The sequence below is a fragment of the Centroberyx affinis genome, unplaced genomic scaffold (assembly GCF_046629955.1).
Source record: "Centroberyx affinis isolate AG114_WGS23_722 - 3 ecotype Tasmania unplaced genomic scaffold, CSIRO-AGI_Caff_v1 ptg000557l_1, whole genome shotgun sequence".
Classification (NCBI taxonomy): Eukaryota; Metazoa; Chordata; class Actinopteri; order Beryciformes; family Berycidae; genus Centroberyx; species Centroberyx affinis.
Genome location: NW_027279200.1, coordinates 300,327 through 444,505, shown reverse-complemented (window position 1 = coordinate 444,505; position 144,179 = coordinate 300,327). Strand labels below are relative to the sequence as shown.

The 144,179-nt window shown below is 42.5% G+C and overlaps 1 protein-coding gene across 3 annotated transcripts; it reads left to right on the top strand.

Annotated features, from left to right (window-relative positions):
* The first annotated feature begins 31,994 nt into the window (after positions 1 to 31,994).
* On the top strand, positions 31,995 to 85,969 carry fgf13a (fibroblast growth factor 13a). Of its 3 annotated transcripts, none has more exons than XM_071518190.1 (5): positions 31,995 to 32,157; positions 60,049 to 60,159; positions 67,198 to 67,301; positions 80,543 to 80,741; positions 83,983 to 85,969. In XM_071518190.1, exons 1-5 carry the CDS (start codon positions 32,028 to 32,030, stop codon positions 84,117 to 84,119), a joined length of 681 nt encoding a protein of 226 aa, XP_071374291.1. In that variant the 5' UTR covers positions 31,995 to 32,027; the 3' UTR covers positions 84,120 to 85,969. The 3 variants fall into 3 exon arrangements, with proteins under 3 accessions (XP_071374291.1, XP_071374290.1, XP_071374289.1); XM_071518189.1 differs by lacking the exon at positions 31,995 to 32,157 and adding an exon at positions 54,170 to 54,200; XM_071518188.1 differs by lacking the exon at positions 31,995 to 32,157 and adding an exon at positions 56,819 to 57,131.
* Positions 85,970 to 144,179: the final 58,210 nt, after the last annotated feature.

Here is a 144,179-nt window from a genome sequence, read left to right as displayed (position 1 = left end):
ACCAACACTTTAAATGTGAAATCCAAATCTATCCCAGGCCTAATTACAGGGTTGGTGATGTTATGTTTCCCACTCGCTTTTTCCAAACTATTTTGAGCTGAACTTATTAAAGCTGTGCCGCCACTAATTAAGTTGTTTGTCTTTGCAAAGCGATCTCCGCCTGCCGCTGCTGCTTGCTAATGAGTCGTTGTGTCATGGCACCCTGCCTGCTGATTGAAAAGGAGATGAAAGCAAGAAAAATGGAATAAAAATGACCCAATGGTGGCAGCTTTTCTAACAGGCAGTGTTGCGGCCACCCTACAGATCGTTGAAGTGCACCCATATGGGCTTGTTAACAGGCAGATGTGTGAGCGCACTGAAGACTCCTGTGGAGGTTCTTTACATCACAGGTTTTCTTTCTATTGAGAAACACTGAAAAAGTTTAAGGAAAAATTGTGCTATGCTGTTGCACAATGGAGTCTTGTACCAGCGTTGCATTAGAGTTAGTAGTATTATTGCAGCACTGGAAAGTGAATTCCCAGCTTTTATTTTAAAGGATCAGAGTTTGAGCCCTTACTGTTAAAAAGCACACTCTCTCAGAAGCGAGGGTGAGCTAGTACAGATCTAATGACTTTCCCATCTGCTGTGTCTGGGTCCCATGGTCAGTGTGGGGCTGTGGAGCGGCCCAGTGCTCCTGCCTGTTATCTAATACACACCATGTGGGGGACAGGGAGACCAGTCAGGTATTTTTAGCTTGCTTCTTTAGACATTACTGGTGTAACAAAGTGTGTGACTGCTTGAGTCCACGATCATATGCGGAAACTGTATGTGTGTCTGTGAATATGTACATGTACATTTGCATGCGCCTGCACGTGTGTGTTGTAGCGTGCATGAAGTCACAGCGTGTGGAATCACGCAGAGTAAACTCTAGACACGCTCATTGCCCTTTCCTTTCTTCCCCTTTCCCCTTTCTGGAGGCACAGTATTCATGTGAGATGAGCCTCTCACATTACTACAAATGAGTGATGCTCTCATCAACACAGGACAGATATACTGGAGTCAATGTGCTTTCAAAAGATTCAATTAAAAATGTAAGAATTTAATTGATTGGATATTTAAGCATTTTAGAGCGCAAAGATTTCCTGCCTTTGGATTTTGAAGAAACTCAACTTCATGCAGTTTAAAGTGAATTGACATCAACCCTGCTGAGAAGAAGGTGACCTGCTCTGTGAATACATATCATGCATCACGGAGAAGGGACTGTGAAAGAGCACAACAGAAAGAAAATAATTAAAGGCAGATCGTTATAGCGTTTTTTTCCCCACTCGATTCAATCTACATTTTCACCCAGTCACTGTACACTACTGTATGATTAGCCTACTTGGTGTGAATCCCTGTGTGGCTGATAAAGTATGCTTGTGTGTGTGTGTGTGTGTGTGTGTGTGTGTGTGTGTGTGTGTGTGTATGTGGTTTGCATGGCCCATGCGTACGGTCTGGCAAGGTTACTTCATGTGACTCTTCTGGCTGGAGGGTCTCTCTCTTTCCTCTCTCTTTCCTCTCTCTCTCCCCTCTCTCTTCTCTCCGTCTCTCCCACTTTGAAGCGTGCTGTGCTGTACGATGCTGTCTGAGCCAGCAGCGGTCTGGATGCTGATGAATGTCTGCACAGATAACCTGCGACTGGTCTCACTGTCTGTCTCCCCTCAAACTTAACCCTTATTTAACCAGGCAAGTTGAAAAAAGAATACATGCTTATTGACAGCAGCTGCAGGGTGATTGAGCGTTACACACATTCACACACTTAAAGTGATGTCGAACTTTGGTAGTACCTTGGGTTGTGTAGCTTCCTGGCCATGATATAACCCTAAAATCGGCAATTCTCTGTTATCTGTTGCTCCTCTGGGGCTCCAGTAGGGGCGATTGGAGAATTGTGTTTTTTCTCTCTCACTCACTTCACCAGGTCTGAAAATCACACTTCTAGCACATAAACGAACATGAACAAAGCAGATTCTGACAATATATTAAAAAAAAAACTAGTCCTGTCACTGAATTGTCACTGAATCGCTTTCTTTATGTTTAATGTTTATGTTATGTTTAAACCTTTCAGTTTGAACAAGTGTAACACCAAAATCCGGTTGGAGGAAACTTTGGCCACTGAAATGCTCCACTGGCATTTCAGTGGTAGCTGATTGTTGGAGAAAGGAGTGTCACTCATTCACTTTCCCCATCTAGATTTTTTCATCAGAGTTCCAGTAACAAGCCCACTTCTCTAACCTTCAAGTAACCGCTGCAAACTTTCTCTCCTCACCTTTATTTCCTCTCTCCTCACCACCACACTATTTTTTCCACAGTCCAACCTCCCACACCGGCTCTCCTGTTTTAGAATGGGTTTAAATGTTTCTGCCCTCCCTCCTCGCTCTGTCTACTTCCCCTTCTATTACCTCCACTCTAACTTACTCTCTTAGCTTTGGATCCAAAATAACACGCAACTCAACGCCTTCCTCGGTGACACTTGCATTTCATGTTGTCAAATTTTATGGGGCTCCTCTAGCCAACGAGCTTGTAATATCCTGGGCCAGAAGTTTTACAGGGGCCTGTCTGTGCGCAGGGGCTGCTCGGGTGAGCCGTAATAACCGGAGAAGTCTGCGCCTGGCGTGGAGGCATTACGGCTGCTGTTAAAATATCAGCTCGCATAATGAAGCAGGACTGTGCTGACAGTTCACGCCATGAACCCTGTTAACCCTTAACTCCAGTCTGCTTAGCATATCACATATAGTGGAAACTGTGGAAGCACTCCCCTATTATGCATCTATCTTCCATTAGTGCTGCGGTGGCTGCAGCCTATTCTAATTCTCAAATGTCATAAAGTAGTTCTGGTGTGCCAATCCAGTATTGTGTAACTGTCTTATAATATGTCAGCACATCAAATTTCTTCTGTATTCATTGTGTTTGGTGAATTACTCTGATTCTGATTCTGAGGTAGATCTAAAAAGGCACGACAGCACAGAGCTAATGCCTTTCAGTTAACTGGTTGCCAGATCATTCCATGCACCTAAATGACCCTTAAATTCCTAAGTGGTGGTGCACTACCGCAGCTGCACATAAAAGTAATAATCCTGGACATTTTCATATAAATACATTTCCATTTAGCTGCTCTCTATAGCCGATTAATATGTCAAAATTGTGACCCACCTATACCCAGTTCATGAAAGCTTTCACATTTGCTGTTCTACACACACGTTGTCGGGTAACTCTTTCCCCGGTGTTGTGTCAAAATGTGTTTTCCCTTGGCGGTGTGTCTTCGCCTCGATTTCACGCCAGGGAAGAAAATAACATAATTTCATTTTTTATGGATTGCTTTCCTATTGCTTGCTTTTCAAATGGTAAAATGTTTTTAACCCTAACCGTAGCCCGAACTCACAGGATTAAAAAGCATGAAAGTAGCCTAACGAAAGTAACCTGCCCACTTGCCTCCTAAAGAATGGAGATCACGCTTGTTTGTGAACTTATTATCTCAAACCATATGCGTGCATCGATTTCACAAAGAAGTTGCCAGGCTATGCATTAGTCTACTATTTATGTATCAAGGGAATTTCCCCCACGATCACTTCTTTAGGAGAAACATATTTTGGCACAACACTAGGAAAAACTCCAACTCAAACTTCATCAACAGAAAGTCCAAGGTGCAGTGCAGTATAGAAATGATCTCTTATCACCAAAGATGTTGCCAAAATAATAATAATACAAAATATCTATCTATATATCTATCTATCTATATATCTATATCTGAACTATGTTTTTCTATTTGTTTCTCTTTAATATTGTGACAATGAAAGGGATGGGGAGAAAAATATAAACCACATAGAGTAGACACAACAACAAAGATGCAAATAATTGCAACAACAAACTTATGCAAATACTACTGAAGACAAAGGCAGCAAATTATGGAAAAAGGAAAAGATTAGATAGCTCTTCTCCCATAATTTCCAAAAAAGCCTCTCGCTTTGTATTCACACACTGTCTGCTCCCTTAAGTGCCTATGTGCTTGCAGAGCTTCCAGAGCGCAGATAAAGTGGGCTCTCATTCATCTGAGACCTGAGTGTCTATTACCTGTCATCTTCCACCCTCCATCCCTCTAGCACCCACACACACACACACACACACACACTCCCCCTCTCTCTACTTGTCCTCTGGGGTGCTCTCATCTTCAAGCCTCACTGACTTGTCCTCCTGCTTCGCACTCCGCTTGACCCCCACACATTCACCAGGTGGTCACATGGTCCACAGTGACATCACGCCATGTGACTGTAGCCCAAACAGGAAGTGCGTTTGTACGTGTGTGTGCATGCGTGTGTATGCGTACTGTATATACATTTGAATATTTGCGTGTTGCATATGTGGAGCAACGGCGACGGTAGAAATGCAAGGGCGGAGATCCCAGGGTGCACTGGGAGTGCTTGAGGAAATGTAAGCAGCTTAAGCAGTCCGTGATGTTGTCATCTCTTCTCAGCTGAGCTCCCAAAATAACAAGCCCTCTGGGTACAGACTGGCAGAGCTGAGCAGGGGACAGTCAACAGACAGGCCCAGAACAACCCGGCCCAGATTAGACCAGATCAGTCTAGCCCAGTTACTCAGCCCACTTAAGCTCAACCCAGCCCATCATAACCTTGCAAAGCAGAATTTATTCCAGAGGGCTGTATCTCCTCATCCTCTCCAGCACAATTCACTCCAGTTTAACTTGCCACAAACCTGCGTGACCCCGGCCCAATCTATAAAGACCTGACTGCAGCAGGCGATCACCCATTAAGTCCTGCAATTTGCCAAATCACTGGCTCTCATGTTGGGCAAATGACCTTAATGAGCATGCTCTTTGCCTGAGCCCAGTGTGGCTGGTGAGGTGGTTGTGGAGCGGGTGGCAGGGGAGGTAGGATTAACACTGTTCTCCCTCACACACACACACACACACACCGAATAGGCCCCATTAAGTGGCTAAGTGTGTCGGAGAAGGAGGGCCTTACACTTCCACTGAGACAGCAGACAGAGAAAAGTGTTTAAGTCTCCTCGCTGCCCCCCTTTCTCCCATCTAGGTCATAATGTAGGCTAGTATAGGCTAGTCTATGTATATTCTAAGTATGTGTGTGTGTACGAAGGGGGATGGGCGTGGAACGGCCTACTCTGTGTCGTTGGCATATGTGATGTGGCGTATGCACAGTGCGTGTGCTTGTGTTGGATGTGACGTGTGCCTGTGGATGCATATGACTGAGCATGCTGTGTTACTTAGCAGCTCTGTCGCCCCTGCAGCAGCTCGGGATGTGGATGAGCTCATTCTCACCTGTAAATTTTCCACTGAATTATTCATGAGATCTAAACTGGATGGAGCTGACAAAAAGTTATTTCTGGAAAGTCTCATTAGAATATAAAAAAAACAAAACACTCTCAAATATGTTGCCAACATCAAAGCTAAGAAACTCAAGGATCTGTGATGTCATTCTCCAGATTTGAGAAGACTGTGCTGCCGCTTTGGGAATGTTTAGACACTTATACCACTATTTAGGAGTTAAGCTTAAGTTTAGAGTTGAGACACTGATTGATAATGAGCTTTGTTTTAAAAAAAAAAAGTCTCTTTTGCTCTTTCTTTATTTGACAAAACATATAGCATATATGCCTGTGAACAAAAATTGTCAAGGATACCATGACATCGTGGCCTGTATTAGTGAAGCGGAGCGGAGTGAAGTCGGCTGTATTTGTGAATAGAAACCCTGCCGTTCAGCCCTGTAACCTGCGCACATTTTTCTCAGCCCTGCAACAGACAGTGAAAAATATGTATTGCATGTGTGATCACTGATGCACATGAGGATTGGAAGCCTGAACCTATCCATCTTCTCTCTCTCTCTCTCTCTCTCTCTCTCTCTCTCTCACGGGGAATGGCATACAGCGGAGGAGGAAGATGAGACAAGGCAATTCATGCAAAATTCCTGCTGTGTATAAACCCAGGGTGGCTGTCATGGCAGGGAGTCATCGGCTGTGATTGCTGTCTTACTCACAGTCCCAATCTACATTGCTTCTCCTTGTATTTTTTTTTACCTACCTGTCAACCACTAGTATCGCATATGCCATTTCTTTTCTTCCCTTTATACACCTTCCCTCTATATATATTTATTAGCACTCTCTCAAGGTCAGGAGCCTGATTGGAAGTATCTCATCAGCTCACATGCCCCCACTGGCTTGTTGTAAAACTCAGCTGGCCTTGGGGCTTTGGGCTTTACATCCCCCGCCACCCACCTCTGGCTACCAGTAGTCAAAGTGTACCATCCGTTTTAGTTGTCAAACCCAAGGTTGTGGTCAGTTGTTGGGTTGGAGAACATGTTTTATTTAAGGCATTGATTGCTCGCTAAGCTGTCATCATGCTCTCAGCCTTGGAGTGCCATGTTCACAGTTTTACTCATAGCGAGTGTCATTACACCTGTTTATGGTACAGGTCAGGGGGGCAAGGCACCCAGTAGGGTGGAAGGTATGTGGAGGATCGGGGGAGTGATGGATGGAGTGATGGGGTGCTGATTGCTCCTGCGGGTATTTTGCCTCGTTTATTGGTTGAAGTGTTTTTTTTCAGGGTGACCCCTGAGGTGCTGGGGTGTGACAGGTGGGTGTGACAGGAGGGGTGAAGAATAAGTTTTGGTGGGTTCCATGGCCTGGCAGAAAAGGAATTAGGTCATTGGGGTGACACAGTCTCACTGTGTTATATTTAGTCCTCTTTCATTGCAGGAGGTCTTTGTTTTGTAACAAACATGACCTTTTAGATCTTGATAAATAAATTGATAGACTGATGTTTATTGAGGGTAAATAGGGTAAATCTATTTGGGATGGTGTTGCTCTATGACACGACATAACATATCAGTTATATGTTTACATAGATTGAGAGACTTTCCAGAAAGGATTAACTAAAGCTAAAGTTATTCCCATTAGACTGCAAACTCTGTCTGTGTCTATTTGTCTTTTTCTGTCTCTGTCTTCTTCTTTCTCTTTCTCTGTGTCTGTGGTTCTATTTCTATATGTCTCTCTGTCTTTGTCTCTCTGTGTCTCTCTCTCTTTCCTGAAAATGAGGGCGCTACCCTGAATGACAACTCCCATCATCTCTTGCTGGTTTACCCACAATCCCCTGTGGATAGTGACACTGCAAGCAGGCAACAGCAGCAAAGGTCATGGAAAACCACCGCTGCTCACTTTGTTGGTTTGTTTTCCTAACCTGTACATTTTCTGTCCTTGCCTCTAATGTCTACCCTACTATGTGGTACACTTGTATGTAATAATATTCCTTTATACCTTTATTCACTTTCAGGCTTTTGGTTTTTGTGAAAGCCTGGTGATTGACATTGTAAACTAGACAGATAGCAAAGTAAACAAAAAAGCTCACTGAGTAGCATGTCTACTTGACCCTAATGGCTTTTTGACGTATGCTGGTAATCAGAAAAGTTAAGTTCAGGGAATTGCAGTGGACCAGAGGTGCTTTATGTTCTGAAATACTGTCTCTTGGGGTTTTATGGCCTGAGGCCATAATGGACTGTTTGTGGTTAGGTCATATGAAGGACAAAGACTGATGCAGTGCACATTAGATTTAAACCTGACAAACTATATTGAAGGCACCAGTTCTACGTCTGTCAACATGATGTGTAAAACTGTAATTGCTAATCCATACTGTAGCGAGTCATGTTTATGAGTCCTCTTGCAATGCTGGCTCAGGTTTACTGCTTTGACATTAATAAGGGTCATGATCTAAAGCCTCCACATACATCTGTAGGGAACAGCAGAAAAACAACAACCTCTACCCAAAACAATTTAATGGATCCATGCCCCCAGATTGCCGGCAGGCACCTGTGAAATGAAAGTGGGACACTTGTGCTTTTCCTCTCACTTTTTTTACTCTATCCTTGAGTTGCTTGAGTACTAGACTGGCAAAACTACTGAAATATATTTTAGTACGCTTTAGAACTGATGGGCTGTGACCAAAAAGTGGGTTGTAGAAACATTCTGATAGGGTTATGGATATAAAAATTAGTAAGCAGGGACGCCAAAATCAACTCTACTGGTGAATTCAGGATCCTTCAAACTATTCAGGTGTTTTACATTGCTGGGAAAGTAAACTGGCATTTCAGTAAGACAAACACAGAGTTCACCAGAGCTTTTGAAATGGATCCTGGCTTTCTCTGGTCTGTTTTGATTAATTTTGCTTCACCAATATGTTCTTTCCGGGCTCAAGGACTTATAGACTTTAAACGACAAGGCTCTATTTTATTTTACAATGGAACCATTCAAGTTGTTCTTGAAACATTCAGAAAAATATTTGCATTGTAGCTGAGAATGGGAGTCTTTGAGAATTCTAAGCTGCTGAATATGATGTTGACTTTCACTTCTTGGACAATGTTCATGTTATCATGGACAAGGTCAGATTTATTAGGTTGTGATTCAAAACAAGTTAAGAACTACACATGTAACTGTTGGGTTAGTGAGTCCCACTACACAACTCCACATCCTCCAGTCCAGTGTCTATCAGCTTGAGACCAATAACCAAGTAATTAACTAGGAGCCATCAAAACCCTTTGGTTATAAGAGATATGCACTGAGTGTCAGGATGTATTTGTGTGCTGTTTTGTCATGAATCACTGAGGATATTGGGTTTATTCTTAGTATCTCTTCATCTCAGTTGAATGGGACATCTGGTCCTGTAGCACTGCAAACATAATAACATGAGGGAATGGATGCTGTATCAAGAAACTGTATCTCTCTCCCAGTGCCATTTGCATCAGTGTAGCACAGCAGTGTGGCATCCGTGTCCAGTGCGCTCCCTGGTTTTGTGTTAAAACAAATGGGCAACACACTTATTACAAAGTGACCTATGAAACTGACTAGCAAGCTCATTATCTCCACAAAATGGCTCCCTGGATATATAATGTCAATGCCGTCAGGTCAGTGCTTTGCTTCTCAGCTGGGCTATAAGTGTCACTATATAAAAAGCAAGGGTGCTGAAGCGTTTTTTCAATATTTCAGTGTTAGCATTGGTATGCATGTTAGTCAACATTTTTAAGAACAGCATTAACAAAACTTTTGTTGTCATTGCTTTAAATCATTACAACATAATATACAAATGCACTTTGCAATGATTGAATCAAAGCTAGCCTTTCTTGCTGCATATTTATGGCCATCAAATATTTAACATAACATACCATAGTGTAGTTGGTGGATTTCTACTGCAGAAGAATATTAGACAAGCGTTTTTGTTTTTTTGTTTTTTTCTGTAAAGTCTTTGCTGAAGGGGTGCCTAAGATTCTTTTGCTCAGACCTGAACAATACAAAATCAAGGCTGCAGTATAGACCAGACCATTGCAGCTGGCTCATGTAGACAACACATGAATCCTGGCAGGTTGTAATTCACTATTGCTTGTTTTGAATGATGAGCCCTCCCGGTCTCCTGGGCAACCAGCGTTTTGAAGGGAACCAACCCTGAATTAACTATCAGCCTCACACTAATCTGTAGGCCAGGCCCACTCACTACCTAATCAACAAATAGACACTGGGGCAGATAATTATGATGTAGCAATTAATGCTTAACCGTTACAATTGTTCCCCATTAAATAGGTATCGACCGGCCCTGATAGCCCGTACCCCGTGGGAGAAGCTGGCTCATTTGATAGATTTCTGTAACATCGCAGTGTTTCCACTCCAGCCGTTCCATCCCCTTTCTCCCTTCAACCCATAGCTATTGTCATGGTAATTATCTGTAACATTGTGAGACAGTTTAGCATTTTGTGGCTTTGGCTCCTGCTCCTCCATGTGTCCTGTTTAAATGCACACACACACAGACACAGACACAGACACACACACACACACACACACACACAGCTGTGGGACCATTAACAAAGAAAGAACACACTGTAATCTCTCTGTGCAGGTGGAAGAGTATGTGAGCACTGGCCATATGTTTGCTGATGGATGAACCAATAGCTGATAAATCAATGATTGAATGATGGTATCAATCAATCAATCAATCAATTAAATAATCAATCAATGAATCACTCAATCAATCCAAATACAAAAACTGAAACTTGAGCTAAACCCCAGACAAGGAGCATCTTCTCCTGCCTCCTACCCAACCCCACCCTCAGTCCTAAGTCTGGACTGTTCTAGAGCGCTGCTAGAAGACGGCAGGGTAACAAGTGGTTTTCAGTTACAACCCCACTTTCACACGGGGATCGTCAACAACTGGACCTTTCCTTCGCCAGCGCTGTTTGCTGCGGCTAAAATCTCCCTCACACGCTTTCCCACCCTGTGACTCTCTCTTTTGGCAGCTCTTGTCTCATTCCAGGTGTAAGGCAATAGGTTTGTGTTGGGGTAAACAGAGTGACTGTGACAACCCCAAACCCCGGTAATGTAGCTGCCGTCTGCTCTGCCTGATTACATCACCAGCTCTTCTCAGGCAGGAGCAGCTGTAGTGTTTCAGGAATAGGGCTTAAACAAAAGCTCCTCATCAGATCAAAGTGGTAAGCTATTGACTTGATAGTTGTGGAATCGACCTGAGTCATAGAGCAATTGCAAATCCTTTTCATGGTTTACATAGATAAATGCTCGAGGAGCGCTTCTCCGGGTGTTGCGCTGAATCGGTGCTCTTTGGCAAGAACTGAATTTCAAAGGAATGATACTCAGGCACTTAGACGTGCAGAAAAAAAGACATGTATGTATGTTTCACAGTTTTTTTGTAGCCTACTTAGGTGCCAGCTTGGTGGGATTTGTGTATAGAATGCTACAAGTGCCAGAAAGTTTAGACAATTACAGGAATGCATTTGGAAACGAACTTTGTATACTTCTTTGTCAAGTGACAATTGCATGGCACTATTTCAATTGTTCTGATGTAAGCCCCACCTGTCTGGTACTCCATGCAGATAATAAAAAACGTGTAGCTATTTGTAGACAGACAGATAGTCACCTGTTGCTTGTACAAGTGCTCATATATGCCAGGAAGGGTGTAGATTTCCATTTGCCACTTGTTGTGTGTGTTGCGGGGTGTCGGTGTATGTTGAGTGTGGGTGGTTTGATAATGTTGAGTAAAGCAGCTGTCTTAAGCAGTTCCTGTGTAATTGTAATCCCTCTGATCAGGCTCTCTGTAAACACCAGATAGTAAACCTAGCCTGGAGCCTGGCTCAGCGTTGGACACACACATGCACAGCATCTCTCTCTCTCTCTTTCTCTCTCTCACACACACTTGCTTGCATGCCAGTATAAAGACACACACACACACACACACACACACACACACACCACAGAAGCCTCCTGGTGTTCTGTGGTGCTCTCATATGTGAGTTGTCCTGAGAATCAGTGGTTCTCAACCTGGGGGACAGGTCACCCCAGGGAGTCTCAAGATAACTTCAGAGTATCGCAGGATGATTTATGGGGTAGGGGAAAAAAAGATTTCTACTATACAAATTTATTATCATGTCTATTTTGTCCAGATTATTCTCAAATTTTTGCCTTTTTCTTGTGGAATCCTGAATATTTTCCAGCCTCTAGGCCTCCTGCTTCATTTTAAAGGGTCACAGCCCAAAAAAGGTTGAGAACCACTGCCTTAAATCACATGGTACCATGCTTGGAGAAATGAGTGGCTGCTGGTGGTTTTGATCAGTCATCATCTGCAGGTCTTAACATGATGACCCCTCATCCACCACCCAAATTCAAACAGATGGTGCCCCTTGCCCTATTTATACCTATGATCAAGTGCAATTCTTGTAAAACCCTCACTCAGGATAAAAGGGGGAGAGAGGAAGAACTCTAGTCCATGTATCATTTTTAAATCCATAAAGTACAATGCCTGCGTAAGAAGGATGGAGCAAACTCTCTCTCCTGCACTGCCCTCAGATGTCAGTTTTTATCACGGGTGGTCTTGGAAGCCTCTGTTGACATAACCCCCCCCCCCCCCCCATCTCTCTCTCTCTCTCCATCTACAGCACTGAGTGGCGAGAGGTAGCGTTAGCTCAACTTGCTTCGCTTCTGTAAAGCATTCATAAAAGATACACAGCTACACGTCTGGATGGCCCGACTGCATAATTCATACCTTGGAGTAGAACTAAATCCTTCTCTCTCTCTCTTTCTCTCTCTTTCTCTCTCTTTCTCTCTCTCTCTCTCTCTCTCACTTCCTTGCTCTACACTTAAACTCTGTAATGGGCTCTGTGTAGTCATGAAAGCTAAGCATTCCACAGTAGCAACAACTAATGCCCACCACACCCCCACCACACACACACACACACACGCACACACACACACACACACACACACACACACACACATACACAACCTACGAATAGGGTCAGAACCAGAATCGCACTTAACTCAAAATTGCAGCTTTTTGTAATCATACTTTATTCATCAAACTGTCTTCCAGACCAGCCCAAACATTTGGCTGCTTTGTGTCTCCAATAACAGATTTTAAGTTAAACACACTGCTTGGAACACACTGTGGGCTAATTGATAACTTACAGGAACATGTGATTTCATACTTTTGGGCATGCTAGTATTCCATTCAGGTTTATTTATGTATTTATTTTTTTTTATTTCAGTTTAGTTTCTCTTAGATTGCACTTGCTAATTTTCTTTTTTTTTTCTTTTTGCATACTGCATACTTCCTCCATGAACACACTCTACTGGACGGCTAACCGAACTGCCGTCCTCCTATTACACACAGTCCTTTTCTGACAGAATGGGGTTGTTCTGAAGAATAGAAGAAGTAGTAGGTAAATTATTTTGAAAGGCTTTTTGTCTCCCTCCCAATTTACTGACAAATGGCAGTAATCAACCCTTGTCAGCGCATTATGGATAACTCTTGCCCTTTTTGGACCTTGGCTAGTTTACTTCCCCGTGTATGAGCAATATGTTTTGGTCTCTTACTGACCCCGATGTCATAACTTTGCTATGAAAGTATGTATAGCAACTTTAGTTTAATAAAATGACAGGCAATGTAATAACTTCAAAATGTAATAAAATCTTTCTCTAAATGAGTCAAAATGTAATAAAATCTTTCTCTAAATGAGTCAAAATGTAATAAAACCTTTCAGTGTAATTAATTGCCAGATAATGTAATAAAATCTTCAAACTGATACTGTAACAATTAAAAAAAAAATACAATATCAGGTTTTATTGGATTTGACAAGGTGATTTTATTTATAATTTTGTTTTACACTATCTGGCATTACATTGTCATTTGCCACAATATTATTTCATGAATTTAAATAATGAATAAGACTGAAGGAATTAAAGTGACTTTCCTTTTTTGCTTTCAAAATGGTGCCCAGCTGAATAGGTGTAACCTTGTCCAGTCACATTATCAAGTACAGTCACCCATGCAGGACAATGTAAAGAATTTGACTATAATAGTGATTAAAGTTGTAGCCCCATGTTCCATTATGTGGCTCTCCCCAAAGCCTAATGTTTCATTTATTTGCCTGTTTGCCTGATTAATTGTAGGAGGACAAGTAATCAATTCACGTCTGCTCTATTGGGCGAACACAAGAAAGAGGAAAGAAGTGAAAAGAAGTGAGATTTGTGCCTTGAAGTTGGTGTGCAGGCTTGTGTCCCGCTGTATTTGGACAGGGTTTGCTGTAGCGCATCAGTGTTGGGCTGGGGCGGGTGCCACTTTGGATAACGTCAGTGCAGTTTTAGCTACATGTCTCACTGGCGCTCAGGGGAGGAAGGTGGCTGAAACCGTTCTCACATTCACATGCTTTACCCAGACAAATAGATACACACAAACCATACACAGACAGACAAAAATGGAAGTATACGCTCACACACCCACACACACACACACACACACACACACACACACAGACACACACACAAAAACAACCGTCGTCTCTCGGCAGGTCTTTTCTCCCAATGCTTTTACACAAAGGAGACATTAGAGGTCTCTTGAGCACAACCATGGAGAGTAAAGCAGGCAGGAAGGATTTTGTTTTTAACACAAACATACACACTAAAAGAGCCACTTGTGCAGAACATGACCCAAAAGTAACTCAGTATGTCCTTTGACATCTGAGTGCTTAACTTAATGATTTAGTTTGAAACCACATACGGTGACCCGGTGGTTTGAAAGACTAGCCTGTAACCGGAAGGTCACAGGTTCAATCCCCGCAAAGCCAGAGTGCCCATCCCTGCTGAAGAGCAAAACACACACTTATCAGAAAACAAAAAAACAAGAACAACAACATAATACAGAGAACACTGCCCGCTACTGTGTATTTTCCAGTCCAATTGAAATCTCAAAAACATTTTCCCATGGTGCTGTTGCCATGTTGCTGTGGGCATTAAGAGGTTAATTCAAGTCAGTCAGTCAGGACAAAGATCTGTATTTTTTTCAATTTGATATCACACTCACATCACACTGGCTGCACTGACAGTATTGGCGTACAGTCCATTTGGTTAACAATGCTCTGAATATTGACTGACTCCGCTGTGAGAGTGCCAACATTAGCTAGTAGCATCACTAACAGGACTGCTACCCAAAACTGTGAAATGAAGTATTTCACTGACAGCAGATTTAACAGTCTGGTATGGTAATTCAGCTAATAGCGTTAAATGGAGATTCAGTCCTGTAGGAGTAAATGTGTAGGTAGGAAATCGCTGCCAGGCCGTTGAGTAAGGTCGTTGCACCAGCTCTCTGCCAGGAGACTGAACTCATGCTTAAAGATATAAAGTGAAGTAACATAAGCGTAAAGTAGCCATATGTGCTGATGTGGTCTAGACTGCACAGAATCTTAACGTTTCCACTGCAGTACAAAATCCACACTTTTTTACAAGCTTGACCTGATCAAATTATATTGTTTAAGTTAGGGTTCTCAGCTTATTGAGACTACATTTTAACATCAAATTAAAGTTAAAGTCCAATTCAAATGCAGTGTCAAAATGTTCAAGATTTAAATATTCAGTTAATAGTTGTGATGCACACACACAAAAACAGAATGAGACTCTTTTTTTCCAGAAAGGTTTCAGCTTGGATTTGTTGACGCTGTGTGCATTTTGCACCATCAAGCGTCCTTGATCCTAATGGAAATGTCAAAATTAAAATCTATTGCAGCCATCTATCATTATGTAATGGAAATGTCCTCAAATCGTTGTGCTGTGTCTGTACAGCAACATTTCTGTTGGCGTACTATGATATAGAGAGGGTGCCGCTGGGTGTTGATTATTCCCAAAAACACAAATTTGTAGACAATATCATTAATGCTGAGATGCTTGATCTAAAACAGAATTAATTAATTAATTAATTAATGACATAAGTTCCTGTAACCAGTAACCTATGGAAATGACATGGTTCATCGTTTAATTGAGAGGATTTCAAGCTACACGTCATGACATTTGGACTGTGGTTTTGGACTCATGTATACACACACACACACACACACACACACACACACACACACACACTCACACACAGTCTCCAGATGCCCTGAGGCCTCTTGGGCAGATGGACTCCCCAGACAAGCCCGCCTACACACATTGCAGTATGCGTTGTTTTATTTGTTATGTAAGCATGTTAAACACACAGCACGCGCACACGTGCGTTTGTGTGAGTCTGTCCTGAAACACAGACATGACAAGCAAGACAAACAGAGACCATGACATCACCATAAATGGCTGGGTTGATATTCCAGTCATTGTCTTGATGTTACATGCTACATTTCTTTGGTACAGGAATGAGAAACGAGTGACAGTCACCTCTATGGGTACTAAAAGACTCAAATTCCCAGAATCCTATAGGCATGTAAAAGTGACGAGACTTGGATCGAAACCACTGACAAGTTACTGAACCTAAAGTCTAGGCCAAACATCAGAGAGGTTGCAGGTTCTCTTCTCACACATGACTGTGTTGCCTGACTGTTCTTCAAAGCATGGTGGAATGCTAGCGCTAATGGACCTGGCTCTGTGTTTAGCTCTAAAGGCGTATTATAGAGAGCCAAAACCACACACACACACACACACACACACACACACACACACACACATAAAAGAGGCCTCTGAAGTGATGCAATCCTGCCACAATATTACATAGAAAACTAACAGAAATGAGTGAGATGTTTCTGTGAAGCCGAGCAGCGCCATGGTGGCCGGTGTGCCATGCATTCAGTATCTCTGTCTCTCTTGATGCACTCCCACTTCGGGTGGGGCTGAGTACTAAATCTCCCATGGGGCCACTGTATAATCATAGGACAACTACTGGCATTATTATCATTAATGACTGCCACTGGCAACACCCTTCATTGTTCCTGTGCACCCTCTTCCTCCTAATTTTCCATTTGAGAAAGAGTGTGTGTGTGTGTGTGTGCACGTGTGTGTGTGTGTGTGTGTGCCTGTGTGTGTGAAGCACATGATAGGTTAACAGCTGAGGTTGGCTGATGGAGTCGGAACTGTTAAGACTGGGGAACAGCTGCCTTGGAGACTACTGTCTGAGCGAGCAGGATCCATTGTGTCAGACCAGTCTACTTTCAAAATGTTTTTCAGTTAATATTCTAAATAGTGGGGTGGAATGGCACTGGTGCATTTTGTATAGTGCACCAGGCTGTGTAGTATGAGACAGACAGTGAATTCCACAATGCATTGAACCTCAGTTGACTTTACTTGGCAACTGCTGAAGAAGGGACTATTCTATAAAATTGTAAAAGAAAGATTACTACATACACTCTAGATCCCCTGCATACTGTAGTTTTAGCCAAAGTTTCCAAAGAACATCATGAAACTATTCACACAGCTTTCTGGGTCAGATTAACTGCATTTTTGAGCTGTTTTCAAGTCCTTGCTTGAAAGCAACCAGATTTCTGTGTTATTTTTATACAATGTATTAAAGTGGAGGGTCCTCGTGTACAAAATAGTTTGTAGATCACAGTTAGTAGGAGTGATTGCATGGAGTTGTTGCTCATCAAATCAAAAAAAGCTAGGAACACACATTGTAGATGTTTAGCAGAGTGGAGAGTTCCCCTGTCACTTAAACTCAGAAGGACGGCAGCCTCCACCAATGACTATTGTTGTGGAATAACCTTATTTGTTCCAGTTCAGCTCGTCTGAGAGCCAAGAAGGAAAGGCAGAACTTGTTCTTCCCCGTGTTTCTCTCTCGCTGTGCTTCACATCAGAAAGTCTAACAAAAAGCTAGATGTTTTCCCAACTTGACACAAACAAAACAACAACTAAGGGACGTGTGTATGTGGATTTTGTCCCACCTCAAATGCATCATCAGGAAACTGAGCCATCAAACGCTAATCCTATATACTTGATGATTCAGATAGCGTTGGCGTTAGCTGTTCCTAAATCTCCTCTCTCTGAATGCCTTTATGTAATCCTGCATCAAGGCCAAGCTAGTTGGGACTCTTAGGTCAATTGGAATTGACAGTGTGTTCATCACTCGTTTATATAGCAGAGGGGTTAGCCATAAAACCAGCTTAATACCTTTCTCTGATACTGTTTTTTTTTAATTATTTTTGGGCCATTCCACTTTGTTCCCCTCTTCCCATCGAATAATTTTCATCTGATGTCATTTAACCTTTACTTAATACTCATGAAATACATTGAAGGACAGGGGCCCTATTCTTCAAGAGTACATACATAGACACAAAAAAGAGCAAGACACAATCAAAACGTTCACCAAGCATAATTTAAAACATAAGTAATCAGGTTCTTTATCATATACCCAAATTGTCCCATCGAAACCTAAGCACCAATTTTTATGGTATGATCCAATTCATTCCAGGTTTATGGAGTCCAAAATCTAAAAGCAGTTTTTCCCAGTTTTTGAGTAACCTGGAGCATCAGCCAGCACTGAAGGTTGGGCAAATAAATTCCAATAAACCATAAGATATGATAGTAATTTTTAAATAAATTAATTTATAAATAAACAAAAAACAATGGTGGTATCTTCTCACTTCAAGAGAGGGCCTGCTTACTTTTTGCTAAAAATAAATAGTGGTGAGTACCAGACATCTCTGGTTATAAATAAAAACAGCAAGTTAAGAGTAGAGACTACAGCATATCTATAAATTACATCCCCATAATCTAAAACAGAGAGAAACAAAGTTTCCACATTGTTCTGTCTATAGAGAATGGGGAAATTAGCCTTTTTTATATGAAAAGAGTTAAGCTTTACTCTCAGTTTTTTAATCCATATACCTCAATGTTTATATTGTAAGACTCTCAATATGAGCATCATTAAAAATACTGATCCGTAAGTCACTGTAATATGTCTGGCTTTGGAGAACAATTTAGTTTTATAAGTCCTAAGCTAAAGTTTGAGACTGACAAGAGCCTTTTGTAGGGCATTGAAGGCAAGCCTGCAGGTTTTTGATCGCCAGTTGTATCAAATCAGCATAACAGTAGATAACTGTGTCATCAACATAGAAATGTATACTATTTATGAACTACACATTGAGGCATATTGTGTATGATAGGTAGTTTCGAAACCAACCTCAGGTTTTAGGATTTGGGCCAATTAATGAAGCCTATAATAGTAGGGAACAATGAACGGTATTAAAGGCTTTAGAAAGGTCTATAAAAAGCGCAACACAATGTGGATCACTATCCAAAGCAGTCACAACATCAACCAGTGAAGTGGCACTATGTTCAGCACTAAATCCAGGTTGGGAAATAATTATTAAGACCACTCAAATCTAATCCTTTATGCAATGGGAGTGCATGAGCAGCTTTCCCCACTTTACTTCTTAAGTAACATTTAGATTGGATATATGTGCTATGTGCTGCCTGATCAAAGAGGCAGCAAGTTTATGAAAAATTGACTTAAGCTATTCTCCTGATTGGAATCAGTAGCAAATGTAATGTAAAAGAGAGATGATGTAAAACAACAAAGGGTAAAGTTGATGTAAAATCATTTAAAAGAGAAGGCCATTGTTTGTCACATGTGATCCTTACATTCCTTATCAAAGAGATGGCTGGCAACAATAAAATGTCTATTAAAGGTGGAACGTCTCCTTTGTTGCCCAATTATGAAACAATCACAAGAGTTTACATGAGCAGGAAGAGAGGTAATGCTTTTATATTTAGCAGAATTGACTGTCTTCCAAAACTTTGTTGGGCTGACACAAGAATTAGCAGCTGAGTTAATGTAATATCCTGATTTAGCTTTCCTCACAGAGGAGGTACATTTGTCTCTGAGTTGCCTGCAGGCAAGCCAATCAGAGGGGTTCCCTGATTGGCTAGCCAGCACCCAATTATTACTTCTTTATTGTAACAATATTAATAGTTTGTAAGACAACCAAGGATTAAATCTGCCTTTTATTCTAAACTATTTGAATGGAGCATGTTTATCACCCAAAGAGTGAAAAGTACTTACAAAGAAGCTTAGTGCCAATTCAGCTGCAGGGATTTGTAGAGTGTGAGATAGCTCATCATGGTAGAGATCATGCATAAAGGCTCTTTAAAACTCCTGAGGTTTCATTAAATGACAAAATGGGGTTGAGTTCTCTTCATTCTCATATCTCTAATGCATGCAATAGGGCAGTGATCACCAGGATCAAAACCATCACTTACAATATATTTTCTGACCTATTGGATAAGATTAAATTAATAACGATTGTTGGGTTTAAAGTATGGTCAGGTTGGCTCTGCAATGGCTTGTGTTAAATTAAGATTACCAGATCTCAGAAACATCAGTTAACCGATCTAGACTAAAGTGTCCCATGATTACCATTTCTGAGTCTTCATAAGAAGAGAGCAGATCTGACATTTATCAAGGGAGCATGGTTACATGCTTGGTCACATTTCACATTACATATGTATATGTTTTACATCCAGTATATATAATATGTAATATACTATAGATAAGGTGATGGTAATGTATTGTATATTATAACATTAGCACTCATAACACTTGAATAATACATGAATATTTATACAGTATTTCATGTAGATATAAAATGTAATATCAGTGGTTTATGTAGATACTGTCACCATGTATTGGTTATATGTCCCTTTTCAAATCTGCTTACATCTTAATTAAGTTGCTCGCCACACCATTCGTGTCTTCTATCCTGTCATTGTCTAGGCTACATCTATTCATATTTTCCTCCTGTAACCTGTGCTATGATTCCTCTGTACTGTTGCAAGTGTATTATTATTGTAAGCACACACAATAAAAAAAATGATGCCAAAAAATAAAACAATGCACCTTAATCTCATTGAAAACTTAAAAAATTGAATTAAAGTAAACAAAAAACCCAACTTCAGATCCAACTGGGATAACAATCTTTTGCGGAGCTCAGTGGATGTGATGTAGGCAGCGGTATGGCTGCGTTCATTGTCCATTTCAACCTCTCACTCTCCATTTTAACCTTCCTCTATGTTCCTCCACTTCCCACTTCCCTGCTTTGTTTCTCTGTGAAATATCCATCTGGCAGATTTTAAGACTGAGCTGTGCTTGAGATAGCTGCAATCTTATTAAACATCCACTGAAACCTCTGAGGTGGACACATGCTGATGGAGTTTTATGGTCATCCTCCTTTTCTCTGCTCCACCTCTTACTCCCGTTCTGCGAAATTGTACCCATTGCCTTCACTTTTCCTCTTTCTTTCTCCACCCCCTCTCCATCCCCTGACTTTCTGCCCCTAATGAACGGGCCGGGCTGTGAATGTGCATTAATAAAAAAGCCAGAGTGTGTGGCTTTGATGCCCATCTGGGATCTGAACTGGTTGGCACAGGGCAGAGGAAGAAACTGCCCTCCATATCTGCTCTGCCAAGAAGACAGTTTTCTTGGCACAGAGGCTCGGATCAAGAAGGAGGTGTTTTTTTGTAAATTAATTAAAAAGAGGCTTGTCAAATCATGACCTGTGCTGGCTTAGTGTTGGTCAAATGGCACACTCAACAGATTGCATATGATTTGCATTAATATATTTCTGTCAGTGAGTTGGCTGTGTTCTTTCACATCTCCATTGTTCTTCAGCTTTATTAACTAGATGGAAGCCATATTGACGTGACCCGTCAGTGCCATGTCAAATCAGGTTGAGATCTGGAGGAGGCCAGGAGAGGCAGCTGAAATTTATGAGAAGTGGGAGGGGAGCCACAAGCACAGAGCCAGCAGGACTTGATAACTCCACATAAACTTATAGCGATGGATGGGTTTGGAATGGGCCTGTGCACTTAGCCATCCATCCGTTTAGAGATCAGATAGTGCACTGAGGTTGGTGACAGAACAGAAGGGGACAAGGACAGGCACTGCTGCTAAACAGCCAGCCTAATCAAATAATTGATTTGACAGTATTTAAAGTCAAATATTATGCTTGTCATAGGCTATTTGATGCTAGTCTACAGATTGTAAATTCTAGACAGACTATGTTTTATTGTTGTGAATTTGGAACAATCTGTTCTCTGTGTTGATTGCATTCCATAGCTGTTTTATAGCTGTTAGGTTAGAGACTGTTAGTTACACGGCTCTCACTCCCTTTCTCTCTCTCTTTTTATCTGAGACACAGGTCCCACGCTGAGATTGCTTAACATTATGTAACTTGCTAGACTACTGCTTTGTGTTGGCAGAGTGCGGTGGGTGTGTATGGCCACTGCTCTCACTGGGCCAGTGAAGGACATGTCAGTGAATTTTCCAAACTTCAAATTGATTTGTATGTGTTTGCGAGGCAGAACACTCTGCAGTTTTTTTTGTTTTGTTTTGGCAAGTGTAAGGGTGCATTGTTTTGCTCTGAGCTGTGCCGCCTTTGTTGACTAGGGCCTTGTGCTGTGAGCTTATTCATTTGGCTCCCAACTGCGCTTTTATAGAAGCAGGAACCTGTTTGGCTCAATAAATTTAGAAGCAGAATTAGCTCAGCTACAGCAACAGTCTGTTTAGCCTAATAACCCAAAAGCGAGTGACTGATTTTTATTCATCCCTTAGCTGGCTTGACAAATTAACGATAGCCTATATAATTATGGCGATTGTTGTAGCTATAAGTATGTAAGATTTTTTCAGTCTGCAGCAATTAACATGCTACTTGGGGCCAAGTACACACAGCTGCTACCTAAACTCACCTTCAACAAAATACAGAACATCATCAGAAAGCAAACATTTTAAGCCTTGTTAGTGGTTTGACCTCCTTTCTTGTAGGCTTGTGATAACTGGCTCATTAGCCATAAGTAAGCCAAAGGCAGTATCATATCAAATGACCGGAAAAATGGCAAATAGTTGTAGGCAATGACTGAGTTATTCAGAATTTAATATTTTTAGACCAAATACTTTGAGGCTCAGATTTTTGTTTGTTCTTATGACAGTTGTCAATGGAACAAGTGGATTTCAGATGCTCAGTTGATATTATATTTTTTAGTTGATTTGGCCAAATGATGGTCGAAGGTTGCCCCCCATGAATGAGGTTGCCTTACATTATTAATGGCTTTTTCCATACTGAACTCATCATTTCAGATTCACTTGTTCTATAGGCTGCTCATGACAAAATGTTTGGAGCAATTGCTTTTTTAAAAAGGCTTTAGTATGAACAAAAAAACAACAAAAAAAACAAGCTCATATGTAATTTTCCAAATTACCACAAACTGATTTTTACAGACTATTGTGAAGGGGAAACATTTACCCTGCATTTAGATTTCTAATATACGAGACTATAATGATTTATTCATCCCCTGTCATATTTCAGGGTTTTGGTAAGGCTTTGGAAACTTTTTATTTTTCCATAATAATTAATATTCTTTGGAATATTAAAGCAACACACTTTGTGTCTTTAGTTGACACAGTAGTTGAAAATCATTGCTATACACCATGTGTACATTTTTGCATGTGTATGCACGTGGGTGGGTCATGGTACCTACTATGCATGTTCACTGATTCGTGAACATGCATAGTAGTTTGTGGTGGAGGTAGCACTGTGCTGACTGTCTTATGCATAAAGGAAGACAGATGTCTCCTATTTAAAACCTTGATTAAAGATGAGCTGCAGTTAATAAAGCACTTTCTCCCTCCAGCAACCCTTAGCGAGATAGGCAGGCAAGCCGTATAGTCTATAAGATTCACTAGATCTTTCAAATGCAACATACTTGAATCGCATGTGACTTTCATGGGGATTTGACATATGATATATCATAAGCTACTCTGTGTCACTCACTGCGCAGCCTTGTGTTGATCCTATTACATTTGAACCTCCTCCCACAATGTTTCAGCCAGTCTCCCCAGTCTCAAAGGCCTAATGATCGGTTAAGCAGGCAGTAGTATATGCTTTAAAATCCTATTTGCTCCTGTCAGCTGTTAATTGCGGTGAATGTGATCCTTAGCATTAATCCGCCTTAGCGCTGGTGTGGGTTTGATCCCTGTGTTGACTAGCCTGCTATCCATGAAACCTTTGAATTTATGCTAGGGTTTGAGGTTGTGTGCAAGCTGATGCTTATATGCAACATGCAAATTATCTTATTGTGTATTTTGTGTGTGTGTGTTGGTGCTCACAGGCATGTTTTGTGGTATTTTGTAAACGTATACTAGGACATACAGTATACAACATGTTGTCTTCATATAATGTCTATATGTATTGCAACTGCACTTAGCTTTTCAATTTTCACCCATTATCACCTGAGATAACTACTTGGAATTTGTCTTTTGAACAATATAGCTGCTCATATGTGAATGCTTTGACACTTTCTCAGTAGTTGATGTTATACATTGACTATTTGTGCCCATAGTAAACCAAATGAGTGCACATGATGATACTGTTCAGCAAAGTCAGACAGAAAGAAATGAGGTAACACACCATACCCTAAACCACTTGCTCACACCTCACTGAACTCTGTGATCATTCTTTTTCATAAGCTGGTACGCTGGCCAATAGAAGCTTTATTGAGCAAATACAAGTATGTACTGTAACATGTGACAGGATGTAGATTTAGTCAGGAAATGCTCATGTCATTTTTTAATCATGAAATGTACCAGCACCGGGCAGCAGCAGCGGCAGCAGCTAGAATGCTCAGCGTGAATGAGTTTAGAAGTAGGTCAGCTTAAATGGACCACCGTGTCCGTGGGTTGCATTGCGATCAGTGTGATCATCAACGGTCAGCTGGTATCAGCTACCTGGATCATGCCACTGTAAAGTCTTTCATGTCCCACCAGAAGTTGCGGACTGTTCTGTTTACTGTACTTTGTATACTGAAGGGTGGTCAGCTTCCAATGATGTGTACAATAAGATGTCTTCATTTCCACCTTATCATTATTACATTGAACAATATTGACAGTTGTTTCCTCTACTTTATTGTGTTGCCTTTTTGTAATATCTAGGCAGGGTCTCTGACATTCCATTAGGGGAGCTTTTTTAAAATTTGAGAGAGAAGACAACAGCCTTTTGTTATTTGTTGTTGATGCTCATCTCCTCCCACTCCAACCTGCAGAGTTTTTGGAGTTGTTTAATTGCTGTAGCACTTTGGGTTAATTCACTCCTCTTTTGTTTCCTGCTGTGAAGGTGTTTAGGATTTTATTTGCTGCAGTGTGACAGGAGTGGGCTTATTGTTTTAATTTGTTAGAAAGTATTACACAGTATGAGCAAAGGTACAGTGTGTGTGTCTGTGTGTGTGTGTGTAAGAGACAGAGAGAGACAGAGGAGAGAGAGACAGAGAGAGAGAGAGAGAGACAGACAGACAGACAGACAGACAGACAGACAGACAGACAGGGAAAGAGAGGGACAGAGAGAGAGAGAGAGAGGCAGACAGAGAGATAGATAGAGATAGAGAGAGAGAGAGAGAGAGAGAGAGAGAGAGAGAGAGAGATTTGTTTGGACCCAAATGGAGTCCCTCCACATTGATTTTCCTCTACCCTGGCATATATTCAAGCCGACTGCTGCATTACAAGGATTTAGACCTCCATTAGAAAACTATTGGAGGCAAAACATAGTTTTAGGGTGAAAAGGTGAAACAAGGACAAAATTTGTATTCAGGAGCGAGGCTCATCAGATTCAAATGAAACAGGACTTGAGGAGCAAGGGAGGATTAATTGCTAAAGTAATTGCCTGATTTTTTTTTCACTGCAAGCAGGAGAACATTGTATTTCCAGTGATTACAACAAAATAATAATGATCTCAATATAGAGTTTACAAAATGTTAGGGCCACCCGCTTTTTCCATGAAATAGGCCTAGATAACTAGATCAGTGATGTCATGAAGTTGAAATGTAGAAGATTTCTTTTCTTTTTTTGTTTTAATAATGAAAGAGACTTGGGTTGTTCAAAAGTGGGTGCATCTCAATATCAGGAGGGTAGCCCTAATATTCTTTGTATTCAGTCTACTGTAGAAAGTTATTTGCACCGTCAAATTCCACTGTTGGTGCTACAATGACTGTTAAGTGTCGGGAGAGAAGGTCCCATGGCAGATTTTGAAATGGTCCTTCATATCACACCACTTTCTTCAGTTCTTGTCAGAGGACCTAGCCTCTTAAACATGTTAAATGAGTATTGTTTGTACATTGTAACACCATTTTGAGTGTGTTTTTTTTTTCACTCCCAGGACAGTGTAAGTCTGGCCCTCTAGCCTTGCTTCCTGGAAACTGAGATTAAACTGGAATCCAATTCAATCCGTTTCAATTATCCTGTCAGGATTTCACTGTAAGGCCAGTGGCATGCTTTGGGACCCACACTGCTATTTTTTTTTGGCTGAAAAAAAATGTTCAATTGTGCAAGTGGAAATTTTATGTAACTAAGTAAGAGATGTTTGCCTTTGGTCTTCAAGAGCCAATCACAGCGACCCTTTTGTGAATCAGTTTTACACATTCCTGTTCTCCTGGTGTAACACATCACACTGACACCCCCCCCCCCACATACACACACACACACACACACACACTCTCATACACAGATGGCATACGACATACATCTCTGACTCATCAAGTGGGACTGGTGTAGTGTGTGCGTGGACTACTAACCCCGAGGCTAAGGAAGCTGTCAGAATGAAGCAAAATGGTTCCCTCTGCAAGGTCACTCTTTGATGTTGGATCAATACTTTTTCATATGAGCGCTGTATGTGTATATCATCAACAGTTTCATCATTCATCTCTCCAGACAAGCCGTATTGGCAGCCAGTAGTATTACTCTGGTCCTCCACCACCTGCTCTCTCCCCTCTCCCGCAAGCACACATACATGCATACACACACACACACACACACACACACACCTGAAATCCACCCAAATCCCCCTCAAACTGTCTAATACACAGAGTAATGATGGGGCTCGTATGTATGACAATCTGTCAGAGTAGAAGTGACTCTACTCAATCTGGCCCTCTTCTCCATCCTCGCCGTTTCCCCCTCACCATTCATCATCCAGCCTGCTATTACCTCAAATCTCAGCTTCATATACCTGATTGAATCCCTGTTTTTTTTTAAAGAAAACACTTAAATCAGGCTATAGCCTTATTTAATTATAGCCCGTCTTTCTCCATGTGTGTGTTTGTGTGCAAGATGGTTTTTACTTGCCATTTGCCCTAAGAGGAGCAGTCATAAATGAGGGACTCTGGCAATGAAATCAGAGGTGCGTGTGTGTGTGTGTGTGTATATTTGTGTGTGTGTTTATAGTTTACAGGGTCATGGAGAGCATCAGGTGGGGGAAGGGATCATATGGCAAAAGCGGATGAGGCCACTTCACTCCACACAGCCTTACCCTTGATGAATAAATATAAGATGGCCGCCTTCCGAGGCAGATTCATAGCCTCTTTACATAGATTGGCTTAAATGAATTGCTTTCTTGCAGAGAGGCATGACTATATTGTGTGGCATTTGAGTAATCGCCAGCATTAGTGGAAATTGTTTCCCTCTGTTCTTATATGCATCACACCTACTCTATACTAATGGAATGAGACTCTGACAGAAGTTTTAATACAGAATGTAAGCCACAGAATGGAGCAATGGTAATGCACACATATCTCTGAAAATATGCAGTATATTTGACATTTTACTATGCTTATATGGTGTACTGTGTTATATGTCAGTAGTTATGAAAAATTGCTAAATAACTATTACCTTCGACATAGACATAGACGTATAATAAAGATGAATGAATGACACTTGGAGGAAATGGAGGAACATGATTTCTCCTTTGCAGTGTTGTGTTTATTTTAATTGTCGTCTCTACATTTATCTGACGATGAATCTGCTGATTAGAATTGGCCGAGAGATTTGTCCCAAGCTATCATGTCACTTTAGACAGCTTCTGTTTATAGCAAAATGGGGAAGGGACAGAGATAGAAGAGAAGAGAGAGCGAGAGAATAAGCGAGAGCGAGTCAAAGAAAGACAGAGAGAGAGTGACAGAGAGCTGAGAGGGATGAAAGAACCTGAATAAAATCTGCAAGCTCATTCTGTGCTTCAAAGAAAAACCTCAAGTTCATCTCTGCTCACTTCCGCCGGTGCCTACAAGGTGACTTACAACCAAAATAAAACTATTCTTTCTTGAGATGGAGCCAGACTGAACCAATGGCATCCCAGAAGACAATGTGCTAGATTCCGCTCCTTGTAAAACCACATTGAGGGCAGGCTATTTTAGAAACACATACCTCAGGCTACAGACCTGTTTCTGTGCTTAATTCTGATTTAGTGAGTACGCTTTTCGCCAAGTCATGATGAATGTGTTCCACCTTCTTGATGGATATGAATCCTGACTTGAGTAAATTGCGCAGATTGTAGCCCACCTCTTGTAAATCCTTGTTGTCACTTAATCCCTGTGACCCCAATCTGCTGTTATTGCTTGTTGTAGGTATACTGTATATGAAAGTGTAGCTCGTTACTCTGGGGCTGACACCGCCTCGGTTGATGAGCTAACATACATGTCCTTGAACCGCTGTCCAATCTGTTCGACACGACATGACAGGTGGCATTTGTGCGCGTGGACGTCACTGATGGTGTCTTGTCAGATAAAGCCTGTCTTTCTCCTATAGACACGTCAACACTTGAAAGTATTAGTAGTGTCATTGCATGGTGCCTACCTTACACTCCATGCTGTAAACACTGTCTGTACAGTACCACTGCCATATTACTGCCTCAGAACCTGAACATGCCCTGTCATTTTTTCGGGGTCTTGAAAAGATGAGCGACTGACACAAGCAAGATACGTCTCATCATCACCCTCCCACCCCCCCACTCCGTTTTTGTACCCCGTCTCTCCTTAGCATGTGATTTGTTCTCGCCAGAGGGGCAAGGACATCTTTCGCAGTGTGGTGAAGCTCCGGTGTGGCAACAGTGGCGCCTGTAGATCACGGACCATGATGCAGCCGGGTGACAGCTCACTCTGAGTGGCCGGCCTGATAGGGAGGACTGTCCCGGGCCGAGCTGTGTCATCCATCACGCTTCCTTCAATCCCAATGTACGCTCTTCATCATGGCTGGAGCAGGGAGCAAGGAGACAGGCAATAAAAGATGGCTCCCACCCTTTCCCCCGGTCGTCCTCTCAGCCCCCACCGTCACTCATCTTTATTACCTCTGATGAGCCGGCAGTTAGCAGGCTCATTAATAACCGCAGGCTGGAATTAGACGTTTGTTGAAGTTCTCCAGAGTCTGTTCCCTCTCTCTCTCTCTTTCTCTCTCACTCACACACACACACGCACACACACTCTCTCTACCTCAGCTATCAGCTCAGTCAGGAATAATCAAATGTGGGCAGACAGACAGGATGCTGAGAATGACAGAGAGGCAAATGGAAAAAGCAAATGGAGTGCAGTATGTTAGCCCATGTGCCAGTGAGCAGTTTGAAGTTTGGCCTTCTGCTAGCTAACTTATGGGTATAGTGTCCCAGGGCACCTTCACACCTGTCTTGCTGGGGCAGTTGAAACAAACCCTGGACTGTTTACCTTCTTCCTTCAGTTCGTTTTGGGAGGATGCAACTGAGCCGACAGCAGGAGAATAGCCAGGATGTCACAGGTTTAATGACTGATCTGTTTGTGTAGACAGGCTTCTGCACTTGTCTGAATGTCCAAATATTATGTGCATCGAGATTGTCATGTATTGCCTTGGAAATAGCTAAACACCATTATACTAACCACATTGCATACCAAATTGCATGCAACATCAATTTTGTAACCTTTTTTCAAGTCCTAATAGCGAACATGGAAATGCTAAGATTCCATTTACTCAAATAACTGCTTGGTTCAGTGAGTTAAGCTAACCTACACAACCACGTGACTTTGCTTATAATTGGTTCCTTTGACAACCAGTGATGGGGAGCATCACCAAACCAATGAAAAACTGCAACAGAGAAGCAATTTCACTTCTGATTTGACTAGTATTTCATAAGCAGCCAGCCGCAGTAGGAAACTGTGCCGCTACACAGCTCTGGAGAATAGGTAAGACTAGGCGGTTTAAAGGGCCTCAAAACCAATGCAGATCCTCAAGACAAAAGTAGACTAGAACACCTTGGGGGATAAGAATTGTTGTCTGATAATGGCATACTGTAGTGTACAACTACACTACTACACTACACTAATTGCACAATCAACATGAGGGTTTGAAGACTGTAATCAGTTCTCACGTGTTGAAGAAATATCTTACTCCCATCACTTTACATACAGCAAGACCGAAATATTTCTTGGGCATCTCAAAATGGTTTGAACTAAAACGGAAGTCTTTTTCCTCAATACTTCCACTCAGTTTTCCTCTGCTCCTCAGGAGCACAGAATGGGGTCAGATTCCTGGAAGGAAGCTCCAGACTTCCTCTCTGTCAACCCAGAACACCATTAAAGTTTCATTAGTGCAGTGGTTTCCTTGGCTAGGGATTGTGATGAGTAATAATTGTGGGGTCTTCGGGGCTGAGGTGCTGCTGGGGTGGAGGTGTTAGTGTAGTAGGTTAGTCAGGATCCTGAAGGAGACACAGAGATACTGATAAGTCCTGCAGGAGAAGAGGCATGTGGCGATGAATCGCCCTGGGTATGGAACCCAGAGTCTCTGCCTATTACTGTGATTGTGTGTTTGTGTGTGTGTGTGTGTGTGTGTGTGTGTGTGTGTGTCTGCGTGTGCCTGCGTGTGCCTGTGTGTGTAAGTGCACCGAGGCTACACTGTTGAGTCAGCTAGTCTGCCTACTTATTCCAGTGCTCCGTCTCTCCTCCTTGCTAATTGTAAATCAGTCTGCATTAATTGTGCCAGTGATCTAGATATACTGTAAACAAGGACAGTTTTAGATTCTCATTAGGCGTTGCCATTGACTAAAGTCATGTTTAATGTTGTTTTCAATCAGCCTGTCCTTGTTCAGAGTCAAGGTAAAAGCACAAGTTAATTCTAATTATTACTCTCATTTGAAATGCACTTTTCACCCCCATTGCTATTTCTGTACAGCAGAGTTCGCTTTTAGTGTGCACACAGCGTACAATAGCTTCTAATTTTGTCTCTCTGTTCTTTTTAAAGACTGCTATTCGAAACCAATAATTGGACCCATGGGCCTCAGATTATTTACGTGTTATATATCTATGTATATGTATACTTGCGCACTTGGGTTTATGTTTATCTGTGTGTATGTGTTCTTGTGTGAGAGAGAGAAAGTGCATATGTGTGTGTGTGTGCTTCTTGATCTTGTTTGTATGCGTGTGTGTAGAAATGTGTACTCTTTGTGAATATGCATGGCAGTCTGTGTGGGAGAGTGTCTATATAACGTCTTTAGTTTATATTTAGTAGTTTATATTCCGTGTGTGCTCAGTGGAAGCAGAAACTGAGCCAGCTCTGTACTCCATTCATGTTTTAGCATTCAGAACAAAGCTGGCAGAGGGTTACATGCAGTACAAGACGATCATATTCTCACAGCATCAGATGTCAGGTCAAAGAATTCATCAAGGATAACTCCGTGTCAGGGAAAGTAGGTCATGAGTTGAATGTGTAAATTTTTAAAGCGATTTGATGGCTCTTTTCTTGTGAATTTAGTTAGACCCAAAATTGAAAATGATAACGTTGGTCCCAAGTGTCATAATTGGATGGGGAATTAATCATTATGGTGGGTCGATGGTGGGCAATGGCTAATTTGAGTTTGTCTACTATTGAAGTCTTCTCTATAGTCATTTTCATCAAGTACTAAATGTGTCAGAGAGAGGCATGGCACTCAAATCCATTAGGAGAAGAAGATACCATTTAGTTGGACTGATTCCCTTGTAGCTAATCCATCAACACAGAGAAAATAGGTCAATGATCGAAGCCAAGCAGGAACTGTGCCCAGAAGAGGGCAGATGCGATAGGTCCAGTGCATACTAGCAGAAACACAGGACTTTTCACATGATCCCAACTCAGAATTCCTATAGAGACATGGACTGATGTTATAGAATCTCTCCTAAACATCATTTAAGCATGTTGCCATGAAAGCAAATCAGACCATTGTCTACTGCAACATATGCAGTGTGGTCTGGGAGCCTGTGCATGCCTTTGCATCTGCTTGCCTGCTCATAAAGGGGGCAATGTGTGGTCAGGAGTGGGGGCCATAATCACCGACCATCTGATCCCAGCTCCACTGATGCTGACTGACCTGGCATAGAGCAGACTGCACGCTTGCCTTGCAACCCCACAACCTCTTTACTCCTCTACCAGCCCAACAATCACCTCATCCAAATGGAGCAGCTCCTGGTACAGTGCCTGCTAAAGCCTGCCACAGCTCTAATTGTGAACATCAAGCCGTTCCTATTTCCCCTTACCTTTAGTTTGTGTTATTTTCTCACTTTTCCTTTTCAGCAACCAAGGAAATTTAAGTTGAATTAAATTTAAAGAAGCTCCCACTGTTGTTCATTTAGTTGTCTTTAATTTTAGTTGTTTAGTGAACTTGGTGTTTTTGCTCTATCTCTTTGTATCTCTGTATTTCTCTCTCTTCTGTCCCTCACCTCTCTCTCTCTCTCTTTCTGTCCCTACAGTACTGTGTTATTTTAAAGCTATTGTTGTTGCTAATGTTTGATGTCTTTTTATTTGCCTGTGTTTCTGCCCTGTGTTCTTGCTGTTGTTGTTGTTTTTTTCTGTGTGTGGTGAGCTTTCTAACCCCAGTTCATTCTGTTATGGCACCACCGCAGTCCAGGATGACGCTGCCCCAGGTACCCAGGAGTACATTATGTTACGGCAGGACTCCATCCACTCTGCGGATATAAGGAGTAAAGGGTCCCCCTTTCGTGCTAAGTGTCACGAAATCTTCTGCTGCCCACTGAAGCAAGCCGTCCACAAAGAGAGCGCAGAGCCCGAAGGTTTGTTCGCACCCCCTCCTTGTTTTGATTTGCTGATGCTCCCCTTCTCCCTCGCCCACTCCCGTCTTGTCCTCCCTTCTCTCTCATATTCTGTGTGAACTGATAGTTCTCCGCCCCTCCAAACTAAGTTCTCTTTCATTCCTGTCCCATTTTTAGAGAGCATCTGGTGTGCTTCTGCCCCCTTCTAGCATGTGTGTGTTTGTGCACGTGCGCATTTGTGTATGTGTGTGTGTGTGTGTGTGTGTGTGTGTGTGTGTGTGTGTGTGTGTATGTTTGTGTGTCTGTGAGAGAGAGAGTGTGTGTGTTTGTGCACAGTATGAGACTGTCTGAACCTGTCTGAATGCTTAGAGCATGTTTGCTTGCAGAGTTCCTGTAGGACAGCTCTCCCTGGGTCCCTGTGCTCCTGTCCAGCATGGTGTGTGTGTGTGTGTGTGTGCGTGTGTGTATGTGTGTCTGTGTTTGCTTGCGCACCCCTTATGTTTGACTGTGGAGCATAGCATCTGTAGCCCCTGCCCACCCCTCCCTCCCCCAAACCATTAACTCGGTCGTTGCCACCCTGAGGCACATGCACCAACCAAAACAAAGTGCAAAAAGGAAGGGGTTATAGATGGAGGCAACTGCTGCCTAATGAGTTCAATGACTGGGCAACTTCAGTATGCGCTTTCACTTCACTACCTTTGGCCGCTTGGCCTCACAGAATGAGACGGGTGAAACTCATACACCCCAAACTCTCCTCTGCCTGTCCTGAAGACATTATGTGATAACAATGACAAAGTAGTCAACTAATCAACTACACACTGCTCTTCAGCTTCGCTCTTCGTCTTCACTCCCCTTGTTCCCCTTGCTTCCCATGCTTCTGCCTGTGGCACTGTGGTCTTGCTGGCTGCAGCCTACCCCCTTCCTTCCTTCCTTCCTTCCTTCCCTCCCTCCTTCCTTCCTTCCTTCCTTCCTTCCTTCTGCCTACCTTCTTTCCTTTCCTTCTTGCTTTCCTCTCACCACCCCCCTTTCATTACTCTCTTCCTTCCCCAACCTTGTTAACCTTTTCCTCTACCTCTACCTCTGCCTCCTTTCCTCTCCCTAGTGCTTGCAGCAGCATGAGGATATGCCTGTGCAAAAGCCATCAGTCTTTGTAGAGTTAGGACATGCAGTACAGTGCAGTAAAATCCCTTTGTGCTCCAAGCATGCTGCCATACTGTCTCCTACACTGTCTGGCACTCAGGCTCTATGATTGCCTCATTTATCATCTATCTCTCAGTAGAGTGCTAAGATTGCAGGAATTGCTTTCCTTTTCAGACCTCAAGATGGGTAAGATACATATTATATCACTACTGATACTTTTTCTGCAATGTGTTTCTCTGTTTTCTTTCTGTTGGTATTTCTGTCAGTTTACATGCAACAGCTGATATCAGTTAACCTGTTGATGGCTGTTTGTGTAGCTGTTGAAGGACACAAGCACAGACCTTGGGTTTTGGTTGGACAGAAAGATACGAAAGATAGATATAAGAGGGAAAGAGTGTGTGTGTGTATGTGTGTGTGTGTGAGAGAGAGAGATAGAGATAAAAAAAAGAGCAGGCTGTATAGTAGTGGAGGTCTGGCTAGAGAAGCACAGATGTATTATTCAGTTTGGCTGCAGCTCCAGTTGGACGTGACTGAATTTACAAAGGAAGGAGGGAGACTACAGCTCTTACGTAAGCTGTTGATGGGGACGTCATTAACATTGATGCATGATATGGATAGAGAGTGTATGAAACCGTGTGGAGAAGGCTATACACACACACACACACACACACACACACTTGTAGAACCTAACAGAGCTGTGTGCCTGTATTCTTGTCAAAATGGATAAATAACACATAAAACACCCAAAATACTCGGCTAGCTAGATGTGGCTGCATTTTGACATACTTTCTTGTCATTGTCATTTGAGCACTGGTTTGAAAAAAAAAGTGTATTTGTCTGAGAGATTTGTGCAGGAAAATCAACCTTGTCGCATTGCAACCATGGTAACATCATTCCTACTGATTTAACCCTCACTGATTTCCACGGATGTTAGATTTTATTGACACCTCGCTGCATGTGAACAGAGTTTGTAAGTCACAGTGGATTGCAGCACATATAGTCAGGCACCCTGGCTTGTCTTTATTTTACTGACACCATAGGATTATGGAATGGCATTGTTAATGAGGCCTATGTAGAAAAAGCATAGCTGAAAGACTACGTTTCTGAGATTTGATTGACGTTCATTCAATAGAGGATGCTGGAGTGTGTCTATACTGTAGATGAGTTACAGTGATGCTGACAATCTCTCTGAAGGGTGAAAAAAGTCTGAACTAAATCTGCAATCTATCTTTTCCGGGGTACCTGATCCTCCTGATGCACATCTCACCACTACACGGTATAGGTAGCTGATAGAGATAGTGAGATATCTGTTTCACATGTTGCTAGAGACATGCTCGACAGAACAACACATCAGCAGCCCAAGGACTAGGACTGTAACATCCCCAGGGGGTGAGTTCAAATCTGATCATTTCATCTCAGTAGAGCTGCAGGCATAAGAGCATAGACAGCCAGAGAGAGGGGTGGACTCTCTCTCTTCCTCTGCCCTCAGGCCAGTGTGTGCTGTCTGCTGTCTGTCTGTCAGTCAGTTTGTTTTCCCTCTTACTCTCTTTGGCTCAGTCTCTGTCACTGCCTCTCAACCTTTTCTTCATTCTCAAATCTCTCTCTCCTTCTTGCTCTGCCTTTGTCTCGCTCCTTGGCTCTGTTCTGTTTCTTCACAGTAGAAACAAAAGCTGGTGATCTGTGTACATGTTCCATCCATAATTCAGCCGGGTGTGAGGCTTTGTGTTTATAGTCCGAGTCCATGCAGTATATACACAGACAGACAGATGGACAGGCATACAGACAGGCGTCTCACACACAAGCACACACACACGCACACGCACACACACACACACACACACACACACCTGCTCTGTGTAACTGAGGTAACTGTTTGAATTTTGAAGACAGCAATACCCAGAAGTCATGTAATGTAATGTCAGTAAACTGAGCTCTGACGTAAATTTCTTCTTCTTAGTGCCTGGTAGGGGTGAAAGTGGTGAAGAGGTTCAGCCATCATTGGTGTCTCCAGTTTTCTCTTAAGTGTTTCAATTTGTCACATATCCACCAAGAAAGTTTCCTGCCAGTGACCATACCTGACACAAAAATCTACGGCTTATCAATTATTCATGATAGGACATTCTTCTCTATTGCAGCCTCACTTAGTCATTTAGGCGATAAGACAGGTGTATTCTTGCCTAGTGCAGCTTTAAAAACGATGATCCGTATTAGGTGGTCTTGTGTTTTTCTAGTTAGCCTAAGCCTCCTCCAGTGTGCCTAATTGTATGCTGCTGTTGCACTCAGTTCCCCTCGTCCACTCGTCAGAGCTTGGCGGAGTGGTGCGGCAAGTCTCTCAGAGACGGAACGAGGTACAGCGCCTGTAAAAGCTGAGCATTCAGGCCACTATTCAGTCCCTTTCAGTGACACCGACTGTCTTATTGACAAACTAACTCATCTGCTGCCCACCCAGCCGTGGAGAGGGAAACATGAGCGCGAGAAGAGTGAGCAGGCCCATCCATTTCCCACTCCCAATGTAAAATCCATGGCTGTGATTCACCACACGGACGACACGGCGTGATTACATTTCAGGAGGAGCTGCGCCGCTCCTTATAACAGAGTGTCCCCACACTGCCTCTCACTGAGCCCGCTCACTGCTGCAGTGTTGACAAGAGACAAACACACAGCCTCGGGACGCACTTATGCTCCAATAGCAGCCTGTTTAATTGTCTTTCTTTCTTTCTTTCTTTCTTTCTTTCTTTCTTTCTTTTTTCTTTCTTTCTTTCTTTCTTTCTTTCTTTCCTTTCTGTCTCAGTCTGTCTTTTTCCATGAAAGCAACAGCTCTAGCTATTTGTGTACGTCGATACATAAATAGACAATGCATGAATAAATAATGTGCATGATAATGTGGTTTGGTGCCTGGAGAGGGTGGGCTGGCTGTGCAGGAGAGTGTTAACATTGTGTCAATGTCACAGCAGCGCTGCCTTAATAACAAGTTGACTGCCGTTCTGCTTGGCTTACCTGACCTCTCTAGTACCCTGGGACACCATTAGGATGCATTTTACATCATATTACATTTTCGGCATGCAGCTTACACTCTTATCCAGATGGACTTTCAGTGAGCCCATCTGAAGAATGAGCTTAAATTCTCATTGGCAACTGATAGTAAGGAGTGCAAGGGTCAAAGCCGCAGTGACCAGATAATATATGTATCAAATTATCCTGTGTCCCTGGAATATCTATGTATCAAGGAGAAGTGCTAGGTATTTTTTTAGTGTGGGGGTCAAGGCAAATCACATTGATGCTTCTTCTCATTCTAGTACAGTCTGCTACTCCAGACTGAAACAGAAGGAACGGCAGCAAGAGAGTGAGAGGGAGAGAAAGAGAGAGCGTGTGTGTGTGCATTAGTGTGATGTAATCACCACCCTCACATGTATTTTCAGTGCTATCAGCCATTAGTGCAGAATAGTTTGCATGGTTGGTTATGAGCTACCTGCCCTCAATGATGCATGCTCATTCTCAGGCAACACACTCAGACACACGCACACGCACGCCAGCACACATTTTCACATGTTTACTCACATTTAGGCCGAAATGCGGATAGAGTATTAATTTCTGGCTCCTTTGGGGCTTGGTCTCAAGGGATAAACAAATAGCAGGAGTGGGTGTGTGTGTGTGTGACAGCATTAACAAGGAACTACTCCGGGGCCCATGGGGGAAGTGAAGCAGAGTCAAGTTGCCAGGCTCATTACATTCCATCATGGTCTATTTAATTAGCACTTTACTCCTATTTGCCTCCTCATCCCAGGTCCTTTCCTCATGGCAGACTTTACAACAGCCACACAGACGGGAGTGAAGGAGAAAATGACTGAGACATGGAATCTGTGAGAAACTGAGGGAGAGAGTGAGAGAGAGAGAGTGTGTGTACGAGACAGACAGAGACAGAGAAAACAGACAGAGAGCAGGGAGGTAATTGATATCTAAAGTGAGGTTTTACAGACAGGGTTTTTTTCAGAAGACAGCAGATTTTTTTTTTCATCCTCCTCCAATATGCCACAGCAGGGGCCTACTTCACTCAGCCTTATGGAACGCTCCACTTTGCTCTAGGCATGAGCAAACAGATCATCGGTCCCAAATTTACAGGCTTCATGCTTTTAAGCGCAATACTGTAATGATCGATATTGTTTCTTTTTGTACAGTATCTGAGCTCTCAGTACAGATACATGCACACATTCAGAGACAGGGCTGAGCAAGAAAACACACTAGTGGGTTACACACACACATACACACACACACACACACACTTGTCTCCTTCTCACACAGTAGATTTCATTCCAAACCATCTAATATTTATCACCGGAGAGCCCAAATCTCAACATCTGCTCTGTATGTTTGTTAGCCTGTTATGATGTTAGCAATGCCACCTTTCACAAATTCCACTGTTTTTATGGCAACAGACTGCAAGAAGTAAGAATTAATAATTATAACAGGGAATAAAGAGACTGGTAGCAATACCAGGCAGTTTGCTGTAGCTTGCATGTAACCGGAAGGGGCATGTGCATCCTCTGGGTTCATATTAGCGGCTTTACTCTGGATGCAGAGCCAGTCCCCATCGCCTCCGCTGCCTGACTCAGATACAGCACATCTTAACCCAGCCTGAAACTAAAGCCCCCAGCTTATGTCACTAACGGACTTGCTCTGTTATTTTTTATTTTTATTAAGTTCCTGTTGAATTTTGGACTTGGACCACATTCCAGGTCTATAGGTTAAACAGGAACAATCAGTAGTGAAGTCAGGAGTGGGTGGTGGTGACAAAAGAGGAGAGCGTAGGTTTTCCCTAGTGTAAACAAGCGCTAAGCTATTTAAGCGGCGCGGTGAGGCAAACTGCTGACTCAGCGCCATGTTAAAGGGGGCTAGCAGAGTGGCTGCTGACAGATGCCGAGATAGAGACCACACATACACACATACACACACACACACACAAACACACAGAGGAGTTTATGTCCCTCATGGGTGAGAAGTAGTGGTTTAATGAGGTAAAATCTGCATATGTCGTTTCTCAGTTGGCTATGCATGGCATCAAGTCAACAAATGCTCTATGATATCCTCCTTTTACATAAAGTGATATATCATATGTCTTTGCTTGGCATACTGTATATCATGAGCGTGAACACACAGAAATGTTTGATGGAGCGAGATAGCAGTTGTAACTCATGGAAAGTGTGCGTATGGAAGCCTTGGAGGTTCAGACTGTCATTTTTTTCCTGTCACACAGACAATTATCTCTACTCTGGAAGCCAACCTGGTCCCAGTCAAAGTCAATAGGCAGCGCAGTAAGTGTTTGGTTCTCTGCCAACACTGCAGCATGCCTGTGCTGGTTATTCATCAGCTTGTTCCTCTCCCCAAGTCACAATACGCACTAACACTGGTACCGGCTGTTCTCACCCGCCCTTTTTGTACTCTCTAAAAGAGATGTCTTCTTCTTTTGGTATTTACTTATTACGTGTACGTAAAAAAGGTTTTGTGTATGTACTTGAGCAACCACTCTGCCCCAACGCTCCCATCCTCTTTCTTTTGCTGGAGTTGTCATCTGAAAGAGGGTGATGTTGTTCGGAGTTGTACCAGGTGCTTTATCTGGCAGACCTGCCCCTGAGTGTGGGAAAGCTGTTTGACACCATATTCGCCAGGCACAATCAATCATTTCAGGCTGTATAGGTTCATTTAAAACTCATTTGCGTTCTTGCCCTGTTTTTTCTCATTTTTTATGCTCTGTTGTTGTTCAGCAATGCTCCCATTTGCTGTAAATGTTTATGAGAAAACCGCCAGGAGAACCAAGACAAACTACCCCATTTTATACGCTCTGTCACAATTCCCCAGCTTAGACAGTGGGATTTGAGTGGCTGTGTGTCTTCTCGTTATTTGAACTAGGAGTTGGCATGGTGGCCAAAAGGCTGTCGGCTAATTGAGAGGCCCCAGGTTTGATCCCCACATCAGCTAATGAGTCCTTGCCCTGTCAAAGTTTCCTTGTGCAAGAACCCTACCCAAGCTCCTTGTTTACTTGCCCTAGCCCCTCTGGTGAATGCGTCTGTCTGACTCAGATGTACACTACCAGTCAAAAGTTTGGACACACACATTTTTCTTTATTTTTTTACTATTTTTCACATTTTAGAATAATAGTAAAGACATCAAAACTATGAAATAACACAAATGGAATTATGCAATGACCAAAAAAGTGTTAAACAAATCAAAACTATCTTATATTTTAGATTCTTTATAATAGCCACCCTTTGTCTTGATGGAAAGAAAAAGGCTTTGGATAGAAATTCATACATAGGCATCAACTTCACTATTTATATTTGGCTAAAGAACAAATTTCAAGCATTTAAGCATAAGCCTTTAGATCATACTGACTTTAAGATAATGAAAAACATAGTACATTCAAACAGGTGTGTCCAAACCTTTGACTGGTAGTGTATATGTGAAGAAACACATTCTTATCTATACCGTGTGTAAAATAATGATTGAGTGCTCTAAATTCATAAAGAAAAAAAACCTAAACGGTGGGACCCTGACATTAAACATGTAGCAGTGTGACTATTTAAGACCTTAAATGCTCCTAATTTCTAAGCAGGGGACAGCAGAACTGCCTAAGCAGCACGTCAGGCGGAGACCCAGAGAGAAACAGGCCAGTTTGGCTCTGACACACACAGACAGTTGCAGGGTCATCTTAGGTGCTGGTGGGGGGTTATGTAAAGCCCTGGCATGTCTCGTCTCAGGGGGCACCAGGCAATGTGCCAGCCTGCCAGCCTGGGCTAATGTTGGCTGGGATTCATACAGACACCCAATTTCTCCCATCAAATCGTCTGCCATGCCCCGAGACAGCTTGGCTGTCCCAGAGAGCCAGACGAAACCCAGATTAAGGACCAGAGAAGTCGTGCTCTTGTCTACATAGAAGGGATCTACAGTGATACTGCCAGACCCCATAGAAGAAAAGTTGGTGAGTTCACATCCAGCTAGCTTTGGTCAGGAGTACGATATAAAAGTAAACTTGAACAACAAATATGTTTAACTTTTAAATACTTTTTCACAAGGGCCAAGCATTACAGATAAGGCAGGGGAGCCACACTTCACTATAGTCTCAGGTATCTTTTAATAAAGCTATAGCTCAGCATCATTATGTCTCACGTGGGGGATATTATATATAGTTTACAGCACAATGCACAAGAGCAATTTTACTGTTTCTATTGATTTAACTGCCCTTTCATGGATGTTGCGTTATTGATTGACATCAAAATTGTTTATACAGCCAGACAATTCCACAAAGGCACCGATCAAGAGGGGGAATTGTGCTGCCATCTCTGTAGTCGTGTTAAATGCTGTGCCAGCCAGACAGTCTTTCTGTCTTCTCCCCCCCTTCCTTGGTTTATTTTGTGGGTTGTGCTGGAGATAGATTGTTTGTTTACTTGCTTTGCAATGGTGGTTAAATGTCTGGAAAGTGTCCAGGGTATTCCACAGTTGCCTTAGCCAATTTATTGCCGACTCAGTGATCTGTGCACTGAGCAATCTCTTCCCCAACTTTGCACCAATAGCTACTGTAAATACAGCTAAAGCACCCAAACTATATACTATATATTTAATCATGATTGTTTTGTAATGGCTGTTTACTTTTGTATTCCGCACTTATGCCCAGAGAGTATCATGTTTTTCCCCTGGAGTTTCAAGGATCTGTTTGGTTAACCCAGCTGCTCTACTGCTCTGTACATTTGAGTGATAATACACACATGACTACTGTGGTGTGTGTGCAGCTGTGTGCATCCATTAGTTCTGTTGGTTTAAAAACTCATCTGACCTCTCACTCACTTTTTTTTTTTTTTCCCAAAATAAATACATTTATATTGGAAGAGTGACAGATACATTTCAACCATAGGTTTGACTGAAACAATGTAAACCTTACATGAGAACAAAGTGCAATGATGTAGCACAGTCTTGTCAAACAGCATCTCATTTTTTCTCCATCATCAGGAGCCCAGTGTGAATTTTAGACTCTCAAGGTTACTGTAAATGTAGGGCCAGCACAATAGATGAGTGAGACATAAATAATGCATACTGTTAATGAAGAGGTAATTCTTCAACTGTCAAACAGTGCTCCCTCCTGCTTCCCATTGTTGGCAGTACAATCCCTTCATCAGCCCCCCCCCCCAACATGCTCTGCTGTGCACCAAGGCGTACAGTGCCACTCCATTACCCTCTGCAGGTGTTTGTCAAATGAGCAATGATGTAAGTAACTCGATTGGCCTGTATGACGTGCCCTTTTTCCCCGGCAACCTCCAGCAGAGTGTTGCGCTCCTGCGCTGCACAGACTTGTTCCTCTCCATCGCTCTCACCACACACACACATACACACACACACACACACACACACACACACACACACACACACACACAGCCGGGTTTCTTGCATCAGCATGCAGGGAATAGGAGGCCCGCAAGTCATCATCATAGACCCAAATCAAATTTTGCAGCAGGCGGGTGAGCGAGCAAACGGGGCGGTCTGGTGCGTTGGAATGAATAAACAACACGGAGGCGGTGTGTATGTGTGTGTGTGTGTGTGTCTGTGTGTGTCTGTGTGTGTGACTGTTTGTGTGACTGTGCTGCAGCTCGGCAGACAGGTGCCAGGGAGAGATGGCAGAGCTTTCTCTCTTTCTCTTTTGCATTCTCTTTCTCTCTGTTCCTCTGTCTCCCGTTCTCTTTCTCTCTCTCTCACATGCACAAACACACACCTGCATGGCCACACACACACATACACACACAAACACACACACACACATATACACGTACACAACAGCGGCAATACAGGCAGGCTACTTCACTTGCCAAACATATTCCCACTGCTCAGCCAAGCATGCATTCTCCAGCCCAGCCCCCCGGACCCTCTGCCCAATGTGCCCTATCAAACAGTGCCAGCATAGCTTCCTCCTTCCTTGATACCTTCCACACAGCTTTGGCCTAGTAATAGCAGTCAGCTGTCAGAGTCCTTTTTTCTCAAAGCCCCATCATACAGCAACCGGCCCCTTATTTTGGGAAAGTACTGAAAAACAGAGCACATCTATCCTCTTTGTATTAGGAGAATTATCTGGTTGTGCTTGTTCTAAGTCTGTCTGATCTGCAGTTTTGAGCTGTGGGTGTGTGTGTGTGTGTTTGGGTGTGTGTGTGTGTGTGTGTGTGTGTGTGTGTGTGTGTGTGTGTGTGTGTGTGTGTGTGTGTGTCTCTGAGACCTACGGCCTTATGGCAGCCATTAGTGTTAGCTCGCTAATCCAGTGGCTGGACAGATAATTAGACATCGCACATCACATCAGGCCCTGCCAGCACACATTGGCAGCTGCCTCTCTCTCTTTCTCTCTTTCCCTCTCTCCCTCTCTTTCTCTCTTTCCCTCTCTCCCTCTCTTTCCCTCTAACTCTCTCTCTCTCTCTCTCACACACACACACACACACACACACACTCTCCCTCTCTCTCTCTCAAAGAAAGACAACAGAAAAGGAACAGTGAAAAAAAGAAAAATGAAACACAAAAGCTTGAAAAAAGCTTGAAACAGAAAGGTTGAGATTGGACAGATTGTCATAACATGGAACAAAAGGAACTGGCAACTTAACAATATATTTAACCACGCACAGAGACAGATTTACACACAGTTTTAACAGCTGACTTACAGTAAAACCATGAGTGGCTCCTGAGTGTGATGCTGCATGGGTGAAAACGCCATTGCCTCTGCTGTTGGTGTGTGTGAGGAGAATGTCACAGGCCTCAGATGCATGTTCGGTATGATGTAATGGGTAGCAATCAGGCAGACAGGGAGGCAGTCCTTCAGCGGTACTGATGATCACACGTAAAGCATCACAACAGGCCAATGTCACGCAGCCTCCCACCACTAATCTGGTTCCCTGACTGCCAAAGCATTGGTTAATATGTCCTAATCTCCTCATGTTATCTCCTCAACTGCAAACACACACATTGACCCTAGATGATGGTGCAGATCACAGGTCATGCCTAGAGATTCAGAAATGGTTATTTTTCCTGTAGTCTGTGGTACAAATGTGATTCCATATATTGACATAGACTTGTGCTAACTTGTTAAATATGAGTGCTGCAAGTTGTGCCAACTGTTTTTGTAATTGAACTGAGCTTCCGATCCAAAAACGCCATAGCAGCTGCGTGGGTTGGGGAACTTAGCCTTAGTAATATGATATAGGCCACAGTCATTTGCACTGATCCTCCAATCAGTAGCAGAGGGCTCAGCGCAATCACTCAATCATGTTAAAGCATAACCTCTGACTTAGTGCATGACACAGCGGTGTGTGTGGCTCTAGGGCCTAACAGGAGCCTGTGAGACCCTTGGGCGGTGTGATAACATTCCCCCTTGGCTCACACTAAGAACACACTAAGCCTCAGTCAGATAGGGAGTTCCCACTCATCCACCACTGTCCTCCGCCTGTAATGACTCAGTTCAATTGTTTCACTCTCATTATGTGACTTAATTGATGTCTGTGATTTAACATCGGCCTGTTATTTTTATGCTTGCTATAGGCGTGGCAAATATCTACATCTAGATCTGTTGAAGTTGCTAAGCGACTGTAGGATTTTCATGAGGTCCTTGTGTGTGCATTTCTGAAATGCCTGTGGCAGTAACCTTTGTAAGCCAGCTGATGGCCCTCATGTAAGATTACTTTTAACACATTGCGGCAAACACTGTTGTAAGAAGACATAGCAATGGATAGGCCCCATAGGTGATGACATGTCTGGAATGAGACCATGGACAGATCACCATCTCTCAAGATCAGTAAGATTTGACTACATGCCAATCTTCATCCCAGTCTTAAACTGTAAAAATAAAATGACGTGGCAAGAGAGGCAGAGAGATGTAAGAGAAAGGAGGAGCAGTGTCTTTTTCTTTTTTTTCTTCCACACACATACATACAAACAATCTCCTGTTAAGCCTGTAAACAGGTGGGACCAGGTGGACAGGCAATGACTCTTTGCAGAGATGAAGGCAGAACCGCTTCAAAATCTTATACAGATCCCTTCTCTCACCAGTCAACAGGATTGCTGAACACAGCACACACACCACACAGCATGCAACACTATACAGCGAAGGTGGAGTCTGCTATAGTGCCTTTGGACCTTTTGGGTTCCTCTCCATCCTTTTTGAGGAGATCATAAAGAAAGCAGGACAATAAAAAAAAGATGTGTGTATATTTCACAGGGTTCAGTCCTCTTCAACGGTTCACAAACAAATCAAAGAGAGGCCTAAATGTAAGATTTAGCACAGTAAAAATCATCTGTAATAAAGTCATGTGTAATGTTGGGCGCAGGGATTAGATAACATTGTGGTATGACTTAATAGGCTTAATTTTGATTTTACTAGTCCAGTGGTTTTCTATAAATCCAAAGCAGTCTAATCTAAACTGACCATGTTTTGTGCATAAAGCAGGCCTTATCAATAGTGTATTGCATGTGCATTGTATGCCCACTCCAGGCCACAGACAGCCACTGCTGCTTCACCGCTGTGTGTTGGCCCACATTTTATTTCTCTGGGGCGCTTCTCTGGGTTTTCTATCAGCTCTGCACAGCTCCTCCCACCTGTTATTTCAAAACACTGGTCCACTACCATCCATTGTCATTATGTTTCTATTGATTTCTCTCTGCGCTGGATTCACAAACAAGCATGGGGAATGGAAGTGAAAAGTGGGATACTTTGAGTTGGGTAGGGAACATGACCTATTTACCCACCCACTCCCATCAGTTGAGTCACGTCTCCTGTCGTGTCATTTTCAGCTTAGTCGATCTGTTCCACCAAGCAGGGTGGGCTTTAAAGCCTGCAAAAATAATCCATGCCAATCTGAACCACGGCAATCAACCTAATCACATTGGAATGCTCACTCGCATTAAGATCTTTCTCTAAACATATATAATCATATTATCCTCAACTGCAGTGCCATATAGTAGATTTATAATCCATACATAGTCAGTATGGCCATTCATTACTGTATACACACATAAACAGTAACAGCTGAAGAAGCCTCTTCCACCCCCGGCCTCCCTGATCTGGAGTCAGGCATCATGGGACAGCTATGCCACCACTGCACCCTATAACACCCAGCCAGGGGAACGAGACACCCAACACCCTCCTCAAGGAAATGCATCAGTAGTGAGAGAAATCCAGGTTGCGTGGCCAGAGTAAATCGAGTTTCATTACGGGTCGCATCCAGTTTGCCGCCCTGCAAATTAGACCTCATTGCAAAACATTCACAGTTATTGGAGCACAGACTGGGAATGTGATCTGGGTTATTTTGAGGTCACTGACCTGGTTGATGGCTAAGATTAGTGCCTAGTATAACTACATGCATGCAAGACGACAGACACTGATATGGGAGTCAGTGTTTCTTCCTGCCAAGAAAGCACATATAATAGTTATCTATCATTTGAAACATTTTGCCCTGCATTAGGACCTTGTTCTTCCATTTCAAAATCAAGAAGGCATGGCAGCTATTGAATAGTTTTAAGAATAGCATTGTTTGTTCCTTTATCCTTTATTGTTCGGAAAAGTTTCCATCAGTAATGATTATGGTGTCATAAATTAGCAAGTCTTAAAGAAAGATACAGCCATGAACTTGTGTTCTTGTGTCAGTCTCAAAGCTTTCCTTTGTGTCCATCACTCAGTTAAACCAGTTTGTGTCTGGGACGATGCCTATAATCTCACTCCATTCCCTTCCTTGATGTGTCATACTGGGAGGGATATGCAGGGCGGCATCACTTCACATATTCTGCGACCAAGACTGATCCTGCTAGATGGGGTAAAATTAGCATGGAGTTATTAATACAAACTTTCTGTTCAGAAAGCCAGAGCTTCATTATTTTGGCAGTAGCAACCTTCCTTGATTCTGATAGATTTCTCTTTGATACCAGATGTGCTGTTTCACTGTGATGACAGCCGATTGCCTGTGTGTGTTCTGGTTAATGGAGAAGGAATAACTTGAAAGAGAATAAAGGTGATTTTCTTATGACTTATGGTCTTTCATCTCCTAAATGCTGTCTCTGTAGCTTCCCTGTTATGGATATTGCCAGGGGGCTTTCATTGACTCACCATCTTTGACTCACATGTGACTGTTCAGTCATCCATTTTGGCAAGAGAGCGTCTCCGCACTTGATTTTCTACTCCGGCTACCTCCTGTTGTGGCGCTGGCAATGACAGAGGCATGGATGTTGTTCTGATAACATTTATTTAGAGATTCGTTATCAGATTTGGCAGGCTTGCTGCCTATGTGTGTGTGTGTATGTGTGTCTGTGTGTGCATTTATGTGTATTATGTATACTTTTATTTGTGTGCAAGAGGGGGTCAGGAAGGTACATTTGTTTTGTGTGTGTGTGTTTAATTATATATAGATACACAAGTGTATATGCGCATATGTCATGCTGTGTGATCTTTTCTTCCACTTGCTCGTCCTCAGTTGACTAATGGAAAGTAATGTAATCAGAGACTGTGTGCAGTGGCTAACCTAGAAACAGGCGTCATGTGCACCAACCTGATTCTGGAGTGCCAGTATTATGTTATTTTAGCCCCAGAAGTTGCTTTGAACTTGGTCCTCTGGCTTCTGTACAACACCTACCACATAACTAAACTACTTTCCATAGAATCAGAGCTGAATCTTTTTAAAGAATGGACCTTATAATGTAGGCTGCCCTTAGTTCTCTAAGATTCACTCTCCACCCCCCCAAAAACATTTTATGTTGTGCTTTTTAATGTGTTATTTAATGTGACCCCCTACACAGCTGTCAGTCACAGGGGCTTTTAGTCACCTTCGTCCTCCTTACAGCAACGGTCACATTGGCTATGGTTTACCCACAGTCCCCCTGGGGGAACTGGGAGCTGGTGGGGGTCACTGAATTGGCACAGACACATACGCACACATCACACAAACACATGCATCTACGTCTACACACACACACACAGACGCACACGTCTCCATTTCAATTTCCATTAGTGACTTACACCAACAAAACCATAGTTCACTGACATCATCTCATGAATGTTTCATAACTGATACTGAGCGTTAAATAAAGCTGCCTCGTTTTCAGTCTTCTGCTCGGGGCACCTGAGGGACACAGAGGACATGCCACACTTTGTTAATCAGCCTTTTTTTTATCAGTGACAATGAGCTGTAGGTCTTCTAGGTCTGCGGCCTGGAGCTTTTAAGTAAAGTGTCCCCCACCACCGCCGTCTTTGTCTGGAGTGAAGGCACAGAAGGGGCGAAGTGTGTCAGGGGCATCTGTTTAGAGGAAGGGAGAAATGGGGAGCATCCGTGTCCTGTAGTTTTACACTCTTGTGTCAGAGTAATGAGAGCACATCGCCGGTACAGCATTAGTCATTCTGAGCAGGCTGCTCTCCGAGCCCGAGCCATTTCACACACCGTTTGGTCTCTCTGATTGAGATTTCTTCACGTCATTACAGCCTAGGCACTCACCATACACACACACACACACAGACACACACACACACACACACACACACACACACACACACACATGCACACACATACACAGACACAGACACATGAGAGCCATTGCGTGTGGAAGCTTACAGTATGCTTCCTGGCTAAATAATGTACTTAATATGCAATTTAATGAAGAAGTGATAAGCTTGTGGAGACAAGCTTGTGGAAATATAGTGTAATTCTTAGTTACTCAGATTGTGGGATTCATTCAATGTTGTTAAAGATGGGTAATTTTCCCAAGGAAGAGCTCATTGTTAAACAGAGTCATGTATATTGTTGTTTTCCTAATTGATCATACAAGCTGAATAAGTTCCTTACCTTATAAGTCCTTTGTAATTTCCATTTTCACAATTGTCTTTGGTGTTGCATTTTTCAAAACATTGTCCAGCTCAAATTGTACTCAAAGTAACTTTCATTTTTATGGCTTATAGGTTGCAGATATAGTTCAACTTATAATGACCCCTCATTTGAGGTAGTTGCTTATTAAATTCCCAGGGAGAATTTAGTTTGCTCGCCCACCAATAGAACAATCACGAAAGTATGGAGCACTCTGGCACTCTCAGCTCAAGTGCCTGGAGTTGTTTCGGCACAGTGTTTCAGTGCCATAATTAGCTTCCATTGACGTATGAAGTAGACTTCTGTTACTCTTGCCTGGGTGACAAAAAGATCTGCAATTATTCTCTCTGCCTGAGCGAGAAACTATGCCAAAGTGTTGATCAGTAGAAAGACTTTGAAGGCTGTTGAAATCTGCTATACAAAAGGTGAGAGGTTGGATAGAAGCTGCCAGACATTCTATCTGCTCCACTTAGTTTCAGTGTTTTTAAGTGCGATGGAGATAGAATTGAGTGGCGATTTAATGAGGAAGCGACTGGCACGCAGTTCAGATGGCATCTGATTAATGTTGTATTGACGTGTCAAAGCATATCAGTTTTTGTTATATTCACTGTATCTTGAAACTGGCAAACCTGCACTGCCAATAAATGAAAATCACAAAGTTTACACTTTGTGGAGCTTCAGACACAGGCACATTTTGTGATGAAGCAGCGCAGTTGGTGGACAGTGGAGTTGATATCTGGACTCTCCATATGGAAAATGTCTGTTGTGAAATGCAACTGCTCCTCAGTGCTGGCTCTTTTCCACGGATGTTGGTCTCTAATGTGGAGCTTGTTTTGGTTCTCCTGTTGGAATGAACCCACTGGAAGAGATAATAGCAGTCACGTCTCCCTGTCCAAGTCCCTGAGCTCCTTGCTCTCATTTGCTGAACGCAGTCCTCCGGATCCAGAGAGGGCAGGATAGAGCGCACAGCCGTGGCCATGGCTCTGCTAGTCAGCCATGACTGCACACTAGCCCCCTCCTGTACTGGAACCTTGACTGGCTGAGGGTCTCTTCTTCTATCATACCCAACCCCCATTCTCAGCGCACAATCTCTCTCCCTCTCTCTCTCTCTCTAACACACACACACCCTCTTACGTATGTGCAGTCTCCATGGCAACGCATGGTATCACCATGGCACTGGTGGTCTAGCATGCTGCAGGCTGCTGCTGTAGTGGATTTACTGTACCAGTGCATGCACAAAGCACAGGCAGCCAGCAGTGCGCTGCCAAGTGGCTGAATGGTTTGAGCACAAACCCATTTCAGCTTATCAGAGATCATTCCTTTTTTCCTGAAGGGAATATTTTACTTTATCCTCTCCACCAATGCCAGAAAGTTACGCTAAAATGCCTGCTCCTGCAGTTTGCAATGTTAAGGCATTCATTTATTAATTTATTTCTCGATATAATCAGCGGCACAATCCAAGTATGAAACTTTGCCCTCTATTAAGAACCATGAGCAAGGTTAACCTCCCCATTTATTCAATGCTTGCCCTTGGAGACCACCTCTCTGTCTGAATTTAGAAATTCATTAAACCGCGGGGTGTTATCACGACAGCCTTGGGTTATTAATAAAAAGGAGACAGCTTTAATTGTTTGGTTATATCGAATAATACAAAGGTCAACATGGTGCTCAACCTTGGTAGCACACACATGCCCATCTCCCCCTGCTGCTCTCTAGTGGCCAGTGATAATAAGAGGAGCAGGGTGCTGGGACCCTTGGGGGCTGTGTGATGTCAGGCGAGGTGTGTGTGTGTCCAATGAAGCCCTGCACTCTGGCTGTTTCACAGTTCTGGCTCTCAGTCACAGATTGTAGCATTAAGGTCTGTATAGTGTGTCCATGTGTAATGATCTATACTGTGACACAGTTAAACTCACACTGCTTAAACACACATTTAATTGTATTGCAAAACCAAATTATTTAGTGCAGGTGTTGTACATTTGGGAATTCTTGGAGTATGTCTGTGAATACCATGAAGGCACTACAATGGTAGCAGTCATGTAAACGTATGCATTTGGCTATTTTTAGATTTTTCTCCTAATTTCTGTGTGTGTGTGTGTGTGTGTGTGTGCGTGTGTGTGTGTGTGTGTGTGTGTGTGTGTGTGTGTGTGTGTGTGTGTGTGTGTGTGTGTGTGAGTACAGTATAGTGAAGGTGCCCCTGGGAGGCCACAGTAGACTGGCATTCTGGGGCACTACAGTAATTAATGTACCCATGGCACATTGCTACACAAGCAACCAAAGCGCACACATGCATGCGTGCACAACACACACACACACACACACACTGTACAGAGACATAGGAGTAGTCTATCGCTCTTTCTCTCTCCCCCCTCTCTCTCTGCCTTGTCTTTCTTGTTTATCTACCCTCTAGGTCTCCTTGTCTATTTACAATATGCTTCTCTCCTTTTCTTATCTTCCCAATTCCATTCGTGTCAGTGTATGTTTTTCTCATTTTCCTTTCCCCATCATAGCAGCAGCCAAGCATGCAGAAAAGCACCAACAGGAGGATAGACATTATTATCTGGGCTTGTACACACTTGCACTTTCTTTACTATCATCTTAGGTGTTTGATTAGTGTTGCTGTTGTATAATGCAGCCCTCCTCTCATCTGCTCCCTCTCTCCTCCCAGTTGTCGGTGATAAAGCCAGCCATCATCCTGTAGAGCCACACTGTCTGGTTGAGTGATGGCCCAGGCTTATCAGTGGTGGGGGTGGGACTGAGGCTACTGAGGCAGAACCTGGGCTCTGCCTGTTGTTACAGTGTAGAGATCTGTCCATCAGTATTATCCCAGGGAAGGATTAGAGATGATGGACAGTACCAGGCAGGGATACATGTAATAGTTTAAAACACAGGTATGTGCGCCTGTTTCAGATGGTAAAATAGAATATATTGGTGGGTGGGATCAGAGTATTTCTACCTTCTAGTCACACTGTAGCCACATCCTCATCTATGACTACATCACTGCATAAAAGGTTTGATTTTACAGGATACTGCAAGAAGAGAGGACAGTGGCGTTTATATTTTTTTAGATATACTGCCCACAGGATAAACAGTAACATTGGGTGTCCACTCAAGAAGGGGAGACCAGGGATGGTTGTAACACTTTTGGTTCCAGCATCTGTAACTCAGTGGTTGTTTGTGCTCTCAAACTTTGATATAAGCTACCCCTTTAAACATCTACTTTCTACATCTACATCTACGTAATCACAATCACGATCGATTGGTAATGTCATATACAAAGAGTTCCAGTGTTACAACCTACATTCCTACTGAGGTGAGTTGTAACACCACCCGGGGATGGATGCAACAATAAGAAAATTTGCTGAAATAAGACCGCACACTGTGAATTTTAATTTCAGTAGAGAATATTTAATGAGGAAACTAAATTTTTCAACAAAATGAATGAGACTCACAGAGAGTCAGTTATTTATTCTTAAACTTTAAAACTTTTTCAGCATTTCCAAAAATTTTAATCAGTTTTGTTATGATCATGAAAACACTTTGAGGAAAGTGTTACAACTATTCCCCTGCAGCCATTGCACAGGTAAATGTTTTAGCATGCAGGTTTGAAGTTAGCATGAATCTAAAGCATCAAATTTAACTAGAGAGTCTACTGATGTTATGTAAGCTAAACCATTTTATTTACAACACCAAGAGTGCTAATCAAAATATAAACTCCCTCAGAAATGTTTCTTTATCATCTGAATATCATTTGGTGTAAAATCCTCAGTGTTGCACACAGCTCCAAGAAACTTTTCCTGTGAGCTCAAGAAAGAAGTTTGTGTGCACAATATTGACAACAACAACAACGCTCATTCCTGAGTGATCAAACTGACAGAGTTACAACCCTATTATTAGATTCTGCACAGATTTTATTTGTCCTGTTGGTTTTGTTAGTGTCATAAATGTTATGCTTTGCTTTATGGCATGTTGGGGGTAAATTATATACTCTTAACAAAAAGGGTTCTATTGAGTACAAAAAAGAGGTTATTTTGTGTTGCACAAAGCAGAACCGTTTTGGTGTGATAAAGAGTCATAAAGATAAGCCGTAATATCAGAAAATTTTCAAAAACTGTACTCTGATTTTCCTGTTTTTGTTTTGTTTAATGAATACAGCACATAAATAGCTAAAAAAATCAAGTCAGTTTCGTTATCACTGGTTGCCATTTTCTTCAAAAAGAAATATATAATGGGTAGTTTCAGCCAAATAATCTGATTGGTTAAATACATCTCCCAATCTAATAATTCCCTTAAAACTCTGCTAGCCTGGATTTATTGGTTGCTATGTCATCTTTTGTAGTAACCAGGGAGCTAATTAGTGATCTTGTTTGTTCTCTCCTGTTTTTTTATTCTTATGTAGGCCTATGTACATGACTTTGACAAAACTTTTCAGTCAGTGACCTTGTGTTGGTAACTAGCCCTTGAGTATGTTCTTTGCAGCGGTTATGGGTATTTATGGGTGCTGCTGACTGTTGCATTACCGTTTTACTCATCATCAGTAAAGAACGACCCCTTGGGTCCAAGTGTTTCTTTGAATAGTGATAATTCTATAAAGCACATTTCAACCTTCAAAGAACCTTTGGTGAACCATCTGTCTTTTTTTAGAGTGTGTGGGGTTAAAGGTTAGATTGTTTTTCATGGCAAAGAGCAATCCTATCTATTTCATTACGGAGCACCATCTATGCAGAAAGCATCGATGACGGGAAAGGGGAAAACAAGTGCTTTCATCCACATATTTTGCTTTATGTTATTCAACCCACATCCGTTATGGATCAATACACCATCATATTGATCCATGAACATATTATATCCCTATCTGATGTCCCTGACCTTCAGCACATGGACACAATAATAGATGACCCCCTCTGATAAGGGGAGAAAAATACTTGCTTCAGCGCGGTTCACTGCTCTTTTTTATTAGAGGTCAGCTTCTTGTGTGATTACTCAACCTGCAATGAAATATTTTGTTTGTTGCAGTGGTGGCATTCACTTGATTAGTGATGTGTTGTTTCACTGTGAGGGGGTTAGGAAGTCGTAGATATAGTTTATATAGGTGCCACCATTCTACACTCTCTTCCAGGCTGATATACTGCTTTCTATATCTGGTCCACTTGCGCCATCTAGCGTTCAAAAGTGTGCACCTGATTACTTGAGGCTCAGGCACCAGAGTGCACTAACCCTCAGGAACACTTAAGACTCCCAATATCTCACACTTCATTATACACATCTATAAACAATCTCCTTTCACTTAGGCCTGTCTGTGCTAACTTCTATAATAGCAATGCATCACACTGTATATTTGTCTTACATAGGACTGTAGTTTGTGTTAATATTTACAGGACAAACAGCTTTGTGTACAGTATGTCAATGCTGTATAGAAATTAATCTGTGCAATTATGTTGACAAATAATCCCATGTCATATTTGGTCAAGCTCAATATTAGTTGGGCAGTTTGTAAAAAACACCACTACAGTTTCAGAGAACAGAAAATCTTCTTTGTAAAAACGCTTAGCCTAATGCATATTGTCGTCTCAGTTGATTGTACATCGATATTTTTTTCAGTCGAAAGAGGAAAGGCCCGCATAACCGGTTTAGCCAACGCATTATCGGATCATTTTACATCATTTTTTGTAATATGAGAGCAAAGTCTTCTCAGCCCAAGAAGGAAGTACAATCACAGTCTGCATTTTCGATCACTTTTCTTCATTCTGGCCCGCCGGCCGCAGCAGTATAGTGAACACACGCCCGTGTTTGCCGGATCAACAAGACCTCTAAATGAATGTTTAATGAGCATTTTAGAAGTCATAATGGCATGTCGCTAATGTCCTTTAATGATCTTCCTGTTGATGGCCCCGCCTCGATGCTTTCTCTTCTACAACGCCTCTGACAGTTCTTTGACAATGGTTTGAACTTTGTTGAATGTAGACTTCTCGCTTTCACTTCACTACCCAAGGACCGCACGTATCCAAACCACTGCTTTGGCGTCGGCATAGAGAATCATGACTTTTCCCTTGAGAAAATCTGTATCAGGTAAGGCAGCTGTCGTTTTATTTTAGAATGCTGTACTTATTTTGTATTTTTCTTTAATGTTTCAGTATTGTTGTGTTACAGTGGACTTTTTTCCAAGTTAATCATACTTAAAATAGTTTCTGTAGTTGTGTTTATTTATTCTATTTATTCTTTTCTTTATTCTGTTCTATGTATTATTTCCATCCTCAGAGGTTGTGATTTTGCTTGGTATTAGTCTTGCAGTTGACTGTCTTGGAGCTGTCCGTGGTGCTGAAGTGGCGATGCCTTCAGCGATAACAGTTTCAGCACCTCGTCTGAAGGAGCAGCAGCTCTGCTCTGGAGTTTGACGCTGTTTGGTTGTAGCTTTTTTGACACTGTTTCAGAACACAGGTTGGAGCTTTACATTATAGTTGTTTGTAATGCTTATATTTAAAAGGTTGTATATTTATTTATTTTTTATTCGCTAGAGGACGTACTGAATTTAACCGACTCTTCATTTTATGAGATGTTAATATTGTTCGTAATGTGTTTGATAGTTGGAGGGTGTGCTACTGGCATCTAATATAAATCATAAGAAACAGAAAATCTATACGGCAGTTTTAGTGGAGGACTGTAGATGGCACCATTGGGGAGGCTGTAACTGCTCGCTTCATGATCGCTGGACTGTGGAAGAGGATGACAGTCAGTTCAGTGTCAGAACATGATATTTGATCTGGGATTTAGGGTTATGTTACTCCTATGGATGTAGTAAATGGTAAATCCAACTTAACCTAGTTTTACCCGCATTTTCAGTTGACATTTTCTATAATGTAAATTCATAGTATGCATTATAGTAATGCAGGTTATATGAGTATTTAAGGGAGGGGGAAATGCATAAATTGATGCTTTTACTGAGAATACAGCTAAATTGTGTTTATATTGTCGTTTGTGATGCCTTATGATCCCCGACTTGAGGTTAAAGTTTACCTTCCGTTCCATCCCACTACACTACAATTCTGCTTTTTCCACCATAGTCAAGTCGAATGGCTGTATGCGTCTGTCTGGTAACGGGGCAATGAACAAAGTTTTGTTGCACTTTTTACTGCATGCACCCCCCGTGCGGTTGCAGGCTCATCCCCACCCAACACTGGAAACAAGAGGATGTGGGTTATCGACCATCAGCTCATATAGCATATTTCCCCTGAAACACAAAAGCCTGGCTTGTTGCTGCTGTTGTTATTGTTGTTGTCCTTGTTTCGGTAGTTTAATAGGCTATATCTTGGCGATCACGTCGTTATTTGCACAGAGCGGGCCTGCAGTTAGAGCAGTCCCACTGAGCAATTTTACGATTAGCTGTTTAAAAGACGCATAAATGGTTTATGGCCATCTAGGCTAAAATGAGGCTCCACAGGGTTTAAAAGTGAGCAACGTTTACATCTTAGACTACATCTTCTGGGATATGACAAGGATAAATAATTATCTTGCACATATGGACTTCTATAGTGCATATTTTGTTGATCATTACAGCTTATGCATTGTTTATATATATAATAATGTATGCACTACTGGGTCTAAAACGGGGCTGAGAGCTAAAGCAGAGACGTCACGGTGAAATCAAGTCTAGTGCTCAGTGGGGTATAGGTCATGTAGTTACGTTTTTTGTTTTTTTTCTCCCTCTCTCTTTCTCAGTTCAATTTAATTCAGTGTGTGTCTCTGTTCAATTCAATTCTCTCTCTCTCTCTCTCTCTCTCTCTCTCTCTCTCTCTCTCTCTCTCTCTCTCTCTCCCCCCCTCTCTCTACGCCCCCTTCCCTGGATATGACATATGAAGAAGCCCAGATGATGGGCTATATGAGAATATTAATTTTCCCAAATGTGGTCACTGACTGGGTTAGTGTCACACCGTAGACAGTTAGGATCCAGTCGGCTCCCCTCCCTCCTCCCTGCGCTCCTTCTCCAGCTTCTAGGTGGGATGGGATGCTCTCAGCAGTAAAGCTGAGTCTGTGCTTTGCGCTGGGGTCGGATCCTGCATCTAAAATGAGGCGACTCCTGCTATCACCTTGCGTTGCCTCGCTTCAACAAAAGAGAGAAAAACAAGTGGAATCGCCTTAGTAATCGCTCACATCCTCTTCGTTGCCTTTCAAAAACGTGCTTAGTCTTTTTTTGCAGCAGCAGCTTCAGTAAAGGATTAGGGGAACCAGATAAAGAGCATTACAAACATTCTCTCGGCGTTTGCAAACAGGTGTTTTTTTTTTCTTATGGCTGCGCATTAAGGTTCATTCACGACTATCTGCCTATACCCGACTCCATGTGCGCGGCCATGTAGTTTAGCGGGATGATGCAAAAGCGCTTACAGAGGATGGGTCTGTGCGTATTTGTTGTGATGGCGAGAAAATGACACAATCGGAGGACCATGCAATGTGCTGTGGTGAAACTCTTTGTGCAGCATCAGAGTGGAACGTGTGCCTTTCATTTTTTGTTGAGCGTCACTTTTTCTCGGAGAGACAGCGCACAATTTCCGAATAACGCCCAAAGTCATGAGAAAATGACCCATTTGGACGTCATCTAACAGGCTTTACAGCACTACGGGGACTTTTTTTAATTAACGACTGTAGCAAATTGTGCACATTCCTCGCTATTTAACGATCTCATTGTAGTTACTGACGACTGTTATCACTGCGCGGGGACATTTTCCTTCAGAATCCAGTTTTCTGGATTCAGGAGGGGTGATTTTTTTTTCTTACAATAGACTGGAAGTTTTTTCCAGCAAGCTGTCAAACTGGCCATGGCTGCAGCGATCGCTAGCTCCCTTATTCGGCAGAAAAGGCAGGCGAGGGAGCGGGAGAAGTCCAATGCCTGCCGCTGTGTTAGCAGCCCAAATAAAACCAAGGGAAGCTGTGAAAAACCCAGTCGACTGAGCGTTTTTTCCCGGGTCAAACTCTTTGGCTCCAAGAAGAGGCGAAGGAGGCGACCAGGTCTGGTGTGCAATTTATTTAGGCCATCGTTATAATGATCACTTATATCCTGTACATGTCTGTTTTTTTATTGTGATGTGCTATCATGTTTCAAAAATCATCTAAATAAGGCAAGAAGATTATAGATATGTTGTATTTGCCTGTAAGATTCAAAAGATTAATGTCTCTGCCAAAGTTGGTTGGAGACAAAGGGGATTCCCCTATTAAGTTTATCCACAGAGAAGTCACCTATGGCATTTGAGAAGGTGCTGAGGGACATATTATATTGATGCTTCATTCCTCACAGTCTCTTTATTCAATCCAAGGTGGACTAGATACAGAAGTGCTTGCTAAGTAGATTTTGGAAATCATTAAAAACTTAAGTTATTGCTCATTGTTTCAAATTACAATGGACAATACATTTCAATTCAGTTTCAATTCATCTTAGATTATCTATTTAATTTATCTCAGAATTATTATACACATATGACTTGTATATGTAGAAAAGGCTTTGACCATTCATCACCCAGAAAACTAAAACCAAAACAACTTTGATTATGCTTATTAGTACAAGATAATAGTCCTGTTATTGCTAGGGTTTACTCTGGATGTAGTATGTATGTACCCTGCTATATCAGGACAGATCATTTAAGTATCGTTGCATGATGAATCTGACACAAGGGAGAGAAAAGTTATTTAGAGTTTCATAGGCAGGCCCCACCTTTTATTTAGAATGTTTTTGTGCAGATCTTGAAATTTCTTGACTTAGCAATTAGCACAAAAAAAATATTTCAGTGATCATTGCCATTTTTTGTTGTTGTTGTACTTTACCCAACTAATTGATAAAAAAAAAATATGACATATAAGAAGAAATGAGAGGAACCTGGATGCTGAGCTCTAAGTGAACTGATAACTCTAAGTGCTTTATCCCCAGAGAGCTGAGCCCAGTTCCAGGGCGGCCAAGGCTCTTATTAAGGTGCAGTTATTAATGCAGTCAGGAGAGCTTCGCCCTCCGCAGCCTCCAGCAGCCACTGCCAGACACAAAGCCAGGGCAGAACTGACCACAGCTGTCTGTCTGAGGTCCGAGGCCCGCCTTCTGTCTGCGTCTCATTGATGTTTACAGAGCCGGGTTGACCGGGCTGCAGGTTAATGACGACTGCGGAGGCTTGCTGAGCGTGATTCAGCCCAGTGTTTTCTCCCCTTAATGAGCTTGGCTAATTCCACTTCCATCCACTTCCATCTCGTTTCCAGGCTGTTTTGTAACTCAGCATATTATGCACATGGAGGTTGAGGTGTATATTTATGAAGTGGGGCTTAACCATCCAACAGTTTTGCCTCCCTTCTCACTCCCCTGTCCCATTTCTACCCTGGGGAGGGAGCAACGAGTGCCAAGGAGCGGGAGTGTCTCTGTGTGGCTTACATAACACATGTGGCGCCTCACCAAACACACAACTGACTCCTTTTGGAGACATGGTGGGGAGTGGTCGCTATGTGTAGTTTAGTGCAGGGTAGTGTAATGTCGAGTAGTGTGTGTATGTGTGTGCGAGTGTGTGTGTATACATGCTGCCATGTCTACGCATCTCAAAGCATACGCATGTGTGAAAAGCACCCCACTGTAGAGTTGCTGTTTGCTGCACTGCTCTATTTCAAGCTAATTCCTTTGTCCAGTAGAGGATGGGAAAGAATGAACTCTTTTTGGTCTAAAAGTGCAGCAACAGAATCATCACAATACAGTTATAGCATGTGTAAACCTTGAGTGAGTAAACCTTGTGTGCTGCAGAAGTAACCTTAGTGTGGCTAGAAATGGCAGTTTTGAAAGGTAAGTGAGATGAAAGGATAGATGAAAGGTGTGGTAGACCACAGTAAAGGACACTCCACTTGGGACAGTGAGCAGGGAATGGATAGCACTTAGCACTTACCAGACATTACAGTGATGTGACACGGGCAGGATACCTAGCCACTTCAAAGATATATGCTCTACCACCTGAAACTATTGTCATTTTCACTTGTGAAGTCCAGGTGATTTTTTTTATTGCCATTTTGTCTGTATGATGTTATGGGCTTAAATGATTAGTGACACTCAATTTTCTATTTTAAATCATAGGGATATTTGAAGTCTTCATTTCCAAAATGTTATAAATCTTTTTTGGAAAAAAAAAAAAAACAGCAATAAAAACCAAGACCAATCATTTAAGTTCCTTGTTCAATAGCTCAAATATAAAGGAGCCAGTCTGTATAAGTGTTATCATTTAGTCCTAAGTTATCTACTCACACTTAAATACCACCATCATATTGTGCTATCAATATCTTGTAAGAGTAGGTATCACAATTTTTAACGTTTGGATATCTCCTTTTGGATCACATGGCATTTTACTAGGCTGCACAGCCACACAGCGCGATTTCAGAAAATGAAAGCAGTTTTTAAAGTAGATATTTGCTTTTGCACTCGAGCATCTATCTTGTTAATGCTGTGCAGTCTAGCTGAAGGGTCTGTGGAATAAGCCCAGACTGTCTTTGTAGTCACCTCTGTTCCTGTGAAGAGAAAAGATAGGAGCAGTTTGCCAATGCTCATGCGTGTGTTCAGAATGCAGTAACACTGCACAAGCTGTAGTTTTTTTTTTTCCATTTAAATACCATCAACATCAATTTGTCCCTCTAATCTTGCACTTCCATTATATATCTAAACAACTTCTGATTTCCATCACTGTTCATTTGAGTGGGCATGCATGGTATAAAAGTTATTTCACACCATGAGACCTCATGGTTCTCCATTTGTCCATGCACCACTGAACAATTTAAATGAAATGGCTCTTACAGTGGCTCTGTCCTGTGCCTGGAAACCTGCATATAAGATATCATCAAGCCCAGAGCCTTGATAAAACCTCTGGTCTCACCCCTCTGTCTCCCTGTCTCTCTGTTTCCCTCTCTGCACCCACAGAGCCCCAGCTGAAGGGGATCGTGACGAAGCTGTACAGTCGACAGGGTTTCCACCTGCAGCTGCAGGCAGATGGGACCATTGATGGGACGAAGGAGGAGGACAATGGTTACAGTAAGTTTCACTCTGATTTTCTGTTCCCTTTATTTTCATCATACATCTAATGCCTTACCTGAGTTTTATGCGTAAGTAGGACAGGGAGAACTTTTAACCTTAGTGCTGTCAATTCCATGCACTACAAACAGGATTGCATTAACCTTATTCAGTCTACCATTTATCTCCCTACACCAGCATCAAACTTACTGCGTAGCAACATTGCGTTATCCTGAACACCAAAGTCATGCCCCTTGGTTCTGTTTCAAAGAGACAAATAGTAGTAGCTTTGTTCTGCTTAGGTTTGAATATCATTGCTGCATTCTCTCTCTCTGAGTGCTGCTTAGTTTTGCACAGCACTGCATGCTGTTGTTTGTGTTTATTTTTATTTTTACTTCTGTGGATAAACAGTATGGATTTGTAGTATGTTGACCTACATAATGCTATTTTTTTCACGATGCATCTCAACCAGTTCAGTGGATAAGACCCCCAAACCTACAATTCAGTGGATAAGAAAATGTTGTTGCAGTGATGAGGAGCATTCAATTGTGTTTAATCAATTCTATAGCAACCTGACTGCGGTTGTTGATTGGCTTTTTTAATCTCCTACACAATGCCTCTTTGGTGAGAGCCAGCCATGTTTTATACTCTGGTGTATTGATGCGTCCCTATCATTATCATTACACCCACCAGCTCTTTGTTTTCCAATTGACAGATTAAAGAGGAGATCAATGCAAGAGTAATAGCACACAGTCGCTTGTCTCAAAAAACAATACAGCAGAAATGGACCGACTGATAATTAGACAGACAGAGCATGTGAGCATTACATGCTTTTGAAGATATGAACTGGCCTTGCAGTGGTTAGTGATCTGTGCGATGTCCACTGTGCCCCCCATGCCAAAAAATGATGTTGAGAAAAAGAGCAGCGTGACACATTGGAGCAGCTTTGATTTAATACGTACTGCATAATCCAGACACTAAGCGGATGTAACATTCTGGAGGCTTTGAATTAGTACCTCTATATTTAATTAGTCACTTAGCGGATATGACATGTGCATCTTACAAATAAATACAAGCTCTGTGCAAGCTGCCTGTTGTCTGAACAATACAACACCTTTGTAATTTGTATGTAATTTGTTTCTTTCCTCAGTGAAGTGATGAGAAAGTGAAAGTCTACATAGAGCAGCCTATGTGCAGGAGTAGATATGAAGATGAACACTGAAGGGTCAACATACTGTACACACACACAGACATACACACACACACATACACGCACATATACGCATGTGCGAAACACACACGCACACTAGATTTACACTAGACTACACACTTCGACCACCCTCCACCATGTCTGCATGGAGTCAGTTTCCTGTTGAGATGACTTACATAACAACTGGCCTGCTTTCCCACCAAAACAGTTTTGAAGAGAAAATTAAAGAGGGCTGCTGAATAGGAAAAGGAGAAAGAGTGAAGCTCTTTGCACTGCTCCAAAAATAGCGTTGTTAGGCGCTGGGTGCGCTTGTCTCCATGGTGACGGCAGCACAGTCCTCTTGGAGCTACTGGTGTCTTGTGGTGGTGGGAGAAGACCTATTCAAATGCATGCTCTTACACACATACACACACACGCGCACACACACAGAAACACAAGGAGTGTAACTTTGCTACTGTCGTTATTACCACATTCTCGTTTAAATAAACACATATTGTATCCAACTGCTGGTGTTGCTGAGATGAGTTTGGATGTTGTAATAAAGAAGTTTGATATTTCACCGTGACATTTTCATTAGGAGCGCAAACAATGCCACAAATAACTCAACAAATACATGTTTCATAAATCCCACTTTCTATTTCCATTCCATTTTATGTTGCCCATTTCCTGGTGCTGCATCGGCATTGGGGAAATAGATTGCATATCTAGAGCAAAAACAGGCAACTGTACCTAGGTATCTGTGAAAGAAAGGAAGGTACAGTATCAATGTCCAAAATGCAGTCCGTTCTCAGTCTTGAGCTAATTGGTAAGATCTACATCCATGTAAGCAATATCTTAGAAACAGACTCAAAAGTTCACAGCATTGCTAAAATGTCCACTCCTTTACTTTTCTATGATGAAGATTAGAGAGAGATCTTGAAATTTAATGATGGGCAAATGATCTCTTCTGTTGTGTCTGTCATGTAAGATGCATGCTAATTTAATTTACAACCGATTTTATAGCCAACAAATTGTTTAAGTTTGAAAGGTAAATCTTCTCCATCTCGATACAGTGGGGCAACTTATTTTTGATTTAACCTAAGAGTAGTAGTAGTGTTTTTTTTTATAATTTATCCTGTGGCGTAGTCCTTGTTGCACAAGGCTGCCTCAACATAGTCTAATTAAAAAAAGAGAAAAATCCATTTCCTTTTTGGAAAGGCGTTATGGCCACATACATTTGCAATTAAGTCAAATCTAATGTTTTTGCTGCTGAATACAAATGAGCCTTACATTATTTACTTACTTCATACAGCCTTGCATGTTTCTTCAAGTAACCTACTTTACTCCAAAGAAAGCTGCTGTATAGGCGCAGTAATCATTCAGATCAAACCATATAAGTACAGTCAAGAAATATTATTTTCACAACAACTTACTTTTCTACTCCAAGAATCTATGATGCTGTCATATTCAGGGTGCTCTAATTATAGGTATGTTGCTCCCGAAGTGAATAACAGATGGGAAAATTGTTTGAAATGCAACTACAGCCATTGCTGGGAATCTTCAGGTTTATCATCACACTGAATTGGACGTGTTTCTAGTGGGTGGAACTGAGACACAGAGACAGCCAGCAAGCAATCGTGAAAACTGTCCCTCAGGCCTCCTCACCTTTCTTATTCCCTTCGCCTCTCTGTGCCAGGAAAGGTCTGTGAGTGGGTGGCGGCCCTGTCATCCTCTTCAGTGTGCTCAGGTGTTTCTAGGAGCCAGGAAGTAATTGAGTTTCCCCTCTTGAAAATCCCCATCAGCACATGGCTGGTAATCCTTCTGAAATGAAGTGGACTGCAGATGTGTACGTGTGTGTCATGGTGGGAGTGGTGGCCATGCAGGGAGAAAGCGAGAGAGAGTAAGAAGAGTGCAATTATAAAAGGAAAAACCCCTCGCACAGCACGATGCTTCAAGAGAGGGAAAAAAGAAAAAAAAACCTAGTGAATAAGAGAAGACAAGAACGAGAGAATATTGTGAAAATATGGAAGGAAGAAATTGAACAGATTCTAAATGCCAGTGGCATCATGACATTGGAGCCTTTGTCCAGGATCGGGCTGTGCCACAAATCTAAAAGCGCTCTACAGGAGAAAAAACTGAATTCAAAAAGTATTGAAAGGTGCCTCTTCACTAGAGTAATACTTAATATGTACTTGAATGGTAAAGGTAGCCACAGATCTGCACAGGGTGATGCCACAGAGACTGATTTGCTTGACAGAGTAGCGAGGGGAGATTTCCAGTGAAGACTAGACACTACCTCACGTCCCCTCTGGAGCTATATACAACTCAATTAAATGGATCTATTTGAAGAGAGACTAGCGAAGCAAGTTCACCGGTACTGGCATCACTTTGACCCATCTTCTAGCAATTACCAAAAAATTCTATGATGAATTCCTGGCAAGAAATCACTGAAATTCTGCAATCTGATATTGAAGAATGTACCAGAATGTGGTAACCTTAAGGACAAATTTGTTAAAACAAGCAATTCATGTCATTCTGAAGGCTCACCCAAAATAGCACAAAGGATAGTTACATAGTTTATGTGTATTGGTTAACACAGTAAATACTTGCAAACATGGCTCATAGAAATCTACACATCAGTTTATCAGTTTTATAAATGAACTACATAATTGTACACCTAAGGATGTTGCAGATATGGATGCTGTAAATAGCTAGTCCTATCTGTTTGAGAGCCATAGCAGCAGTGAACGAGGATGAGAGGCTCTTGATAGAAAGATCAGATCAGATCTACATTCTGGTCGGCCAAGTCACCATCCAGTGCATTCAAGTAAACATCTGGGATTTTGATTGTTCCTCGTTCCCTACATTCTTGTTGTTTTGAAATCGTACTTTGGCCATTCATTATCACATCAAATGTGTCATCAGGGATATAATAATGGACAAGAATGAGTACTGAGAAAGACTTTTGATGTGGCATTTGAAGAGACAGAGGCAAAGAGAGAAAAAGGGAGAAAGAGGGAAAAAAGAGAGACACGAGAAAGGACAGGGAAAAAAGACACGAGGAAACATAGAGAGAGATAGAGACACAGAGAGAGAGATAGAGACAGAGAAACACAGACAAAATGACAAAACGAAGATGAACAGAGAAACAGAGCGAGACCGGCTGAGAGAGAAGGCGTGACATGGTGGTTCAGAGTGTATTTCTGGGACTTTTATGTCTTTCTGCTCAACCAAGGATACGCCGGCTATAGCTGTTTACTCCAGCAAATAAATAAAATATGCATTCCTATCCCTGTTGTTTACAATGAAAGCCCAGGGAGAGAGAAGGTCTGCAATGTTTAAGCGATAAGGGCAGATGAGAGAGCCCATCAAAATGCCTCTATACTGCACTTCGCTGAAAGGAGCCAGAAGATAGGGATCTACTAAGTGGTTGACAAGAGGACCTATAGTGAGGGCACGCTCTGACTCACAATGCAACTGATGTGAGAATGGAAGTTTAATTTCTCCTCTCACAGGTGTCCCTGGCAGACTTTGGTTATAGCCCATATGGACAGCATGACAAGTAACAGTCTTAAAATGTTGGGGAGGAGCATTGTGGTTCTCACCTGTGTAGAATTGATTTGGCACCAACAAAACGGTTAAACAAAGCAATGCTCTGAAACACACGCATAGACTGTATAGGCAGAGGCTAATTAGGTGTAGGTGCACCTCATTGACCGTCTGGACCACCGCTGGCTCTCTCAGCCTCCTGACCAAGCCTCCCCACCCCACTGGCCACAGACAGGTGTGTGTGTGGGTGACATCTGTGTGCACAGGTGTGCATGTGCTGCCTGTGTGTTTCCATGTGTACATGCACAAAAACAAGTTAATGTGTGCATCAGCAATTGAGTTAGTGACCTTGAGTGCATGTCTGCAGGAGCATTTTGCAGCGTAGTAATTTAATTTACTACACCTGTAGTTAAAATATATTAAATGTCCATTTTTTTCCACCACAATAGTTGAAATCACAGTGAATAATTAGACCAGTGTGCGAGTGTGCTAATGCATGTGATGGATGTGTTTATGTGAGAATGTGTGTGGTGTGTTTGGTTAAATCCCTTGCTGCGCAGATGTGCTAGGCTGTGTCCCATGGTACAGAGTGACCCTGTCCACTGGTAGATGGCATGAAGCAGACAGCAGCACTGTCCGACATCAAACATTGACATGTAGCTGTGATGAGGCAGTTATGCAATTTATGTGCTTATATTCAATTTTTTAGATCACAAATAACTCATACTCAACAATAACTAATATTTTGCTTGAAATAGGGACATAAATTTACAAATGAATCCATGTTGACCGGGTCTGCACAACACTACTTCATCACAGTTTATGTAAAGATAGAAGAAATATATATCTAATCTTAGAAACAGCTGAATTACTTAAAGAAATCTCTTTAGTTCAAGTACATTGTAGTTGTCACAGGTTTAGAATGGTAACAGCCTGAGTTTAATGGCACAGTTCAGACAGAATTGGGCTACGCTTTCTTAGAAACCTTGTCAGACCATAAGTGTTGTTTCCTTTTACAGTCCCATTTCAGCTTTCTTATTAAATAAATTAGATTTTTTTTATTTTATTAGTATATACTGGTTTTAATGGAACTGAAAAGGAAACAACCATCATAAAGGATCTGGAACAAACAATTCTTCCCTTTACAGTCCAGTTTCAGTTTACTTACTCACAAAATTTAAATGTTTTACTTAGTACTGATGCACAACACACATTGCACATGTTCATCTTGATGGAATGGAAAAAGAAAATAGATAATTACTGTATAATTATAAGCCATTATACTATAATTATAAAGGACATGGTGGGAACCTGGTAATTCCATGGGAACAAACAACACTTTCTAAAACATTCCAGGTAGGTTTAACAAACCCTTGCCAGTTATATCCTATTTCTAACACATATAAAAAAGTTGTTATCAAAAATAGGAAAACCCATGTTGTAAGAATGGTCAGATCTGTGAGCTGCTTTGTTACTTTGATTTTTCTGCTTCCTGCACTTCCTGCACTCTTGGATATTGCCTCTGGAAATACCCAAGAGTAGCCGACTCCCTGAGCGTCTGCCATCTTTCTATTTGGGGTTTGACAATAGCGTTCTTCTTACCAACCAAAGACCCACTCTGCCATCCAGGTAGGGATAGGGAACACACAAAAAAATTATGTAACCCCTTAAAAGTGACTGTAGCTATATTGGGCCTGTAGAAACTCACACTTGCTCTTGAAATTGTGTTTCTGTCTTTTGCCCTCCGATCCCTTTGCCTCTCTCTCTCTCTCTCTCTCTCTCTCTCTCTCTCTCTCTCTCTCTCTCTCTCTCTCTGTCTTTCTGTCTCTCTTAATCCCCTTTCTTGACTGAGAGAGCTGGTATTGGTATTGAAAGGAGACTTTGTCCACTTTCTGGCTTGTGTGGTGACAGTGGGACAAAGGTGTGTGCGGGTTTGACATGCGGGGCAGCTCCAGATAGAGGTCTCTGTTTAGATCGCTAAGCACCAACTCTCCATTCAGGAGGCTGCTGCAGAGTTAAAGGAAGTGGTCGGCAGTGTTATTTTATCCTCTGTCGAGTTTAGCTCTGCTTCAGTGGATCTGCTTCTGGGCTTTACTTGCCCCATTGTTAACGCATACATGCTGCACTGTTGGAACACTTTCAAACATCACTTAAGTCTTAATTAGAGTCATAAGAAAGCTAGGTGCAGGTATTTTATATTTGTTGGATTTTTTGTATTATTCCTCGTATTTCTTGTCTAATAAGAGGAAAAAAATGTTTTAATCTCAAGTTAAAACTTATTCTCTGTTTCCATCTCTCTCTTTGTCTCTCCCTCTCCCCAGCCATGTTCAACCTTATTCCAGTGGGGCTACGAGTGGTGGCCATCCAGGGGGTGCAGACCAAACTCTATCTGGCCATGAACAGTGAGGGCTACCTGTACACATCAGTAAGTCTAAGTCTGTCACTACGTTTAATGTGTGTGTGTGTGTGTGTGTGCGTGTGCGTGTGTGTGTGTGTTTGTGTGTATGGGCTGGGGTCCTGGCCTCTTCCCTAGCGGTTGACCTTCCAGCCCGGTTGTATGCAGACAAAATGCTGCCTCTCTGGCAGACATCTGAGTTACTATGGTGACATGAGGAAGAAGCAGCTAGAGTATGTGGGCCGAATGAAGCCATGAAACACTGTTTTTTTGCCACCAAAAAACGTGATGTGAGAGAGAGGAGCGAGTTATGTTCCAATCAGTGCTTTGGTTAAAACAATAGCAGTTCTTTTGCCTTCAGCTGATTCTATTTGATTTTGTTTGCTTGCATATATTTATAACACTGTTGCTGCAGAAATGGGTAAATCTCTCTCCCGCCCTGCCCACTCAGACACAACATCACTCTAAGCCTGTTGAGATAACAACAGCATCATTTTCTGATATAATTCAGTGTCAATAAAAAAGGTGAAGGATTGTATAGGCGGAGAGAGCAGTAACATATCCGGCCGTGGCAGCTGGCTCTTCATCTTTGATTAAATGTGCAAAGTTATGAATAATTCAGTTGCTGGCCGAACAATGTTCCTGTTCGTCTGCCTCCCAAATGTCACCATCGCATTGTGTGGCAGGCGTCACTGAGAAGACTGACAGGATGGGTGGATGTGCGCCCACAGGGCATGCAGACACACTCGCACACACACACTTGCGCTGTTGACAGACAATCCTCATAGTCAAATTAGTAAAGATTGTGCTGTATGGTAAAGGTCTCAGCAGGCAGGGACAATCCTGATTGATGGAAACAAGCTCAGAGAACAGCTAGGGATGCGCACAACTCATGGATCTTGTTGCTGTTTATTCTCCAGTCGCTGCCAACAAATAATCTATTACTGTGACAGCAGTGTTGTGAAAGGGGGCAGGGAAACCACCCTTCAACCAAAGGATCCGGGTTCAAGCCCCTGTGTCGGCAAGCATCCTCTCTGCTGAAGTGTCCTTGAGCAAGACACTGAATCTTTACCAGCTCCAAGGCACTGATTTGTAGCTGAACCTGACCTCTGACCTCGCTGTGGAGGAGGGAAAGCCGAGAGTGAATTTCCCTACAGGGATCAATATATCACATTATATTATTAGTGGTAGTATATTTAACATTTAAATGCTATTCTGAAATCTGTTACATTCAGGAATGGGAGCAATTTTCATTATCAGTGCCAATACTGAGTTTTATACTTAGCTTTATTTGTAGGCCTATCAATTTGCATTTACAATAGTGAAACACTGGAATAGGTTTTATTTATTAGTTTGAAGACAGAAAGTTTGAAACTGGCATAACCTGAAGTAGCAGAGTAGTAGAATAGAGAATCTGTGCTTTTAACAAGGCCACATTACCTGTGGTTCAGCAGGTAATAATAAGTAGAACCAATTGATCTGCTGTATAGAGATATGTGTCAATCTCTCTAAATCTATGCTTTAACCACTTTATTAATTGAATATAAATATGTGCTTCCTGGTAAGAAAAAGTACCGATCTAATGTAGCGTTTGAGATGTAGCGTTAAGATCAAAACAATGACAGCCTACTCACCGTAGCCTGTTGAGAATGTAGTTTGGTCTGTCTATAATTACAATTTAATGAGCGCTAGCAGTGGTTTGAAAACATATCCGTGGGGATTGCCCCAGCTGAGCGCGCCTGACGAGAATATACAAATATAATTGAAATAAAACATACTCCTTCAACCCTTCCCCACATACACATACACACACTGTATTTAACACGGCTCCCCACCAGTTCACAGCTCCCAGTGAGTGATTTTAATGATATGAGCTTGGCTGTCAGTAATTAAGCGTATGCAGCAAGCTGCAGGTTTAATTTAATAAAGATGAATCTCGTTGGTTAAGGCTCTACAAGTGGAGTCTAGCAGTAGAGGCTGTGTTGCCTGTTTAGAGCTCTTCACCTCCGTCATCTGCAAATACTTTGTAATGTTGGCTTTAACCTGCTGTGAGTAGCAGATGGGTGTGGTTTACCACATCAGGGCAATTCAGATACTCTCAGGTGAAAATATTAAATTAACTTTCAAAGACTTCTTTTCTCAACTTTCCAGCATGTTATCCTATGCCACAGTCTATGCTATGTGGCAAACTCTATTCCACGCAGACTAAAGCAAAAGCTAAGAATTATTTGCAAATACTGCTTGACCCAACTCTAATAGAAACACGAAGCAATCCCTCTGAAATGCTATGTGCACTGTGAATCACAGAGTAAAGCCAAAAAGCCTTTCTTTCTGGCTTTGGGTTATAGTAGAGAGAATATAAAGGGAAGGTTATAATGCTTTGAAATATTTCCCCATGGACTGAACCCCTCATGGCTTGGCTGTGGCCTCCCTCTCTCATTACCACATGAAGACACTTCAAGAAACTTCGAGGTTTTAACGAGCCTTGATTTTGCCTTTTAGATTCGTTTGGGTTTTTTTTATGGAGGTATTCATGGTGGTGTTAACCTTTAATCTAACGTTCAAGAATATAAAACCAGTGATCTGAGAAGAATATTGCTAACTGCCTTGGATATCATCTATACCCTTTAAAACCCAAGCTCTCATATGAAATACAGTACATCTTCTAGGAGTGTTCAGTTTGCCTCTAGCCTGTTAAATTGGAAGAATGCAGTTGGGGGAAGGGGGTGTAGCTCTTTCTATTTCAACTAAATTAGAGGGTGAATTGAATTGAATGTGTAGCTGGCTGCCTAATAGTGCCTGTCTTTCTTGCTGCGATTGCTGCTATGGTAAAGTGCTGCCTTGAAGCTACACACTACAACCAGCCAATGGCAGGCCGGCATTGCAGGGAGATTCCCAATCAATGGTGGAGAAACAATACATGATGCGTTCTAGGTAGGGGGATGGAGCGCTGCTGCTGGGATCTGACTGTCTCCCTTTCTTCTTTGTCCGTGTGTGTGCATAAGTGTGCGCACGTGTTTGAATGGAGAGACTTGAGTGGTTGTACTATAATGCATTAAATGCATATGCTGGCACTATACATTTTATACCCCATTTAGATTTTAGACACATTCAATTATACATGTTTCTGTATGTTCTAATCTAATCTACTCTAATCTGATGTAATCAAATTTTTTCCCTTAGCCTTAATTTCAGTTGATTTTAGTGTTTGGCCTTTGGTTGCTTCACATGTCTCTGTGCATCTGTTTGTACATAACTGTGTATTCTGTACATATGAGAGAGACACACACATGCAAGAAAGAGAGAGAGAGAGAGAGAGAGAGAGGGGGGAAAGTGATTGGAAAATGAGGAGTGAGAAAAAGAGTGCATATGTGTGGGTGAGGCAGAATGCACCAGTGAAAATGTATTCATCCATCAGTGTCACAGTGTGTGGGAGAGGGAGAATCAATTAAACATGTATTTTACTCTATCCTCTCTTCTCTCTTTTGCCCCTCTACTTTTGCAGTTTTTCCCTCTACTTCAAAACTGCTCAAAGTGTCTTCCATTCTCAGCTGTAAAATGCAGCTAGTCTAAAGCAAACCATGAGAAAGGAAAAAAAATAGTGTTGTCATCACAAACTAAGATCATCCACAATAGCACACAATTACCACCTTAACATATCTCTCATATTTCTGTGGAAATGCAGCGAATATTTCTATTGAATCTGGAAAATTAAATTTCTTGATATGTTTTCAGATCTAAGGGTTCATTTTTAGATCCTGAGCTAAGTGGTCTTCATATATTTCATGAGGCGCCTTTGAAGTGGAGTTATTAATTTCCTGGCGGGTCACTGGGATTAGTGTGACTCACTGAGGCTGCAGTCTAGTCCCGTCTGGACTGCGATGGGTGTGTGTGTGTATGTGTGTGTGTGTGTATGTGTGTGTGTGTGTGTGTGTGTAAAATGCTCTTGGGATGGAGAGATTCTCGGGGTGTCAGGAAGGCCTGGTGGTTGCAACTTAAAGTTAACAAGTTTGATCCCCGCAACAGCCTTGTGTCCTGTTGAAGTAGTTCCTGCGTACGACACCAAACCCCCTACATGCTAACTCATTTGTAAGGCCCTCTATGTAAGAGTGCCAGCTAAATTCCTGAAATGAAAAATATAATCTAAATAATGCACAGGAGAAGACAAAGGAGGTGGCCGCTGTCTGGCAGTACATGATGAGGTAAAAAGAAAAAGTCTTTCTCTCCCGTTTAGCAGTCTAAATTTAGATGTAAATTCTAGCGTCAAAATAGGGCTTTTGCAAAATCATTGAGACATTATATAATGCAGAAGTTGTGTAAGAGTATATTGTATTCTTAACAACATAATCTTAGCCTTTGTATATTTGTGTGAGAGAGATAGAGAAAGGAAAAGAGATGGGCAGAAAAAAAGGAGTGTGTATGGCATTGTACAGTATGCATTTATATTTTACTAAGCTCCTGTTAGATATGTATTTGGCTCAAACCCATGCCTCTTCAACCATTTAGTAAGCGCAATGCTTTTGGTAAATAACCATTGCCGTAAGGTCTCCCTCCATTGAGCTGTGTCATTAACTAGCCTGTGTATGTGTGTGTGTGTGTGTGTGTGTGTGTGTGTGTGTGTGTGTGTGGGTGGGTGGTGCTGGCTTGCGCATGCCCTCTCTTGCATGTGTGTGTTTGTGTTTGGTATTTGCAAGGGTCTTTTCCACTAGCTTAAAGCTCTCCAAATTATTCCCAAACAAATGAGCACTGTAAGAGCGTACTTTATCTTTAGCTAAAGAAAAAGGTGCTTTCTAATCCACTTCCACTCCAGTGAAAAGACGGGGACACTGAAAAGCATTTAGGGGGATTTGTCTCCACAGCCCAGCCGTAGCATTAGCTTTTGTGAGTCTCACAAGCATTGATGTGGCTGCAAAGAAACTAGAACAGCACTCAGCCCTGATGCTATTGGCATAATTGGTGTCATTTTAGTTCAGATATGGCTGCTGAATCCACACGGGAGTGCAGCATTGATTTGGCTTGTCTTGTGAAGGACCTAGCCAATATCTTTACAGAGGAGATCAGATCCATTATGCTAGTATTTCTTCTCCCGCTGATCGGATCAGGAAAACATTATTGGGCTGTAATTACTCCCCTGAAGCCAACAGATTGCTGTTTGAGAGTACATCGTAATTGATAGTGTTTTCTTGACAAGGCTGCAACAATGATGGAATATTTATTTTACAGTTATCCGTTGCTGAATTGTGTAATTGTTTGAGTACAAGAGGTTTCCCGGATGAGTAGTGTGTGTGTGTGTGTCTGTGTGTGTCTGTGTGTGTTACATGCATGGATATTATAAACGTGCAGGGAACCCTCCTGCAGTATGTTACACTGAACACTCACGTCAGCCGGTAAATGTCTCCTCCCTGCATGCAGTTATTGGATTGTAAAGCGCGAAGGCAATGCTGCTTTAACATGAGCCGGGATTCCCCGCTCTGCTGTAAATCACAAGACTCTCCTCCGCCTCTCCCTGCCCTATTCCCACGAGACAAAATGCACTTGATATAGAAAGGCAAGTGTGCAGTCATCCGCTCACATGGCTTCTCATACCATTCATATGCTGACGATACCCAGCTCCTCCTATCGTTCCCGCCAGACGACCCCACAGTCTCGGCACGGATATCGGCATGCCTTGCCAATATCTCGGCACGGATGAAGGAACGCCACCTTCAGCTTAACCTGTCAAAGACTGAGCTCCTTGTCATCCCAGCCAGTCCCTCTGTACAACAACAGATCAGTATCCAGCTCGAATCAGCTCAGCTCATTTCCACAAAGTCTGCCAGAAACTTGGGTGTCGTGATTGATGACCAACTAACCTTAAAGGAGCATGTGGCTTCTGTTGCTCGGTCATGCTGATTTGCCCTGTACAACATCAGGAAGATCAGACCCTACCTGTCTGAGCATGCAGCACAACTCCTAGTACAGGCGCTTATAATATCATGCCTTGACTACTGCAACTCCTTACTGGCAGGGCTCCCGGCATGTACGCTCAAACCTCTGCAGATGATCCAGAATGCAGCGGCGCGTCTGGTCTTCAACCAGCCCAAAAGAGCACATGTCACTCCGCTGTTCATATCCCTCCACTGGCTCCCAGTTGCTGCCCACATCAAGTTTAAGTCCTTGATGCTCGCCTACAAAGCAGCAACCAAAATGGCTCCAACCTACCTGAACAAGGCCCTAAGTCTCTAGCCAGACTCTTCTCTTCTGCGGTTCCTCGGTGGTGGAACGAGTTACCAAACTCCATTCGATCTGCAGAGTCCCTCTCAATCTTTAAGAAAAGGCTCAAAACCCAGCTCTTTAGTGAACACCTTCTCACCTGATGGACTGTGTAACCAAAAAAAAAAAAAAAAAAACTCTTTATCTGCCTCTATGCACTCTATGCATTGCCTCATAGCACTGCCTCGTAGCACCTATGTCCTGTTGGACCAGAACTTAGCTTTATGGCACTTACTCTCGTTGTTCTCTCCTGAATAGAACCTTGCTTTAGTTGTATTAAAATCTCATGTGTACGTCGCTTTGGATAAAAGCGTCTGCCAAATGGGAAATTGTAATTGAATGGGTTTGTGGATGTGCAAGAAGGGATATCATTGGGAGGGGAGACAGAGATAGTGAAGCTGTGAATTTATACATATGTAAAGGTGCATTTACATGTGCATCTGTAAAAGACTACACCCCACTGGAGTGAGATCTGTCAGCCTCTCCTGAAAGAGATTTTCAGAAGACCTTCATGGAAGGATGAAAGTTTTATGCTTTTGACCAAATTCAAACCGACGTTGTGATTTACAAAAAATAAACCTTGATGTCAAAATCAGTAGGTTTAATTGGTCGTTTTTCCCACTTCCCACTAAAGAATCTAAAATAAGTTCTTATCATTTCAGGAATTTCAGATATGGGTGTTATAGATACAAGTTTCGTTTGGTTAGATTCTATTCTTTAAAATGATCATACAGTGGAATCTAGGATAAAGTAATAATTGGTTCATTGGGTGGCAGGATGGCCAAGACCATACTATAACTACAAGTTTGATCCCTGCAACAGCCTTGTGTCCCACATACTCACTAATTTGTAAGACACTCTGCATACGAGTGTCAGCTAAAGACCTGAAATGAAAAATGAAATAATGGGCAGGAGGAGACAAAAGTATATGCCGCTGCATGAGGTAAAAATAAAAAAAAGGCTGGCAGATGAAAGTGAAAGATCCTTTAGCATTCAATCCACTATCTTACTATTCACTGTCTTTCTTTCTCTGCAGTCTATCATTCAAATTATTTCTATAGTATGAGGTAAGACAAACAGTTGAACAATGAAAAGTGAAAAAGATGACTTGAAGAAAATAGAAGCTAAGGGGAGTGGAGTAAGAAAGAAAATGGAAGCAGCACACAAGAAAAGTAAATGAATGAATTACCACATTTCTCGCACACGCCTGACCACACACTTTTTATTTTAAAACATAAAACATGAAAGAATAATACTCATTCACAGAGAACTGACACAATACAAAGAGGTCCCTATACACACCTACACACACCTATTGTCTGCCTCCCTCTCATTCACCCTCATGTCTTCTCTTTACCTACGCTACTCCCCCACACACGGACACACACACACGCACACTCACTCACACACACACATGGTCCGACCCAGATAGGGAATACCCTGTGGGGGAGGGGAGCTTCAGAAAAGTGGGATGGGGAGGGGGGTTACTGCGGGGTTTCCCTGTGCCACTCCCATAAAAATGAGGAGAAATGCGTCACAGAGCTCCCAGCAACGTGACTGCACTACCCAATCCTTGATATATGAGATAGGAGAGAGTCTAGGGAACAGCCAAGAGGCATGCACAACAGGGGTAATGTACTGTGTGTCTGTGTGTGTGTGTGTGTGTGTGTGTGTGTGTGTGTGTGCGCATGTGTGTGTGTATTATCACATGTTTAAGTACACAAGCACATGAGGTTGTTCCTATTTTTCCACAATGAGCTACATCCGAATCTATCTCAAACACAGCAACAGCAGCAGAGCCTTTCATCTCATTCTCCTTCAGCATAATTGGTTGTATATGAAAGGGGTTGCTGTATTACTGCAGCTCCCCACAGCATATTTACACTAAAGCTGAGCTGTAATAATGTCCGCTTTTACAAAACCACTTGCCTGGACATAGAACGCTAGTGAAGGCTGCCAGCTGTGCATCATTTGGACAAGGACTCGTCATGGTTGCGTTTTTCAAGGAAAAGCCTGTGTAGTATAATGGGATCATTAAAAGTCCATTTAGGCAAACCACCATGGGGAGTGGAGGCATGGGGGGTGGAGTGTGTGTGTGTGTGTGTGTGTGTGTGGGTGGGTGGGGGGGGTATGACACAACAAATCATTTCTATGCAGATAGCTTCCTCTTTTCTATTTCTGAAATGATTTTCCCTCGCTCCGTCTGGCACTGGAGTCGTGATTAAAGTGATGTGAGTTTTTTTTTTTTTTTTCTTGTTCACCAGGAGATTGGTTTCAGTGAACAAAAGCTATGCTATTGACTGAAGGAGGCACTATTGGATCCCATTCAAAAGAATCTGGATGTTTCTGTCTATCACAGTACTGTTATAATAGAAATGGGGTTCCCCTGCCATTTTGGCCCCTCCTTGCGTCAGTCTGAGGGAGTCTCTTGCCTGTAGACCCACTCTAATACAATAGTACTGGCCAGCAGCCTCTCCTCCATCTTGGCTCTCAGTGTGTCTGCGTCTATCTGTGTGTGTTTGTCATCAATAGACTCTTCGTCCTCTCCAGGGTGACTGTGGCCGGCCAAATCCACATAAGCTCATTATTAGAGGTAGAACAGAACTCCTGGCTGAAGAGCTGAGCAGCCCATTATTTAGCCACCAACTGCTGCTAGCGCATTACTCAGCCCCGAGATGGATGCTGCCCAGCCTCTCTAAGACTGCTGCTGCTAATCAGGCTGACCGGAGGGAGAGAGAGAGAGAGAGAGAGAGTCAGGCAGCGAGAGGGAGGAAGAGAGAAAGAAATATAGCAAGAGGTTGAGGTTGCGAAGGGGATGGACAGTGATGGAAATAAGAATGTGAGAGGGAGAGAGATGGAGGGAGCAATGAAAGAGAGACAAAATATGACTTACATTATTAAGTAAGCAGGGAGAATGGGATGTTTCGAAGGTATTGGTTTAATGTTTTGCCCTTTTAGAATAACTGTTGTCTCCTCCACAGTCTAGACAAATGCCCTATCCTGACACTAAGCTTAATGTGTGGCCAAAGCACAGACAGAAGAAATAAAGCAAGGTTAGGAGCATGAAAATACTATTAATATATTATGCTGCTATACCTGTCTTCCTGTTCTTCATGTTCTCACAAATTCTGTTGTTTTTTTTTGTTTTTTTACTGAGCGCTAAAGGTGGAGATGAAGCCACAGATAGGCAGGGTAAAATCTGCTATTAGACTAAGAGGAAAGCTGTGTGATCAGTGATGATACATGGGCTTTTTAAGTTTTAGTCAGGGTTAATCATGAGAATACGAGATGACACAATTTATAGACAATACTATACAGTTTAATACTTGGAGAAAATTGCTATTTAGCTCACCACTATCTAGCTCAAATATGAATCTCTCTGGCTCAACTCAGCATCCCGTGAAATTTTTTCATGAATGTCATCATTATAATTGTAGTTAATTATCTCTCGCCAGATAAAATTACACCTTTAATCCAATCCCTCACCAAATACAGAAAGCAGATTTGCATTCGGATCTGAGGGCTCAATTGATTCTAATTAAGCTGACCTTCAAACCCTCTGCATTAGCTGTTCAATGCCAGCAGACCGGTTATGTAAGCGGCAGCGAGTCTCCTGGTAATCTTTTTAAACTGTGAAGAGGCTCCGCTTGTCTGGGAGAGCGTGCTCATACGGATCGGATGGCAGGAAGGCCAGACACCCGGAGAATCCTCATTTCCTCACAGTTATTTTTTACACGACACATGGACACAGGACACAGTGTGAAGCACAATGGCGAGATGATGATCTGGGCTCGCTTGCATGCTCAAGACCTTGACATTGAGTCTAGATCCAAACATGAAGACGCAAAAATAATAATTGCAATTTCCAGACACAGAGCAAAAACACACTATAGGCATAATTTAAACCTAAAAAGATGTCCAGCCACAAGAGATAGAGATAGGCAGTTGAGGCACAGAGCAGATGAAATAAGACAAATGGGAGACATTGGCTGGTAGGCAGACACACACACACACACACACACACACACACCCACACACACAGACACACACACACACACACACACACACACACACACACACACACACACACACACACACACTCACAGAGAGACAGGCAGTCTAGATATCCCTAGGCTTGTCTAGGGCTGAGGCTGAGATCAAAGACAAAGCTAAGTGCAGACATGGCCTCTGATAGACATTGATTTCTATGGTGTCAGCTCAGAGCTGACTATTGAAAACCAGATAAACTATTAGTGACTACAGATACGTATTTCAACACTGCTGAATCAAACCGAAAAGAGCTGAGTAAAAGGATCCCTGTTGCCTTACAACATTTTCTAGAACCTCACCTCATGCTCAAAAAATGTGTTACATTTGTTTTCATGTAGAAGCCTTTTTTGCATTTTTTTCTTAGAATGCAAACTGTGCATGATTAGACATGAAACCATTCTGCATCACCTTTGGAAAGGTTCTACCTAAAGGCGACATATTTAACCATACATGCATTGGTCAAAGACGTGCTCCAACCATGTAATTCCAATAAAGCACGGCTTATTGGGCTTTGTTGGTTGCTATGCCAACTGTTGTGGTACCTAGGGAGGTAGTTAGCAATCTTTCCTGTTTTCCACTGTTTTGTACTATGCACATGCTTTGGTAATCATTGTATGAAAGCCATAATACCATTTAGGACATATACTATGATTATGGGCACAAATTAGATGCAATAGGTATGAGGCACAGCCTCAAAGAATACCCTCTCAAAATGTGTTTTTGTTTAATAAATGACAATATCTCAATATTAGTGTATAATATGTCTATAAAGGTGTTGATCTTCTGGTGAATGGTCCGTGGATTTCATATTGTGCTGTGTATTCTTATTGCCTTATCTCTTCCAAATCTAGTTCACTACTGTTGAAAGAACCCTCATTCTAAGTCCATAAGAACCCTTTGTCAGTAGATATGATTTGTCGTGAAAAAATAGTTATTTTTTAACCATTTCCAAAATCAGGTCCTAGGTGGATCAAAGGAAAATACTGTCACAACCCTGGGATTTAAGCACATTTGACCAATTGGAGGAACTGAAACAGTTCAATCACTTCATCAGCTTTGTTTCTGTTGCCGCTTTTTGTCTGGCGTTGTCTGTGCAAGGCAAGGCATGGGTGAGAGAGGATGAGGGATGACTGAGTCCATGATGAGTGTGGTTGTGAACTACTATAGGTTAGGGCTGAGATTCTGCGTCCAGGATGGAATCACTGTCGCTGAGAAAAGGCATGATGGGGTGTGGTAGGATTCAATGATAGGTAAAGCTCACAATTAATGGACATTTCTTGTAACGTTTTCAGAATAACGTTCACTCTACAATGCATGGTTTTTGTCTGTTTTTGTTTGCATTGTTTGCAAATGCTTCAACTCAAAAGCACATTACCAGACACAAACCTCGCTCAGTCTTGTGAAGCCTTATTGCCCCCGCACATGGAGAGTGACACTCTTGAACAGTTATGAGAAGTGTAGAGGCTGTTATTGATGACTGCCTGGCTGATAGTGACATGTTGTTTGTCATGATCTCACAGCGGGTCTTAGACCCCAGGGACACATTATCTGTCTTGCCACTGACACCCACCCAGGTGAAGTTCTTTTAGCCAAAGTAGGACTGGTGCTGGCTTGACCTGCCTCAGCCTGACAGAGGCAGACCATCCCTCTCTCGCCAAGGAAACTCTCATTGCAATTCCCATTAGTTTAACTTATTGCCATTTTCAAATGTGTGTGTGTCCATGCGCTCACATAATATAGTTGTGTGGGTGTGCGATGTTTGCATATGTTTTCATTTGCAGACAGAGTGCATATCCTGTGCTAAGAAGGGAATAAAAATCAGAAAGCAGATCGAATGCAGTTAGAAGAAATGAGAGCATGGCAGGAACGATGCTCTGCTGAGTAGCTTCAGTTACCCCAGTAATGCCTATCCCCCATGCACACACTGTCCCTCCTCTCTCAGGGGGGACGCTCTCTTCTCCTAACTGATTAGATTCTGCTCTGTAGACTCACCACCAAGCAGCTCCACAAATTGGACAAACTAAGGTGCAGTACACACATACACGCACACACACACACACACACACACCAGCTTGCCTCAAGGGAAATAAATGTCAGCCATACTAGTGTAGCATTAATGGCCAAATCCTATATAGGCCCTGGAATCTAAACCAAACATAGGCAGTGGAGAGAAAAGGGAGAGTGAACTATTGTATAGTATGGAGTCAGGAAGATGAACGACAAAACCAAGCGTCTCTAAAGAGTCTCCAAGTTCCCCCTTAGGGCCATGCTCCGTAGAACAGTCAGCTTATTAGCGAATGAGACATGGGAGTACCTGGATATCATCTATAAAAAAAAGCGCACAACACACACACATACATACATCATGCAGGCACACACACAGAGGTACACACAGATTGCATTTAAACCTGTTAGTGTAAGCACCTCAATTATTTTCTTTGTCTGTACTTTGAAAAGGGGTCAGCACTTAAATAGTATGATGACGAATCAAATGATAGTAATTGCTTATCATGCTGAACAAAATCTTAAATACAGGGCACAAACCTCTGAAAGATAATGAATTGCCTAATACATAATTTAGAGCTGCAAGTAAAATGAGAATATACGCTTCATCTTGCCTGTATGTTTTATTAATGCTCCTCTGTATCTGTCATATCACTGTTATCTATGCCATAAAGAGCTACATTATTCACTACAGTAAATGGAATGAATACATTTAGAAAGGTCTCAAGAGATGGGAATCTTGAATCAGGGGTGTGGGATAGATCCTTGATTCTTTTTCGTGTTTGAGTGTGTGTTGGGTGTGCACCGCGCCGCACCGCGCCGTTATTAAGTTGCACTCTCAAGCAATTAACTATTACGTTTCAGTCGCTGTCTGTTCGTAAGAGGATGTAAAAGACTCTCAGGACCTTGTTGATTACTGTCCAACAACTATTATACACTGTATCTGCGTCTCTCTTTTCCCCCAGGAACACTTTACGCCGGAGTGCAAGTTCAAGGAGTCGGTGTTTGAGAACTATTATGTGACATACTCCTCCATGATCTACCGCCAGCAGCAGTCGGGCAGGGGCTGGTACCTCGGTCTGAACAAAGAAGGAGAAATCATGAAGGGGAACCATGTCAAGAAGAACAAGCCAGCAGCCCACTTCCTCCCCAAACCTCTGAAAGGTGAGCCAGCCCAGATCCTCCTTCACATCTTGCTGTTAAAGCTTCAGTAGTTTAGTTTGAGGATAAAGTTCCTGTACCTGCACAATCTATTGAGAAAGTTTCTTGATTATTCAGCAATGTTACTTTTCTAGCTTTGGCAAAGGGGCTTGTTTGTTAAAGTGGGACACCTTCCAGGAAGACCACTAGGTTTTCTCTGTGATTAAATGTCCCCATTCCCTCTATGCTCTCTGTCCATGCGGGTATTCTCTTTCTAAAGACTAAGAGAATTGCTGCCTCCCTGCCATTTAGCTTCCTCCTTGGAGGTGGAGGTGTGGACCACACTATTCAGTGGCTCCTTCCAGCTGGTCACACTCCACTGCGGACCGAATATAGAACGAGGCACAGCCATTGTCTGTGGCCAGAGGCAGCAGGAACAATATGGTTATATACTTTGAATAGAAGCACTCGGCGCTTTATTTTACAGTAAAGTCAGGGAGAACCCCACCCATCCAGGCCCATGTGCCTTTGTGTGTACCGTTGCTGTGGAGAAGAGAGGAGAAGGGGAGGAGAGGGGGAAAAATGGTTCTGTTCTCTCTGTTGAAAAGGCTACGGTCCTTTCATCTCCAACAAGACACAGATTTACCTGTCAACAGAGAGAAGAGAGAGAGAGAGAGAGAGAGAGTGTGTCTGTTTTCACGTCAGTGGGATGAAAGGAGAGCACTCAGATGAAATTCTGTCTGAGTGAGAAAGGAACCGCTTGCAGCACAAAATACTCAAGCAATGAAAAAAGAGGGCAATTTATTTAGATTGTTGATTGTTGGGTTGTTTCACGGTTTGGATCTGTCAAATTTGGCTCCATTTGTGGTTTCACAAACATCCTTTTTTGTCTCAGCACATCACTAGTGCCTCCTAGCACTGTCAAGTAATTACCGGTGTCTAAATAGACAAGTGAAAGGATCATAACTGGTGAAGCCAATGCAAGCGTATGGTATTATAGTATGGTAAGTATTAGATACAGTACAGTCAAATGATCTATGGTTGGCTGATACAGACAAAGTTAATATCAGGATAATCATAAGAAAGTATTTCAGTATCGATCTTTAGTGATATCTGCTAGCATTGATATTCATCACATTGAACTGCATGGTAATATAAAGTAAGATAAAAAATAATATTCCCTAATTTTTTTCACATCTCGTTTTGTGAGAGATTGTAATTAATATTTGTTTTTTTTATCATTACTTTAGATCCCAGAATTGTATCCTTATTTCATCCCAATATGATTCTATTAAAAGACAATAAATGATAATATTGAATTATTGCCTAGACCTTTTACTATAATTACAGTACAGTATTATATAGTCTGGTGGTAGTGCTGAATATTTCAGAGGAATGGAAAAGAAGCCGTACATATTCTATGTGGAGACGGATATTGCACACTACGGCATTCTTCTTCATTGCAGAGACTTTCATTAGTTGGATACAACTACCGTTATAAAGTCTGGTGAGTTAAAATTTTATGCCAGCAATCATTTTGTAAGAATAGGCGAAATGGTGGATATCTCATTTTGGAGTGAAATTCTTCATTTGCCAGTGTGATGCTGCCCCTTCTAGGGTGGCTGGTGGAGCTCCTCCAGCCAGCAGCTTATTAAGAATCCATGTCTGCCCTCTGAGATCACTATAATAGCTTTTCACTTCCATTTAACGGACCATCCAGGGGGTCTCAAACACACTTAAGAGCAATAGCCAGAGAATGATCGCCTTTCTTTATGCTGAGAGAGAAATAGAGAGAAAGAGTAAGAGAGAATAATAAGAATAGATGAACGCTAGATGAGAATATTAATGTCTCAAAGAGATACTGTGGCTTTCAGCTGCCTTTTGTGCATTTTATCCAGAAGCACAAATATAGCATTTTATGAAGGCCAAAAGCAAATCCAAAATGAAAGAATTAAATTCAAGGAGGAAGTTAGCTCTAATACCCAAAGATGTTCAACATTCTCGCTGGTTTGCACAAACTTTAAATTATACAGTAATGCGCAATATTTACTAAATCTTTTATGTAACCAAAATTCCAGATGTAGCTAGTGCTTTGCAGCTTTGCAAAGGAAAAAAGAAAGAAAGGGAGAGAGAGAGTGAGAGAAAGAGAGAGAGAAAATAAAGGAGAATTTGTTCCAGCAGCTCATAAAGATTCAGAGGCAGTGGTGTTACAGGGCACCAATTAAGAAGCTGTCTCTGCACTGGCAACAGCGTTTCCAGCAGCCACTCCTCTCTCCCCCTCTGGTTCCAGTCTGCGAGTCTCAACCCACAGCCTCCTTCTGTCTTCCTCTGGATGAAGCGATTGTGCAAGTGCAGTCTGTGTTATTCAAACCCAAACAGGAAAATCCTCTTAAAACCTCCTCCTAGAAGTCATGATGCATTACCACAAAGAGCCGCCTTTATCACGAGAGTGTGTAGTCTGTCATGCGGTGTGTTTCTGTCACTGAAAGGATAGGGACAAATAGATGGAGAGATGGAACAAATATGGAGAGATGGATGATTGTTATCGGAGATGGCTATGTAAAGATGAAAAAACAGCGGTGGTGTTGAGGTGATACCATGCCCCTGAGGTCAGCCGCCTACCATTATAATTACACGATACCTTCACTAACAAGCCAGGTATCGATCATCAGCAGTTTCCCATTGAAGTCCTGCCATTGATTGATGTGTGTACATAGGGATGCTCTGTGGATTGCTGCTGTAACTAAAAATGCTAGGCTAAGGGAAGTGTCTGAAGGACTGGGTTTGCTGTTTCAGCCGCACGCTCCCTAAGGAACGGACATCAAATAGCATTCTCGGCAGAAGGATGTTGACTGCATCCTGAAACCAAAGACTGTGAACCTCAGATTACTGATATTTCTTCTGAAAAGTGGCTGCTGAGATGCAGAATGGGCCATTGCTGCATACACAGCAAAGCTAAAGTACTAGCAGCTCCTGAATTTATAATGCCATGCTGTGGACATAAGAACACTTTCTGCCCTCAAAGCCAACCTGGTTGTGTTCCCTCGATTCTGCAGTTTGCAGGATACTGTGTGAATTCTGAAATGTTTCGCCATTAAAATGAGCCACTGTAGAACGGAATAGAGTGGAGTTGAACTAAACAGACTAATTTTATTCTATGTTGTTGTTTCATAATAGACTATAAATCACAGTTCCGCTTTCCGTTGTCGTCGGTCTAATGTATGTGTCAGTATGTCTGATCGGCACTCTTTCTGTGTTTCTGCAGTGGCCATGTACAGAGAGCCGTCCCTCCATGACTTGACAGAGTTCTCCCGCTCCGGCAGCGGCACGCCCACCAAGAGCCGGAGTGCCTCAGCTGTGCTCAACGGAGGCAAAGCCGTGAGCCAGAATGAGTCCACGTAGCCCGGCCACCAGACCCAGGCCTGGGGCAGAACCATGAAACCTTACCTCCAGCAGAGCGTGAATCCAAGCAGACTTCTCTCTCCAATCAGCGGTTCAGGACTAGCTACGACGACAAACCACACACACACACCCACCCACCCACCCACCCACCCACCACCACCGATCGCAATCCAACCATATAGGTACCATCCTGGTCAGTCTTTGTTTCCTTCGCAACACAACATCAATAGTAAGAATATAACAGCACATAAACCATCCTGGACTTGAAAAAAAAAATGAAAAATGACTTTCTTTTTTGGGCTTGACATTTATTTCTTCTCTTGGTCACTCTCTTTTGGCGATGGCCGCATACGAGTTAGCTCATCTTTAAGTTGTTTTATTTTTCTTTATTTCCTGTGGACAATAACTTGTTTTCTTAGGTCATGTAGACACCAACCACTCGTGCATCTGTCAGACAGGGACAGGGAGGTAGAGAGGTAGGCGTCCAGGGCAGCCAGTAATGGTGCTGGTCTACAAGGCTGCAGAGGTACAGTAGAGTACCCCTGTCCTCTGTCTCATCCATGCTTCTGTGAATACGAAGCCTATAACCTCCCTGGTGCGGCACAGCCTAGCGCTGCTGGGGTTGCAGCCAGCCAGACGGTAGCTCTCCTGCGTCCTAGTGCACACGCTCAGAGACTGAGCTCTCTAGCATGGGAAAATAAAGCCTATGTTCAGCTGACCTGAAATATGAGGGACAGCGTGGCTCCTGCAGTTTTTTTTTTTTGTTTTTCTGAGATGCCACAGCTGCACCTTGCTTTTGCTAATTTTCTGAATTAGCTGAGAGCTTTTTATTTGTTAATCGGTTTTGTTTTCTCCCCCCTCGTTCTCTTCCCTCGCCCCCTCCTCAGTATTTGTGTTTTTGTTGCTGTTTCACCATTGAAAGGAGTTCCAGCACACCAAAGACAGAACTGAAAGAGTGTCCCTTTAAGCCGTTGAAAACCAAGCCAGTATAGAGGCACAGCTGGACTTTTTTTTTTAATGTACATTTTCGATGAGAGAAAGCAAAGTTTTTGAGGAAAAGAGAAACAATGGAAAGAGGAAGGGATTTCTAAACACATGGGAGTTGGCAGCGTGCTCGGTGTTCTAGTGCTTTTTGCTGATGCGCTCTAAGAAAGAGGTATGAAACGACTGTTCAGTGTCCCCATTCCCTTCTGTTTCTACTGTGTCACACTGTCTCTGTCTCCTGTCTTCGTGGTCTGTTTCCTCCCCTGTGCTTGTGTCATACTTCGACTCCCCCTGCCATCCTCTTTTGTGGACTTAATTGACTGATTCAGTTCACCATAGGAATATGGTGTGAGCCCCTTCCCAGGATGCTTGTTATGTGTTTGAGTAACTTATTGTGGTGACAATTTTCTATATTTAAAAAAGAATACTGTGGACTTTTAGGTGGCTTAACATTTTATAGGATATGTCATATTTGTAAAAGTGAAAAAAAAAAAATAGAAAAAAAACATATACAGTATACAAAAAATTAACATCTTCCCTTTCTTGCACAGGGCATGTACAAACACAATTATGTACAAAAAGGACCCTTTTTGTGGGCTATGTACTCTTTCCCTTCAGCTACATAACTTCTTTCTGGTACATGCTTCTGGGAGGCTTTCTTTTCTTGGTTTCCTCCAGAGGTGGTTTTTATTAGGTGAACCTATCTGTTGCATGGGAGAAAGCAGGGAAATTCTGGTCTAGAGCTGCATGATGTAGGCTATGTGTATTAACCCATGTTGGATCATGTGTTCCAAACTACCAGGCTAAATCTGATAAAACAACATGTACAGGCAGACGATGTGGCTGTCTGATACCTTCCAGTTGTTTATTATTTGTTGTATACACAAAATGCACTGAATAAAATGTTTATATTAAGATATACTTTTAAAATGTGTCAGACTTTCTTCTTTGTCACATCAATTCCCTTGTGTATGTAATCAACATGCTCCATATATTTAATCCTCCAGGCACGGCAAATATAGTAAAGATGGGGATGTGGGTGTTTGATTTTGGTTGGCAGGATGGTTGGTGGTGTGGAATTGAGGGGGTGGGGGAGGGGAGGGTGCTGCATTATGGTATGATAAGCCCTTCTCCCTTGAGGAGCTACTGAACATATAGTCCTACTCCATCTTTCCTGTCTGCGGACACAGATGAATTACCCAGAGGCAGGATAGGCCTTTAATTGCCTTCAGAGTCAAGGCTGATGGACAGGCTTATAGGGCTCGCTGGCTCGTTCTATCCAATGAATCAATATCCCTGTTGGATTGAAAGGCTGAAGAACAGATACCTGGAAATAACTCCACTGATGTGGACTATTGCCTATGTCTGTATGAGCTCACCCTTCACACACTAACGTAAGGCCACTTTTAAATTTTTCCATTTTTGGTGGTAAAAATGACCCAAGTCCTGCCTGCCTGCCCAACAGATGAAACTTGTTTGAGTCTAGGCACGAGCCTGCACATCCTGACCTCAGTGTTCCTCCTAAATGAGGGGAGCTGCAAGCGCTTCACGCTCACAAAACTCTTGACATAATTAGCCCCATACAAAGGAAACACTCCCATTTGAGCTCCCATAGCAAAACATCTGGCAGAACACTTTAATGCAATATGGTCTTCGGACGTGACATAGTGGAATAATGACCTGATGAGCCCTTCAGTGCCAAGACAAGATGGGACAGGATGATTTGAATGATGGCACGACACAGAGTTAACCTACACGGCTTTGTTAATAAGGTCAGCTCTCTCCCTCGCCCTCTCTGTCATCTTGGGAAGAAGCACTTCCTCTAATGAGAGATTTTGTCCATGATCACTCCGCTCTGATTGTCGCCCACAGTGCATGTCAGGAATGATAAGGGTAAAGGGTGTCAAAATGTCACACACAGATCCAGCCATGTAGGAAAAAAGTCAAACTGACTGCAGTAATTGTCGCGCTGAGAGAGCAGTAGCGTAGTGAAAAATACCAGAATTATTGAGGTTTTTCTGAACTTTTCTAGTTGTTTACTGCCTATGGTGTTTCGTAAGATTTGTAACTGAAAGTCTCAATGCCTTCCACTGTTCATAAGATTCCATTTAGTTTGAAAATCTATGACATCCTGCATTCCGACATTCCCATGAAGCCAAAGCAATAATGCATCATTGTGAATTTGGTGTTGTCCACTTTCTGCAAGTCAATAGCTTCTTTTCGGGTAATAACTTTGATGACTGCCACTGAGTTCTTGCACAACTATTTGAGCCAAAGCGTACAGCAGGAGCAATACAGTTTGCATGCGAAATGATCACTTTAAAGACTGAATTCGACAATTATTATGAATCACCATTCCCCCAAAAATAACAAAGCAAACATTACAACAAAGCTATAACATGGAAAATAGATTCTGGATACTGTAAGACCGAGGCAAAAAAAAAAAGTGAAAAATCTTTCCTTTCCTTTTAATCTTTCTTTTCCTTTCATGATCCTTTAACTGATCATGATTGTCAAGCTAGTTTATCAAAGAACAGTGACCACAGTAATAGCACCACCTCCATACAGCAGAGTACTGTGCCTTCTTAATTGCTATATCGTTTCTAGATTTAATGCATTGACAAACTGTACATTAGCTGGAAAGCACTGTAAATACGGCACGGCAAATGATAAAACGTACAGTGCAGTGCCAGGGTTGAAGTCAAGTTTCAATTAAACTGAAAGTAAGTGGCAATGTATTACTGGGTCTGAGAACATTTTTTATGATAAACTCTTCAATTGTCAAAGCAGAAAGAAAAAACAATTCCTTAATTGACTGAAGTGAAATTGATTTCACCCAAGAAAATGAAAAATCCTTACACTCTCCTACGGATACGTGCCTGAGTCATGTCCATTTTATAAGAAGAACAGCCTATTGTACAATACATCTGCAAGGCTCTTCATCCTTCATCTGCCTGATCTTTATTCTGAAGTCGACTGTGTGGGATAGAGTAAGCATCAATTTGGTCTGTGGAGTCTGCCTCATTACGTCTATGGCCAGTAGAGACAGGAGAACTAATAGGCCTCTGTAATATAGGCCCTGATATGAGCTACTTCATCGTTCATGTAGTTTGACACCTCCCTACTCCCTTCATTTCCTTTCACCCATCTCCAGGCTCCATTCATTAGCATGGGACAGTCCAATTCATTAACGAAGGCTGCTTGCCTTGTTCAGAGATGGGGACGTGAGGAGCAGGCACTTTCACTCTATGGTATGTCTCTCTCTCTCTCTCTCTCTCTCTCTCTCTCCATCTCTCCCTCTTTCGCTCTTTCTCTCTGTCTCTTTCGCTCACTGACCAATCAGTTATTCTGCCCTTCACTTGGCCAGACTAATGAGTCTTCATGGAGCACCGAAAAAGAGCAGATGCAAATCCCGAGGGTGTGTCAAAAAAAAAACACACACTTGCGCACACACACACACACATACACACATGCACATAAACAAATGCACACGTCAAACACAGCTATTGCCGCTCTAGTGTGCACGGATTTGAGATCTTCAGTGAGATCAGTCTGTAATAATCTGTCACGAATCAGGCAGAGCTGATGGAGCTGTGATGCATGTGACGGCTGTGTACCTGTGAATGCTATAACTCATTACCCTTTATCACTGCCAGCACAGGCTGACTGGCCTCATCTCTCTCTCTCTCTCTCTCTCTCTCTCTCTCTCTCTCTCTAGTTTCTTTTTCTTTCTTTCTTTCTTTCATCTGTCTTTCTTTCCTCTCCCTCACGGTCACATTGTTACTTTAATTCCCAGTGCCACATACTGTGGATATACAGACATAAACATTTACATAATATGCATTGTATGGAAAATTCTAGAGCAGGGCTCACATAATAGTCAGCATTTTTTTTTTCCTTGCTTATGTTTTTCTTCTTCTTCTTCTTTTGCTAGACAGAGTATGTGTATGAAATGCCAGAATTACCAGAGCCTAAAAGCTAAAACTATAATCTCATTCCATTTCCCACTCATGTATTTTTCATGTGCCTTAATATTTCATAGGGATTTGGAGTTTTTTCCTCTTTTAATTCTCAAAGATGTGATATAACCAATCTTTGTTGTACAGATGTTGAGTCTTGTTGCCCTTATATAACTCTTTACTTACAGGGTTGTCCCAAGAGGTGTGTTTTACAGAAAACAATTTTCCACCTGTCAGTCAAGAAGTCAGCGCATGAAATTGCTGTGATTATGAAACAAGTTCAAATGATTTGCTCCTTTGCATTTTCCAGAAGGTTTAATATACAGCAACTGAGTTAAGTGCAGCTTCCCAGAAATATTGATATTTGTACAACCTTCCGAAGAGGAAGATGACTGAATTTAATTGACTGACGCAGAAACCTCCCACGAGGGGCAGCTGCAGCTCTCATTTACGTCTCTTTCCCTGCTCCTGCTCCTTCTCAATCTCTCCCTTTCTCTCTAACTCATTCTCATGGTAAGGTCTCATTCACTCTACATTGATGTGTTATTATCAGATGAAAGGGGCAAATGAAGATTATCTTTTGTTGAGCGCTGGTGTACTGATCAGTAACAGCTTGCCGAGTTCATAAAGCTTTAGGGTTGTTTTTCACAGGTACTGAGCCCTGAAAATCCACTACAGCAAAACAAACAGAGGGGAACAGGGTGTAAAATAAAATTGAAGCTAATAGTAAATTGCCTAGTTATTATTTGGCTCCAAACCCTGGAGACATACTAAGCTTGAGCAAGTGGGAGAGGCGAGAGAGAGAAAATGAGGCAGAGGAGATAGAAATGGGGGGAGAAAGGCTTAACAGCGAGATAAATAAAGACACCCAGCAAGCGATAGGAAACAAAGATGTGCATAAGACCTCCTGGGGAGAACACAGCGGAAATGAGTGGCATTTGAGTTTAGTTATTGTGTAAAAACAGTGAGCAGAGCTGGCAAATTATGTCTGGGTTTTCAGGAGAGAAACAAAACAAAAGAAAAAAAAAAAAAAAAAAAAAAAGGCGAATTGGGTGACAGCAGTCACAGACACAAGCCAACTGACACTCTACAATCCTTCAAATCATTTGTGAAGTACTTGTCATGTTGTAAGGATATGATGAAACTAAATGAAATGCAATGCTGCTGAACCTGAAACATGGGTGTAAAGTGCCAGTCCTGCCAGTCCATCTCCAATACCACAGTGCCCTCTGTGAGCCGAGAGTCTAAATAGAGTCTGCCGCCGTCTGTCCCTGCAGCGACCTCTCTCCATCCTCCTCCCCAGCGAGCCCCCGGTTGGCACAGGAGAGGCAGTGAAGCTTCATCTCAACAGATTACCCTGAGCAGAGAGTGTCTCACACTCCTTCTTATCAGTCCCACTAGCACATCAGAGCACCAGGGGCCGGAGGAGAAGACGGATAAGACTCACTGCCCAGCGAACGTACCATGATAACATCCACCACGAATAGTAACACACACCACTGCTTCCCCCCATCAGCGGTGCAATACAGCTGGGTGTCACAGCAGAGCCTCCTGCTTCTTCCTCAGGCTGTAGGTGAGTGGAACGTATCCATCTATCTATCTATCTATCTATCTATCTAAGTGTGTGTGCTAGTTTTTCTCTCATCTCTCAATTGTGGCTGAGAGGGCATGTATAGATTAATGTAGAGAGGGAATTGTTGAAAATTATGCAAATTCACGCTTGCGTATCCAGAGTACAACACTGTGGGCGAGTTCAGAGAAGGATGACTATACACAAGACTTCTCCTAGTAGCACTCAAAGGGATGGTATCACTTCTCAAGAGAGGAAAACACAGCTGCTGATTTCTAGCTACAAACCGTTCGGACATACACTGAAGACTGGGAAGCTGCATCATTGCGGATGCTCTTTATCACAACACAACATTCAATCCATTATCTCTTTATTTGATAACAGACTTTGACCACAACAACATTAAAAATGACATGAAAGCAGAATGAAAATTCATTATTAAAGCCCTTTTTCTGGATTGAGCAACCTTTGTGAAATCCACTAATGACATATTTATCCCCACAGCTATGAGTCATATGTTAGAGGTCTGCTGCGCTCCTGGACCTCCTGGGCTCTGTTATCTGGGATCCTACATGCCGTGACACTGCTGCGTGAGTCCCATCATTATGTCAAAGATGACGTCATTTTCTGCCTCTGTGGCTTATATAACCAGATGAGGAGTAATTACACATACACATATATTTGAAATATAATTGGTTGATGCAGCACAATGAAAGCCTGAAAGGGCTTTGACCAACCAACGAGTGACCACATATCCAGGTCTCAGCCAGGAAAGTCGGATTAACATCATTATAATCCAGACAAAGAGCCCAACCCATTATTTTAATGAATAATCCCCAGCTAATAACCAGGAAGAGCAGCTTTGGACAGCATATCTGTCATTGGTATGAATTCTAATATGATAATATAGGGAGAAAACAAACAATATTTTCATTTTTGTGCATGGCAGTTGTTTTCATTGCAGTTTTATTATGCTCTAGCCTTGAAATACCAACCTAGTTGCCCAGTGGACATGAAGTAAGGAAGGCTACCAGCTGTAGTTTTATTGTCTTATGCAAGAGAGAGAGAGTTTCAGAGATATAGTTTCTGAATGTGCATTGCTAACACTGTTCATCTGAGGGGCTATAATCTAAAAGGGGCTTATAACCAGTCTGAAGAGCAGCTATGTCACAGTATTTCCATTCTATTTAGAGTATTCAAACATGGCACACATGCCTTACCTCTCCTCAACAGCTTATACTGGTCTGCAGTGAGTATTTAATGCCACATGAATGTCTTCATCCTCTGCATAAAATCATAAGACACTTTCCTCCTCTTACCCAATCTGTTCAGAAAATAGTCTGCAGATCCTTTGGACAAAAACTGCCAAAATTGTGAGAGATGCCAAACTGCAGTGAGAAACAACTATTAGGTCCTGTAAACACAACTGTAAACCTATGTCTGAATTTATTTTATTTGTCTATTCTTTTACACCATAAAATTGAACTATCAATAAAGTCATTCTCATAATGCATCTCCACTTTCAGCAGCCAAGTGCAGATTCACTTGGAAGTCTTAATGGAAATAAAGAAAGAAAGTGGAAATTTCAATTAATGAATACAAACACTAGCTATTTTGTATAAACCAAGTGCATAATCTAGAAATAGTGCTTCTGGGTGAGTGCTTTCTTAGCTTGTATTGAAACATATTTTTTTCTTAGTGTCGGGGAAAATGGAATATTACATTTCAATTTAGACCTGTAATTTTTTAGATTGGATTACATATTAATCTCAGTGAGAGGTCAGAAATACAAGTATATTGCATTTTCTCCCTTGAAAGGGCACATGCCACCGCACAAAACTCACCAGAAATTAGTTTTTAAAAGCAGATTTTAAAAAATTTCTCCCCTGGGGGGCATCATGCCCCCGGCCCCCCTTAGCATTTGTGGGGAAGTGCCCTTTTAAAGATTAATTTCGTGGCATTTCTGCTTTATTAGACAGTTCACAGTGAAAAGAGACAGAAAGGACTGAACAAGCCCTTCTTTCATAAGCAACAAAGATTCCATTTAAAACCCAAGACATTGTATTTACATGGTAGGCGCCTTAGCCAACTGACCCAGGACAGTCCAGAAGTTGCCATTGCTCTTTTAGAGAATTTTGCCCCTGCCTCTTCTACATTGGATTTCTCCTTGCATAATTGTTAAACATTGGTATTTTTTTTAGCTGATAGCTTTTTTTATTTCTTATTCTGCTATCAAACCTACAGTTTGGGCTGTTGAAAATATCTTGATGTGACATCACATTCACGAGACAGAGATGTTCATGGACACACCTATAACCTATATCAACCATATTGCTATATAAATAAACTTTATCAATTGATATAGAAAGAGACACCAATTAATTTTACTCCCTGAAAAAGAAAAACTCAATGAAAATCACACTTATTATAGAGAGAAGAACCTCCAATCTTCATGTTCAAGTTTAGTCAACTGCAATACAGTTTGTGTATGCTTCCATTATTTCACTATGTCTGTACCTGCTCCAATTGGATTTGCTTCAATAATTTCACTCGCTATCTGATTCAACTACCGGTCTCCCAAAGCCAAGTCACTCCCCCAGGACTGGAGGAAACACTTGATGTACTTCTCCCTTCCCTTGCCTCACTGGTCATCTAACATCTTCACTATGTCATCTCCAGCACTATGAATCATCCCTTCTTATTTACCATAACCAGCCACGCAATCCAGTGAGCAACAGAAAACAAGAATGAATAGTTCCATCTTACTCATTCTATTTCATTCTTAATTTTTTTAGTTATTACCATATATTTGGCTTCATGTTGTAATCATCTACAATCAGAATGATATTGCCTGTGTCCCTACTCTTATCTTTCATACCACTTGCCCACCCATCTTTCTATTTTTGCCTTTGTTCTCCCTCCTTCCCCTCCCCTCTCTCTCCTCCCTCCTTCCCCCTCCTTGTTTCCATGTGCAGGAGGGAATCCCAACTCTTGCCTCACTGCAGTGGATGAGGTCTGGTATTACGTAACGGAGAGAGACGGAGACAGACAACCAGCACTCACCGCTGTTAGCATGCAGTCAAGCAAGCAGGCAGGCAGGCAGCAAGAGGCAGGCAGGGGCCACATCCAATATTTATGAGGCCTCTGCAGCATCAGAAAATGCATTCTTCTCCTGTGCTGTGCGGACAGCTGAGCCTTTCCCTGCCCTGCTACGGTACAACAGACAGCTCTCTGTAAAGAGCTGTGAGGGGAAAACATTTTACATCCAGTCCTCCATCCTGCATCCTGCACCCCTCCAGCACACCCCCCCCAAAGGATGAGGTATGTGTATTACACAAGCACTTGGAACAGCTACTGCTTACTGAGATACAAGAAACACAGAGCCTGAGGGAACATTAATGAGGACTCACATCACTGTCTGTTTAATGTGTACAGCTGAGCAGACAGATGTAAGAGTGGATATCGTACCATAAAATCAGTAGCTCAGATTACATTATGAAATGAAATGTCATAACATTATGATATAGCATTCAATATGCATGACGGATAAACAGCAAAACCAAAGCAAACTGTATAAAAGATGTGGTGTGTGATGTCTGTCCCTGTCAAAACAACAAGAGCAGCTTTAATATCCTGTGGGATTGACTGCCACAAGTCAAAGCCTGGGGATGCATCAATATTGCCGCCCTTATCATATTGGTGGAACGACAAGATTTACCGATCTGATATTTGAAGAAAGCAATTTGCTCTTCTAAGAAAACAGGATGGTGTGTGAAGGCTATTTCCTCTCCCACATATGCATACCAATAACATACACCCACGCACAAATGAACGGCCTTGACATGGAACATGCAAGGGGAAAATGGAGCGAGAAGCGAGAAGATAAAAATTGGAAGTGCGTGAGCCAGGAAACGCAAAGAGGTGAAGGGAGAGAGACAGATGAACAGCACAGAAAAATAGGACAAAAATCCAGCGCCCTGTAGGAGAACTCTCTATTTGATCAATGGTTGACTGTTTGCAATAATTGAACTGTTCATAAAGGCAGCACAGATGGAGCCGGCTTCTAGTCTACCAGTGTTGAAGAGCATCACTTTATTTGTGTCATCCTATTAACTCTGCCCTTTCTTAGACACCAAGCTGGGAACTTCTCTCTCTCTCTCTCTCTCTCTCTCTCTCTCTCCTACACACTCGACCCTCCACCATCTCCCCCTTCTCTTCCACACCATTACACTCCCTTTCTCAGTTTCTCTCTTGGCTCCCCTGTTCCGCTATATCTCTTGGTCTCATCTCCCAATCACTTTCTCTTTCCCTCCGGCTCGAGCCTCCCTGTGCTTTATACTCCTGCGTCATATCTGCGCTCCGAATCTCTGTGTGATTGTTATCGCCGTGCCTCGCACAAGTGGCGTTGCTGTTGTGGAAATTGCCTCAGCCCGGCACCACTCTCCCCTTCCCCTCTCCGATGATTTGGTGCTGATCCTACTCGTCAATAGCGGGACTTGTGGTTAGGGCCAATAATGCACATGCTTGGAGATCCGTGGCTTAGATCCCCATTAGCAGCTCAGCCTCTAAGCTCAAATGAACCAGAATGTCGATATCTTGGCCGTCTGTCCATGAGCTTTCTAAGTGGTGCAGGAGACAGCGACCTTAGGGAGACCTTTGAACCGGCTGGGGGACAAGGCATCAGCATTCAGCGATACTTGAAGACAAGACATAGACACAAGAATCACTACACTTTACCATGAATAAACACTGAAATGGGAAGACGGATATTCATCTACAGGACCATAAAAATCTGGAATTTATGTCACTAACATTGTCTTCATTATTGCTCTCTCTCTCTCTCTTGTTGATGTTGATGTTTTACTGTAATATGTGTTGTTTTTAAAATGATGGACTCAAATGATGGAATCAAATCAAATCAGTGTAATGTTTATAATCATCATTATCTTATTGCTGTAACACAATAATCCTCATCACCCACCCCCTTTTCTTCCTCCTCCTCCTCCTCCTCATCACATCTTTATCATTATTATCATCATGGTCATCATCACTTTCCTCATCACCCACAATAACCACATTTTTGCCTTATGCCTATTTTCCATTTGGTATTTCCACTGTCTACTTACCACCAGTAGACCTAGAATGAGAATGAGAAACGTTTCAGAACAATTTAGCTTGGTAAACAATTTAGCAGAAACATTTAGCGTGAAAGTACAACAAAAACACAAGGTGATAAGAGGCACAGTGAATCCTTTCAGTGCAGGTTTTATGCAATCCATGGCTAGAGGAAATCTGCTTTGTGAATTATCTGATCTTGTATTTGCATAATACCAGTGAGTGTTTACATTGGGAAGCAGAGAGTTTAGCCCATTTCACCAAGAGGCAGTACTGTCTGCCAGTCTCACTGGGTGAGCTGGCAAGAAGACGGCATCTCCGCCGCCTACTTTTTATCAGCCACACATATGCACATTTACACACAAAGATGTGCAAACACAGGCCTACACACACATGCACGCATGCCCAACATAGCCATTGATATAGGCCTATCATGATGGAGTTTTACTGAATGCATAGGTACATACGTCTACAAGGACATACATATGTGCACACACAAACACAAACACGCACACACACAGGCTCATGCACACACACACACGCATTTTGTGTCAAACACCAACAAAGACATGTCTTTATAGCGGCGCCTACTTTTTTTAGATTACTGACATAACCACTTTCCTCTCAGGATGGATCTGACTCAGTTTCTCTGCATGCCCTATTTGTGAAAACTTATTTTTTTCTCCAGAATGATTTGTAAAAGACTTAATTAAGGCTAACAAGCTGTCGAAAATAAGATCTGAGTTAGGCAAAAACCAGAAGCGTCTACATTTTGACTTTTTGGCTGAAATTCATAAAGCATCCAGCATCGAGATATCAGATGAAATATGTGTTGAAGAAGGTGATAGATCAGGAAGTGTTTTGCAGTGTGTGTTTGTGCCTGCATGTGTGTCTGCGTGCATGTCATAGGTGTTATGAATTGACAGAAATCACTAGAAATCACTGAGGAGTCTGCTGTTGTGAAAAGAGGGGGAAGAAGTGCGTGTGCATGTGTGTTTGTGTTTGTGTGTGTGGTTGTGTGTGTATTTGTCATTAATATTACCTATTACCTATCTTATTCTATACTTAGGCTACTCAGCCAGTTTGAATGCACATATATTGCTACAAGGCTTCCCAATCGGTAAAAATGATTGATGATTAATCTGTCAAAGAGCTTGTTAGAATATCTCTCTCTTTGCTCCTGTTTGTAAAATACAATACCTCTTATTAACTGCTCCTTAATCATGTTCATGTCAGAATTGTTCACTTAATAGCCAAGAACATGTCATCTATCCTCCATTTTTCTCTTTCTCATGGTCTATAAGCACTCTCTTGTCCAACCACTCATGTTCAAACCTGGTAATAATGACCATGAGTATTCTCAAACAATACCTCTAATATTCCAAATATTTCTGTTGCTGAATCCAGGAGGTATTCATTATAAAAATATGTCTTGCCATGAGTTACAGCTTAGAAGAACCATTTAACCAAGCTGTAAAAACAGCATCGACTGTCTCAGGTAATTTCATTACTAGGCTGCAGGTGCCAGCTACTGGTTTTTACATATTAGTGGCCATACTGTAAAAACACATACATGCCCATGCTGCTACAAAGCATCTGTTTAGCATATGTTATTATTAGTATTCAAAGAGAAGATCTGGCTTTTTAAACGTATGAACTACTAATGTACATATAGCTCAACTGGTAAATCTTGTAAATTTCCAGCATCTAGTTTGTTTATGTCTCTGTGAGCAATTGTAACTGATGTGGGAATAAATTAATCATTCACATGAGTGTGTGCATGTGTGTATGTGTATCTGTTTATGTGTGTGCGTGTGAATTTGTTTGTGGGTGCCGATTGCAGAGTGGAGTAGGGGATGTATCTCTGTGGGTGATGAGGGTTGAGGTAGGGGTCCCTGGAGCTGGGAGTGCCGATAATCAATCTCTCAACAGGAGATGAGGAGAGAGAGAGACTAGAGGCCTCACTGGATGGATGGGATCGTCCCTGGGTGTGTTCACTTCAGGCTCTGGGAGATTGAGAATGATAATTTGGTTGGTTTGTGTGTGTGTGTGTGTGTGTGCATGTATGGGATCGAGTCTGTCTGTGCATGTGCAATTGAATGAGAGCAAAAGGGACGCTGTGATGTGTGGGTGTGTAATGTGAGATGGCTGGGTGAGCATGTTCATAGCATGTGCCACAATATATTGATATAGCGCATATGTTGCATGTGAATACACTGTATAATAATCTTGTACTCTAATAACTTTCTGTATTACATTTGTCTTTATATCATCAGAAAAGCAGATCTTACACAATGAAGACGAATATACAAACACGCAGTTTACATTTTTAATTTTAGAAACGAAGGACCTTCTCAACAAAAAGAGGATGAGAAGAAGGGAAGGAGAAAGCGGAGGGGGCCAGTCGTTACTGGAAGCCCACAGGAGGGAGCCGGTTGCCATGGTTTCAGAGTATGTTAGTTGTGGCTGGTGTTGCTAGGCCGATGGGAGCAGGCAGCTGGCTGCCTAACAGCAGCAGATGGAGCAGCGCAGGTTTCCAAGAACACACAGGCGCTGTCCCTCGCCTACATGTGTCATATCATTCCCGTCATCATCATCCGCACACACACACACACACACGCACACACACACACACACACACACACACTGATATATACATTCACACACACACACACACACACACACACACACACACACACACACACACACACACCAGACTACTCTGTGGGGAGCTATGATTGGGCTTTAGCAGCCTTTTAGCCTTTGATGTGGCAACATCTTCCAACAGCATGTACAGCACAAAGGACCACAGAGTATGTCAAAAGTCTTCAACTAGAGAAATGAAATTCTTAGGCTGGATTTAGACAGATACAAGAAATACAATGTTTAAGTGACCTAGATATGGCTTAAACCGATTCTTTGTTCTTGTGCCAATCCAGTGAAAAATTGAGATCCATCAGTGTGCCAGCTAAATAACCTGAGGGGGCTGTAGCTTTTTAACCAAGAACAATGAGTTGTTCTCTTCATACAGATGTGGTTGCAGTAGCATCTGACCAAAAATATGACCAAATGACCAAAATAAATCATTCTTTGTCCTCATTAAATGGGATCAGGAGAGTAGGCTTGGCCAAAGAAACAAATCCATTAAGTGTGAAGTAAAAAAAATCCACAGGATTATTTGGATCGGACGCTGTTTGTAAAAAACTTGCCTTGTCTCTATGGGATCATTTTGCAGTATCAGTTTTATAATAAAGCTTAGACAACAAGAAAAAAGTATCCTCAGAAGTATTCTGAAGTGTACTATATTTAACTGAGTAATAGTCTTTGCAGATTTTTGTCAAAAACACACGCGCCTGTGCGCACACCCACACACATACAGTACCAAGAGTTGCTTCTGCTGGGCTTTGAAGTTGGCTGGCAGTAATAAGAATTTCTGCGGCTGATTTTTATGTGTGTGTGTGTGTGTGCATGCATGCATGCCTTCATGTTGGCGTACATGTGCTTGCATGTGTGTGTGTGTGTGTGTGTGTGTGTGTGTGTGTGTGTGTGTGTGTGTGTGTGCTTGTGTGTGAGCATCTTTGTGCAAGATTTTTTTTAAAGTTGAGAAAGGGAGATAAGCAGAGGAGGCAGCTGAAAACAATAACCAGAGGATCACTGAACCCACGACTCTGAACTTTAATAACTTCACAGACCTGTGCTCTCACCCTGGGCAAGATAAGTCTAAACATAGCCAGGCAGCATGAGATATGATAGAAGAATTTCTTTCAGACCGCATACAGAAATTCACACTGTAATTCTGTGCCATCCATCTAGGCAGGATAGCATCAAAAGATTAGCATGGATTTGAGTTAAAGCCACCTGAGGTATTTTAGGTATAGAAGCAGGAAAAGAGCAGATGAATGCATACCATACATATGTTACCATCTTAAAATGCCTCCTCAAACCTATCACGACTTGAGAGATAAAAAGCCTTTTTTGTGCTGTTACCATGGAAACCGTAATTGGAGTCCAGTGTGATGGCACTGTTTCCAATTAGAGCATGGCTTTGCACCAAGCGGAGCCATGCCAACTGGTTGCTGGGTTTTATCATATATCAGGGACAGCACAGCCGTGAAAGGTGCGTCTAACAGAGCGGGGTTATCCTGGCCCAAATCAATGTTACTGCCAGGCTGGAAAGAGAGAGAGAGAGCGAGAGAGAGAGAGAGAAAGAGAGAGAGAGAGAGAGAGAGAGAGAGAGAGAGGACAAAAGTGGGGAGCAGTCATCACAACAACCAACAAACAACTTTCTTTATACGTATGTTTGGACAGCACTGACTTGGCTAACTTCCAACAGATGAATGTACTGCAAAAAAAAGGAAAAGAAAATGTAGCCAGAGGGGATGCTGTCAACATAAGCTAATTAATATTTATGAGATTGTTATGACTTGATTACTCATAACTATCACCCCCCCACCCCACCCCACCCCCTCGCCCTCTGTCTTTTTGCACTTATTTGAATGAATCAGACCCTGTTGAAAATGTAGCTTATGTGCAAGTGTTTTCCTGGGCAGCACCCTGGAGTCATGCTCATAGCTCAGCTTAAGAGGCTCTGATCGCTACATCCATGTCACTGTTCCACTCAATCACGCATCTCATCCATCTCGCCCTGCATGTTAAGGAGCGGGGATTGGACAGACAATGCAATTATCCCCATTAGAATAATTCATTTCCCCCTGGCGGGCCAAATGAGAATGTATCAGCGTTATTAATAATGTGGTAGCCAGGTCCAAAAACAGCCTTCCTTTTGACAGAGATGGAGGAGGCGAGTCAAACTGGGAAGAGAAACTCACCACGGGCCTCAGGCTGCTGCTGGGCTATGCTGCAATGCACTTTACCTATGCACACACACACACACACACACACACAATGACACAAAGATATATAGACAGTGTATAAAGAGTGTATACTTGGTATATGCAGCACTTAGGCAGTTGTATTGAATATGTGTAGTGCACTATGACACCAGTGTATGAACTCGATGCATTGATTCACTCCCATGGATACAGCAGCCTATTCATCATTTCTATAGAGCGCTATGCATTTCCCACACAGCTATAAATCACGGTCTGTAATTGCCCACAATATAGCATGATTTTTTGCGGCATCCAGAATACAGGCGGATAGAATATGTTCATAAGTATTGATTCAGAGTGGTGTTTTTCGGTTTGCTCGTGTAACAGACAAAAAATTCCCTCCATTTTTTTAACACTGGGGTATAATTACTAATCAGTGCCCTTTGTTACCGACTAAAAAAAGCAAACCTTTGAAAGGATAGTAGACTTTGTACTCCATTTTTTTCTTTCACCTTGACAGGACTTAATGAAGAGTCATCCTCTGATATTAGTTGATCTCAGAATAGCATTTTCATAATTGACTCTTTACTCATGGTCATATTCAGGTGGAATTATTCAATGGAAAAATGGAAAAATCACAGAAAACCATATGTAATTCATTTCACCTGTGATTAAAACAGGACAGTCAGAGAGGAGTGTAACACTCCACATACCCACAAAGCCATTGTAGCTTAATGCATGATATTGTATGATGAGGTACTGATGCATGTATGTTGTTAAAACCCACCTTGAGTTACACAGTAAACCACTATATGGTTGGCCACGCCCACTGAGGTTTCCCACTAAGACTAGTAGGTGGTGACATACACGACACACACACACACACACACACACACACACACACACACACCATGATTAGCCAACAGGTGTTCCTGCCTGTGGAGTATGTTACAGTATTGTGACAGCAACACACAGCTGGCCGAGGCATGATGTCATCACTCTTGGTTCTGTTTGCATCTGCTCACATAGACCCAGATGTGTCATAAAATTAGATAAAGGATCACACCTCTTATGTATTGAATGACAGCACAAAATTAAATACTACTCTGGTTAGGTTCATTTAAAGGAGAATACGGTATGATTGAGAGTTATAGCGCATTTACATGTCTAAGTCTAGTTTACATTTTTCCCAAACAGTTTACAATGCTAATTAAGTTTTTTGAATCGGCCCGTCTCAAAAAATGTTTTAAATTTTGTACTGGTTTTCATCATCTATATCTATTGATCCCAAACTCGCACTGATATGGGTGATGGCTTGTCAGACTCGGAGGAGAGTTGACAATTGATTGGTTATGTTGTTTAAGCCCCTCCCCCTTTCCTGATTATCTGTATTGATCCTGAAGTTGCGTTGAGGTATGTGATCATGTTGATCCCAAAGTCACATTTAAATGAGTGACTGATCATCGGACACAGGAATCTCACAATCTCATCTCATATCTCAATCATCTCAGTCTCATAATCTCATATATTTATTAATCTCACACTGAGATCAGTGAGAGATCATCCTCAGGAAAGAGTTTCCTATTAACTGGTGATGTCATTATGACCCTCCCTCTTGCCTGAATGGTTGTTTTCCTTTGTCTATATCAATGGTTCTCAGTTCTGGTCCTCAGTAGCCAGAGTCCTGCTGGTTTTGTACTGTATCTGGTAGTTAATTACATTCACCTGGTGGCAACTACCAAGTAAAATATAAAACCAGCAGGGCTCAACTACAGGTGTATTGCACTGATTGATATGAAAACACTCAACTCAAAATAAAGATAAAACAAAAACTTTGACAAAACCAACTTAAAGGGTAACCTTTTTCAACCTGGACCCTATTTTCCCAACTTTTTGTGTCTAAGTAACTAATGGGGACAGCAATTTTTGAAATTGGTCCAGTATTGAGCGAGATCAATTCAGCCAGCAGCCGCGAAACGGGCTGCAATCCGACGGGGCAAATGCAAACCGTCAATGTACGTCCACTAAAAGTGGTTGTTTTTGCCACTGACAGGCTCAGATTGTTATTATAAGAGTCTGACAACATTATGGAAAGGACCCTACAGAGAAATAAAATGTTTTTCTTTACCTTTCCCTTCACACCTACTATGTGTCCAAGTCTGACTTTGGCTCCATTAATTCACCGTTTTTAACCAAGACCGGGGCCAACAAGTCTGTCCAACTCTCTAGACAAAACCACAACATAACTTTCAGGGACCATAACAGCCATCCAGCGGGGAGATTACCGGAGTACCGAGGCTACTGTTACTTACCCCATGCCCCGGCAGCAGTGTCCTCCACCGGGGAAATGGTCCCTTTACCAGGCGAGCCGTCCCGTCGCCTCCCCGCCGCCGTCCTGCTTCTACACCCCGGAGGAAGTTTTTTTTCACGGGGCCCCGACTCTCCCACCCTCGTCGGAGTGGATCTTCAACCCCAATAACGATTGTTTTCTGTACGGCGGCGCAGTTTATGGTGCTCCCGGTCCACGTTATCACGCCCAAGTGTTTGCCGGAGCCCTTCGGACTTTCCACGGCAGCCCCTCCGCGCCCAAGCCGCCCTCCCCACTCCTCTCCCCGGTGGGGTGGAACGGGATCTTACCGCCAGGTTTCGACCCGTTCTTCGAGGCGACTGAGGGAGGGGGTCCCGAAACGGAGAACACACTGGGGAGCCGCCGGGCACGCGAGGCGAACCGGTCCCGGTGGAGAGACTGTAACAGCAGGGGAGAGGAGCGAACAGAGGCCGGGGTCAGAGCCTCTCAAGGCGGGGAAGGAAGATGAGGAGGATGCGGCCTTATCCAGCAGCACCAGAGAGGACAGTAATGGGCCGAGTAGGTGGAGGTCATACAGAGTGTCTAAATAAATAAGTATAATAAATAAATACATCATTATATATAGATTATAATAGGAGATTGACTTGGTTGCACACAATAACAAACAGACCGGATCAAGCGAAAGGTAAAGAAAAACATTGTATTTCTCTGTAGGGTCCTTTCCATAATGTTGTCAGACACTTATAATAACAATCTGAACCTGTCAGTAGCAAAAACAACCACTTTTAGTGGACGTACATTGATGGTTCGCATTTGCCCCGTTGGATTACATTGCAGCCCGTTTCGCGGCTGCCGGCTGAATTGATCTCGCTCAATACTGGACCAATTTCAAAAATTGTTGTCCCCATTAGTTACTTAGACACAAAAAGTTGGAAAAATAGGGTCCAGGTTGAAAAATACCGAAGTTACCCTTTAAGGCTTCATGTACACCATGGTGGATTAGCTTGGGAAAAGTACAAGTCTGTGGAAGTTGTTTTTCACACTGTACAAGAATGAATGGCAGCAAATGACTTCTTCTGAAAATGAGCCCTGAAACTTAGAAAAAAAGCATCACTGTTATCCTTTAACAACAGTATATGCTCAGTTTTTGAGGAAGGATTGATGCATCCGCTGAAACTGAATCAATAGAAACAAATGTTAGTGGTTTACTGCTTCTCAAATGGATTTACACACCATGTGGCAGCCTCAAGACCCTCATACAAGCATACAACTTATTCAGCTCTGGTAGAACATCATCATGTCAGCCTGACATTAACCCACTTTAAAAGAGAGCAGATGTATCTAACCACAAACACACAGCATCCCCACCCCCAGCAGAGTGTGTCTATTATTCCGTAATGCAGTTCTCTAAGCTGCACTGTCATACAGCCCTCTGTCTGACCCTCGAAAAACCTGTTAGTCACAGCAGGGAGCTCAGCAAGAGCTCAAAGAGCTTGGATGTTTGTTTGCTGGGAATTTTTCAAGAAAGATATACAGCCTGTCTGTGTGTGTAAGTGTGTGTGTGTGTGTGTGAGAGAGAGAGAGAGAGAGAGAGAGGGAGAGGGAGAGAGAGAGCGAACATTGCTACTGCATACTACATACTATCTGTATGCTGCTGTGTGAGTGAGAGTTAGTTTAGTTGGTTTAAAAAAAAGCCTAGAGAGCATGCTCCTGAAAAAGTAATTGCATGCTGATGCAAGTGGCCCATTCCGCCTCACCTCAGCATTTGAACCTAGCCACACCTTCCATTATGCATGACTCCAGCAGAGCCACCTTGCCACTTTTTCTTCCTGTTAGCCTTGCTTATACGAAGTTGTTTATCGTACTGCTGCCCACTTTTCATTGGATGATCCAACTCTATTCTTTCCTCACACTTCCAGAGTCACTGGGAGGGGTACACAGTTCATGGGATCAAATCAAATCAAATCAAATCAAATCAAATCAAATCAAATCAAATCAAATCAAATCAAATCAAATCAAATTACATGGAAAGACCAAAAAAGGTGTGTGTATATGTGTGTGTGTGTGTGTGTGCGCGCATGCGTGTGTGTGTGTGTGGAATAGCATGGAGTTGTATGGAAGAGGGGTCTTATGGACTGAATGAGTGCTGCTGATGAAAAATGCAGTGAAAAGGCCTCTAAATCTTGAATCCATAAAAGTTTAATTAAAGACACTCTGCCTCCTTCCCTTGATTCTTATGTTTTTGTGCACTTTTTTTTCTTGTTTGGCTGCAACCTGACTGAATACAGACTTCCATTTAAACTTGAAACGAGAGGTCATAATCTGGTCATTAAAACTGGAATTCCTCTGGACTATTTTTTGGGGGGCTTGGACAATCATCAGATCGTTGTTACAATGAAATGTAAGAAATGTAAGAAACTCTGAACCAAAGGATTAGCCAAACAACAATTCCCCAAAACACAGGTTTACTGTCAAAACAGCTGAATGCTCCCGTTACAGATCTACCACTTTATGTTCCTTTACTTCATCATCCAACTCCCTGTCCAGTTCTCTGCAGTCAAGCAGCTGTAATGTGTCTGACTTCATCTCATAGCCACTCTAACCCAGAATGCAATGTTTCAGCACATGTAGTAGTTTGCTGCAAATAAGCAATGACATTGCATGCATTACACCTTAACAACATCAGCGACTATTGCTCTGCTGGCATTTCTCATAGGTAATGCCAATTTATTTTAATATGTGGTAGTTCTCTGCAGTGAAATGGTCTGGTGTGTGAGCAAAAGCACAATTATTTATTCATCAGAGCCCAACATGTTTTTGGCCTCCTATAGTGACACAGCCATTACACTATTATATGCTGACAGTGAATGAGTGAGTCAGTAACCAAACAACCCTCACTCTGTCTGACACACACACACACACACACACACACACACACACACACACACACACACACACACACACACACACAATAACATAACAGCTTACCACTCTGATATAGTAAAAATCAAAACAAAAGAGCCAGTAATGGTTTCATAGGCAATATAATAATATATTAATAATAATATTATAACAATAATGATAATAGGCATGTAAAATTTGTTACAGATTTCCCATTTTTGGATTTGGCACCAACATTTTCAGTTCTTACAATGTTTATCCCCATTCATGCTGTAAATGCCTTTAATCCTGTAATATTATTACATGGATAAGATTAAATATTAACCTTATTTAAGCAAAATAGCCTCTCATCTGTGTTTGCAATAGCCATAAACAAAATTAGGTTTCCATGACCATTGTTTAATGAAGGGTTTATTGATATGTGGAAACAAAGACATTCAGTGGAAAATATTGTGCAATGTCCACTAAAAAAACACACAGCATCTTATATGCAGGTTGAAACCAAACTTAATGAGGGTGAACTTTGGAAGCTAGGTACTATGTTCAATATTTGTATGTTCCACCACAATGGTACATGGTGTGCGGGACATAATGTTGTCATGGTGATATCTGTGTGTATGTGTATTTGTTTGTTTGTTTGTTTGAATTTTATTTGATAGGGACGATGCAATTTAACATATAGTTCCAATACAGAGCATGAAACTGATGTGCTGCACAGAGAGTTTATAGCTATTGCTAATTTTCAACTCTTGTCCCTAGTTGGGCTTTTACATGTACAGTGTAATTAAAAAGTGTGAGTGTCTGTGTGTGTGTCTGTCTGTCTGTCTGTGGTTAGACATATTCTTGTAAACACAATAACTCAATAACAATTCATAAAAACTTCATACTTACACCACAGATTCCCCCCTATAGAGTAGATGATCTGATTAGATTTTGGAGCACCTTGCTGCATCATGTGAATACCACCCATGTGTTCTGTGGTGACAAGTATGTTGATGTTGAAATTTTTGCTAATTATCGCTTTAATTCACTTAATTAACAACCTCATTAGCATAACTGGTTATGTTTAATATATCATGGTGATTATTGCAGCTCAAGTGCCTCTTGTTTTCTTGTCTGTTTTTGCAAGTATTTGCAGAACATTTGTTTTCTAAGTTCATTAAAAATTTAAGTGAAATTGAACCAGCCATAAAAACAGATTGGAGGAGGCAACATTACACTGACAATCACCTGCAGTGGAGCATAGGGAGACAAAGCCCTACCCATAGCCAACGCTTTGTATATAGGTAAAGGTCGGTTCTGTGAATGAGTGAGTGAATGAGTTAGTAAATGAGCAAACAAAAATGATAGATTGGTATGCCATTCAAAATCTAAATGGCTGACAATGGTTTTAGGTGAATAATACTCTGCTTTTGTCATCCCAGGGCATTTGTGTATTTACAGTACGCGTGCAAGCTCACAATGCTTGTGTGTATATGTGTGTGCGTGTGTGTGCGTGTGTATGTGCTTGTGTGCGTGTGTGTGTGTGTATTTGTGTATCAGGCTGTCAGGGCTCTACTCCACTCCTAATGCTTTAATGGGCACCCTGTGGTGCCTCTCAAGCCCCCTGGAGTGGGGCACACTCAGACTGTGTGGGAGCACAAAGGCGAAGCCATGTCTCTGGAGAGGAGTGTCTTTGTGACGAGGGGCCACTGCTGCGCTGACTGCGGCTGGCCTCATGGTGATTACCCTCCCCGGGGGGTCCGCTTTGTGGGCCCTGAGACCCAGAACCTCACCTTTACATACCCCCCTGCTGCGCCCCAACAGGGGGTCGCAACGCACCACCGTCGATCACCCTGCACTTCACAAGAGCAGCCTGCCGGCAGAGGAAACGTCCTGCCTCAGCGCAGTCACTTCAGTCTCCTGATCAAGGAGAGCAAACACACATCTAGCAGACACTGACAAGTCATACATCCAGATGTTTCACAACCACACATACAGACACACATGATTACAGTACATTTAAAGGAAAATTAAGGCACCTGACTATAGAAATCAACATACATACACACACATACATATATGCATACATACATGCATATCAATGTTTCCCCCTGAATTTTATTCTTGGCAGGGTGGAAAAGCCTCAGAGACACTAAAAATCTCTAAATTACTCTCTTCAAACTACTATTGAAATTATTTTAGGTGGGTTAGCAGCTCCTTAAAGCAATGTGACCCACCCCACCTATTCAGTGGTAGGGGAAACTGTGACACATACGCACATAGATACATAAACACATACATGCATATACAGTGCATACATACATACAAACATGCATACATAAAAAGAGTACATACATCAGCAACCCCTTAAAATCTCCTCCTGTGTGATGACCTACTTATAAGCAAATGCATATTTCATATGTCGAGCAATTTCAGGCACATCATGCTCACACACAGTGCAGTATGCAGATCCTTTCCCACACACTCTGCCCACTGGCTTCTGTGTTCACGCTGCATACACACCATGCACCATGCAAGAGGCTGTAATTGTGTGTTGACTAAAAGAAGCCTGGGACTTAAAGGATAAGGCCGGTGTTTTTTAATGCATTGCATACTGTCAACAAATCCTATGAAAATAACAAAATCAGCAATGATTTTGTTTTGCCAGCAAATCTCGTCCATGTAGCCGGTGCCCAATGAAGCCATGTCCCAGCAGCCATAGAACTCCATTGTATTAAAAAAACGATTAAAAACACGTCAAAGAGCCATGTTGTTGCTCTGGCAGCATATTTCATCATCACGATGCACCGGGCCAGCTGACTTTTTCCTCAAACAACTTAATAAGCCGGCTGTAAACACTTTGCGATCTCAGGAAAGCAGTTCCGTAGCACCGAAAATAGTCCCCAGCGTAATTTGGAATTTGTTCCCATTTGAATTTGATTTGAACTACAACAGTCTGACTTTTTGTGGTAACAGTTAGCGATTTTTAAAATTGAAACTATGTCTTTGTGAGCTGTATTTCAAGGTTTTTAGTTTACAATTGGAGCCAATGACACGTGGGAAGTAAGAAAGTAACGGGAGTAGAGCAAACGCATTGTTGATTTTGTTATTTCCATAGGATTTGTTGACGGTAAGCAATGCATTAAAAAACACCAGCCTTATCCTTTAATATGCCTTTGAGGAGGCTCTAGCCTGGAGCAGCAGAGCGGGCATTCCAGTGCCTGGCTCCAGGTCCAGGGGCCATGGGGGCGAGCAGCTCGGCTCCTCTGTTTCCACTGATCAGGGTCACACTGCGGGGGCCCGTCCCCAGTGGATGGTTCAACGCCCACCTCTGCATTTTGCTGTCATGGAGACTGTGGTTGTTTCTTGTTCAGTCTTGATAAATCTGGAGACTAATGTGTATGTCTGCCTATCTTCTTATTAACCTCCTCCTCCTCTCTCTCTCTCTCTCTCTATCTCTCTCTCTCTCTCTCTCTCTCTCTCCCTCTCCCTCTCTCTCTCTCTCGGTCTTTGTCTCTCTCTCTGTGTTTTCTGGACTGACCTACCTCTTGTGTTTCCAGTCAATTTGATCCATTTTTGACTGAAATACTGGTTAACCTCTCTTTCAATCCATGAAACTGTATGATTGTTCCTTATTTAAGTTCATGAAGTTAAGTTCATATTTGAAAACAACAACACACTGATGGGTTATGTATGTCTATGCTGATTTTGTATGCAAAGTTGATGCTGCATTTTTTTTTTCAGTATACGTGCATGCCCAAAATAAAGCAGAGGCTTTGATGTGTTTTATTTTTTCGAATTTATCTATATTTAGACTGATTCTCGTATGTTCATCTCTCGTCTCTCGTTTCTCCCTCGCACACGAACATCCCCAGCATTACTACACACACACACACACACACACACACACACACACACACAAAAACACACGCACACACACACACACGAACATACATTTTTTTTTCAAGGGATAGAGCAAACACCCACACCTTTGAATCAAATCCAATAATAACACACAAAGGTAAGTAGGTAGTTGTTCAAGGCTGGCCTGGTGGAGAAGATTAGAGAGTGGAGAGGAGATGGAGAGTGTGGCAGACAGCAGTAAATCTAGCTCTGCATGGAATATGCATGTCGACACTGAAAAGCTACCTGGAGGAGAAGAATCAGGGAATGTGGGTGGTGTTGGATCTGTGCGAAGGGCTGCAAGTTCAAGATATCACATGTGACAACTTCCTCACATCCTATTGCCTTTGAGTTGAATTGCACAAGAGAAAGCTGACCATAGTGGTAACAGTCAGATACAGAACATGTTCTGCCCTGCATTGTCTTTGTCTGAAAACTGCAAATGTTATCTCACACTGCCCAAAGAAAACCAAGAATGTTATGTAATGAGCATTAATCGCAAACATCCATCTCTGAGTGAAAGAGAGCAGTTGAAGCCACAAATCATCCTGGACTCCAATTCACTGCAAAATACAGTAAGCAGCGTGAACATTGTGGTTGTGCTACAATGTTCATATCCTGTGACTTGAAATCAGCCAGCATTGCAATGTTGGCAAATGTACCGATGTCAGCTTTTTCTAGAGCAACTCAATCTGAAGATGCACTTAAATTATAAGTGTTTCCATGATTTTTTCACTGCCTGTTTTTGTGGCTTGTTGAATTGAGATGTCTAATTTCACAACTGAACTGCTCACATTCAGTGTCTAATTTTGGGAGCAATTTTCCAGTATGTTAAAATTTAAAGAGTTATGGTGAGGGACCCTGTATATTAATATTTTATACTTTATGGACAATTCATTGTTTTACTACTGTATGTCATCTGCATAAAGGCAATATTTTACCTGTCTATCAGTCTGAGGCTGATGGGTGGAGAGCGGGGTCTGTCTCTTTCTGTCTTTTTATCGCTCTGTTTCTCTCTCTTATATGTTTCTCTACACAATAATGCCTATACCCCCACCATGGCTTCAACCTGGAATTAGACACCGAGCCATTGTGAGGACATGTTTAATTTTGCTATCGTGATTGAGGATGCATCTGCGGTGTCTGCTTGTCCACCACAATCAATAAGCTCTCTGAGCAGCGTCTGGGAACAATGTTAGTGAAAAGGTCTGCTTAATGTGGAAATCAATGACCAGGGTGGTTCAGGGAAAATGCTGACATGAAAATGGACCATTGTATTTTATTATTTTTTTTAATTTTCTCTTTACTTTAATTTATCTGTGGCATTTTTTTCTATCATCTCTTGCCTCAGCAACTCTGTGCGTTAAAGTCACCACCCTTTGAAATCAACTCTAAAACCGGAGAGCATACTGTAGCAATTGCTTTTCTGTTTCATATAGCTACAGAGTAGGCTAGTGTGTTTTGCTTGGGCTTGTCCTTGAACCACAGGTCTAGTTGCATCGATCATTGAGTTTGTGGGGTTGTGACTTAAAGGAGCCCTGGTTTCTCTTTCACCAGTGCAGAGAAAGCTTTCACCAGCATCTCCGCTTCCAAGGCAGGATCCGTGCAAGTGTCAGAGCAGTGGAAATCAGGGTGGAAATGTTCACAAGCTTAATGTGTGAACTTAATTGTGTGAGGGGGTGTGTGTGTGTGTGCCCCATAATGTGTTCACCCCTAGCGGTACTGTAGATGTTGAACCCATCGCTTCTCCACCATATGACATTAGATAACTTCATTGAACAAAGACAGCCTTTCAGCGCTAATTTAACACAAAAACATGCCGTTGCAAGTGCAGTTTCATATTCAAAATTCTGTTCTCCCTTTCCAAACAGTAGCTCAATGGCAGTTTATGGCCACTCGGTGTTGGCAACAACAAGGGGAGAAGCAGTGAGTCATGACTGAGGCAATGTAGTCTATTTCCTGACAACCCTCTCCTTTTCAATTAACTTCTTTCACGCTCAGCTGCGATTCAGCTCTACAATAAGCATTCAGGCAAACATTCAAAGGCACCACCCCAAGTGATGTCTAAATAAGGCTTTGTTTAATGGAAACATTTGGACAGGGGATTTAGGGTTACATGTTTACTGGTTGTGATCCTGCTGTATGTGCTCAGCTTCCATTTGAGCTCCCCGCTAAATTGGAGATGCATTGTCTCTGCCATTATCAACTCAGAATCTATAAGGTCTCCTCTACATGCAGAGAAATTTAATTTACAGTGAAGTGGGTACTTCAGTCAGAGTTCACTTGGAAATATCCATTTTATTAAAGCAATACAGGTGAAATTACAGTCTCTCTCTGTGTCATGTCATTTCTGAACAGACAAAGCAGTGACTGTTTTTCGGAAGCTCTCTCTCTCCCTCTCTCTCTCTCTCTCTCTCTTTCGCACAGACAGATTGAAGGACCAACCAGCAGAGGGCAGGTCAAAATCCTCCACTCATTCATACAGTACTAGTGCAGTGCCGCTTTCTCGAGAACCGCTCATCCAAACAACTTCACACTCGACACTGCGCTTCCAGATGCTTGCTTTGAGCCCCGCTGCTGCACAGAGTGCTGTTTGCTTGTTTATTTCAAAGTTTATTAATATTGAATGTGTCACGTGTCCAATCTGACACTGCACGTCCTTGGTTCCCCAGCAATACACCCGCCAAGTGTGAAGTAGATCGGACGAATGGTTCTCGAGATATGCGAAAGACACACATACAGACAGAGATTCCTTGCTTTATAGTATGATACTGCACTGCCTAAAATAGGCAGAAATATATGGAGAGATACAATATATAAGGGTGTGTGTGTGTCTGCTTACTTATAGCCAAACAAACTGTGGGTCTCCTCACTCACAACACAGCCACTGATTTCGGTCCTTTAATAGGAGTAGGAATTTAGGTATTTCTCCATCTCAGCCATCAGTCCTGGTGTGTGTGTGTGAGAGAGAGAGAGAGAGAGAGAATGCAATGCAATGCGAGTGCCACTCACATTGTATGCCTGCATATTGGCAAACAACTCACACTTCCAGTGCATTATGTAATTCTGGAGGAGTTCCCACTGTAGAGCCTAGCAGCAAGCATTCAGAGGCAGCAAGGTATGCTCCTGCCTTCTGGAAAAACTGCTATGAACTATTTATGACACTTCCATTATAGCCACAGTGTTTCTTCTTGCTTTTCCTGCTTTTTTAAGGGCTGTGCAAAGTTGCCATCATGGGAGAAGTCACAAGTGATTAAGATCAGTTTTTGGCGTTAGTGTGCATGTGAGCATGTGTCTGAGTGTGAACATAAAAATGCAGTCTTCTGGATTCAGGTCATTCAGTCCATCCAGCCCATGCGGGCCACAGTGCAGAGCACACTCACCCACTGGTTCATTTGTCTTGCTTATGATGGGCCAGGAAGACTGAGCGTTGCCTTAATAAAGATAAACACAAAGAAGAAATAAAATAGGAAATAACCAATTAGGGTGGTACACACTCGCCTCCCACTTGTAGATTCCCATCCAAACCATGTCATTTTCAGTAAACCAGATCCAAACATCTATTTTGTATTGTTAGCCTGTCATGATGTTGGCCATGTTGACTGGCATATTTGGCTGTCTCTGCTGTAAACAAACTGTAGAATGGTAAGTTTGAATAATGCTAATATCTCATGTGTGTCTGTGTTTATGTCCCCACCTCCACTGACATACAGTCTATACAACAATGTATGATATTGCAACATACAATATACAACAAAATAAACAAATGGAATTGCAGCCCAGACCAGTGAAATACCTTTGCAATATTTTCTCATTCAACAAATCCAATCCAAGTATAAAATTGTAATTGGCACACACCTTTTGCATTGTGTAAATTGAATTCAGTTGATTCAGCCCAGCCTTTGTCCTGAGACAGTGATTCAACCAGTCTATAATTAGAGGGGTTTGGAGCCTTTGACTGTGTGATAACTACACACAGGGAAAGAGGAAATGGAATTGTTACGGCTAATCCGTTGTTAATGGCCTATCACACGTTCTCCACAGCTTTAATGGCAGTGTTTAACTGTGAGGCTGGATAAGGTGGGAGGCGGAGTGGAGGAGAGAAAAACAGAGAAAGGGAGGGAGAGAGAGAGAGAGAGATAAAGCTACAGGGTGAAAACAGAGGGAGCATGATGGGGAGACAGAAGTAGACAGAGAGAGAGAGGAGAGAAAAAGATGGATGTGCTGGCCACTAACCGAGACAAATTATGAGGGGGAGAAAGATTAAAATCCTTCACACTCACTTAGCGGTCTTCACTTGGGTCAACTGTAGCCCCAATACTGCCACCACTGCTACTTTAGTTATTGCATTCACCTTATTCATCTCCGTGCAATTTACTCTGTGATGTTCGAGTCCCATGCTCACTTTCATGTTAAAGCAAATAGAAGTCCTACATCAAGACAGGAAGATAGAGATAATCAATCTATACACTGAAGGGAAAAATGGCGATGAGTGTGTTGACTCTGTTTGTCCTCCTGCAAAGCTTGGCCCATTTTCAGTGTCTAACTAATGAAAAATGATGTCTTGATGCCACAATCTCAAGTCCATCAAATTTGTTCATCAAATTTCTACAAAGGTGAGTGTCTGTATCGATACATCCAGCCTATATTCATCCAGCTTTTATAAGCCCCAGCATGGGAGTTTTCTGTTTGAGAAAATATTGTGTTGCACATCAGTTGACTGGCTTTATCCTGCATGTGAAGGACAAGGGAAGAGTGCAAGAAAACGAGCAGAAGCTGTATTTAGGCATGTTGTTCTGCTGGGAATCTCTCAATATTGCATTAGGCTGTCATGCAGAATATCCAGGGGAGACGAGCAGAAGCAAGCTCTTATGGGGAAAACTCTGATAGTGCTTTACTTACAGCAACAAAACAAAGCTTAAGTGAAACAAACTGTGAGACCAAACACCTCAGCAACTAGCATAAAGCATACAGTACACTTTGCAAACAGCATTTTACAGAGTGTTGTTTCTCAGTCAGAAAGTCACTTTGAAAGCAGATATCTTACTGAGTACATCATGACCAGTTAGAAGACAATATTTTTTTTTCTATTGTTGCCAACTTTGTTCACTGTCAGGTCTTTATTCCCACTCCTTAATGTTGAAAAGACTCTTTCCTGTCCATGGTAACAAACTGGCTGAACACCTCTGAAAACACTTCAGAGGGCAGATATTATTAATAATTTTCCACTTTACTTAAAGGATTTTCTAACAAAAGAGTTGTGTGTGACTAGTTACCATCTCCTCTGTGGCTCTGCAGAACAAACATAATGGGGTGTATCCATGTGTGCAGAGGATCCATGGAGTTCAGGTCTCCCTAGGAACGATCACACACAACTGCCTTCTGCTGCGTAATGACACCAGAGAGATGACTTGCAGATTGTCACCCCTCTAATTGCTAATAAAGTTGAGCCTCCCTCTCTGCAGGTCAACAATGATCTCTCTCCCTGTGACTGAATATTAAAGTTTTTTTCCATTGATCTTAAGTAAACTCAATAGGGGAAAACATATCTCTAAAGTCTTTGGTGTCCTCCGTCTAATCAGGCTGTTTCTATACTGCAGTGCACTATTAGCCCAGTTATGGTACTTCTGAAAAATATCACTTCCACTGCGCAGTTTGTGGATAAACACTTGTGACATTTGCCATATGGCTGCACGTCCACTGCACCATATATTGTGTACAGTAGCAAATACAGTGGGGAAGAGAAAGGAGCAAAAAGGGGGTCAGCTGTGGAAGGTACAGTACAGTGCTGTACATTAAGTGTCAAGTACCGAGTGGTTCTGCGGCAGACCTGTCTGGGTTATGCAATGGCTGAGCCTGGCCTGTGAAGCCTCTGCTGTTATCATTAATTCATGTCACCCAGGATAACATCCACAGGAGCTGAGAAGCCACCATGGGAGACACTGAGAAGGAGGCTGATTCTATGGGAGGATCAGATGGAGGGATGGAGGGAAAATGGGAGCTTGAGGCTTGGGTGTGGTCTGACAGACTATACTGTCATACAGCCAGACAGACACAAAGACACAATTTATTTATGTATTGTCAGAAATAAAGTGGCCATGGCATTTTAGATGAATATCAGCGTTCTTGTGAATATTAGATTAATAGCTCACCCCTACCCCTTATGAATTAGTCATAGAATTAAAACATGCTCATTTTAGGGAATAAAATGACATCACTGGAGGATGACCCGAAACCTTTTGTTCTTTTCCGTTGCAATGCGCTCAGTCTCCAATAAATATGTCTGACATTCTGGGACAATTTGTGCAAGCTTCCTTTCTGTAACTGCATTTTTTATTACATTACTTTCCTCGAATCAAATGGCCGATGACACTAGGGGGAAAGCTTCAGTAATACATTCCATCTGTTTGATGCCCTTGTCAACAGGTAGGGTGCTCCCGTCCAAAACATGTGTGAGTGTATGCACACACACACACACACACACACACACACACACACACACACTAATTTAACAATAAAATAGGGTAGGGCAACTTCAGTGTTTTTATCTACTGGGTAGAGTCATCAGTAGGGTTAGGGTTAGTAATAAGTTGCAGCAATGAAGATATTACATTGCACTTTGCATTTCAAATTAATGGGTGTGGTATTTTATCCTTTTTTAATCTTTTCCTGCATTAAAATCTACTGTATTTGCAAGTTGAAGTGTGACAGCTTTGATTTAATCCCACACTTGTGGGCCTTGCATGGTGAGCCTATCCTGTGCGTTGAAAGCACACAGTTGCCGCTGTAAGGATGGAGATTTATAGAGTGGGGGTTGACTTATAGAGGCCCCATGGTTCCACAGGGGAGGTACCAGGGGGCCGTGTCAGCGCTGCCCGCTCCTCAGTGACACATCAGAGGGTTGTAGTCCTTCCCTCACTCCCTCCATCTGGCCCACTAAGCTGTTGTACCCCTGATAAGCCTTTGGTCACAGAGTTTTACACTCAGCAGAGGGGGCATAAAATGCTTCAGTTCCCTCCACACAGATTGGTATTCACTTTCTTTTTCTCTCACTACTTCCTCCACATGATTTACAAGCTCTAGTCATGTCACCCATAGCCTTAACCCTAACCTAACCTCTGGCAGCACTTAACCCCAACCCCACATCTCCCAGGAGGTCACAACATCATAATCAGACACAGTTAAGCCCATAAACACAACTCCTGGTGGAGCGAATGTGTCACATAAAACCTGCCCTGTGTAAAAGTCTAAAGGCATGAAGTTTATCTTCTTTGGGCATAGGAGCGTAGAGACAAGAACATAGTTTAAGTAGCTTGTATTCACATTTGTTCACAGAGAATAAATATTTGGCATTTCCACAAATAGGAAATAGAAATTTTCTCCCACAACGGCCTGATAAGCTCATTCTTCAGGCAGATGGCAGGTGGCTCAGCTAGATGGGAAAGTTATTGCCATCAATCAATGGAGAGTAAACAAAAATGCACCACTGCTTCTCAAAGAAATGAGAAACCTCAGGTCAGGAAATCAATAGAGCCCCTCCTTTTTGGAGGTCTTCGACACTCATAGCTGAGCTTGATCAGATATGCATGATTCATCAAGATACCTATTCCTCTTCAGTGCCAAGGTCACACTTTAACTTTCTGTTTGCTGCAATGAAGCTACCAAATTAACACTAAGTTATTTTCTGAGTCTAACAGTGAATGCAGACTGTTCTTATCTTTGTATTATAACTACAATAATTGACCCTCTATATTATTATCTAACTACAAAGTAATTTTTAAATCATAATACAATAAGATTACAGAATTATCGTTATTAGATAAGCCATTATTAAATAACTCATTACAAATGCTACAGTGTTGCTACTTCTCACAGAGAGACAAAAGACAGAACATCTCTTCACCTTCAAAGAATCTGTGAAAATCTGAATTTGAATTTTGTGTTTCTGATGTATTGTACAGTCAGTATTATTGGAGTCTGTTACAGTCCTGGACTGGAGCGCTAGATAATTATCATCGTTATGTCTGTTCCTTCTATTCTTCTCTCCCATATTCAGATTCTGGTTATGTAATCACAGCGTGTCGGGTCTGTGGAGGCTGACAGCGTTGGATGTCAGGCTGCGGATATAGATCTCTTTTATAAGCCTGGAAGCCTCTGTGAGCTTTTTGGAGCAGTCCACACCTCCTGAGTGAGATTGGTCATTGGGATCAATCAGGGATGTCTCTGAAAAGGGGGGATGCTATTATGTCATGCCATGTCCACATCTAGTGCTCAATCTTGACAGACCAATAACAAGAAAACAATCTGAGTTGAACTGGGTGGATGAAGAATTGCGGTTTAGACTAGGAAGTGCTCCAGGGCCAAGGCAGCGGGCCAAGGTCACTTCCGCTGAGAGTGAGAGTGAAAGAGGACATGAGGAGAGAAAAAAGCATCGGTCTTGTCTTGTAGCACAGTGTGAACCATTTTATCAGAGCTGATGGAAGCTCAGGCTCTTGTAAGGATTGTATGGGACAATTTCTTGTAAATGAGTGCAGCCCAGTCCTCAGTGGGCAGGTAGCTGGAGAGGGGCAATGCGTTTGGTGCGTTTGTTGTTTTCATCTCACCCCAGGGCAAAATGAATAGTGACACAGGAGAAATGAAGACAGTCTACATGCAGGTGATGCTGAAGCCCTTGTCCTTTGCAGTTAACCTTATAGTAGATGGATGACCTGGATCCATACTGTTCTGTTCATATAGACGGCAACGAGCAACCAAAATAGATGTGCACATGCACATGCACACGCACACGCACACACACACACAAACACACACACACACACATTTTTCTCCTAACTGATCCTAACTGAAAACAAGAAGGGTATTGTATTGCAGCTAAACAACAGACTTGTTCTTTAGCTCTTTAGTCATGTCTTGTTGTTGGGAATGAAAGCCCTCAGAGACATCAGTAAACCCGTCTCTTTCTCAAAAGTGATTCTGGACAGGCATCCGTGTTGTTGTGGTGTCACTAATGGATTTATGCATGTATCAGCCAGGCTTTGAGCAGTTTGAGCAGTTGCTGTAGCCTTTATAAGAGCATGACTCAAGGAAAAGAAGAGAGACAAGCAATTCACTTGTTTCATCTTCAAAGAAAACCCCGAAAAGCAGAAACACTAAATAACTCGGCTCTTTTTATTTATTCATATTTAGGATGAAGCCAGCAGAGACAGCAAGGCACTTAGAGACGATGGCCTGTAGGCAGAGATCCACACAACCTGCTTCCTTGTGCCTTCTGCAGCAGTGGTTCAGTATGCCTGACTGTCCACACTCACCTTGAGTTCAGCTTGATTATCTTTGTCATATCCCCCAGGCTTAACCCAGGTAAATCAACTCCTGAAGCCAGAGATTCCACTGTTAATGCCCCCTGTGGTTCAACTAATCTCACTTTACAGCGGTCTTTGCAGTGGGATAATGCCCTGGGGTCGTGTTTCTCTGAACGGCTCCACACCTCCTCCACTCGTTCGGCACTCCACTCCTCTTCCCTGGACATCATCTCATTCCTTGCGCCAACTTCCTGTTTTTGCTAGACCCTCATATCCTATTTGGTGCATTAGGAGACCACCAGCCACAGCCTGTACTCGCTCTTTCACAAAGTGGTTCCAGAGGTTTGCCTCCATAAGTGGGGATGTTCCCTGTGGAGTGTGGGCCTATCAGGCAGATCCATTTCACACTGAAGGGTCAATAGCTAGTACTGTGTGATAAGACATAAGAGCCAGTAAAGGCCCTTTAGGGTTACATGTTGAAGGCCTCAAAAGGGCCCCACAGCATGGGACACTCTACACTGTCCTAGTCTGTGCAGTTCAAGTAGCAAGATGATAAGACTGACAGGACAGCATTACTAATAAAGACCAACAACAATTTTGTCACTTGTTTTCTATGCTGCAAGGCCCCTTTAAACCCCATCTTCATTTCCTTTAAAATGGTCCCTGTGTGTGCCTGTCTAGCTGCAGACATTACTCAGAGAGATAATAATACAGTCAGATGATAAGGGGACAGAGATTCACGCTTCAGCAATCCCATGAGACTCGTGTCAAAACATGTTCACTTGAGTTCTGTCATTGTTGTGTGAGCATTAAAAATGATCTGGCAGCCACAAAAGAACCTGGTCCATTTGTCTGCTGAAGACAAACAAAAATGCTCTGGATATAAATACATCAAGGAGATAGATGGAATTAATTATGGCCCCTGTGACATGTTATTGATTTTAGTTTCTCCTGATGGGGATTGGCCCTGCCTTGGATTCCATTTTATGTGCAATGCTGCCACCTGTTGAAAAAAACAAGGAACTGATTTATGTTAATTGAACCTTTACAGTACATACATAAGCAGATATAAGCCAGCATTTTTGTGAATGTAAAGAAAAAGTGCAAAAATATACGTCTTTCTGTTCAGGTGAAGAAACTTGGAAAAAAAAATAGGTTCAGTCTATGTGTCAGATATATACTGAGACAAGTTGGTGTAATGTCAGGTGTCGTATCTTAACTGGTACAAATGATATATGGATTGCATGACATGGGATCAACAGAGGCTTGGCATCTGACAGCCATGTCTCTCCTGACACCAGGCAGCTGCCACATCCCCCCCCTGGATCAAAACAAACAGGAAGACAGATTTGTCTTTCAACCGCTTCCACTTGGGCTTGGAAATGGCTTTCATGTTGCTGTTAAAAGTTTCTATTCCAGGAATGTTAAGTGCCGAGTAAAGTTTGAAATGTTTAATTACAGCACCTCGCTGACTGCTTTTGAACAGCCCAAGCTAAAAATATAATGTGTGTAAATTTGGTGTCACCTTGCCTCACCTTGTCTGTCTCCTCTCCTCTCCTCTCCTCTCCTCTCCTCTCCTCTCCTCTCCTCTCCTCTCCTCTCCTCTCCTCTCCTCTCTCTCCTCTCCTCCTCTAACCTCCAAAGTGCACTGCGCTAACCTCATTTTCCCATGCTCCCCAGTGAGAGCTAAACTCCATACTGGATAGCCTTGCTCTGGGATAAGCGCAGAGAGCGAGGGGCTCTTTGATGTAGTAAATGGAATCCAGCAAAGGGCAGTGAGACACACCCTGCCGGCCACGCTGAGGGCCAGGCTATTTGCTTGCATCACTCAGACCTTGGGGCTCCACAGACCCATAAACAGGCAGTCTAATCCCCCAAATGGCAGTCTTTTAGGACAAAAACAAAGAAAGGTCAGTGGTTGCAGACGCAACATTGTTCTTAGACATTTAACAGTTTGTAACCAGGCTAGACTAAGCGTTTTCACCAAGATTAGTCATGTCTTAGACAGCATCCTCTTTTCTGGCTGGGCTGGGTTTTCAGTGGGAGTGGGTGCTGAGGAGGGGGCCAGCAGAGATCAGCTTAACCGTCCTGCCTCTTATCCTCTCTTACTAACCTACATTAAATTAAACGAGCATAGGGCCAGCTCTTGATATGTGTGAAAACCCTTGGAGATTACACAGTGGTAATTAATAGGAGTGGCTGAGATTACGGCATGCTTGTATCTGTGTGTGTGTGACCCCCAAGCTCACAGGAGGTCTCCAGCCGGACATACCCCCCACTGACCGAGCCCCCTACTGGGCACTGTCTCGCCAAAGTCCCTGTTTGAGAGGATTCCTGCTATTTTGTATCTCCGCTCCTTCAGGCAGATAAAGAGAATGTCTCTTTTGTAACTCTGAAGGTACCTGATACAGATTTCAAGTGTAAACCCGGGACATGTGCAGCTTGGTACATGTTAAACTCAGAGTTATAGGTATAAAATTTTGTTCTAACAAATAAATCGTTATGAATGACATAAATCTATAGTAGACATCCTTTTATGCTTCCCATCAAAATGTTATTTTCTGCTTTGATCCCTCATTTCAGTACACACACTGTAAAGGAGTTGTCTCCAAAGTAGGCGTAAATTTCTAACTGAAGCATGAACAAAGTGACAAGTGAAGCTCATCTTGACAGGAAATCATTTCAACTAACTGAGAGCATATCATATCCCATGCCAGGTGCATAAATACAGTCTGTATTATACATTAACACAAACGGAAACACACAGACAAACTTGCACACACTTGAAAAAGCAATTGGGATGCCACAGGAAGCCACATGATTGAGATTAGTTAATTCTCTCTGAAACCAGATGCAATTGGTGTGCAAACAGATCCAGGGGAAGGAAGGAAGGCAGGCAGTGAACAGTGAGGGAAAGACACTTTCATGTCACCCCTTTCTCAGTGTGATTCAACATTTCATCAGCTGTGCCCTCAAAACACTATTTTCACCTCAGATCCACTCTGCACCTCAGTCAGTGTATGCAGGGCAGCAGATCAGGACATGAAAGCCGTAGCTGCTGCCGTGTCACAGCAGCTCCCTCTAGTGGCTACAGGAGGAAGAACACAATGAGGCATCTGTGACTGTGATTTATTCTACTTTATTCTAAGTATTCATTGAAGGGGATATACAGTAATGTAATGTACTGGGTGGGATGCCTAAATTTATGACTTGATGACTTGAAATTGATGATCACTTACTGCATCAAGCAAGGACGCAGTTGCTTTTTAATGTAGAATTAAAGAACTAAAGTGTGATATAAAAAGCACCCATAATAATAGAGCTGAACCAATTATGGTAATCTTCTATAGGTAAGTAATTGGGAAAAGGTAAATTCTTCTCTCTTCTTCTCCCATTCTCTGACAACACTATTTACAGCAACTTGGCTCATGTTTTGAACACTTGTTTTCTACACTGGCCAGTGCTGTTTGATAGATATCCGGCGTTAGTCTGCTTTTTAGGAGATAAATCAGATGCTAACCATCTTAGGAAGCCAAGCCCTGCCCTCCCTGCTCATCGGACTCCATCCTTAATTACATAATGGGATGAAATAATTGACTCAATTAATCCAGGTGACCATCTGTTGGCCAGTCTCAGTCCAGACAGTGTCCTGTGATAGTGTAAGCCAGTCCTCACCCGACCTTCCGTGCCAAGCATCACGGCTAATTTATTACATTGCAGGAGACCTGTCTCGTCAGAAAGTTGTAGTCAGTTCGTTTAATCATGGAGGAGACTATTTGATCTGCTTTCATTTTCCTCCCCTACGGCTGATTTGAAGGAAACTGGAGGGGTAAAAAATGTGTTTTGCAAGGGCTTATTTTGACATAGGTGTCAGACAGAGAGTGGCTGAGTGTACATACGTACTCCCCCATACCAATCTCTTATCGCAGCTCAGCTGTCACACCGTAAAAGACAAGGAACAAAGCAGCAACTTTGTGTCATGTCATTTCTGAACAGACAAAGAAGTGACTGTTTTTCGGAAGCTCTTTATCTCCCTCTCCCTGTCTCCCTCTCTCCCTCTCTCCCTCTCTCCCTCTCTCCCTCTCTCCCTCTCTCTCTCTCGTTCTCTCTCTCTCTTTCACCTTGTCTTTTCTCTCTCACTCCAGGGGCCTCAAGCTGCTATAAACTTTAAAACATTGTGTTCAAATAGGTGCAGCTTAGAGCGCTGTACGCACATTCAAGAAGCTGGGAACAAAGACCAACCTCCACCTCTCTCCAGCCTTTCAACTTGAAATCAGCCCCCTTATCAGTTTCCAACAAAAGCATACTGGATTTAAATAAAACATCTTTTTTTTGGTCTTTTTTTACTAGCTCAGAATGTGTAAACATTACAATAGCTCATACACATCCTGGAGAAAGACGTAGCAACAAATGACCATTGCCACCGCTGCTGTGTAGAAATTAACAAGATGAGGCCCCCTAATAGCTGTTATTTGTAGCTATTCTGGTATTTGAAAAGGCAACTTGCCAACAAGCTTCAACACTCTTATGCCAGTCCCTACTGACACCAGTCCACAACCAATGAGAGGATTAGTGGGGTTTTGGTGTAAATATAACACACTTCCTGTTTACTCCTGTAGTGCGGAAGCTGCCTCAATCTGTCTCAACCCTCAAAATGTCTCAGGGACGATGCAGTGCACTTGACATCATGACACAGACCCAAAGATGCTGTTCTTACATTACAAAAAAAAAAAAAAAGCGTACTGTCACATTAACATATTTGCCCATGATCCTCTTAAGGATATGTATTTTATTTCAAATCTAAATTTCTTTTAAATATATATCATCATTCACAAACACAACCTAACCAAGTTGTGACGTCTGCAGTAGATTCATTATCATTGAATAACTGTGATTACATACATTTAAGAGGCGAGTAAAATCTGAAAGCAGAGTGGTACACGTGTCTTCTAGTCCAGCAGAGGGCGGCACACAGCCTCTTTGAGAGTCTTTCAGAGAGCAATGGCCTCGGCTTGCAGCTCGGGCAAAAGACTCTTGAAAAGCTGCATATGGACCGTAACATCAGTCTATTTACCTTCTCATTTCAATGTTGTGACAAAGTTATGAATGAATGCTTTTATTGTCCACTGGAAACCTTTAAGGATCTACTTTTGGACTTCCACCGAAGGTATCATTTCCATTTCAGTCTTGCAGAGATCTGTGTTAGTCTTTGTGTGCCTACAGGGATAATAAAGACAAGGTTATGGAAACCAGTTAAGAGGACTGGGTGCGTTTGTGGTTTATGTTGTCACTCCTATGGCTCTGCACAGGCGGCATTGCACGTGAAAGTTATGGCTGCAAATACCAGCCAATATGCAAGCCTTTGCTGTGCTGGGCTTTTTTGCACTAAATAAATCCTTTTCTTTCAGGGTCGTAATGAGCAGGAGGCGTATAAAACTCTAAAGAGGAGGGAGAATAGAGACGCAATGAAGAGAGATGGGAGAAACGAGGGAAGAGAAGAGAGACTTGATAGTTTGTGCCAGATCTGTGGTACAGGCAGAGGGAAAGAGGGAGCGAATACTCCTCTAGTCTTAGCCCCATTTGAAACAGATGCTGTTTATAACTCAAAACCTTAATGGGGAGCTCTCTGGTCTGGTGCTGGCCTATGATCACGTTCCAGCCTAGCTCCAGTGCCCATCTTTTTTCTTGTATGGGGAAAAATGCCACAGGAAAAAGAAAAAAAAAATATCTCCCGTCCCCACCCCCCCGTACCAGGGGCAGCTTCTCTGTGAAGCCCTAGATTTATCCAATCAAACCCAGCTCTCTGTGCTCACTTCAAATAGCCAACCCCCTGACTTCAGCCCTGCACTAAAAGGAGCCCTCGTCTTCCCTCTGACCACACAGCAATATGACCAAAGACATGCTTATTATTTTATAGACTGTGATCTCTGAGCACATGTAAAAGCATAACCTAAAAGTGTGGATTTTCAGGTTACACGTGATCCCTTAATAAAACTGCACCCGCCTGGCACTGCATTTCAAATGAGGACATCAGAAATATACTAGGTTATGGATGTGAGACAGCTGTTGGTATTGCCACCGTGTGCATATGTCCCTGACGTTTTGCATAAAGCTAATTTTTGATTTAAGCGCCTCCACTAAAAACCAATTTGAGATTTATTTTGATTTCATGAACCTTTTAATCTACTTCTTCCTGGCGAGTGCACAAGATCAAAGGGAGAGCCGACCACATCTCATCATGCAAGAAATAACATGAAATCTATTCCATTACTTGAAAACATTGCCAAGATTACGACAGATGATTACTCATGTATGTGCTATTTCAAGCAGAGAATTAACTGTTATTAACTTTTCGCCCACTAACCACACTGAACAAGTGAAATTTAAGATTTGGGGTAGGCTATCCATATGAAGCACATCCAAATGAGGGAATCAGAATAGCTCAATATACTGTAGGTATGAACAGATTATTAATTGGTAAATTGACCACAGCAGTAAACACGCACACTGCAGTAATACGCACGCTGCTCAGTAGCCATATAATTCACAATAACCAGCATTCAGTAGCTTTATAATTCATAATATCCATCGGATGACTGCTGGATTTGACTGATAATTGCATTTGTTCGACCAAACATTTGTTGGTCAATATCAAAGCCTAAGATAAAATATCTTTTTGTCGAACATATACAGCACATTATTGATCAGGTCTCGTGCTGTACGGGTTACTGTAGAGAGATGATATTGCAGTGGAAAGGAGCCTGTGTCTGGATTAGGAGGTCAGGCTATTGAGATCAAACACTGTGTCAAGGCCTGCAGACTGGTTTACTGCAGACGTGGCAACATAAAGTTGGTGTTTGTGATTTACAGGGTTGATATCTGCAGGGGCAGAATGAAGATGAGATTACACACATGGATTGAGCTGGACTTTAGCCTGACACACAGTGTAAATGCTCTCCACAGAGCCTCAGGGCACATACACTCTGATTTACAGCACACACTGAAAGAAAATGGGGCATTGGGGAAATTATACACTTATTTCTTGGCTTGAGCATAAAGACACTTCCCATTCAAATAAAGGATAAACTTTGCTACTACTGTTCTGTTTCAGACTGCAAAATCTTTCCTCAGAGTCGTGGAGAAGCTGGAACCAGAAGATTCTTCTGGGGCTCTGTTTTTTTTTTTTTTTTTTTTCGTTTTTTTTTAAACGGGGGGGGTACTGTAGGGGATTACTTGACTGGAATTGGGAAATAAAAGAACCAAACAATCTCTTACTGTTCAGCTTATTCTTTGTGAGAGAAAACAGAGAAACAGCCAGAGAAATAGATAGTAGAGGCATTGATGTACACTTGATTCTTTATCTTCTCTGAAAGAATGCCTGTGCCATTGTTGTGTGCTGTGTGAGGTTTAAGAGGTATTTTAAGGTCACATCATTTTCCCTTGTTTGTCTGCTTGAGTAGAACTGAACTATTGCGCAGACTGTGAGATTAGCTTGCTATAATTGGATGTCTGTGTTGATAAATCTGACTTTCCAAATGCTCACTGGTCCAACCTGTTTATTTTCACATTTTTGTGTTTGACAGACTTTTTCTTTTTTAATTTATAAAAAAAACCTGTGCCGTTCAAACATTTTGATGCTCCTCTCCCCATAATTTACAATATAATTGACTGTTTTTGCCAATGCATTAGCCTGGGATCACAGGCCCCCAAGGTTCAGACATCTCTTTTCTCAGCTCAGATCAAATGGAGCCAGCTAACCAACACATTGAGTTCCCTCGCAAGGAAAATTGGGCTGCATAAATATGGATTTTAATCGCTGGCCAGTATTTATCTTTCTTCTCCACTCATCTTTTGATGTTGCCACATTTTCTGGCTAACATATGAGTAACATCTTAATCAGAGTATGATGGGGAAATCACTATCTTACTACTTATTCCCTTTTTTTGTTTTTCATTGGAATGGAGATCCCCATGTGTAATTAAACAAAATTACGTCAACAGAGAGTATCTAGTTATTACCTTTTTGCTGGGGAACTAACAGCTAGAAGGAAAGGAAAACCGGGACTCCACAGCCAAGTGTCTGTGATTGACTTTTCTCATGGACCCAGAGCACAGACAAAGACTCAAAAGGGGGTCCAAGTGGGAACGGCCTAAAAAATGTGCCCAGCAAGCTCCTTCAGTATTTTCCAGCCGCCTTTTGTGGCCACAGCCACATTTCTTGAATTGTCAGTGACTCTCCGGCACCATCCATACACATCAGTCACAGGGGCTGTCTTATTTATTTTATCTGTTGTTCCCCCTCTTTCTCTTTGTTTTTGTCTCTTTTCTTACTGTCAGGTATTTAAGCAGCCTGTCGGTTTTATAGAGTCTAGTGAATGGTCTTGATGGGCCAGAGACTCAATGGACAGCATGTGACCCATCTGACCAAAGCTCCTTTATGTACCGCCTCTCTTTGTTGTTTTGTTTTTGTTTGTCTGGGAGAAAAGAGAGAAAAGACCACTTCATTGGGTAGGAGGTTACCAACTTGCTATATTAAGGCATTGGGGATTTCATTAGCCACAGTCAAACAAGTCAATAAATAATAACTTGTGACCTTTGAAGTCGAAGAGACTGAAAAGTGGAAAGAGAGGGCTTCACTCTGGCAAGTCTAAATGAGAGCTGACAAAGACTCCTCTAGCCTGCTGAAATTGTTTGCTGAGCAAGGGGCCAAACCTTTTATTCTTATCTTTTTATCATCATCTCACTCTGGCCAGAAACTCCTTTTTCTCCTGGTGATTGCAGGCAATCACAGAAAGGCAATCTCTGGGCCGGCTGTGTCGGCCAGGGCAGCGTGGAGCAACAGAGTCGGAGTAAAACAAGGTTCATTATGAAGTGTGCGAGAGATGGTGCCTTCACGGTCCAGTACACACATGTTTGCTCAGAGGTGATTAACTGCCCCCCAAAGAGGAAATGCTGTATTACTTTAGCTACTGTGTTTCCGAGAGTGGGGTGGCGGGCTGAGTAGGGTTGTGGACTAAGAGGTTAGACCTCTAAAACTCACTGGGGTCTCAGACTGAGACCCCAGTGAGTTTTTTAAAAACCTCCGGAACTCAAACAGTGCACTCCTACTTATGCATTTACATAATTTTCATCCGCCCTCAGACAAAACTATTTAGTCAATTTCATCAAGACACCTCTACTTGACTGATTTCTTTTGTTTTAGAACTGCTGAGACAGTGTGTGGGGGCTCTTTAATTAAAGATTAAGAGAGAGCGACCCCCCCCTCGTCACACTTAAATTTCATTGGGCCCTAAATTTGCGCGACCTGGCCAAGATGGGGCTTTTGCTGAGCCGAGACCACTCGCCCAACACAATGGCCTCTGGGAATGCACTGCCTCTGTGCCCCAACTGAGCCTCCCACACCCACCCCCAAACTCCCGAGGTCCCCTGCAACTCTGCGCCACTTCCTGTAATCATCCCCACATGTGGTGGCATTAAGCCCCCTCCACCATGGCACACTTCATTAGGCCAAGCTTTAAGCAGGTCTACCTTGCTCCAGGCCAAAGGGGAAACTTTCTTTAAGGAAGTGAGGGGGGTGGAGGGGGTGGTCAGGGGTGGGGGTTAATGAACCACTGGCTGAATCATACCACCTAGAGAGGTTTTGACGCGCTGAGGTAGCACTAGCAGCCTACACATCAGCAAGCAGTAGCTCTTATCCAGCTTCTGGGCCGCATTCACGTGAAGGGAGTGTCTGTAGGGTGTTGGGTGGCAAAGGTCAAGCCAGTGAAAGCTGTAAATCCCAGAAGGGGGCCAGCCCAAAGGTCAGCCAGTCATGGCGATTAGAAGAGCCATCTACAAGATGCGAGAGAATCGGGGGTGGCACAGAAACACCCCTCCATGGAATCCTGCACTGGAGGAAAGACACTTTTGTTTTCCAAAAGCCACTTTGACGACAAGTGTGTTCTGTATTTGAAGATAATAGGGAAGACTTCCTCAAAAGTGAAAGGAGCACTTAAGCAAACATATGAATAACATGTAACCATTTCAGAGCTGTTGATTGAAACTCTTGACTGTATGTGTGTTTGTCTTTGTGTATGTTTGCACGTGTGTGTGTGTGTGTGTGTGTGTGTGTGTGTGTGTGTGTGTGTGTGTGTGTGTGTGTGGGTGTGTGGGTGTGTGTGTGTGTGTGTGTGTATCATCCACAGTATCATTGCTGCTGTTCCTTACAAAATTGATGTTTAATAAATATATTATCTTGTAAGGGCTTCTACTCTAGGCTTTATTTTTGGAGGATTTATTTTTATCTGCAGCATACATTTTTATGGAATCCAGTTTGACAGCCTCTCTCTGGTTGTATCATGCCCAGGATGCTAAGTACTTCTGTCCTAGTCTCTTTTGGTTTGATACCTCTCCCAGTGTGTTTGTCCTTCACCATCAGAGATGAGTGAATCTGGTGAGTGAATAAATCTTTCTGTCTGGAGAACCATTTGTGGAAAAAAATGTTCTGAGATGATTCTTGAGTATAAATGCTTTTGCAATAGTGAGTTTTCCATTCTTTATCAGCAAATAATCAGAAAAAACCTATAGTGAACAGAACCCTAAATGTGCTGATACTCTCAGTGATTTTTCATGACTTTAGTGTTCAAATTCCCTAAAAAGTTAGATTTACTCTAATAAAATTTGTGACAGCCATGGAGAACTGCAGCAGCCAACAACAGATGTTTGGCTTAGGAAGTTCTTAATGTCTTAGTCATGTGAGCCTGTACATGTTGTTTGTGGATGCAAGCCATACAGAGCTTTCATACTTCAGTATGGGTTTTTGCCAGCGCATGCACAGCTGCTGTGCAGTTATAATTTTGCAGATGTTTATGCCATATTTCTGTGACTTCTACGAGCTCAAGAGATCCATCCGTGTGGCTCTGCACACAATATCAAAACATAAACTTCGCTGTCATTGTTGGTTTATTCCACCTCCATCAATAGTTACAAGGAATACCTACAAAATTAAAGGATAAATCCTATTGTTTTCAACCTCTGCCTTATTTTCCTAGTTTTTGCCACCATGGCAATCGAAGCAAGCAGAAAGTTCAAGTACTCTGATGATGCGTTCGTGTCATATGGATCGAATTTCCCATAAATATGACCTACCAACCGAGGAAAACCGTTCACTTCAACCTCCGAGTGGTAATTACAAGTAGGATGTCTGGGAATTTTTTGCAGGCTCCGATATCTCCCACTTTGCATCATGAGTTGCAGAAGTGTGTCAACACAAGCAATAAATATAGCAGGGAAAAAAATTATGAGCTATATATTCACACTAATGCAATCAACCCTACTTATGAAAAGTGAGAAATATATGCTACAGTTTGTCTGTGGTTGATTTTAAATTCATAGATACAAATGATTTTGGGAGTGGGCGTTCCAACAAGTAAAAAAACATAGAGAATGCTTTGAAATATGCTTTCCAATATGACCTGAATGTGGCAGAAAACCGCCTGCCAAAAATGGACCATTTATTAACTGACAGGCCATGTGATAATTGTTCAACCACCTCTATTTAAAGACACATGTAACTGCAGTGTGAGTGTTATTGTGTTGAAGGGGTTTTAATTGATTTTTGTGTTCGAAATTTAAATTTCCATTTGCCCCGTTGAATTGTATTGGAGAGTGGTGCTGCAAACTGAGAGGTACTTTGCTCTACAATGAAGGAATTAACAAAATTTTTATCAGAATTGATCGGTATGATGGAAAAAATAGGATAAGGCCCAGATTGAAGTTATCCTTTAATAACCACTTGGATCACAGAATTTCCCTCACAACTTAGATTTTTTTTTTCTTAGAATTTTTTTTTTCTAATTTAATCCCAGGCAGGCAAGACCTCTGAAAAAACAAACAAAATACATTCAAGAGGACTCTATGTTGCATCTGTAAGGTTCCTCCCCCATGGACACCAGTGAAATAAAAAAAAGGTGTTTAGTTGCACTTTCTTTTGTGGTCTTTTAGATTATTCACTTGGTTCCTGTAAATTTGTCAAACCCTATCTAGTAATCCCATGCTCCACTTCACACTCGTGCTATGACCCTATTGACCTCTAGACAAGTTAACTATGTCCCCCACTCACCCTTGGCCCAAACCAAAGGAGGATGAGTGGTGCACCACTTAAAATGAGCCTGCTGAAATTGAGGCGTAGCCATCACCTCCCTACATTCAGAACTACCCCCTTAAATGAGGAGAAGTCAAAGACAGAAATTCTAATCACTTGCCTTCCCCTCCTTTTTATTAAGGGAGATGAATAAAGAACAGAATACAATTTGAACTGAGGCCAAAGGCAGGGGAGGCACTCAAAGTATTGTTGGATGATCTCCACTTAGTGGAGGCAGGGGCTGAAAAGAGTGCTGCCTTGTTAGTTAGTGTGTAATGAACAACTTTCACAAGCCAGTTGGTCAACGGGAATCACAATGTTCCATTCTTGTGTTCTTAGAAATTCACATTGAAGATGGCTGGCACGCAACCGGCTTGCCTTAAAACAAATAATGAATGAATTAATACTAATATCATGATAAACAATTCATTTTTATCTGGTATGTTTGTCTCATATTGGTCACCAGAGACCTGGGCTTCATCTTTCATGTTGCTGGTTAAAAGGAACGAGAGTGGAGGCGTACAGAGGCTAAAAAGGACCGCCTCTGTTTGGTAATCTTTCTCTCTCTATCTTTTCATATGACCAGACCTATTCTTCCATCCCTTTCACCTCAAAAGAAAAAGAAAAAAGTTTGTCAGCCCCCTGTTTCTTTTGTTGTGCTCTTTCTTCTCCATGCTCTTTCTACTTTTATCCTAATCCCAGCCATGCATGAGCGATCAGTTGTGTCCTGTTGTTTCACTGTTCTGCTAGTTTTCAATCAGTAGGGTTCCGCCTTTGTTCCTTTTCTTTGCCAAACACAGAAAAGGTAAGGAGAGGAACGAGTAATGAAATCTCCTCTGTAGACTTAGGCCTTTGTATCCCTCATCAGGATTTTTAGATATAGCTCTGACTGTAATTAAGGGGGATTGTTGCTGTGATGCTGCTCTCTGCTGCCTTTCCTGTTGGTCTTTGGAGAGTTAGAGGAAGGCTGCATCAAAGCACATATCTGGAGTCCAGCAGTCACGGAAACTGCACTGTTTTGATGTATGAATCCAATATAAAGATCAGCAGACATCAGGCCCTGTCGAAAACCAATACCTGACAGGCCAAGACATCCCTCTTTTTGTCTTCACTGAAGACAAAAACAGATAGTTGCGCTTCTGAAAATCTACCTGAAACCGAAAACAGAATTATGAACTGACTACTGCAGAAAGGCGTCCTGAGTTGTCCTTAAAAACATTTCAGAATAAGCTTTGCTCCTTTCACAGTATAGTTGAGAAAAAAAAGGGGACAAAATTGACTGATAATTTCTTTTACACTTAATATTGGTACATTTTCCCCCAAAAGTTTTGTTAAGCAAGATTAAGTCTTATTACCCCTGTGAATGTTTTTCAGAACTCATATTTGCATACAGAGAACAGTGCAGATCTACAGAACATGTAGTCCAGTGTAGAGCCTACTGCTGGGTAGTATTGCGGAGGTGATCGTTATTAGCGTGATCATGGCTCTATGCTCTCCATCTGGGCACAGTGGGGACAGAGGCTGAGGCCCGTTCAAAGGGACAGTCATTGTTACAGGCTGATCTCTAATCTCTGTGGTTGTCGGCCCTAATTAAAAGTCTTGTGGGTGCGTGGGGTGCCTGGGCCTCTGCTCTGCAGGAAATTATGATCGCAAACGTCTTCCTGTCGAGTCCTGCACTTGGCACTACAAAGTGAACCAGGCCGCCATTACCTGAATGGGCTGGAATCAGAGCAGACAGCCGCATCATCCCGGCTCTTAGTCTATCAGGGCCGTGCACAAGTGGCCATTGTTGACGCCAAAAACGGGATTAAGGAGGGTCTTCAAGGGAATTGATTTTCATGTGAGAACAATGGTGGGGCGCGGAGAGCTGGGGCCTGGGTCTGAATCACACGGCCAGAGAGCTTTATGAAAAGGGGTGCGCCGCGAGCACTGAGATTAAAGCAATCAGGTTCTTTACCCCCACTCTCTTTGGATAACCCTCCTCCTCCTTCGTCCCTCCCTCCCTCCCTCCCTCCCTCCACCCTAGTCCGCTCCGCACAGTCATTTTAGCCCAAATAATGACCACGGAGGAAAGAGTGATGAAGAGGTGGGGAGAAAAAAAAGACACAAGTTGTTTACTTTTCCCCACATTTCCTTTTTCACTTTGGTCTAACAAAGGTTCAAGAGCCATTGACAGGGTGGAGGTATGTGGGTCACTATGTAGAATGTCTAAGCAGATTCTGGACACTCTGTCCAATGCTCCAAAGAGCCAGGCCAAAGGCTCATCTGTGTGTATAGAGGAAAGCTGTGGGGTGGGGGTAGGGGGGGGGGCGGCGGGGGAGGTCTGGGAAGGGAGGCGACACGGTTCTTTGGCGGGGACCAGTGTTGGGGTGAACATGACGTGTCACTGAGAGGAGATCAGGGGTTACAGATGAAAGGGATGGCCGCCTCGTCCTCTGTCTTTGGCCGACTGCGTGCAGCTGTGGGCACCATTGTGGACGTGCTCATTTGCATACGTTTGGCAGGGACTCCGGGCAGCAGCACAGGCCAAGAGGAGCGGCCCTGTTTAAAATGGAGGCGAAAGGGCGGGCAAGTAAACACCCAGTGTATGGAGATACATACCCATACATTATCTGCACTACAGTACACACAACGGCAGTGGCCAAGAGAGAAAAAAAGGCTTGTTATTCCAGTCTCATCATGTAAATACAAACACTAGTGAGAGAGAGTGTAAGTAGTATTTCAGCGGGTGATAAGGCCATGTCACCCTGATGTCATAATGACAGAGTGAGGGACTGAAGGAGTGTGCTGTGTGGGGCTCTTGGCTGGCGGCAGAGGGGTGTGTCCTACCCTGACTAGAGACAGGTTTATTGGGCCTGATGAGTGCTAAGCTCCTGTGCCTAGCCACAATGGAGCCTGTGATCTCCCTTTGTGGCTCATTGGGAAGCGCTGGTGCGCTCGGCAGCCCCCGCTCTGTCATTAGACAGATTGTGAACAGGCTGCACAAGGCCCAGCCAGGGCTGACGGAGCCACCAGCCACTTCATTAGGGGCATTATGAAGAGGACTGAGGCTTTCTTCTCTCCGCCTGTGTCCAGAATTCACAGGTCTGTTTAATCACATAATTCTCCTCAAGTGCCCCGAGGAGGCTGCAGCACAGCAAGGGCCCTTTAGACCCATGACAACTTGGAGAGATTAATTATATTCATCTTTTGGAATATCTGCAGAATAAGAGGGAATTTGATATTGGCTCGCTTTTATTTTTTTCTCTCTTGTCCTTTTCCAACTAGGTCTTTGATGTCTTCCTGTTTTTGTTGGGGGACGTCTGTGCAACCCTCTGCTGCCGGAGCTTTGATATGCTCCAGCAGGGGTTAAGGGTTAGCGTCCAGAGGTCCAGGGCCGGGACGTCCTAACTTCTCTCTTGGAGAGGGTTGACCTCTGGACCTGAGGGGTGGTCAGAGAGACTCCAGATTCCGCCTCCCTTTGATGCGTGCTCTTTCACAGCAGTTAATTAGCTAGGGTGGCTAAACGTTTAGCTTGGGCGTGAAAGAGTCTGGGAGAGCATGTGTGTCCAAGACATTGGCTGCTTTTTTGTGTGTCACAAGGTCTTTTGAAACAATGTGGTACTTGGACACAAACTTGTTTGCATAGGGTAGTGGGTGAATGCTGCAGCCTATTCACAAGCGCTCATTCACCGGGAAGAGTTTTGAGGAGGCCTTTCTGGTAAGGAAGTCATTCAAAGTCCTTGACATTTCTCTCATTTCCTCTCATCAACAGCATGATTCACCCCTTTTTATGTTTCTTTGTTTGCTATGTTACATGTATATATCACAAGGAGAAATGAAACAGAAAAACCTCTTATCTGACAGGCGGCAGTTGTAGCCTGTGAATCATTTCAAGCTATACTGCTGCATATCTACTCCTGATCTTCATACACTCTTTGGGGAGCATTAATATCAATTTCTGAGGACATGGCTTTCATCAAGTATCCAGTGAGCGGTCAGGGTTTCAAGCAGGATTCAATTTCCCCTTCTTTCTTTTCTAACAGCTCCTATAAGCAGCCATGAGCCAGACTGGTAGCCTCAGCTGTAACATACTGGATTCATCACCAGTGGAATATCAATTCTTTATTGCTGCACTTTGGGGATAATAATTTCCCTGTGTCTCAGTGGGAAAGGGCAAATAAAGCCTGTTTGTTCGATTTTGGAGTGGCAGTAAAACTCCCCTTCGCTGCTGGCCAGACATCAGCTCCACTCCTGGCCCTCGGCGCACAGGCCCACAATAACCAGGTAATATATTGCATAAAGACAAACAGCGATAGGCTTGAATTAAGATAGGCATTACTTGCAATAAACACATCTCTGCTTTTCACTACAGTGCCAGGAACCTATAACTACAGTAAGTCATTAAGCACTGGTGACCTATTTAATTTTTCTTTTCCTACCATATCTTCTTTAGCCTAAGGCAACCTTCAATCATTTGCCCACAGAACAACATCAAATGAAATTTCACTTCATGTTGTTTGTGCTTCAGATAGTGGGAGGAGTGAGGCGGGTTGGGTCTGGTTGATATTGTGGTGATATTGATCTGCTATTGAGTGCACACCGTGTCCAGACAGTTCCCATCCCCAGGGACCCAAACACTAAATCATTCTCTCATTTTGAGGTAACTTGTACCGCCTGTGGAACTGCCAAATCTCTCTAAGCAGACAAAGTTTAAAGAAAAAAATACTTTCTTGCTTTCCATCTCTCTCTCTCTCTGTCTCTCTCTCTGTCTCTCTCACTCTTTCTCTTTTCCTCTTCCTTCTTCTTTGCGTCTGTCTCTTACACCATCACACCTTATCACATTCCCAAGATTCAAATTTAGTTGGTGCCGCAGCAAACTATGAGCTAAAATGCATGTTCCCAAACAAGACCCTTTTGTCTAACAAGCATAAAAGGATTTTAGGAGATTTACACTCTGCCTGTGATTTAAACATCAAGGCTTAACCTATTTCTTTATGAATAAGGAGTTGCAGGCTGGAGCGATGTTCACTGCATAACATGATGATTCACACATCTGGGTATATGTGTATATGTGATGTGAGTTGTTTTGTTAGCTGCAGATTTATCTTACTTCTGTGATCAAACACAATGTTTCTTGTGTATGCTGATGTGATAGCATGGCCTGCAAAAAGGCATGTTAAGTCTCCATTCACAAATATTCAGTCTTAATGGAGAGATGCTAAGCATTCTCATTGCTTCTTTTTTAGCAAGAAACCATTGTACAATGACAGACAAAATATGCCTTTATACACTGTATGCTAAATTACAGGCTCAAAGACCATCATTGTCTCCAGGCAGGTAATATTCAATTTTATTTCCAATTGTTTGGTGAAACCGTAAAATACCTTTTTGTTCACACTTTAGATTGATATCTATAAAATGTCATTGTTTTATTTGCATGACTTCGCTCATCACTGTTCATAATATGGCATCATATGAAGGTTGCATATATGAAGTCATCAAGTTATGAAACAGATGATGATGATTAACTATTGAGTCAAGTAGCCTAACTCTCGTACTCCAAACTATTTTCTCAAGTCGGTACATCTGTCTGATCCGATGATTACTGGAGCGTTTAGTCCCTCCATATGTGGTGTTTTGTTTGTGTGTGTGTGTCTGTGTGTGCAGTTTGTTTGGTAGTCAGAGCAGGTTTCGGAGTGCCGAGCACTGTTCTCCAGCTTGGCCACCTGCAGCTGGGGATCGATCAGCTCTCTGGGACCCCAGCACAGCCCCCACCCCCCCATACACACCCCAACCCCCACCCCCACCTCCAGCATCCCATCCCATCCCTGCCCATATCAAACATATCAACAGGGGGCTCCCTGTTTCTTCATCCCTCTGGTACTAGTGATGTTCACAGCCTTGCGATGTCATGCTCTTGCAAAGGACCCTCACTCCAACACAAGTTGACACACAACTCACACTAACAAATCACTGTTTTACCAAAGGTATGTTTAAAGACCAAAGCTATGATTAAAGAGGAATTGAGGACATTACGTTGGAACAAATTAAGATGTGGCCTGTATAAAGACAATTTAGCTGTATATCCTATTGATCTTTTGGTTGTGTTTTGTGTTGTATGTTAAGTTATTGTTATTTTGGAAATAATGCAAATAAGTGTTTTTAAGTAACACTTTCCTGTGGTATCATTTGGGGTCAAATATTTTTAGCATGTATTTCTCTATTGTCCAAATCAAATCAAATCACACACGTGTGCATACAAATATACGGATACACATACATGGGCGCATGCAATTGCACACTCGTGCACAAGCACATAGATAGACGCACGTAGATAGACACACACACACACACACAGCACAGGTAGTCTGCACCTCCTCGTTCCTTCAGACCATTGCAACTAAGAAGGAGATTTGGATGGCTGCTGACTCAAATCCCTCTTATTTTAGAACTCCTACGCCTCGCCAGCCTCATCATGGCACATGGGTTTTGACAAGAACAAACTGGTCCTGCTGGAGAAGTGGAGGTTGTGCCAGGCCTTTACAAGGTACTCCCTATACTTCAGATCCAGGGAGGAGAAGTTTTCTATTATCAAGGACTCTCCCTTAATGATGAAAGTAAACAATGTGAACAAGAGTGTTTAATATTTGATAGCCCACCCACAGGTGTAGTGGTGAGCAGGGAGTAGCACATACATCCATGCATACCAATGTAAGTCTGATTAAGGTTACTAGCCCCGCTGCAGTTGGCCAAGTCTCTTGTGTGTGTGCAGGGCCTTGGACACATTCGCTGCCTCAGTCATCTTTTTCTCCGCTCTCCCTCTCCCCTCTGCTCTCCCTCTGTGGTGATATATGGAACATATGGGAAATTATTGTGGGGTTATAAAGGGCTGTTGACTTCAGCAGACATGCAATAAATTAAGCTGTTTGTGCAGGGGAGGAAAAAAAAACATGAGCTCTTTAGGAACACTTAGGGCAGATTTCCTGTACAGACTTCACTCTCCCCTGTGCTCGCTCACCCTCTCTCTCTCTCTCTCTCTTTCTCTCTCTCTCTCTCTCTCTCTCTCTCTCTCTCTCTCCCTCTCTCTTTCTTTCTCTCTCTCTTCCATTCTAACTCCTCCCCTTACCCTCCAAGTCATTCTCTGTCTCTCCCTCTCACTATTGTATCACAGGCCACAGCACAATCTCATTCTGTTCTCCTAGTTGGTGGTAACACAGTGGGATATATCCACACAAATTACACACATAAAACTCGTAAAGCCTGGAAAATATTTTAATAGTTTCCGCACCCCCTTAGTGGCAACAAGCTGCATGTGCAGAGCTGGTGAGTACCACCAACATTATTGGTGCAATTAAACGTGAAACACAAGAGAGGAACACGGGGGAGTGAGAGCCCAAAATGGCTGTAAACATGGAAAATGACACTTGACAAGTTGTAATTTATGGACGTTGTTTCAAAGGCAAGAGACTCACTGTTTCTACACTGGCAGAGAAGGAAGAATAAGGCACAGGGATCCAGGCATTAGAGGAACTATTCACAGAATGTTAGTGCATCAAAGCCACACAGAGACAAAAAAAAAGGAAAGAGAAAGCTGTGACTTCAAAGTCGAAGCATGATGAGCAATGCACAGAGAGAGAGAGAGTGAGAGACCAAGAGAGACAGAGAGGAAGTGTGTGTGTGTGTGTGTCAGAGAGAGAGAGAGAGAGAGAGCTTTGCAGGATGATAGGACCCAAAGCAAGCACAGAATAGGGGGGAGAGGGGAGGCCCCTGGATACACGCATACTCTCCTCATCTCAAAGAATGCTAAATCACACACACAGGCTGTCTGGGGAAGAGACGCCATTAAACAGAATAGAATAGGACTTGAGCTCTCATACCCCCAACCCCATCTAGAAAGGCATCAGCGTCACCGTTTACTTGTTTACTCTCTTTCCAAAATGAGGACAAAACTGAACCAAAACAGTCACTGAGAATAAGCATGCTAAGGAAACTAACGATATTGTCATACTTGATGAAAGCTTCCATTTTACCCCCCAATATCAGCAGCAGAAGCGAGATGTTTACTGTGATAGTTAACTTTTCATAATTAATACCCAAATAGAATAAGGAACAAAATAAAGGTTTTTTTTAAACCCATTTTGGAGTGCCTTGGACCCTTTTTCAATAGAGCACTCGGCCCTACTATCTTTAACACCAGAAGCTAAGAAGCTTTCCAGTCTTCTATCTGTTTTTCAAGAATGAGATTGGAAACCAGGTGAACAGAGAAGATCTCACCTCAGTATAGCACAGCATCAGCTTATTCTTCAAAGCAGTGGAACCTGTCAGAGGCGATCAACAGTGAAAATTATGTTTAATTTGGGCAAACTACAGTCGTTTTGACTGAAATTGTTTGGTTCTCCATTTGTTTCCATTGTGGACCTAAGTAAGTAATGAAGATTAACAGAAATTGGAAAGTACAGTAGATATAGAAGACCCTTTGCCACACAAATAAATTAGTAATTCACAGTGTAGATATCCTGTAATTCACAAAATGACGAGATGCTTGTCGGATCCACCCAGTGCCTCCAATTGCAGCTCATTTACTCAGTCAGGGGGAAGCATTCTACCAGCAAGGGGAAGGAGCCATTAAAATAGTTCCATTAACTGGAGGAATAAATATCCCAGTTGCAGCCCAAAGTGTCTTCATTTGGGCTCAAATGTGAGATATGCCGTTGCTATGGTAATATGGCAATGGCTGTAGCCCTCCTCCCAGCTGTTGGGTGGGTTTTGTGTGTGTGTGTGTGTGTGTGTGTTGGTTAGAGAGAGAGAGAGAGAGAGAGAGAGAGAGAGAGACAGACAGAGAGAGAGAAAGACTGTGTGTGTGTGTGTGTGTGTGTGTGTGTGTGTGTGTGTGTGTGTGTGTGTGTGTGCACGCATGCATTGATGCCGCCTCCGTGCTGTGTTCCCCTTTTCAGTCTTCAGAATAGTGTCTCTACTAATCCGTGAAAGTTGCGGCGCTCTGAACCAGCGGCCAAGCCTTTTCCCACTGAACCAAGGCCCAGGGTCTGCGCTCTGCTTTACACTTGATTGGTCCCTCCCGTGGCAGGACTCCCCTCCCTGCTGGGCGTGGGCCCGTCCCCCTCGCTGGGCCGCTCAGCACTGCCTAATCGGCTTCTCCCCACCATAATTACCAGCGCTGAGCCCAGGACTCACCACCACACCATTAAAGTCTGGCCAGCCAGCCAGTCCTCACCAGCCCTCACACCTCCAGCACTTAGCCCAGGCCCAGAAACAGGCCTTACACCAGGCCCGGCTCCACCAGCAGAGCACCTGTTCAGGCCTGGGCTGCCCTGCAGCACTGTGGACTTGGCTGGTACTGCTCCTGTGTAGAGGAAGAGGGGATGGGCAGCTGTTCCGTTGTCCTCCTCCCCCTGCAGTGGAGGTGATGTGTTTATTTGGCCTGGGATGCTGCACTGAGAAGCTGTGAGAGGTAACTATCTCCTTGTTGTGCCACAGAGCACCAGAGAATCCACCCTGCAGAGACAGAGCCCTTTGATATGTGACCACTTCAAACCCAAACATACAATGGGAGCAGTCAGTTGTGGAAATAGCCCAAGTTGATGTTGTGTGGGCTAGGTGGGACAAATTTGCTTTGTTCAAAACCAACCCTGCACTTTATTTTCCCACCCATGTTTACTTTCAGCAAAGCCAAAATACAGAACATATTGTAAATTCTGAACATTGACAATCTTATGGCTTGAAATAAGTGTAAAAATCAGAAATAGAAATGCTCTCATTTTCCACTTTGTTCCACTTTGCCAATGCGGTTCTTAAATTTCAGACTATTGCACCATGGGTGTGAGCATATGGGACAGGCCAGGTGAAACGCAATGCCCTGGCAAACAGTCCAAAGACTGTTAAGAGTAGGGGTACACACGTCAAAAGGCGCTGGGTGTGCTGGCACAAACAGTACCCAGAATGTGGATCAGACAGACACCCAGCACTCGTTAGCTTATTACTCTCTTATTAGGAACATTTTTGCCTTGCATGGATTGGCAGAGTCCCGCTAGCCACCCTCTTCACATGGCCCAGGCTCTGTCAGAGCTGATCAAAAGACATTTCTTCACATCTCCAGACGCCAGGGAAAAAAGGAGAAGAAAAGAGGGAGAGAAGAAAAGAGCCAGAAGGGGGCATACTGCTCTCTCTTTACCCTGGTCTTTTGGTGAATGAGGACTTTTCACAATGCCCTCTCCTTTTTTCTTTATTTTTCTCATTCTTACATTGGCAAAAAAAAATGCAAACCAAAAAAATATTTCCCATTGCGTTTTGCCAAATTGTTTTTGCCATATCAAAAACAATTATCCTCAGGTGAAGAATGTGTCTGCAGAATTACAACAATTCCAGGGGGAGAAAGAGGTCTTCACAAATCTGACTGGCTTCCAGGCAGCCAAGACCCCCTAGAAGTGGTAATGAAAAGTGTAACTTTAGCCTCCCAGCTGTACGTCTCAATCCATAATCCTTCCCCAAAAACCTCACCATAGAGCCGCCTACCACTCCCATGGCGTTCCCAGCCTGTGCCGGGCTGGGCCTGCACTGATTTATGTGGCAGTCCGGTGTCATACTCTCGACCTGAAAAGGATTTGCTCTCCTATATTTACCGGGGTGGTCAGGGCAGCTCTCTGGAAACACAGAAAGCCCAGTCTTCGGGCCTCAGTCCCAGACAGTCTTCTTACCCCTCTGTGCCATAACGTGGACATTTTGGACCTTACCAGAATCAGAGGAGGCTCCAGTGTTTCCATAGTGGTGTGTGTAGCAGCAGTACAGAGGTGAGTGACTGTCTGGGCGTGTGTGTGTGTACAGAGCTCTCTGGGACAATATACAGTATCTGAGCGAGAACCTGGTATGTGCAAGAGTACCAGTGTTCAGGGCCGGTGGGCTGGCCTGTAAAATGCAAGTGTGGAGTAGACAAAGGGCCTACAAATCGCTGTCATTCAGTGACAGATAACATGACAGCATGACAACCTTACAATATGGCGTTTTGGTCGGTATAATGGTGTTTATTTAGTCCATCTTCATGTTTGCCAGGCCATTTTTAGCATCTGTACCACAAAGTTGCAGTGATTTGAAGAAAATGCTGTTGTGTGTCGTGAATATGATCCTCTATGTGCTTTCAAATAAATTGTCCTGATACAGGATGTGATGTTATTTCCAAATCAGGCTCAGATGAGTGCTGGAGGAAAGTGTTTTACAGTAGTCTCCTGGTAGCCCAGTCCAACTGCTTTAGCGAAACACTGGATTAAAAATGTATTGATTTCCAGTGAATTATTCCAGCAAAGTTGAAAAGGAAGCTGCTAATTGGTGGACCTATAACTAATTGATAATGTGTATGTAAATTACAGATTTTCAAAGAGTTGAAAGACATATGAGAGAGCACTCTTTCAGCGCGTCTGTCCATCACACCGTCTCTTTTTGGTGCAGCTGACTCGGGTAAAAGAAAATGTCCTTAAGTACCGATTGTGCTACTTACCCATACAGCCTGACTAAGGATCCAATAAGAGTTGAGAACCATTGAATGCATGTTGGTAGATGAGCTGTTGTGGATGGCTGTGGTCCGACCTGCCACTGTCCATCCACTCCAGTGAAGTAAACAAGCCAAGGTGACCTCTGGACAGCTTGCTCTATACATCCTGTGGTTGGGTCTCTACGTTGTGTGGCAGTGGGGGCAGCGGGTGGTTGACTCAGGCTCTAAGGAAGGGATCAGCTCATCCCATTTTGTGTGAGTTTGTGTGTGTGTGTGTGTGTCTGTGTGTGTGTGTGTGTGTGTGTGTGTGTGCGCGTGTGCGCACGTGCATGCACGTATGTGTGTGCACATGCATGTGTCTGTGACAGCCATGTGGCTAATACTTAACACCGTCTGGTACATTCTGAGCAGGAAATGAAAGCATTACTGCAGCGAACATGCACAGCACATACCTGATATAATCCATATATTTTACTGTATATCTTGGTTAAAGGCTCAAATTAAGAGATGAAAACGGTTGAAGAAAATGCACACCGTCTTCCACCAGAATTTAAACGAAAAGCGGCATGACCTGAGACATTTGGACCAATGCGAATGCAGACAAAATGGCCGCTGTTGCTAAGCTAACAGGGAAGGAAGAAGATGGAGCTGATACTCTTTGAATGCTGTATGCCACCAACAGATGCATAGCTGACTGTTCGCAATATTAAACCATGAACCATCGCAGGTTTTTACCTTTTGTCCCGTTTGTATGATCAACAGCAGAGCACTGCTTTTCTCAGTTTGTCCTCACTAATACACATCGCATATTATGTATGTATATTTTTTAACAAGCGATTCCACTAGCGAAGGATCTCTGACATACATGTTTTTAGATTGACTTGTAAAAAACTTTCTGTATAATTTGGCCATGGTAACAAGAGATCAGATCAAGAGTCAGACCATAATTTAAACAATTTAGAGAAAGGGTGTAAGTTAGAAAGCAATGCAGGTTTTAACAATCCTCAGTATTTGAATGAGCCAATACGTAAATATTTCCAGCCTAAATTGTGAGATGTGAGATGAGTAAAATGTGACAGCTTCATATGAAAGTCTCTTTGAGCCTTTGCAGTTGAAAGCCTTCATAGTATGACACTAGGAAAGCCTCCAAATTCTTTAGCCTTTTTTTCTCCCTATGCGTTAGGTTAACTTTGGGAAATCATGTGAGAGATGGTTTTCTTTGTAATTGAGATTGAAAGGATAAGGTGGGTAACTTTCTCTCCCAGTAGTTTCCAACTGATCTCAGATTTTGAGGTGTAGATTATGGAGTTGAATACATTTTTGGGACTTACAGTAGGCCTATACTCCATAACGTTTGAACCTTCTTTGAGAGTTTCAAGTGGGATAAATTGTGAAAGAAAGAAAGAAAGAAAGAAAGAGAGAAAGAAAGAGACAGACAGAAAGAAAGTATTTGTACCAAGCAAAACAAAGAGACATGATGCGAATATGACATAATCAAGCCAACTATTTTCTGTTTATATTTTAATGACATTTTGGCTGCAAAATAATATAAGATACAGAAGACATATATAATATATAGAAGTTAGGGTAAATAAAATGCATTGA

What these genes read in the sequence shown, in the direction of transcription:
- fgf13a (XM_071518188.1), top strand. Translation starts at nt 56,942, where the DNA reads ATGGCTGCAGCGATCGCTAGCTCCCTTATTCGGCAGAAAAGGCAGGCG. An exon ending in GAGGCGAAGGAGGCGACCAG is followed by an intron (nt 57,132 to 60,048) that starts GTCTGGTGTGCA and finishes CTGCACCCACAG; the next exon opens with AGCCCCAGCTGAAGGGGATC. An exon ending in AGGGCTACCTGTACACATCA is followed by an intron (nt 67,302 to 80,542) that starts GTAAGTCTAAGT and finishes CTTTTCCCCCAG; the next exon opens with GAACACTTTACGCCGGAGTG.